Genomic DNA, 140,562 nt, shown 5'->3' with positions numbered 1-140,562 from the left:
CAGGCACTCTTGAATGAAACGGATTATCTAGATCCATTTCAATCGGGCTTCAGGCCTGGTTTTGGAACGGAAACTGCCTTGGTCGCCCTGTGGGATGACCTCTGCCGGGAGAGGGACAGGGGGAGTGCGACCCTGTTGATTCTCCTGGACCTCTCAGCGGCTTTCGATACCATCGACCATGGTATCCTTCTGGATAGGTTGTCTGGGTTGGGAGTTGGAGGCACTGCACTACAGTGGTTCCGCTCCTACTTGGATGGCCGATTCCAGAAGGTGGTGCTGGGGGATTATTGCTCTGTGCCATGGCAATTGTGCCATGGGGTTCCACAGGGCTCTATTCTATCCCCCATGCTGTTTAACATCTACATGAAACCGCTGGGGGAGGTTGTCCGGAGGTGTGGGCTGAGGTGCCATCAATATGCGGATGACACCCAGCTCTACCTCTCTTTCTCATCAAAACCAGGTGAGGCAGTGGCTGTTCTGAACCAGTGCCTGGGCATGGTAATGGACTGGATGAGTGCTAATAAACTGAAACTCAATCCAGACAAGACGGAGGTACTGTTAGTGGGTGGTTCGTCTGCCCGGCTAGGTGATATTCAACCTGTTCTGGAGGGGGTTGCACTCCCCCTAAAGGATCAGGTTCGTAGTTTGGGGGTGCTCTTGGATCCAGGACTGTCACTTGAGGCACAGGTGAACTCAGTGGCACGGAGCACTTTTTATCAGCTTAGGCTGGTATACCAACTACGCCCTTATCTGGACAGAGATAGCCTAGCTACAGTTATCCATGCTCTGATAACTTCTCGTCTGGATTACTGCAATGCCTTATACATGGGGCTGCCTTTGAAAACGGTCCAGAAACTTCAGCTGGTCCAAAATAGGGCAGCAAGATTGTTAACAGGGACTGGCCTGCGAGCTCCTATTACGCCAGTACTTTTCCAGCTGCACTGGCTGCCAGTCCATTTCCGGGCCCGATTCAAAGTGCTGGTGTTAACATTCAAAGCCCTTAACGGCTTGGGGCCTGGTTACCTGAAGGATCGCCTCCTCCCATATGTGCCTGCCCGGACCTTAAGATCATCCTCAGCGGCCCTTCTCCGTGAGCCCCTGCCAAAGGAAGTGAGGCGGGTGGCTACTAGGAGGAGGGCTTTTTCTGTTGTGGCACCCCGGCTCTGGAATGAGCTCCCTAGTGAGGTTCGCCTGGCGCCTACATTGTACTCCTTTCGGCGCCAGGTGAAGACCTTTTTATTTTCCCAGGCATTTTAGCTTTCTAAATTTTTATCTTTGCTGTTTTAAATCTGTATTTTAAATTCCTGTACTGCTGCTAGGTTTTATTGTGGTTGTATTGTTATATTGTGGTTTTAATGTTCTATATATTTTAAATTGTTTTATTGTGTGTTGTTTGGTTTTAGTTTTTGTGAACCGCCCAGAGAGCTTCGGCTATTGGGCGGTATAGAAATGAAATAAATAAATAAATAATAAATAAAAGCAGGCAAAGCGCATTTAAAAATGAGAATTTATTTCCATTTTAAAGTATGGTCTCCCTATCCCAACTTTTGCTAAATGTCCTCCGTCCCCCCGTTTGTGAATCTCAGCTTAGTGATGCTTGCCCTCGCAAACTACCTGAACTATATTTTCTGGGGATCAATGGCTGAAGCAATATGACTCTAGCCCTACAAGCAAACAACTACAGAAGTTACATCTTTGGTGGAGGATGTTGTAAAACAAATATTTAAAACAATGGTATTTCCCTTGACCTTTTGGTCTTTGGCTGGGACACAGCCAAAGATTGTTGCATGTGGGATGCTGCGCTTCCAGCAGATTTGGGTTTCAGGGGACAGATGGCAGGTTTGGGAAGTCCTGAGCTAATCAAAAAGAAAGAAACTATAATAAAGAGGTGGTGCACAGAGGCAGCTTGCTATCCTGATCAAAATTAGATTTAGGAGCTGCTGTCCTGAATTAGCTACAAAGAAGTAGCAAAGCATAGTGTTGCTACATTGCACATAATTTTAAATGGGGACATACTTTGCCCAGAAGATTGGAGGCTGCTTCCTGTAGAGATTTTGCAAAAAGCTCCCTCCAAACGTATGGCCCACAACCAAGAACCCCCTACCCCACTGTCCCCCCAACCGGCCACAAATAAATTGCGGCTGGTATAGATAAAATGCCCTATGTTGTTGTTCAGTCGTTCAGTCGTGTCCGACTCTTCGTGACCCCATGGACCATAGCACGCCAGGCCTTCCTGTTCTGCGCTCTCTCCCAGAGTGTGCTCAAGTCCATATTCATTGCATCGGTGATGCTATCTAGCCATCTCATCCTGTGCCATCCCCTTCTCCTTTTGCCTTCAGTCTTTCCCAGCATCAGGGTCTTTTCCAGAGAGTTTTCTCTTCGCATTAGGTGGCCAAAATATTTGAGCTTCAGCTTCAGTATCTGTCCTTCCAATGAGCAGTCAGGGGTGATTTCCTTTAGGATGGACTGATTTGACCTCCTTGCAGTCCAAGGGACTCGTAAGAGTCTTCTCTAGCACCACAGTTCGAAAGCATCAATTCTTCAGCGCTCAGCCTTCCTTATAGTCCAGCTCTCAAAGCCATACATTACTACTGGGAAAACCATAGCTCTGATTATGCAAACCTTTGTTGGCACAGTGATGTCTCTGCTTCTTACTATGCTGTCGAGGTTTGCCATAGCTTTCCTTCCAAGGAGCAAGCGTCTTTTAATTTCATGGCTACAGTCACCGTCTGCGGTGATCTTGGAGCCCAAGAAAGTAAAATCTGTCACTGCTTCCATTTCTTCCCCTTCTATATGCCAGGAAGTGATGGGGCCAGATGCCATGATCTTCGTTTTTTTAATGTTGAGTTTCAAACCAGCTTTTACACTCTCCTCTTTCACCCTCAACAAGAGGCTCTTTAGATCCTCTTCGCTTTCTGCCATTAGTGTGGTATCGTCTGCATATCGGAGATTGTTGATAATTCTCCCAGCAATCTTAATTCCGACCTCTGATTCATCCAACCCGGCATTTCTCATGATGTACTCTGCATATAAGTTAAATAAGCAGGGTGACAATGTGCAGCCTTGTCGTACTCCTTTCCCAATTTTGAACCACTCCGTTGTTCCATGTCCGGTTCTTACTGTTGCTTCTTGACCCTCGTACAGGTTTCTCAGGAGACAGGTAAGGTGGTCTGGTACTCCCATCTCTTTCAGAATTTGCCACAGTTTGTTGTGATCCACACAATCAAAGGCTTTAGCGTAGTCAATGAAACAGAAATAGACGTTTTTCTGGAATTCTCTTGCTTTCTCCATGATGCAGCGAATGTTGGCGATTTGATCTCTAGTTCCTCTGCCTCTTCGGAACCCAGCTTGTACTTCTGGTAGTTCTCGGTTCGCATACTGCTGAAGCCTAGCTTGTAGGATTTTGAGCATCACCTTGCTGGCATGTGAAATGAGCGCAATTGTGCGGTAGTTTGAACACTTTTTGGCGTTGTCCTTCTTTGAAACTGGAATGTAAACTGACCTTTTCCTGTCTTGCGGCCATTGTTGAGTGTTCCAAATTTGTTGGCATATTGAATGCAGCACTTTAACAGCATCATCTTTCAGGATTTTAAATAGCTCAGCTGGAATATTGTCATCTCCACTAGCTTTGTTGTTAGTAATGCTTCCTAAGGCCCACTTGACTTCACTCTCGAGGATGTCCGGCTCAAGTTCAGTGACCGCACTGTCATGGCTATCAGGGACATTCAGATCTTTCCTGTATAGTTCTTCTGTGTATTCTTTCCACCTCTTCTTAATCTCATCTGCATCTGTTAGGTCCCTGCCTTCTTTGTCCTTTATCATGCCCGTCTTTGCACAAAACGTTCCCTTGAGATCTCCGATTTTCTTGAAGAGATCTCTAGTCTTTCCCATTCTGTTGTTTTCCTCGATTGCTTTGCATTGTTCATTTAAGAAGGCCTTCTTTTCTCTCCTTGCTATTCTCTGGAACTCTGCATTCAGTTGGATATATCTTCCCCTTTCTCCCTTGCTTTTTGCTTCCCTTCTTTCCTCAGCTACTTGTAAAGCCTCCTCAGACAGCCACTTGGCTTTCTTGCATTTCTTTTTCTTTGGGAAGGATTGAGTTGCTGCCTCCTGAACAATGTTACGGACTTCCATCCATAGTTCCTCAGGCACTCTGTCTATCAGGTCTAATCCCTGAAATCTATTCCTCACCTCCACTGTATATTCAGAAGGGATATGATTTAGGTCATACCTGAATGTTTTAGTGGTTTTCCCTACGTTCTTCAACTTAAGCCGAAATTTTGCAACAAGAAGCTCATGATCTGAGCCACAGTCAGCTCCAGGTCTTGTTTTGACTGACTGTATAGAGCTTCTCCATCTTTGGCTGCAAAGGACATAATCAATCTGATTTCGATATTGACCATCTGGTGATGTCCATGTGTAGAGTCGTCTCTTGTGCTGTTGGAAAAGAGTGTTTGCTATGATCAGCGTGTTCTCTTGGCAAAAGTCTATTAGCTTTTGTCCTGCTTCATTTTGTACACCAAGGCCGTGCCTGCCTGTTATCCCAGTGATTTCTTGACTTCCTACTTTAGCATTCCAATCCCCTATGATGAAGGGGACATCTTTTTTTGGTGTTAGTTCTAGAAGGTGTTGTAGGTCTTCATAGAACCGATCAACCTCAGCTTCTTCGGCATCAGTGGTTGGGGCATAGACTTGAATTACTGTGATGTTGAATGGTTTGCCTTGGATTCATACTGAGATCATTCTATCGTTTTTAAGATTGTACAGTAAGACAGTACTGCTTTTCCCACCCTTTTGTTGACTATGAGTGCTACTCCATTTCTTCTAAGGGATTCTTGCCCACAATAGTAGATGTGATGGTCACCTGAATTAAATTCACCCATACCTGTCCATTTTAGTTCACTGATTCCCAAGATGTCAATGTTCAATCTTGCCATCTCATGTTTGACCACCTCCAGCTTACCTTGATTCATTGATCTGACATTCCAGGTTCCTAAACAATATTGTTCTTTACAGCATCGGATTTTCTTTTCACCACCAGACACATCCACAGCTGAGTGTCCTTTCGGCTTTGGCCCAGCCGCTTCACTCTTTCCGGCGCTAATTGGAAATACCCTCTGCTCTTCCCCAGTAGCATATTGGATACCTTCCAACCTGAGGGGCTCATCTTCCGGCGTCATATCTTTTAGCCTTGTGATACATTCCATGGGGTTTTCTTGGCAAGAATACTGGAGTGGGTTGCCATTTCCTTCTCCAGTGGACCACATTTTGTCAGAACTCTCTGCTATGACCTGTCCGTCTTGGGTGGCCCTGCACGGCATAGCTTATGGCTTCACTGAGTTACGCAAGCCCCTTCGCCACAACAAGGCAGTGATCCATGAAGGGGAAAAATGCCCTATGGATTATAATAAAGTCTTTTAGAGTAATTGATTGCAGGCAACTCCAGTATAACTATAATGTGTTGACAGAGGGGGTTAATTGACAAAGCACATGACTCGTTTAAAATCAGGAGGGCTACATGTGTAAAAGCAGGTTACACTATTAAAAACCTATTCCACAGATAATCGGGGCTCAGTGTTAAAGCTTAAAGATTTCACAGCATCTTTGTAAAAAGAAAAGTTAAATTCCTCTCTCGGATGAGGGGTCAAAAGTAAAAGAATACATTTGAGAAAATAAATACACTGTAAGACCGAAAGCAGTTAGATGCTAACTTCTTAGCCACAACCCTGCACAAAGACTTAAAAGCCTCATTTCCGGAGAATGATTATAAATCACACCTTTTAAAACAGAACCCTGTGGAAGTACATATGCCTGGCCAAAGGGGCCTATGCTGTTTTATACTGCAAGGCTGGTGTTGAATTGATGGCCTGTAGATTAAAAATTACTCACGCCAAAGATCTTGCGAGTTTCTGTCTTGTGCTACACAGCAAGAGCGGTATCAGAGTCCGCAGATTATTAAAAAAGAAAGAAAAGAAGAAGTTACCCATATCTCTCAATAGTTGAAAATTCTGAGATGGGGGGAAGGATTTAAAATCTATAGCCCTATCAAAACGCTGCGTGATTGGAGGTTGAATCAAGGCAAAACAAACGTAATAAAGCTTCTGCAAATACTTAGGTTTCTACAAAGGCCCAACCACCACCCCCTCCTCAAATCCTCCAGCTAAAAACCCTTAAGACTAAGATTTTTTCTCACCCTTTTAGCAAAATATGATATCTCCTCAAAAGAGAAAAAAGCTACTTGCCTTCTGGCAGAACTGCAAGAATGTCAGGAACACCTTTTGGGGAAAATTTTATGTGGAAAAGACAACAGCTTATTTAAAAAACAATATATTAGAGGTTTGAAACTATGCAATATACCCCCGCTCACACACACATAGAATGCTATTTGGTCTGTTGGGTTGATGTTAAAAGCATGGTCATGCCCAGGTCTTTCTTTAAGATGATGATGATTTTATTTGTAAAAGGAGAGAAAGAGGAGTATACTTAACTTTTAGGTGAAAATGTGACTGCCTGGGAAAAAAGGAAGTACCTGGCTTTGCACTTTTCTTTTATACCTCCAAATCCTGTTGCATGAATGCTGGGGCCGCGACTGGATACAGCCAGGGATTCTCCACCTCAGAGGATGTTTTGTGTTATTCACTCGCAGGGGAAATTATGCAAGAGCTTAATTATTACCACACCTTTCTCTTCCTGGGCCATTTCCAAGCACATGGTTTTCAGGGGCCCAAAACTAGCTTTATGCATACTCTCCGTGTTCTTTGTGTTTTACAAGATAAATGAAGTGTATGTCTATCTTACAGGTTTGCTGTAAAGGATGTCTTTTGCTTCAGACCTGCAACATTGCTAACCCTTGCAATCTTTGTTCTATACTTTTTTTTACAATATGCTTACTTTTCCCCACGGAAAATAAAATCCGCTACACTTTCAAAAATATAACTTTGATGGTCTATGGGGTGGCTTCTACAGTTAAAAACTGTTAAGAACCCTGTTTTAAGTACCACGGGAAACTACAAGTGTACTTTTACAAAATTCTTGTTAAGGGCTGCAACAATATATTTCCCTTATGTGTAAATGTAGCGGGGGCTGCAAGTACTTTCTACATATATCTTTAATGGTTACTTTGGTACATAGCAACTTAAAGGTTGTCACTGAGAGATTTTCTGTCTCTCAGGAGTTAGGGAATCCCACACTCCCCAATAATAGGAGTTTGGATCAATACTTTTACCAATCTGCTAACAAGCTGACTTACAAAGAAAAACAGACAAAGGATTTTGACAAAATCTTGGTGGTGTTTAACAACATGTCTCCCTTGAGGGGCTGGTGTAACCCCCGCAACATTTATTTTCTGGTTTGTACAAAATGTATAATTTTGTCTTCCTTACAGAGTTTTTGTAAAAGGTTCCTTTCGATTCAGAACTGAAACATTGTAACCTTGGTTTTTTTGCTTTTTACAAAATGCTTACTTCTTTTCTCAGTGGGGAAAAATAAAAGGCTGCTACACTTTGAATAATATAACCCTGGTGACCTGTGGGTTACTTCTAGAGTTAAAAATAGAAGGTGCCCCTCTTTAAGTACCAATGGAGACTGCAGTCCTACTTTACAAGGCTGCTGTTAACAGGTACAACTAGCAGTACAATTTCCCCCTACATATAAATAGATGGGCTGCAAACAGTCTAATTATTTTAATTAAAATTTCACTTTTGTTTCCTATGTACATAACAGCTTAAAAGGCTGCTATTGAAAAATCTTCTGTCTCTCAAGAATTAGAGAACCCCACGTTCTCCAAGATCAGATGCTTAGATTAACACATTTTACCAAGCTGATAAAATTTTTATCAGCAAAAGTGAGAATTTACTTCCATTTAGAAGTCTAGACCATCAATCCCTACTCTTTTCTAAAGGGCAGCCCCTGTTTTTTTGGCTCCCCATGTAGGATTTTTTACAAAATTTAAGTGGCGCTTAAAGAAGTATTTACTTTTTAAAGACCCTTGAAGGTTTTACTTGCAACCCCTGTGATTTCTATGTTTAATTATTCTTTCAAAATGATCCTTACAGAGCTTACTTTTCCCCCTTCAACTCTACCACCCTTTTGTATCTAGTTCCTTTCTGGGAATTAGTGATAAAAGTTTATTCTTTCAAAATGACAAAAAGAAAGAAAAAATAGTTTTTCCCTGCAACTCTACCTGTATATACCCCCCAACACACATTTTGGAATAGACAGGGGGTGATGATTGGACTACAGCACAGGATGTTTATCATAGGCTTTACTTGGCAACCTTTCATTTTGTCTACATTACAGAGTTGTTGCAACCCTTGTGATTCTTACAAAAATGCTTACTATCCCCACTTCATCTTTACCCCCATATCCACCTCCCAGGCAACATGAATACAGTTGATAGGTTTAAGGCATAGCTACTGGATATACCTTTGTTTACTGAATGTAGCAGGATCTTCTCTATTTTACGTATATATAAAAGCCTGCAAACCCCAACCAACCATGACTTGCTAATTGGAGTCTCTAGGCACCAGTGGCATTGTTCTACATGGTACAATTTCCCCTACATAGAAATAGATGGGCTGCACGCCGTCTATTTTTTTTTAATTAAAATGTCACTTTTGTTTCCTATGTACATAACAGCTACCGCAAAATCTTCTGTCTCTCAGGAATTAGGGAACTCCACAATTTCCTGGATTGGATGCTTGGATTACTAAATTTTGTTGTTGTTCAGTCGTTCAGTCGTGTCCGACGCTTCGTGACCCCATGGACCATAGCACGCCAGGCCTTCCTGTCCTGCGGTCCCTCCCGGAGCGTGCTCAAGTTCATATTCATTGCATCGGTGATGCTATCTAGCCATCTCATCCTCTGTCGTCCCCTTCTCCTTTTGCCTTCAATCTTTCCCAGTATCAGGGTCTTTTCCAGTGACTTTTCTCTTCGCATTAGGTGGCCAAAATATTTGAGCTTCAGTTTCAGTATCTGTCCTTCCAGTGAGCAGTCAGGGTTGATTTCCTATAGGATTGAGTTTACCAATACTGAGTTTGTATTACTAAGTTTACCATACTGCTAACAGCTAGTTTACAAGCAAAACAGGCAAAGCACATTTAGAATGAGAATTTATTTCCATTTTAGTCTTCCTACTCCAACTCTTGCTAAACAGCACCTCTTGATCCCCCCCCCCCGATTTTTTATTTATTTTACAAAATCTTAGCAGTATTTAAAGCATGTCTACCTTGAGAGGCTGTTGCAACCCCTGTGACTTTTATTTTTATGGATTTTACAAAATGCTTAATTTTGTCTTCCTTACAGAGTTGTTGTAAAAGACCCTTTTGATTCAGAACTGAAACATTGCAACCTTTTGTTTTTCTGCTTTTCACAAAATGCTTACTTTTTCCCAACAGAAAATAAAAGGCTGCTACACTTTGAATAATATAATCTGTGGGGTGGCTTATACGTTTCAATGTGGGGATTAATGATACCAAGTCACTTTATGAGGGGGGGAACATATGTCCAGGGTGATGGGCAGATTGCATGTAAGCTTGCAGTAAGTTTTAAACATAAAAACAAGTGTTCGAAAGAAAGAAAGAAAGAAAGAAAGAAAGAAAGAAAGAAAGGCAGGGTGGGGTGCTGCTAGACAGCTTAATATAAAATGCTTTTTTGACTGGGGAAACCTCTTTTTCTGTCTCTGGAAGGCTTGCCCCTAGCAGCTCTGTGAAAAGTGCAATTATAACTTTTGTGGCAGTACATCTATATAGATGTAAAGGTCCTTTCTTCCTTAAAGTTTTATTGAACTACTTACTGCGGATGGTCTACATTGTTTTAACAGGCTGCTTACAGCCTCCTCAAATTTTCCAGGAACTCTGTAAAAATGTCTACAGGTATGTTTTCTGCCACAGCGGCATCTTTTCTTCTTACATTCGCAGGAGCTATAGCCGACTCTCCCTTTCTAGTTCTTTTTAACAGTATGTAGGCATGACTCGGCTTACAGCCTTTCTGGGGTTCAATATTCAAGGGTGCCTGGCGTCTCCATGTTCTCTACGCAAGAAACATGTCTGGACAAGCTAAATGGCTACATTGATCGAATCTGGCCGCACCTCTTCTGACTGGCTGATGGGGTAGGATGTCTCTGGGCCTAAAATTGTTCCTGTTGGCCTGCTTTGGGTGGGGATGTGACCGTATACGGTTCCAGGGTCCCTGCACATGTCAAGGGGGCTAAAACATCTTCCTATTGGTTCGTTGTGTTTGTAGAGGGGTCACATGACCCCTCTGGGACCACATGACCCCTGTCAGGTGACCTGACAGTCATATGTCCTGACCAGCTGATCGTTCCTTCTGGGGCAGGACTTCCAGAGATGGGACTTCTGGCTAGGGCGGGACAGTCGGTCTCCTAAGGGGGCAGGGCAGCTGTCACTTTTGAAAAAGGGACGTGGTTTAGAGTTTGATGCGGGGTACCGACTTTCACTACTCAAGGGCACCTATGGCTCACCTGGCCAGGAGAGAACTTGCAGCTTTATGGATGGTCCCCACTCAGTTACAGATATATAAATCTCAGCGCAGTGTTCTGGGCTTCAAGAATTACAACAATTTATGGGTGGCAGTCCCTGGGGCACCTCACAAGCCAGACAACACAAAATTGGTACCAAAGAATATATATTTATTGCTGTCTTGCCCCAGCTCCAAGAACACATTTTGTGCTTAGGATTAGCACACACAGAGCACAATGAATCAAACACCTCTATAAAATACAATAAACTATTGCCAGCATTATCTGATACATGCACGCTTTGTCCCAGTTCGATCCAGCAGGGCTCTTCTTGTGTTCCTTCCTGCAAAGCCCAGAATCCCCAGCAGGAGCTCCTATGTTTGCTTACTAGGAAGTAAGTCCCATTGAACTGAATGAGACATGGATGCTTAGGATCTAGTTTGCGGGGACGGGTGCTGTAGGATCGCTAGTATCATTCATTTCAATGGGCATTACTTCCTGGAGAAGTGTCTTGGGCTGGAGCCTTCTGTCGGCCTCACAATATGGCTGGGTGTGTGTTTCGTTGTAAGTGGCTCCTGTTTCTCCCTGTTTACAGCCCCCTAATTAATTGTTTCCTGAACTTGGCCCTTTCCCAGATGACTTGTGCTCCGCCGTAGGAGTCCCCTCATGTGCATGCTCATTTTATTCAGCAGCGCAGTTGCACTGTGCACAATCCCCGGCTCTTGCCTGCCGGCATTCCTTTGCGCGTGCGAGCCCTGGCTGTCCTAGGGGGAGGCGGAGAGCCAAAGAGGGGGGAGGGGGGAGGGGAGCTCGTGGCGGCCTCATGGTGGACAGCTGTGGCTGTGACTGCCTTGCTGCCGGCAAGGGGGGAGGCAGAGAGGATGAGCCCCCTCCTCCTATCCACCCCCTTCCCCCCTAACCTTTTCATTGTTGTTGTGCTGCATGAAGAGTTGGGGGGGTCTTCATGTCAGGAGAGTGCAGGCATGCAGCAGCACCTCGGATGCCCCCCTGGACGCGGGGGAGGGGCGTGGTGCTCAGAGGGCTCCTGCCCTGCCCGCCACAAGAGGGGCCGTGAGTGCTCGCCACAGCTGCCTCCTCCTGGTCCGCCTGCCCCTGCTGCGCTCCAGCCTCCCCTCTTTGGGTTGCTCAGTGGCATCCAGTGGCCCAGCCTTGCAGGGCCGGTGTCAAAGCACAGGCGGGCACCTGCTGGGGGCCCACACCCAGCAGGGGCCCACTGGTGAGACCCCGCGGACCCACTGCCCCTCCTCCCCGCTGCAGCCTGCTTGTTCCCCTGCCTGCCTCTCGCTCTGCCCAGTGGAGCCGGCGCTGCACAGGGACAGTCTGCAGAAGAGGACAGATTCAGCACAGAAGTGGGAGCTCAGGTATCCAGAATAAGGCCCGGTAACTGCGCTGGGGGGAGAGTCACCCCCGCCCGCACCCCAAAGCTTGGGGAGCTGCGCTACGGGACTTCCTCCAAGGAGGATCTCAGCCGCAGCTTCCCTTTGCCAGCCAGGAGGACTCACCTCCCATCCCGCTGGGCCAGGCAGCGGCGGCACCCAGGTCCTTCCCTGACGGGTGTCTCTGCACGAGCCATTTCTTGCATGCTTGTGATTGGTCACTCGTGGAATTTTCACTGCCTGTGCTCTACAGCTGGTGGAAGCAGCTAGTGCAGCACGCAAACCAAAATGTTACAAGTAATAACAAAAATTCACAGATACCTGTGGGTGAAATAAATGAACACACACACCCCGATGGTGGTAAATACCTTGTGGTAAATATCTGGAGACCTTTAGTTTGTGACAGGCTAAAAAAAAACCAATAAATGTTCATTTGTGCTTGTGTTAATGAGGTGCCCTCCAGATGTTTAGGACTACCACTCCCACCATTCCTGACCATTGGCCATGCTGGCTGGGGAATGCTGGGAGTTGTCGTCCAACACATCTGGAGGGCCCAGCTTGGCAAAGGTGCCCAAGGGAGAATGGAGGGGGAGTCAGCAGAAAAGCATATCCTCAGTGGTGCCATCGGGCAGGAGCTCGGGGCAGAGGTCATGCTCAGCAGCATGTGCAGAGGGCCCCACGTGCAGAAGGGTTGGCTTACCACATGTTGAAGCGAGTGAAGGAATACATATTACCAGCTAAAGCAGGGAGGGCAACTTGTGGCCGTCTAGATGTCTGGCCTACAGTTCCCACCATCCCTCACCATTGGCTCTGCTGGCTGAGGCTGACGGGTGTTGTAGGCCACAACATCTGGAGGGCCACATGCCTACCCCGATCTAAAGAGTAGGTTCCCTGTAAGGCCATCAAGTCCAGAGTCCAAAATGACCTGCCTGCTTCACCGCTGGCCGGGAAATTAGGCAGAATGAGCAACAGATGTTAGGGGCAGGGAGTGGCAGGGTGGTGTGGAAGCTGCGTGGCCTGCCCTGGCCCCCTAAGCTGCCCTCCTGCCCTCCAGTGTGGTGGAGGACACGGTCCCAGCGCCAGTGACGAGGTGAGATTCAGCTGCCAGTCTGGTGGGGGTTTGTGGACACGGGACGGGGAGGGCGCCGTCTTGTCTTTTGCCTCAGGCAGCAAAGTGCCCTGGGCCAGCCCTGGCAAGGGGGGGGGGCAGGGCAGAGCATTTGTGAGCCCTCTTCTGCCATCTTCCCCGGAGCCGTCAGCCTCAACTCTTGCAGAGGGAGCCAAAGCCATGGCGGCACCTTGAGCCTCCCCCCAGGGCAGGGCAGGGCAGGGCAGGGCAGCCTGGTGCACTGCTGTCTGAGGCGAAGGCCAAGTGGCGCTGCCTCCCCAGTCAACGCACAGAAGCCGACTACGCCGGCAGGTGGATCTTAATTCTGCCCTGGCCCGGCCAGTACCTTTGCTTGGCTGCCTGGAGGGAAGGAGAAGACGGCAGAAGAGCCAGAGAGTTCTTGAGGTGCAGCCAGGAAGCTGCCACCACCTCTCCCCGCCCCTGCCTGTGCTGCCTGAGGCGGCCTCTGCACCTGGCTGTGGGTGGAGCTAGCCTTTCCGCGGGGAAAAAGGCTCTGAAGGCGCTCACTGCAAGCCTGGGGGGAAACCCCTCCTCCATCAGCCATCTAGGAAGTGCATCTCTGGGGCCCCGCAACAAAATGTTGCTGCGCATCCCCACCCTTTCTGAGGAGTGCTCCTGTTCAGGGGGGTCCAGCCAGCCTGGAACTGGAGCTCTGGGATCCTGCTCAGGTGTGGGGTGAGGTGTAGAGAGAGAGGAAGGGGACTTTTTCCTTTCCGGCCCCTGAGGTCTTTTTTACTGGGTGTGCTCATATGCACCTATATGCACGAGTGCATTTGTGCACCACCTGATGCATGCTTGTCAGTGGAGGTGGGTGGCTCCAATGTCAGTGGGGAGGTGAATCCGCTCCGAGTTTCAGTCAGGACCAGTCAGAACTCTGAAGGAGCTCTCCAAGGTGCGAAGCCCCACTGACAGCAGAGCCACCCGTCTCCATTGATGCTTGGGTCTTTTAGGCCGGACTCTGGCCCCAAACATTACAGTGCATAGCAGCAGAAATCAGGGTGCCGAGGTGGGGAAAAATCAATACGCATGAAACTTGGCTCCCTAGTTCTAGATTTTGATGGCTGTTTTATCGATTCCTGCGCAGTTTGTTTTGCGTTATATTGCACTTTATTCTTTTAAATATTTTGTTGTATTTTATATTTTAACTGTTCTATGGTATTTAAATGTTTAACTATTTCTAATCTGCCTAGAGAACCTTAGTTACTGGGCAGATTAGAAATGTAATAAAATATAAATAAGAGAATTCCCTCTTTTCTGACCCAGTTTTCTTCTCTTTGTCCCCTCCACTAATTCTAAACGCTCCAAACACCTTGGAGGCTCCTTGTCAAGACGGTTTAGTTTTTTTGATATGAAAACAACCACATCCCTTTTCTTTTAATTTAATAACAACATCACTTGCAATCACACAGTGCTGAACCAGCAACCCTTCCCCATCCCTCTGATGGAAGTAGCACCTCAAGGTTCATGGCTGTGGGAAAACCAGTTAGGTTCGTTCGTTCGTTCGTTCTTATTTATTTATTTACTATTTCTTGGCCGCCTTTCAGGGCAGAAGCCCTCCCAAGGCAGCTTACAACAATAAAATACATAAAAACAGTTGAAATATGGGGCTATCATCAGGAGGTTTGGGGTGCAGTGTCATCAATATGCGGATGACACGCAGCTCTACCTCTCATTCAAATCTTCACCAAGGTTGGCCGTAGAATCCTTGTCCAAATGTCTGGAGATGGTGAGTGGCTGGATGGGGAGGAATAGGCTGAAGCTGAACCCTGACAAGACCGAGGTACTTTTGGTGGGAGACAAGAGGAGGCTGGGGGATGTTGACCTGGTGTTGAATGGGGTGCGGCTACCCTTGAAAGACCAGGTCCGCAGCCTGGGGGTCCCATCGGTAGTACATGCCCTGGTCTCCTCTCGTTTAGACTACTGTAATGAGCTCTACGTGGGGTTACCCTTGAAGACGGTTCGGAAACTGCAGCTGGTACAGAACGCGGCGGCTCACCTGATTAAAGGCAGCCGCCGGCGAGATCACATCACTCCAGTGCTGAAGGAGTTGCACTGGTTACCAGTTGTTTTCCAGGCCAAATTCAAGGTGTTGGTTTTGACCTTTAAAACCCTATATGGTTCCGGCCCAGCCTATCTTAAGGAGCGCCTCCAGCAACACCAGACAGGCCGCTTAACAAGATCAGCCTCGGATGGCCTTCTCTCTGTCCCATCAGCCAGGACAGCTAGACTGGTGGAGATGAGGGAGAGGGCCTTCTCTGTGGTGGCCCCCACTCTGTGGAACTCCCTCCCTAGGGAACTCCATCATTCCCCCTCTTTAATGAGCTTCCGTCGTGCATTAAAAACGTGGTTGTTCAGGCAGGCATTTGGGGTGGGTTAGGGTATTTTTTTTAAAAAAAATTTATGGTAAAATTTTATTGTTTTAAATTGTTTATGGTGAGTTGTACATCGCCCAGAGTGGCTGGGTGACCAGTCAGATGGGCGATTAATAAATTTAATAAATAAATAAATAAATAAATAAATAAAATATTAAAAATGATAAACATAAAAACAATAAAAGCCAACAATTAAAACAACAATTAAAACCAACAATAAAACCAACAATGATGTTAACAGCAGGAACAGCACCAGTAGCAGTCATATCAATAGAAGGCCAAGGTAAAATGTTTTCAAGGCCTTCTTAAAAGTCTGCCATGATGGAGCATGGCGGACCTCCGATGGCAGCTTGTTCCAAAGGTGTGGGGCCACTACAGAGAAGCCCTCTCACATGTGTTCACTCACCTGACTGCTGTCACAGGTGGGCAAATGAGAAGGGCCTCTCCTTCTGATCTTAAAGTGCAGGCAGGCTGATATGGGTGTAGGTGGTCTTTCAAGTAACTTGGTCCCAAACCATTTAAGGCTTTAAGGGTCAAAATCAGCACTTTGAATGGGGCTCAGGAATGCACCGGTAACCAGTGCAGCTGGTGCAGTATAGGTGTTATGTGATCAAATTGCCTTGCCCCCACCAATACTTGGGCAGCTGCATTCTGCACAAGCTGGAGTTTCTGAACCGTCTTTGAAGGCAGCCCTATGTATAGCGCATTACAGTAGTCCAGCCTGGATGTGACTAGTGCGTGGATAACTGCGGCAAGGTCTGTCCTCTCCAGATAGGGCCGCAGTTGGCAGACCAGCCTAGGCGGTGAAAAGCACTCCTGGACACCGCAGCCCCCTGGGCGTCCCCAGCTAGCCCAGAGTCCAGGAGGGCTCCCAGACTGCGCGCTTGGCCTTCCAGGGGGAGTGCAGCCCCATCTAAGGCCAGTTGTAAACCTCCATCCGAAGCGGTTGGTTTCCCAGCCCACAGTACCTCCGTCTTGCCTGGATTAAGTTTCAGCTTGTTCACCCTCATCCATCCCAAAACAGCCTCCAGACGCCGGTTCAAGAGTTCCACAGCCTCCCTGGGATGTGAGGATGGAAATGAGAGGTGGAGCCGAGTATCGTCCGCATCCTGATGACATTTCAGCCCAACCCTCCTGATGACTTCCCCCAGCGAGGTTAACAAGCATGGGGGACAAGACAGAACCTTGCAGCACCCCACAGGCTGATGGCCATGGGGTGCAACTGAAGTCCTCCAGCACCACCTTCTGAGACCGCTCCTCCAGAAAGGACCAGAACCACTTTAAAACTGTGCCTCCCAAGCCCAATCCAGATAAATGGTCCAGAAGGATACCATGGTCGATGGTATGGAAAGCTGCTGAGAGGTCCAGAGGAACCAACAGGGTAGCACTCCCCCCGTTCATTCCCCGGCATAAGTTTCTCCCACAGCCATCACAAAATATGGAAGAACCATGTGGGGTATCTTGCCCCTGCTACGAAATGTGGAGAAACACTGCCACCTACACCACCAGAGGCAATAAGGCCGTGGAAAGGGCGTCAGTGAGCATGTCGTGAGGTGGCTTCGGCTAAGTACAAACCATCTGAGGAGGGACTGAGCAGGAAGAAAGCAATTATTTGCATGGCCAGAAGCAGGAAGAAACTGGAGTCACTTCACTGGGATGGGGGAAAGCCCCAACCGGGGAGAGCTTTGCTGACTGATAGTGGCAACAATCATGAACGCTCATTCTAGGGAATGAGTCCCATTGAACTGAAAGAGATATCCTTGAGAGTACACCAAGTTTGTATCTTCCTCACGGGGAATTTTAAAGTGCTACCATATTAAGAGCCGTGTGAGACCACCACCATCTGTTTTAATTCCACTTCCAGCAGATTGTGGAATTGTAATGCCTCAGCTTCTCTGAAGGGCCCGTGTCTTTTCTCCTTCCTGTAAATGGTCACTAAACTGTTACAGCTGATCCAAGAGCCCCAAACTTTAGCTTTTCTCACCAGACCCTCCTTTGTGTGGTAAGCAAACTGCCCCTTTGTTGCTTTTCTGTAAATGGGGCACCCTTCACTTGGTTTCAACTTTCCATCCTGTACCCCAGAAGGAACTCTTTTTTTTACGATTTAGATCAGAGCTGAGCTAGTCCATAGGGTGGCCACATATGGATCACCAAAAAAGAGGGCAAGAGGGCACAGATTTGCACAACATTGGCCTTCAACCTTTTCCAACCTGGGACCCACATTTACCCCAAATGGGCATTATTATTTTTTACTCTGTAATATATTTGCTAAGTATTTGGTATGGTGGCAGTTTGATGGTGGCTCAGACAATAGGGCAGTGGAGTTATTATCTCAATGCTGGGGCAGGGAGAGCCTTATTTTGCCTGTGATAGATTAGCAGGGAATGCAGGTCTTGGTCTTGCTTAGCCAGCAGCTACTTTGCTTCCTGGCACAAGTCCCCCTGTCCCCCAGTCCCCCATATAGGAGAGTCAAAAGAGCCTGCTGAAAGGATGTTTATTAGAGAGCTGTCATCGACTCAGCCACCCTCCACCCACGGAAGATGGATGTCTGCTGATCAGGGGCACTGCTCCGCCAATATGATGCTGGACTATAAGGAAGGCTGAGCACAAGAATTGATGCTTTTGAACTGTGGTTGTGGAGAAGACTCTTACGAGTCCCCTGGACTGCAAGGAGGTCAAATCAGTCCATCCTAAAGGAAATCAACCCTGACTGCTCATTGGAAGGACAGATACTGAAGCTGAAGCTCAAATATTTTGGCCACCTAATGCAAAGAGAAAACTCTCTGGAAAAGACCCTGATGCTGGGAAAGACTGAAGGCAAAAGGAGAAGGGGATGGCAGAGGTTGAGATGGCTAGATAGCATCACTGATGCAATGAATATGGACTTGAGCACGCTCCGGGAGAGAGCGCAGGACAGGAAGGCCTGGCGTGCTGTGGTCCAGGGGGTCATGAAGAGTTGGACACGACTGAACGACTGAACAACAAAAAAATGTTGCTAAGAGGGTACTTCCAGGCAGAGGGCTCCTAGCACCAACGATCAAAAGGCACTGTGCAGCTATTCCATCTTTTCTTTCTTAATGGATTTTCCATGGCAAGACAAAAGATGGGAAGGCAGTGGGAAAATACAGGTGGGTTACCAGCAGAAGATGTTGTCATCTGGCCCCCCTGTAAACTTCCACGAATGAGGCAGGCTGATTGCATGTTAAAAGCCTCAGCGGGAAGCGCCCCCAGTCCATAGGGTGGCCACATATGGATCACCAAAAAAGAGGGCAAGAGGGCACAGATTTGCACAACATTGGCATATGCTAATTCATATGTTCAGATGCAAATTTAGAAATAATTATTAGAACTGAAATAGAACAAAGAAGGCAGGGACCTAACAGAAGCAGATGAGATTAAGAAGAGGTGGAAAGAATACACAGAAGAACTATACAGGAAAGATCTGAATGTCCCTGATAGCCATGATAGTGCAGTCACTGAACTTGAGCTGGACATCCTAGAGAGTGAAGTCAAGTGGGCCTTAGGAAGCATTAGTAACAACAAAGCTAGCGGAGATGACAGTATTCCAGCCGAGCTATTTAAAATCCTAAAAGATGATGCTGTTAAAGTGCTACATTCAATATGCCAACAAATCTGGAACACTCAACAGTGGCCACAAGACTGGAAAAGGTCAGTTTACATTCCAATTCCAAAGAAGGGCAGCGCCAAAGAGTGTTCAAACTACCACACAATTGCGCTCATTTCACATGCCAGCAAGGTGATGCTCAAAATCCGACAAGCTAGGCTTCAGCAGTATGCGAACCGAGAACTACCGGAAGTACAAGCTGGGTTTCGAAGAGGCAGAGGAACTAGAGATCAAATCGCCAACATTCGCTGCATCATGGAGAAAGCAAGAGAATTCCAGAAAAACGTCTATTTCTGCTTCATTGACTACGCTAAAGCCTTTGATTGTGTGGATCACAACAAACTGTGGCAAATTCTTAAAGTGATGGGAGTACCAGACCACCTTACCTGTCTCCTGAGAAACCTGTACGAGGGTCAAGAAGCAACAGTAAGAACCAGACATGGAACAACCGATTGGTTCAAAATTGGGAAAGGAGTACGACAAGGCTGCATATTGTCACCCTGCTTATTTAACTTATATGCAGAGTACATCATGAGAAATGCCGGGTTGGATGAATCAGAGGTCGGAATTAAGATTGCTGGGAGAATTATCAACAACCTCCGATACGCAGACGATACCACCCTAATGGCAGAAAGCGAAGAGGATCTCAAGAGCCTCTTGTTGAGGGTGAAAGAGGAGAGTGCAAAAGCTGGTTTGAAACTCAACATTAAAAAAACGAAGATCATGGCATCTGGCCCCATCACTGCCTGGCATATAGAAGGGGAAGAAATGGAAGCAGTGACAGATTTTACTTTCTTGGGCTCCAAGATCACCGCAGATGGTGACTGTAGCCATGAAATTAAAAGACGCTTGCTCCTTGGGAGAAAAGCTATGGCCAACCTCGACAGCAGAGTAAGAAGCAGAGACATCACCTTGCCGACAAAGGTCCGTCTAATCAAAGCTATGGTTTTCCCAGTAGTAATGTATGGCTGTGAGAGCTGGACTATAAGGAAGACTGAGCGCCGAAGAATTGATGCTTTTGAACTGTGGTGCTGGAGAAGACTCTTACGAGTCCCCTGGACTGCAAGGAGGTCAAATCAGTCCATCCTAAAGGAAATCAACCCTGAGTGCTCATTGGAAGGGCAGATCCTGAAGCTGACGCTCCAATATTTTGGCCACCTAATGCGAAGAGAAAACTCCCTGGAAAAGACCCTGATGCTGGGAAAGACTGAAGGCCAAAGGAGAAGGGGACGGCAGAGGATGAGATGGCTAGATAGCATCACGGATGCAATGAATATGAACTTGAGCACGCTCCGGGAGAGAGCGCAGGACAGGAAGGCCTGGCGTGCTATGGTCCATGGGGTCACGAAGAGTCGGACACGACTGAACGACTGAACAACAACAACAACAAGAAATACAGTACATCTCACCATAGTGAGAAGACTGTGACCAGGTGAGCTGTGTGCCTGCCTGTTCAGGCTGCTGCCCAGGTGTTCACTGGTGATGGGCAACAGTTCTTATGGTTCTTTATCTTTGAACTGGTATCGCATGGGACAGCCCTTCAAACAGGGGATGCCTTCAGGTAGAGGACTCTCCTCTGTACAAGAGGACATTTGGCTACCCTACCCATCTAGATTGCTTCTTCTGGAATAATGACCACCCACTGGTTCCATCTCTGTTTCTGGCCACTGATGTGGGTCAGAGTCACTTTTCTACACACTTTCTTGAAATAAAGGACAAAATCCTCCTTTTTGCTCCCCCCGCCCCGCATTATAAATATGGAAAGGGGGCTGGGGGGCATGCAGTCCGTACACATCAAGTGATCACGCACGTGGATCCTGGGATATTTTTGATTCAGGGTGCGAGGGCAGAGTGGGAGAAGTGGAACTTACAGGGGGTTGGATTTGCCGTGGTCAGCCACAGAGTCTCCCACATGGATCTCAGCTCCACGGATTCTCTCACCACAGCAGTCCCCATGGTTTTTCACTACCACGGCTGAGATGTCATACTGATCACCCAAGCCCACGTACCACCAGTGATCCGTGTCCGGTTGAGTGTGGATGCAGGAGCCATCTTTATACCAGTTCCCAGAACAATTCCCATCCACAGCTTTTCCTGCCACTGCAATGATCTCGTGTGGGTAGAGGGAGGCCTGGCAGGCCAGCCGGCCTTTGGCTGGCCAGGTTGTGAGCTGGAGATGCAGCAGGGTGGAAAGAATGTGGGGTGGGGGGAGACGGCTCTCTTTAGAGGGTTTTTATGGAGGGAAGTTTCTTGGCAGAAGGATAAAAGGGCAACAATAAATATACAGTCTGTCCCTATTTCCTCCCTGTGCCATCTGAAACTGGCGCTGAAGTCTATCTTTCAACTGGCCTGGTGATGTCTCTTTGTCTTTTCCCTCCCCCCCCCCCGCTCCCTTTGGGAACAGGCTTTGATATTTTGCTAGAAACCACTGATGTTTTTGAATTGGGAAATATTGCAGCTCAGGTGAGTTATAGGATGGCGCAAATAAAAATGCACCAGAGAATGAAAATGCGCTGTCCAGCATATAGGGACATGTCCACGTTGGTCTTAGTGTTATGCGAGGCTTGGCAATGCCAGTCAGCAGATCCAGAAAAGTATCGTCCTCCGGCTACGGCTATTTTGTGCCTCTTCTTCACTGGCAACACCCAAAGGTGAGTTTTTCTTTGCCAAATGTTGGAGGCTGTGGAGGACGCATCAAGGCCTGGGGCTTCCATCTTCAGCTTCGAGGGTTGTATGGGCTTTGTCTCTGATTGCTTCGGGGCAAAGAAGCCAAAACGGAAGGGGTCCCTTTAAAGACCATGGGCACTCTGCTACTAGAAACAGTACATGCCCAGTGTTTAATTTTTCCATGAACACCCCAGAGAAGGAAGATTTCTCTGGGGTGAATCTCCGGACCAGCGGCGGAGTCCCGAGGAGGCGCCACCCGCGGCGGGGCGGAGAGGTCGGCGGGCCGGAGCCTGGCCCCGCGGGCAGGGACCGGCACCGCCTCCCTCGGGGGAGGCACGGCGGGGGCGCCCGAGCGGAGGGCGGCGCTCGCCCCGGAGCCGGCGCGCCGCTCCCGCGCTCGGAACGCGGCGCCGCAAGCCCCGGCCGGCCGCTCGGGGGCAGCGGGCGGAGGGAGGTCTTCGGTCAAGCGGGAGCTGAACGCCGGCCGGCGGAGGCCGGTCCCGTGGCGCGGGAGTGGCCGGGCGGAGAAGGGCGGGCTGATGCGCAGAGGCGGGCGGGAGGCGCCGGGCGGAGCGCCCCGGCGTGGCTGCGCCGCGCCCCGAAGCCAGCCTCGGAGCCCCTCGACCGCCGCTCTCGAAGCAGCTGAAGGTTCCGACCAGCCTTGCCGACCCCGCTTCCGGGGCGCTTTGAACAGCGCCTGGGCAGCTCGACTGCTTCGGAGCGCCCGATGGAACGGGCCCCGCAGACGCGCCCCTCAGCGTTCAGGCCTCCCGTGTCCTGTGGCCTGTGGCGGACGTGCTGGGCGTCAGGGCCAGGGCCGGAGGCGAGCGGCCCCACTCTCCTTGAATCCCCTCCTGGGGCCAGGCACGAGTGCTGCTCGCCCAGCTTGGCAGTTTGGCAATGAGAGCTCCTTTTCTGCACGCTGGCCTGGAGACCGCAGTGATTTCCCCCGGACCTCCTTTGAGCAGTCCAGGCTTTATCTGCTCTCCAGTGGGTGACTATTGCCCGGCTCAGAGAAACCAGGCCAATTGGAAAGACGTTGAGCCCAGACGGAGGCCAGATGTGGGTTCTTTCTTGCTCCTGGGCCAGTTGGCACTTGTGGATTCTGTTGCACAACCCACATGCCATTGAGAAATGCCTGCTCAACTCTCCCTGACCCCACATGCCCACGGGTCGCTGACTGGCACCTGGGGAAACAAGGTTCCTCCCTGGCAAGTGCAAGTGATCTACTCTGAGCTCATCTCCACTGTCATTTCACTTCTATGCCTCCCAATAGCCAAAGCTCTCTGGGCAGTTCACAGCATGAAGAAACATAATATAGAACATTTAACATTCCAAAATTTTAGAACAGATTAAAAACAAGTAAAAACAATTGATAATAAAACTTTGTTGTTGTTCAGCCATTAAGTCGTGTCCCGACTCTTCGTGACCCCATGGACCATAGCACGCCAGGCCTTCCTGTCCTCCGCTCTCTCCCGGAGCGTGCTCAAGTCCATATTCACTGCATCGGTGATGCTATCCAGCAATCTCCTCCTCTGCCGTCCCCTTCTCCTTTTGCCTTCAATCTTGCCCAGCATTAGGGTCTTTTCCAGTGACATTTCTCTTTGCATTAGGTGGCCAAAATATTGGAGCGTCAGCTTCAGTATCTGTCCTTCCAATGAGCAGTCAGGGTTGATTTCCTTTAGGATGGACTGATTTGACCTCCTTGCAGTCCAGGGCACTCGTAAGAGTCTTCTCCAGCACCACAGTTCGAAAGCATCAATTCTTCGGTGCTCAGTCTTCCTTATAGTCCAGCTCTCACAGCCATACATTACTACTGGGAAAACCATAGCTTTGATTAGACGGACCTTTGTCGGCAAGGTGATGTCTCTGCTTCTTACTATGCTGTCTAGGTTTGCCATAGCTTTCCTCCCAAGGAGCAAGCGTCTTTTAATTTCATGGCTGCAGTCACCGTCTGCGGTGATCTTGGAACCCAAGAAAATAAAAGCTGTCACTGCTTCCATTTCTTCCCCTTCCATATGCCAGGAAGTGATGGGGCCAGATGCCATGATCTTCGTTTTTTTAATGTTGAGTTTCAAACCAGCTTTTGCACTCTCCTCTTTCACCCTCAACAAGAGGCTCTTTAGATCCTCTTCATTTTCTGTCATTAGGGTGATATCGTCTGTGTATCTGAGGTTGTTGATAATTCTCCCAGCAATCTTAATTCTGACCTGTGATTCATCCAACCCGGTGTTTCTCATGATGTACTCTGCATATAAATTAAATAAGCAGGGCGACAATATACAGCCTTGACGTACTCCTTTCCCAATTTTGAACCAATCGGTTGTTCCATGTCCGGTTCTTACTGTTCTTGTCCCTTCTACAGGTTTCTCAGGAGACAGGTAAGGTGGTCTGGTACTCCCATCACTTTAAGAATTTGCCACAGTTTGTTGTGATCCACACAATCAAAGGCTTTAGCGTAGTCAATGAAGCAGAAATAGACGTTTTTCTGGAATTCTCTTGCTTTCTCCATGATCCAGCAAAAGTTGGCGTTCTGATCTCTAGTTCCTCTGCCTCTTTGAAACCCAGCTTGTACTTCCAGTAGTTCTCGGTTCACATACTGCTGAAGCCTAGCTTGTAGGATTTTGAGCATCACCTTGCTGGCATGCGAAATGAGCGCAATTGTACGGTAGTTTGAACACTCTTTGGCGTTGCCCTTCTTTGGAATTGGAATGTAAACTGACCTTTTCCAGTCTGGTGGCCACTGTTGAGTGTTCCAAATTTGTTGGCATATTGAGTGCAGCACTTTAACAGCATCATCTTTTAGGATTTTAAATAGCTCAGTTGGAATATTGTCATCTCCACTAGCTTTGTTGTTACTAATGCTTCCTAAGGCCCACTTGACTTCACTCTCAAGGATGTCGAGCTCAAGTTCATTGACTGCACTATCATGGCTATCAGGGACATTAAGATCTTTCCTGTATAGTTCTTCTGTGTATTCTTTCCACCTCTTCTTAATCTCATCTGCATCTGTTAGGTCCCTGCCTTTTTTGTCCTTTATCATGCCCGTCTTCACACAAAAGGTTCCCTTGAGATCTCCGATTTTCTTGAAGAGATCTCTAGTCTTTCCCATTCTGTTGTTTTCCTCGATTTCTTTGCATTGTTCATTTAAGAAGGCCTTTTTGTCTCTCCTTGCCATTCTCTGGAACTCTGCATTCAGTTGGATATATCTTCCCCTTTCTCCCTTGCTTTTTGCTTCCCTTCTTTCCTCAGCTACTTGTAAAGCCTCATCAGACAGCCACTTGGCTTTCTTGCATTTCTTTTTCTTTGGGAAGGATTGAGTTGCTGCCTCCTAATCAATGTTATGGACCTCCATCCATAGTTCCTCAGGCACTCTGTCTATCAGGTCTAATCCCTGAAATCTATTCCTCACCTCCACTGTATATTCATAAGGGATATGATTTAGGTCATACCTGAACGGTTTAGTGGTTTTCCCTACGTTCTTCAATTTAAGCCAAAATTTTGCAACAAGAAGCTCATGATCTGAGCCACAGTCAGCTCCAGGTCTTGTTTTGACTGACTGTATAGAGCTTCTCCATCTTTGGCTGCAAAGGACATAATCAATCTGATTTCGATATTGACCATCTGGTGATGTCCATGTGTAGAGTTGCCTCTTGTGCTGTTGGAAAAGAGTGTTTGCTATGATCAGCGTGTTCTCTTGGCAAAACTCTATTAGCCTTTGTCCTGCTTCATTTTGTACACCAAGGCCATGCTTGCCTGTTATCCTGGTGATTGATCGATCAACCTCAGCTTCTTCAGCCTCCGTGGTTGGGGCATAGACTTGAATTACTGTGATGTTGAATGGTTTGCCTTGGATTTGTACTGAGATAATTCTGTCGTTTTTGAGATTGTACCCCAGTACTGCTTTTCCCACCCTTTTGTTGACTATGAGTGCTACTCCATTTCTTCTAAGGGATTCTTGCCCACAGTAGTAGATATGATGGTCACCTGAATTAAATTCGCCCATGCTTGTCCATTTTAGTTCGCTGATTCCCAAGATGTCGATGTTCAGTCTTGCCATCTCATGTTTGACCACCTCCAGCTTACCTTGATTCATTGATCTGACATTCCAGGTTCCTAAACAATATTGTTCTTTACAGCATCGGATTTTCTTTTCACCACCAGACACATCCACAGCTGAGTGTCCTTTCGGCTTTGGCCCAGCCGCTTCACTCTTTCTGGTGCTACTTGGAAATTCCCTCTGCTCCTCCCCAGTAGTATATTGGACACCTTCTGACCTGAGGGGCTCATCTTCCGGCGTCATCTCTTTTCACCTTGTGATACGTTCCATGGGGTTTTCTCGGCAGGAATACTGGAGTGGGTTGCCATTTCCTTCTACCAGGACCTGATTAGAAATAAATTAAAAGCCCCATCGTATGCCCCTCAAATGGGAGAAGTCTTAACCTGGTGCTGAATGGATGGCAATGTTGGCACCAGACAGACCTCACTGTGGAGAGCATTCCAGAGCTCGGGGGCCACCTCCACAAAGGCCCTCTCCCTTGTTGCTGTCCTCCAAGCCTTCCTCGGAGGGGACGCTTGTGGGAGGGCCTCAAATGTTGATTATAATGTATGGGCCGGTTCGTACCAGGAGAGGCTCTCCATCCTTCCCGTCTAAGTCATATTGTAAGCGAATAAATAGAAATGCTTATTGATGAGTATTGCTTTTGGCCAGGTGCCAACCACAGCCACCCTGCTCTAAAGTCAATCCTCTTTGGATGCAGGGGGGTGCTGTTTTGGGTGTTCAGGTGTTAGAGACAGGGGGCTTACAAAGGAGCCATGGAATGAAATACAAGAAAACTTTGGTTCACAAGGAGGCCTGTCTTTCCTTGTATGCTGGATCTGCCATGGACACCCATAAAAAATAGATGTCTAGAGACTTTGTCTCTAAACTCAAGTTTGCATGAATTTCAGTCCTTGTGTAGGAACACATTTATAGACTCATAGAGTAGTAGGGTTCGAAGGGGCCTATAAGACCATCTAGGCCAACCCCCTGCTCAATGCAGGAATCCAAGTCAGAGCATTCCTGACAGATGGCTGTCCAGCTTCATCTTGAATGCCTCCAGTGTGGGAGAGCCCACCACCTCCCCAGGGAATGGGTTCCATTGTCATATTGCTCTAACAGTCAGGAAGTTTTTCCTGATGTTTAGCTGGAATCTGGCTTCCTGTCACTTGAACCCATGATTCTGTGTCCTGCACTCTGGGATGATCGAGAAGACATCCTGGCTTTCCTCTCTGGGACAACCTTTCAAGTACTTGAAGAGGGCTATCATATCTCCCCTCAGCCTTCCCTTCTCAAGGCTAAACATGCCCGGTTCTTGTAGTCTGTCTTCATAGGGCTTTGTTTCCAGTCCTCTGATCATCTTTGTTGCCCTCCTCTGAACCCTCTCCAGTTTGTCTGCATCCTTCTTAAAGTGTGGTGCCCAGAACTGGACACAGTACTCCAGATGAGGCCTAACCAGTGCTGAATAGAGGGGAACTAGTACTTCCTGGGATTTGGAAGCTGTACTTCTGTTAATGCAGCCCAAAAGAGCATTTGCCTTTTTTGCAGCCACATCACATGGTTGGCTCATATTTAGCTTGTGACCTACAACAATTCCAAGATCCTTCTCGCTTGTAGTGTTGTTGAGCCACGTCTCCCCCACCTTGTAACTGTGTATTTGGTTTCTTTTTCCTAGGTGCAGAACTTGGCATTTCTCCCTATTAAATTTCATTCTGTTACTTTCAGCCCAGTGCTCCAGCCTATCAAGATCACTTTGAATTGTTTCTGTCTTCCAGGGTATGAGTTATTTTGCGTCATCTGCAAATCTGATCAGCATTCCCTGCACCTCCTCCTCCAAGTCATTAATACAAATGTTGAAGAGCACTGGGCCCAGGACTGAGCCCTGCAGTACCCTGCCCATTACCTCTCCCCAGTTTGAGAAGATCCCATTGATAAGCACTCTTTGAGTCCAATTCTGTAGACAGCTGTGGATCCACCTGATAGTTCTTTCTACCAGCGCTTTAACAGCATCACCTTTTAGGATTTTAAATAGTTCAGCTGGAATACTGTCATCTCCGCTCCTTTGTTGTTACTAATGCTTCCTAAGGCCCACTTGACTTCACTCTCTAGGATGTCCGGCTCAAGTTCAGTGACCGCACTATCATGGCTATCAGGGACATTAAGATCTTTCCTGTATAGTTCTTACTGTCTCTTTAAGGGCAGTATCCCATCAGCCAAGGCGGAGTCGTCCCACGGGCAGCCTCACACTGAGTCCCAGACTTAGAGATTTTAAACATCTCTTACCTTGGTGCGCGCTTCTGGGATGTTCAGTGAATGGCGGTCCAAAGTGGTTCAATTCTCTTCAGCATTTGGGATCCAAGTCATGGCACCAAATTGTTAAGGAAATACCTTAATTATTCATATCCTTATTCATATTCATATCAATTAATAAATATCCTTATTATTCAGCAAAGCTTTCGACAAAGTGCCCCATGATATCCTGATGAGCAAACTAGCTCAAAGTGGGCTAGATGAAACAACGATCCAGTGGATCCACAGTTGGCTACAGAATCGGGTTCAAAGAGTGGGACCTTCTCAAACTGGGGAGAGGTAACGAGTGGGGTACCACAGGGCTCAGTCCTGGGCCCAGTGCTCTTCAACATTTTTATTATGACTTGGAGGAGGAGGTGCAGGGAATGCTGATCACATTTGCAGATGACACCAAATTGGGCGGGATAGCTAATACTTTGGAAGACAGAAACAAAATTCAAAGTGATCTGGATAGACTGGAGCACTGGGCAGAAAACAACAGAATGACATTTAATAGGGATAAATGCCAAGTTCTGCACCTAGGAAAAAGACACCAAATGCACAGTTACAAGATGGGGGATACGTGGCTCAACCACACTACAAGCGAGAACGATCTTGGAATTGTTGTCGATCACAAGCTGAATATGAGCCAACAATGTGATGTGGCTGCAAAAAAGGCAAATGCTATTTTGGGCTGCATTAAGAGAAGCATCGCTTCCAAATCCCGGGAAGGACTAGTTCCCCTCTACTCAGCACTGGTTAGGCCTCATCTGGAGTACTGTGTCCAGTTCTGGGCACCACACTTGAAGAAGGATGCAGACAAACTGGAGAGGGTTCAGAGGAGGGCAACAAAGATGATCAGGGGACTGGAAACAAAACCCTATGAAGAGAGACTGAAAGAACTGGGCATGTTTAGCCTTGAGAAGAGAAGACTGAGGGGAGATATGATAGCCCTCTTCAAGTACTTGAAAGGTTGTCACAGACAGGAAGGCCAGAATCTCTTCTCGATCATCCCAGAGTGCAGGACACGGAATAATGGGCTCAAGTGACAGGAAGCCAGATTCCGGCTGAACATCAGGAAAAACTTCCTGACTGTAAGAGCAATACGACAATGGAACCAATTCCCTAGGGAGGCGGTGGGCTCTCCCACACTGGAGGCATTCAAGACGAGGCTGGACAGCCATTTGTGAGGGATGCTCTGACTTGGATTCCTGCATTGAGCAGGGGGTTGGACTCGATGGCCTTGTAGGCCCCTTCCAACCCTACTATTCTATAATTCTATCCAAGGCAGGTTCAGTTGAACAGTCAGAAATTTACTAAAGCACATCAAGACCTTGAGAGAGACAGACAGACAAAACTGTCTCCCCCCAAATAAAAGAAACACGATGCATTTATTCAGACTGAAAGTTGGAGAACAAAGAAAACACACTATGCATGCTCAGAAACCAATTAGTATTCAGCAACAGCCTTATCAGCACAGTGGCCTTCTTATCTTTAGGGATGAGTTACTTTTGGTGAACAGGAATTTCTTGCTTATGAGTAAGTTACAATTACTTTCTCATGGTCAGACACTTACACACTCTCAATCTCATCAGGCATCTTGCCTGTTCCACGGCCCTTAAAGACCTGGTTTATCATCGCTGTAGCCTGGGGCTCTGTGCTGTTTCCACTGAGCTCTAATCGAATTATTTTCTTGATGGCTGGATGGAGTCTGGGTTGGGTCTGATTACCTCATCTGTGTTCTCGCCTCCTCGGCCGTGTTTCCGGGACAACAGAAGGAGAAGCTAATGGAGGAGTACTGGATTTTTAAAAAGGAATCAGCTTTGCTGTGAGGAGAGGTTTCCCCCTTCTCCTTTCCCCTGAAAGTCCAGATGCACCAGCATTTCAGGAGCAAGCCTCATTTAGCACAATGGGAGTTACTTCTGAGTAGACACACATATGCTTGTGATGGGACAGTGTGTGTGGGGGGGACAGACAACACAAAGAGGGAAACCATCCCCCATTTTAACTCAGAGGACCTCATTGACCACAATGGGAGTTACTTCTGATGAGACAGTAATGGGTTTGTTGGGGGAAAGAGAGCAGTAAACACAGAGACAGAAACCAGCCCCCATTGTAACCCGCAGGATCTCTATAATGAAGCTGTGCAGTACTTTCTTCCTAAGGCAATTCATCAGAGCCTCTAGTTCCCACTTGGTGGCTTAATCGCACTTAAGGAATTGGGCTTAAAAGTGTGCCATTTCAATTGAGGGGGAATCTCTGTATGTTCTGATGTGGGCATTCAAAGGCAAGCCTCATCGACCGCAATGGGAGTTACTTCTGAGGAGACACTAATGGGTTTGTTGTGGGAAAGAGACCGAAACCAGCCCCCATTTTAATGCACAGGATCTCTATAAGGAAGATGTGAAGGAGTTATGTCCTAAGGCAATGGACCAGAGCCTTGAGATGCACTTAATCGCATTTAAGGAATTGGGCTTTGATATGTGCCGTGTCAGTTGAAGGGGTTCTCTGTTATTTCTGTGGTCACCAAGAGAGCAAGCCTCATTCAGCACAATGGGAGAAAATGCCCCTTGACTGGGGTCATGGGCTGTGTTCTGGTGCTTATTTTCAATGATGTTTTAAAAGTTGGTCCTTCGGCATCGTGCTCCAAAATGGTGATGAAACTTCTGGAAAACAGGGAGGGAAAGGATTGGGTCACTGAGGTCAGAGCGACACATCCACAAAGGCCCAGCTACATGCCCCATGGGCAGGACTATGATACTGAACCCAGTGAGGTTGTGGAAACAGGTCAGTAATGGAGCCGAAGTAAGCTGGAAAAGGCGGACTATGACCAGTCTCAGCAGAAGCGTTTTTTCCGTGTTAAAATGCAGGGCTGGTGCTGAATGGCCACAATGTCATGGAAACACAGAGACCTCACCGCGCAGCCAGGTTGGAGTAAATTGCTCGTGGAAACACAGCCTTTGATTCCTGCATTGAGCAGGGGGTTGGACTTGATGGTCTTACAGGCCCCTTCCAACCCTACTATTCTATGATTCCCCACCACCTCTATCCTCACTTTCTGAGTAAGCATGCATACGTGTGTATGTGTGTGTGACGGAGTACATAAGTAAACTGAGTCTCTAATCTTCCACTGATTTGGTCGGAGCCTCAGCTTTTGAGTGCCTCTTTCTCTGGTTTTGTTAGTGGAAAGAGTTGCAGCTGACACCTTTCTGTGGCTTTCCTTTTGTTTACTCATGATTTTGGGATCCCATGGCTACCCCACTCTTCTAGAGGAGTGGCCAACTATGAGGTTCTACAGTGAAGGGAACCTGAAGATGGGACTGGAGATCGGAGAAGGTGCTTCTAAATGGGAGGGTGTGGGTGTTAGAGGCTCTGGATAGACCCCAACCCAGAGCCTTGTAACCTACAGAGAGTGAATGCTGGGTGTAGCCAGATCACAACTCTCTCCCTATTGGCTTAGATTTCAGTGGCGGTTGGTGGCTCCAATGTTGGTGCTGTAAATCCAATCTGGATTTCACTCAGAACCAGGAAGAACTCTGAAGGACCTACCCAAGCTGTGAAACCCCATCCCCCAAACAGGTCCAGCACCTTGGATAGCACCTTTAGAGATCTGGCTGGTTCTGACTGAAACCCAGAATGGAACCACAGCCCCACTGAAATCAGAGCCACCAGTCTCCACTCTTAGACTTCCCTCCAACCTACTCCTCTCCCAGCACTCAGCCTGCAGTCATCTCCCAATTCTTTCCCTACATCCGTGAGTTGTAGGGATTCCTGTATACACAATCCGCTTCTACTTCTGCTATTATCCCAGTACAGCTCCCCCCCCCCGCCCCGAATGGACGGTTCGCACATGTCCGCAGCCTTATTTGGGGTTTCAGGAACAGGCCTCGCTGAGAAGATAGCTAATTTTCCCATTAAGGGTACAGTTCCCAAGGAAGACTTGCAGGTTCTTCACTGCTGTCATGTTCGTGTTTTACCAGGTTAATTTTCCCCAAATCAGCTCGTGTTTGTAATCAATAAATGTGCCAAGTGGCATTACCCTTGAACCCTTGTGTGAGTGTGGATCCTTGGGTGGGAGGTCTGCTCTTAGCCATAAAGGTCCCTTTGTGAGTTTAACGAATGCATGTCCATGGGAACAGGAACAAGGTTATCCACGTGCCCGCACAAGAGGGAGCATGTTCGGTAACACTAACCTTTTGATGTTCTTTGAGAGTGTCAATAGACATGAGTGATCTGGTAGGCACTGTTTACCTGGATTTCCAAAAGGCTTTGGACAAAGTCCCTCACCAAAGACTCCTGAGCAAACTTAGCCATCATGGAATAAGAGGAGAGGTCCTCTTATGGAACAGTAACTGGTTAAAGAAGAGAACACAGAAAGTAGGAATAAATGGTAAATTTTCCCAATGGAGGGATGTAAATAGCGGGGTCCCACAGAGATCTGTATTGGCACCAATGCTTTTCAACCTGTTCCTAAATGATCTGGAATTAGGAGAGATCACTAAGGTGACCAAGTTTGCCAAATGATTTAGGGTGATTAAAACAAAAAGGGACTGCAAAGAGCTCTAATGAGATCACCCCAAACTGGAAGAATGGGCATCAAAATGGAAAATGCATTTCAGCACAAGAAACTGTAAAGTGATGCACATTGTGGCAAAAAAATCTGAACTTCACATACATGTTGATGTGATCTGAGCTAGTGGTGACTGACCAAGAGAGGAATTTTGGGTTTGTGGTGGACAGCTCGATGAAAATGTTGATCCAAGGAGCAGCTGCTGTGAAAAAGGCAAATTCCGTGTTAGGCATGATTAGGAAAGGAATTGAGAATAAAACTGCCAATATCATACTGCCCTTATACAATCCTGTGGGATGACCACACTTGGAATAGCGTACAGTTCTGGTCATCGCACACAAAAAAGAACAGAGTTGGAAACGTGCAGAAAAGGGCAACTAAGATGATCAAGGGGCTGGAGCAACTCCCCTATGAGGAAAGGTTACAACATCTGGGATTGATTAGCTTAGAGAAAAGGCAAGTAAGGGGAGACATGATAGAGGTGTTCAAAATCATGAATGGCATGAAGGAAGTGGATAGGGAGAGATTGTGCTCCTTCTCTCATAATACTACAACCCAGTGGGTTCATCCCATGAAGATGATTGGTGAGATATTCGGGGTAGATAAAAGGAAGTACTTCTTCATATAGTTAATCTATAGAATTTGCTACCACAAGATGTAGTGATGGCCCCCAATTTGAATGATTTTAAAAAGGGATTAGGTAAATTCATGGCAGAGAAGGCTACCAATGGCTACTAGTCCTGGTGGCTCTATGTTACCTCCAGTCTCAGAGGCTGTATACTTATGTACAGCAGTTACTGTGGAACATGGGTGGGAGGGTGCTGTTGCACTCATGTCCAACTTGTGGGCTCCCATAGGCTGCTGGTCGGCCACTGTGTGAACAGAATGCTGGACTGCATGTAGCCTTGGTCTGATCCGGCATGGGTCTTCTAATGAGGAACAAAATCAAAGAGCTGAAACTGTTACATCCTTGGAGCAACAGTGCTATCTGGTGGCTCAAAAGCAGAACCACAAGTCACAAGCGGAAGTGGAAGAAGTGAGGAACAGAGGAGGGAAAGCATCCGGGTATGCACAAATCAAAGATAGCAGTGGTACTTGCAGAAGCAATGAGGAATTAAAATGGGGATGGCATTTTATTACGATGTGCATGAAAGAAGAGTGAGGAACACGCACAAGGATGAGGAAGAGGCACACAAAGGGTAGAAGAATGCCAGACAGGGGGTGGGGTAGGGGAGGAACATCAAGCAGGAACAGCAGTAGAGTGTACCTGGACTTAACTCTGTTTCATCAAAGGAGGTGGGAGACATGAATCAGATCGGAAAAGGAATATGGAGTATCTTAAGGGATGCAAGGAAGATATGACTAAATGCAATGGCTGTGAAACCTTCGATACATTAGAAAGCACAATACACCTAGAACTAGTCACCGCTGTAGAGCCTGTGGAGCAGCAACCTCAGCTCCTCCAGCTGAGGACAGACAGACAGACAGGAAGGAGGAGGCCTGTTTTGGGATCTAGGCTGCATGCGCAGGGGCGAGGAATGGGGTGGTGGTGGCTCTTGTACTGTTGGCATTTCCCACCCTTGCCCAGCTTTGCTCAGGCAGTGTTTCCTAAAGTGACCATAACCGTGGTTGCCAAATGCTGCAGCAGTGTGCAGTGCCTGCCCCTATCACCAAGCAGCCTAGCAGCTCCCCCTGCTGGTGGCACAAGCATGAAACCTGCGTCACTAACACATCACATCCTGCCCCCAAGTGGACTCTGCACTAGGCACCTGAGCGAGCACACCATACCTAGCAAAACCACAATTTGGAATTATCCCAGTGGGGTGCATACTCCATTTATCTGCATAGAACAGCTCAGAAGTGACCTCCAGTGAGGTCACTAGCAGAGGATGGTTCCGTAACTACCCCCCCCCCCGCCCCCGAATGTGAATACTTACAGGATGGCACCCTTGAGTCTTCTGGAGGTCCCCTGGAGGTCCCCCACGAGAATGAAAAACATGAATAGCTGAAAACACCTATACCTAAAGTTGCAAGGGTGTGTATGGTGTTTGCACAAGAGAGGAGTTAGTCTTTTTACAGAGCCCAACCTACAACTGCAAACTGCAAACACTTGTTTCAATGAAAGCAAATCATGGGAAACATCCTAGCACCATCAACAGAGCCTGGACTTGGGCAGCCTGAGCCGAGTGAAAGAGGGCAGGACCTTGCAAGATTTATCTATTGCTCATGGATGGCCCCAAAACCAGTTCTAGGGACTCCTTTCACATAGTAAGATGACTCATCCATGAACCAAATTGCAAAATGGTGCCTCTTTGGTTCTTGGAGAGACTTCCCCCATTTCACTAGCCAATAATTGTTTCAGGTTGGGGAGGGGGTAGAGGTGCTCCGCCCCTTCTGCAATCAATCCATAAGGTGTTGGAGATTCTTTAGCTTCCTTCTTAAAAATTCCACCATTCTGTTCCCCAAAAGAAGAGTCCACTGAACTATTCTACAATTGCTTACTTGTGTGGCAGATCTTCCATATTTGCACCACCTTGTCCAAGCTACCCCATTAGGCAACTCAATTCCTCCAAGAGAATTTTGGATTAAATATGAAATTCTAAAGCCCAATGCAACTCAACTCCATCTCTTGTTACAAGAGTAATTAAACTTGTCTTATCTTTGAGGCTTCCCAGAAGGGAAACATAAGTGCCAAACCATTATTAATTGGTGATTGGCTCATTAGTATACTTCACACACACAAAAAAAGTCCAGAAAAGATGTGTCAGATTTTGCACTTGGGGCACCATGGGGTCAGTGCCCATGTTAGATTTACAGTAATCTAAGTCATAAAAAGAGCACAAAAATAGGAATGTGATCAGATTAGGTAAGGATAATCTCCTCCCATATATACCTGCCTGCATCCCAAGATTGTCCTCAGCGGTCCTTCTCCAGGAGGCCCCGCCAAAGGGAGTGAGGTGGTGGCTACTAAGAAGAAGGTCTTTTCTGTTGTGGCACCCCAGTTGTGGAATGGGCTTCCCAGAGAGGCTTGCCTGACACCTACGTTGTGCTCTTTCTGGCAACAAGTGAAAGCCTTATTTTCCCAGGTATTTTGGTCTTTCAGTTCCTGTTGTTTTAAATCTGTTTGATCAAGTAACCTCCCTTGAAGACCGTGGGAATGCTGTAGACATCATATACCTCGACTTCAGCAAAGCTTTCAACAAAGTGCCCCATGATATCCTGATGAGCAAACTAGCTCAAGTGGGCTAGATGAAACAACGATCCGGTGGAGCCACAGTTGGCTACAGAATCGGACTCAAAGAGTGCTTATCAATGGGACCTTCTCAAACTGGGAGAGGTAACGAGTGGGGTACCGCAGGGCTCAGTCCTGGGCCCAGTGCTCTTCAACATTTGTATTAATGACTTGGAGGAGGAGGTGCAGGGAATGCTGATCACATTTGCAGATGACACCAAATTGGGCGGGATAGCTAATACTTTGGAAGACAGAGACAAAATTCAAAGTGATCAGGATAGACTGGAGTGCTGGACAGAAAACAACAGAATGACATTTAATAGGGATAAATGCCAAGTTCTGCACCTAGGAAAAAGACACCAAATGCACAGTTACAAGGTGGGGGAGATGCGGCTCAACAACACGACATGCGAGAAGGAACTTGGAATTGTTGTCGATCACAAGCTGAATATGAGCCAACAAAGTGATGTGGCTGCAAAAAAGGCAAATGCTCTTTTGGGCTGCATTAAGAGAAGCATCGCTTCCAAATCCCGGGAAGGACTAGTTCCCCTCTACTCAGCACTGGTTAGGCCTCATCTGGAGTACTGTGTCCAGTTCTGGGCACCACACTTGAAGAAGGATGCAGACAAACTGGAGAGGGTTCAGAGGAGGGCAACAAAGATGATCAGGGGACTGGAAACAAAGCCCTATGAAGAGAGACTGAAAGAACTGGGCATGTTTAGCCTTGAGAAGATTAGACTGAGGGGAGATAGGATAGCCCTCTTCAAGTACTTGAAAGGTTGTCACAGAGAAGAAGGCCAGGATCTCTTCTTGATCATCCCAGAGTGCAGGACACGGAATCATGGGCTCAAGTGACAGGAAGCCAGATTCCGGCTGAACATCAGGAAAAACTTCCTGACTGTAAGAGCAGTACGACAATGGAACCAATTACCTGGGGAGGCGGTGGGCTCTCCCACACTGGTGGCCTTCAAGACGAGGCTGGACAGCCATCTGTCAGGGATGCTCTGACTTGGATTCCTGCATTGGGCAGGGGGTTGGACTCGATGGCCTTGTAGGCCCCTTCCAGCCCTACTATTCTATGATTCTATGAGTATTTAAAATCTTTGCATTGCTGCTAGGTTTTATTTTGATTTTTATTTTATACAATAGTTCTAAACTTTTAAACTTCCATATTGCATTTTATAATGTTGTATTTTATGGTTTAAATGTTGTGAACTGCCCAGAAAGCTTCAACTATGAAGTGGAATAGGAATGAATGATCTTCTCAAATTGTAAATACAAGACATGTTTTGAGAACATGTACTCACAAGACAGGATGGAGTAGTGTGTTTGTGACACAAGAATGATTTCTCTTTCTTGTGTCACAAACACATGTTTAACGTTATGGAATTCTAAAATGTTTTTATATATATATATGTTGCTATCATCATTTATGTCAATAAGAGGTGGAATTAAATAAAATTGATTTAGTATTCTTCCAGCTCGTCATGGCTTCCAGTCTGCTTTCTGTATGTGCTCAGGAACTGTTCGAGCAATCCCCACTGTTTCCATTTAGGGGAATATATGACAGGTCCAATGCCTTTCAACAAGTCCATAAATGAACTGGAATTAGGAGTGAGCACTGAGGTGGCCGAGTTTGCTGATGATATCAAAACAGAAAGGTTAAAACAACAAGGGATTTTGAAGAGCTCCAAAAACATCTCATGGAAAACCCCATGGAACGTATCACAAGGCTAAAAGATATGACGCCGGAAGATGGGCCCCTCAGGTCGGAAGGTGTCCAATATACTACTGGGGAAGAGCAGAGGGTACTTCCAAGTAGCGCCAGAAAGAGTGAAGCGGCTGGGCCAAAGCCGAAAGGACACTCAGCTGTGGATGTGTCTGGTGGTGAAAAGAAAATCCGATGCTGTAAAGAACAATATTGTTTAGGAACCTGGAATGTAAGATCAACGAATCAAGGTAAGCTGGAGGTGGTCAAACATGAGATGGCAAGATTGAACATCGACATCTTGGGAATCAGTGAACTAAAATGGACAGGCATGGGCGAATTTAATTCAGGTGACCATCATATTTACTACTGTGGGCAAGAATCCCTTAGAAGAAATGGAGTAGCACTCATAGTCAACAAAAGGGTGGGAAAAGCAGTACTGGGGTACAATCTTAAAAACGATAGAATGATCTCAGTAAGAATCCAAGGCAAACCATTCAACATCACAGTAATTCAAGTCTATGCCCCAACCACTGATGCCGAAGAAGCTGAGGTTGATCAGTTCTATGAAGACCTACAACACCTTCTAGAACTAACACCAAAAAAAGATGTCCTCTTCATCATAGGGGATTGGAATGCTGAAGTAGGAAGTCAAGAAATCACTGGGATAACAGGCAGGCATGGCCTTGGTGTACAAAATGAAGCAGGACAAAAGCTAATAGACTTTTGCCAAGAGAACACGCTGATCATAGCAAACACTCTTTTCCAACAGCACAAGAGACGACTCTACACATGGACATCACCAGATGGTCAATATCGAAATCAGATTGATTATGTCCTTTGCAGCCAAAGATGGAGAAGCTCTATACAGTCAGTCAAAACAAGACCTGGAGCTGACTGTGGCTCAGATCATGAGCTTCTTGTTGCAAAATTTCAGCTTAAATTGAAGAACGTAGAGAAAACCACTAAACCATTCAGGTATGACCTAAATCATATCCCTTCTGAATATACAGTGGAGGTGAGGAATAGATTTCAGGGATTAGACCTGATAGACAGAGTGCCTGAGGAACTATGGACGGAGGTCCGTAACATTGTTCAGGAGGCAGCAACTCAATCCATCCCAAAGAAAAAGAAATGCAAGAAAGCCAAGTGGCTGTCTGATGAGGCTTTACAAGTAGCTGAGGAAAGAAGGGAAGCGAAAAGCAAGGGAGAAAGGGGAAGATATATCCAACTGAATGCAGAGTTCCAGAGAATAGCAAGGAGAGACAAGAAGGCCTTCTTAAATGAACAATGCAAAGCAATCGAGGAAAACAACAGAATGGGAAAGACTAGAGATCTCTTCAAGAAAATCGGAGATCTCAAGGGAACGTTTTGTGCGAAGACGGGCATGATAAAGGACAAAGAAGGCAGGGACCTAACAGATGCAAATGAGATTAAGAAGAGGTGGAAAGAATACACAGAAGAACTATACAGGAAAGATCTTAATGTCCCTGATAGCCATTATAGTGCAGTCACTGAACTTGAGCTGGACATCCTAGAGAGTGAAGTCAAGTGGGCCTTAGGAAGCATTACTAACAACAATGCTAGTGGAGATGACAATATTCCAGCTGAGCTATTTAAAATCCTAAAAGAAGATGCTGTTAAAGTGCTGCATTCAATATGCCAACAAATTTGGAACACTCAACAATGGCCGCAAGACTGGAAAAGGTCAGTTTACATTCCAATTCCAAAGAAGGGCAACGCCAAAAAGTGTTCAAACTACCGCACAATTTCGCTCATTTCACATGCCAGCAAGGTGATGCTCAAAATCCAACAAGCTAGGCTTCAGCAGTATGCGAACCAAGAACTACCGGAAGTACAAGCTGCATTTCAAAGAGGCAGAGGAACTAGAGATCAAATCGCCAACATTCGCTGCATCATGGAGAAAGCAAGAGAATTCCAGAAAAACATGTATTTCTGCTTCATTGACTACGCTAAAGCCTTTGATTGTGTGGATCACAACAAACTGTGGCAAATTCTTAAAGTGATGGGAGTACCAGACCACCTTACCTGTCTCCTGAGAAACCTGTACGAGGATCAAGAAGCAACAGTAAGAACCAGACATGGAACAACCGAGTGGTTCAAAATTGGGAAAGGAGTACGACAAGGCTGCATATTGTCACCCTGTTTATTTAACTTATATGCAGAGTACATCATGAGAAATGCCGGGTTGGATGAATCAGAGGTCGGAATTAAGATTGCTGGGAGAATTATCAACAACCTCCGATATGAAGACGATACCACCCTAATGGCAGAAAGCGAAGAGGATCTAAAGAGCCTCTTGTTGAGGGTGAAAGAGGAGAGTGCAAAAGCTGGTTTGAAACTCAACATTAAGGAAACGAAGATCATGGCATCTGGCCCTATCACTTCCTGGCATATAGAAGGGGAAGAAATGGAAGCAGTGACAGATTTTACTTTCTTGGGTTCCAAGATCACCGCAGACGGTGACTGTAGCCATGAAATTAAAAGACGCTTGCTCCTTGGGAGGAAAGCTATGGCAAACCTAGACAGCATAGTAAGAAGCAGAGACATCACCTTGCCGACAAAGGTCCGTCTAATCAAAGCTATGGTTTTCCCAGTAGTAATGTATGGCTGTGAGAGCTGGACTATAAGGAAGACTGAGCACCGAAGAATTGATGCTTTCGAACTGTGGTGCTGGAGAAGACTCTTACGAGTCCCCTGGACTGCAAGGAGGTCAAATCAGTCCATCCTAAAGGAAATCAGCCCTGACTGCTCATTGGAAGGGCAGATACTGAAACTGAAGCTCCAATATTTTGGCCACCTAATGCGAAGAGAAAACTCTCTGGAAAAGACCCTGATGCTGGGAAAGAGTGAAGGCAAAAGGAGAAGGGGATGGCAGAGGATGAGATGGCTAGATAGCATCACCGATGCAATGAATATGAACTTGAGCACACTCCGGGAGAGAGCGCAGGACAGGAAGGCCTGGCGTGCTATGGTCCATGGGGTCACGAAGAGTCGGACATGACTGAACAACAACAAAAAACATTTCTCCAAGCTTGCAGAATGGGCATCAAAATGGCAAATGCAGTTCAGTGTAAGCAAGTGTAAAGTGATGCACACTGGGGCAAACAATCCCATCTTCAAGTATAGCCGGATGGGATCTGAGCTAGCAGTGTCTAAGACAGAGACCTTGGGGTTGTTGTGGACAGCTCAATGAAAATGTCAACCCAGTCTGCAGCAGCTGTAAAAAAGGCAAACTCCATGTCAGAGATATAATTAGGAAAGGAATTGAGAATAAAAGTGCCAATATCATACTGCCCTTATACAAATCTATGGTGTGACCACACTTAGAATATTGTGTACAGTTTTAGTCACCATACATGTATGTATGTATGTATGTTGGTTTGTTGGTTGAAGGGCAGAGAAGGGCAACTAAAATGATCAAGGAGCTAGAGCATCTCCCCTATGAGGGAAGGTTGTAACAGCTGGGACTGGAAAAAAGGAGGGTGATGAGAGACACGATGGAGCTGTACAAAATTATGGTGTGGAGAATGTGGATAAGGAGACATTTTTCTCCCTCTCTCTTAATATTAGATCCAAATGGGGTCATCCCATGAAGCTGATTGGTGGGAAATTCAGGACAGATAAAAGTATTCCTTCATAGAGTGCATAGCGGAACTACGGAATTCACTTTCGCAAGATGTAGATGGCCATCAATTTCAATGGCTTTAAAAGGGGTTAGACAAATTCCTGGAGGAGAAGGCTATCAATGGCTACTAGTCCTGATGGTTATGTGCTACCTTGAGTATCAGAGGCAGTATGCTACGTGCACCAGTTGCTGGGGAACATGATGGGAGTGTGTTAATGCATTCATGTTCTGCTTGTGGGTTTCCCACAGGCAGCTGGTTGGCCACTGTGTAACAGAATGCTGGACAAGATAGGGCTTAGTGCTGGTCCATCATGCTTCTTTTTATGTTCTTCCTTGTTCCTGACATGTTGCAGATGGGAGCCAGGTTTCAATAAGATGCATGCAATGCCACATGACTACATAGCCTAGCTACAGTTATCCATGCTCTGATAACTTCTCGTCTGGATTACTGCAATGCGTTATACGTGGGGCTGCCTTTGAAAACGGTCCGGAAACTTCAGCTGGTCCAAAATAGGGCAGCAAGATTGTTAACAGGGACTGGCCTGCGAGCTCATATTACGCCAGTACTTTTCCAGCTGCACTGGCTGCCAGTCCACTTCCGGGCCCGATTCAAAGTGCTGGTGTTAACATTCAAAGCCCTTAACGGCTTGGGGCCAGGTTACCTGAAGGATCGCCTCCTCCCATATGTGCCTGCCCGGACCTTAAGATCATCCTCAGCGGCCCTTCTCCGTGAGCCCCTGCCAAAGGAAGTGAGGCGGGTGGCTACTAGGAGGAGGGCTTTTTCTGCTGTGGCACCCCGGCTCTGGAATGAGCTCCCTAGTGAGGTTCGCCTGGCGCCTACATTGTATTCCTTTCGGCGCCAGGTGAAGACCTTTTTATTTTCCCAGGCATTTTAGCATTTTAGCTTTCTAAATGTTTATCTTTGCTGTTTTAAATCTGTATTTTAAACTCTTGCACTGCTGCTAGGTTTTATTGTGGTTGTATTGTTTATATTGTGGTTTTAATGTTCTATATATTTTAAATTGTTTTATTGTGTATTGTTTGGTTTTAATTTTTGTGAACCGCCCAGAGAGCTTCGGCTATTGGGCGGTATAGAAATGAAATGAATGAATGAATGAATGAATGAATAAATACATTTGTTTCCATTGGGCCTGGCTGTAGTGAAATCTGAAGGCAAAGATGTCGGCAGCTGGTTGGCCACTATGTGAACGGAATGATGGATGAGATGGACCCTTGGTTTGATCCCACAGGGCCCTTATGTTCTTAAAAGAGGATTCATTAAACAAATTAATGGAGGTGAGGTTTATCAGCTGCTAAATGCTACACTGGCAAAATGAAATTATGTATAGACACTTATGTCAATGAAGAGTATTATCATACTCATAATCCAGCCCCCACCACAGGATGCCCTGGAGCGCCTTCTGCTGGTCTCTTGCAGGCAGGCATGGGCAGCTCAAGCAAGCCAGCGAACTCCACCAGAGTAGGTGTCTGGGAGGCTGCCTGTCTCTGCCCGAGGGGCCTGCGCCTTCCCGTGGTGCCCAGTTGCCTCCCACTTCTTTCCAGGAAAAGCGGTGGCACCAAACTCTGCCCGTCTCTCGTCTTTAACTGCGAGAATTCCCTGGATGACTGAAGCCCGTCTCCTTGGGCCAGTTCTCAGTGCCCTGGCCCTCCCACCCCAATTGCCCAGCAGCTGTACATTGGGGCAAATGCCTGTGCCCCACAGCCATGGCAACTTTTGGGTACACTCAGGACTTTCCCAATCAAAAGCGGGAAGGGGGGACAAACTTGGAACGTTTCACCAGCGAATGTGAATTCTGTTTGATGGTCACACAAAGACCTCAGTATCGCAGTGGTAGGTTCCCTCTTCAAGCATTTATCGTTCTCGGAGGACACAGATGGGGTCATGCTTGCGCAAACTTGCCTTGCTGTGCCATCCTGGGGACTCCAAGGGCCAGACTCTGCTCCCCTCAGACAGCCTGCCCTGCAAACCCTGCCCAGCAGCCCCTTTGCCAGGGGCTTCCCACCCTTGAGGAGAGTTTGGAACATGCTAAATCTGCATGGGGTTCGGTAGGAGCCCTACAGGACATACTGCAGAGCACTGAAGGGCCTGAGAAGACCCACCATCCTTGGGTTTGACAGCTTTGTCAGAAATGAGGGGAGGGGGCCACTGAGCAGTGGCAGAGCCCCTGTGTTGCCTGTAAAAGGTCCCGGGCTCATCCCCTTGAATCTCCCCTTAAAAGATCTCATGCAACAGGGCTGAGACTGACCTGATGGCCAGGCAGAGCAGATGGACCAGTGTCTTGACTCGGTTCCAGACAGCTTCACGCGTTCCGTTAGTCCACATCCCATATTCCTGGCTTCCCGAAGGAGCATTCCTGTCCTCAAAGCGATCCCCTCCCAACTGAGCACACAAACCCCTCGCCCCCTGCCAGGAACGAACTGGGCCACGCAGCCGTTAGGGACATAGAAAATAAATTTTATTCTCCGTTTAGGTGTCTACACTGTAGTTGCATCACTAACCACGACCCTCATGGGAAGAATGCAGCTCACGTTACTCGACACAGACCACAGAGAAGCCTCTGTCCGCAGCCAGAGTCCGCGCTCGTCGCCGCAGAGGGGAGGAGGAGGGGCAGCGACAGCAGCCCAGGCTTGGCTCTTTGACATACTCAACAGAAACAAAAAATATCAAATTCCAGAGACAGATCCCCCCCAGCCCCCCTCCTGCCTGCTGTGGGTGGGCGGCAGAGCCCTGCAGAGGCAGGCAGGCAGGCAGGCGGCAGGCAGGGGCGAGGCTGCAGCCTTGGCGGTGCTCAAAGCCCGCAGTGGCGATGCCAGGGTCAAGGCTGTGCTCCTGCGGCAGCAGGGACTGGCGAACCCAGAGCGTTTGGAGAGGAGATGACGGGCGAGGCAGCCAGGCTGCCGATGGGCTGTGAGGCAGACATGGAGGTGATCCCTGTGCAGGCAAGAGGGGAGGCGAAGAGAAGAGAGTCAGCCTGAGCCAGGACAAGGGGACCGGGAGGGGAAGGCCGCATCTGCCCCACCAGCCTCTCCACAGAAGACCAAGGCTGGGGAAAGCCAGGCTGAGCGGCAACATCTAATCCTCCAGGACACCCTTGCCAAGGCCACTCCCAGCAGCGGCCTCCCCGACCGACCCAGCCCTGCGCTCGGGCATGGAGGCCTACCTGCCAACATGCTGGAGGAGCTGACAGGTGTGTTGGCCGACGAGAGCCCCGTGGAGGAGCCCATCCTTGCCGGATCTTTCACTATTGGGTCTGGCAGAAGAGAGGGGCTGGTGACTCCAGGGAGAGTGGAGGACCACCCACTCTGCCCAGACACCCCTCCCCCCCGAGTACCCAGAGGACAGCCCATTCACCGGAGGAGCGGCACAGAGGGCTCTGCCCAGGGTGGAGGGGACAATCCCCCCTTTGGACCTTTGGGGGCAAGAGGTGCGGGCCAAAGGGGGCTGGAGAATTCCATCCAGAGCTGAGAGGCGGACCTGAGGCCGGGCGAGGGCCCGGAGGGGGCCGCAGCAGCTTGAGCGGCTGCACCATGTGGCAGAGCTCCCGTCACAAAGAAGGACCCCCGAGACTGGCGCCCCTCTGCACAGAGCCTCTCCTTGCTGGAAGTGCAGTGCCAGAGCCCCTGCACCACAGAGCCTCAGGGAGACTGCAGAAAAGTCCACCAAGAGGGGAACCGCCGGGGCACGGGGGGTAGGCCCAGCTCTGGCCGCGTGGGCAACGGGGAGGGTGCCTTGGAGCCAACGCCTGCACCAGAGAGGGGGCAGCAGGACTGACGGGGAGGCGGCACGGAACGTACAGAAGTAGGGGTGCTCCATGGCCTCGCGGGCCGTGAGCCGCGTCTGGTGGTCGTAGCGCAGCAGCTTGTCCAAGAAGTCCAGGGCCTCGGTGCTCACCAGGTGCTGGTTCTCGCTGTGTACGAAGCGCTCCCATCGCTTGCGAGAGTGTCTGTGCAGGAGAGAGGGAGGGAGGGACGGACCCGGAGGCCTTGCGCTGCTGGAGATCCAGGAGCCGCAGGCGGGAAGAGGCCACTGGCCACAGCGGCCGGTGACCCACCCTCAGAGGCAGGGGGACGGGCTCCTCGGGGCCAGCGCCCTTCTCAAAGTGCCCCGACTTCCCCCGCCCGCCAGCCTCGTCAGAACCACTCTGGCAACATGGACCCTGGCCAGCCCTGGCCCTCACCTGCCGAGGATGTCGTTGAAGCGGGGGTCCAGTTCAATGTTGTATTTGTCGATGTAGTCATAGAGGTCCTCTGTGCCAAGCACCTTTGCGATCCGCACCAACTGGGAGCAATGGAGATGGTGAAAGAGCGAGACCGGGGGGGGGGGGGGGGCACACGACACACATTATTCTGCAAGCCCTGCAATGCAGGAAGCCAAGGGTGGGGGTGTGCCCTGGACGCAGGGAGCCTGATGAAGTGAGCAACCTTGCGTGAATTGGTGCAAGCCGAAGCGGAGGGGGGTGTACGGCCCGCCTGCAGCAGGCCCCCACCGCAATTCTGCTTGCAGCCATCCAGACCTCTTCCACCTGTTGCCCCCTCCCCCCAAACGGACAAAAACACTTGCCCTGGGGAAGGGGGAGATCGTGGCAGGTGCTGGAGGGCTCCTGCAACCAATGGCTGGAGCCGCGTCATCGCTGGAGCCCTCCTCTGCCGACTGCCGTGTCCGAAGGCGAGTCCTTCGTGCCCGTCAGGGGAGGAGGGCCAGCAACACTTCTGACCATGAAGCCATCACGGGTTCCAAGCGTTTGACTTTAATGCTCAAAGGCTGCAATGTGAGGGGTGGCGGGGAAGCCACAATCTTGCGGGGGAGCCTCTTCCAGAAAGGAAAGATCAGAAGATGACCGGGGGGCGGGGGGCAGAGGTGAGGGTCTATCAGAGTTGCTGGATTCAGATCCCCCTCCACAAGCAGCTGAAGCCGGCTCAGCTGCCCCCACACCAAGGGAGGAAGGGGCAGGCCGGCCATGTGCACCCAGATGGCCTCACCTGGTCGTAGTTGTCGTGGCCGTGGAAGAAGGGCTCCTTGCGGAAGATCATACTGGCCAACATGCAGCCCAGGCTCCACATGTCCAGGCTGTAGTCATACATCTGGGAAAGGAGGGGGCGGGGGAGAGAGCGGTGAGGCGGGAGAGGGGGAGAAGGGCAACATGAGCAGTGGGCAGAAACCACTCCCTCTGCCAGGCAGGAGGCATCCCCCTGGGGCAGGAGCCGCCTGGAGGGAAGGCTGCTTGAGTCGGCCTTCCTTGGCTAGAGGGCCTCTCTAGAGGGTGCCCCTTCACCCCCCCAGCCTCAGTCCCCCCAACTCCACTGTCTGTGCTGGGCTCCGCCATCTCCAACAGAATAAGCTCCAGTGGGCAGCCATCCCAGGGACCTCAAGCTCCCCGACCCCTCCTCTGGCTGTGACACCCCCCCCCCCCCCCGCACACTCATCATTTCCCTTCCGGATCACAAGGCGTTTGCTTCCCACTGCCTGCCTGCTGGCCTAGCCCACGCTGGTCTCCTGGGACCGGCAGGGACTTTCCAGGGCCTGCAGCAAAAGTCGTCCCCAGCCCAAACTCTTGAACTGGAGACAGCTGGGAAGGGGCCGCAGAGGACCTGCTGTGCATGAGGCAGGTCCCGTGTTCCATCTCCACCATCTCCAGGGAAAAGGGCCAGGTAGCAGCAGATGGGGGGGGAGATCTCCCAATGTCGGAGACCCTGGACAGCCCCTCGGAAGAGACAAGACTAGGCCCTGCGGATGAACAGCCTAGCCTGGCCTGGCCTGGCTGAAGCCCGCGTCTTATGGCCCTGTGACTGCGCTCCAGGTCCTCCCCCACAGCCAGGGCTCGGTCCCAATGTACCTGGTAGTCCACCAGCAGCTCCGGCCCCTTGAAGTACCGGGAGGCCACCCGCACATTGTACTCTTGTCCCGGGTGGTAGAACTCCGCCAGACCCCAGTCGATCAGACGCAGCTGCAGCCAGAGGGGGAGGGAGAGAGCAGCCCTGAGCACCCAAACCCAGCTCTCTGGGGAGGAAGCAGGAAGGGCAGCCCTTGCTCCACTCCTCCGCAGGGAAGTCCCAAGGCTCGGCGGAGGCCTGGACTGGCAGCCCGCGGCAGCAGCAGCCTGCCCAGGGAGATGGAAGGACTGGTCCAGGCCTGGACGCATCCTGACAATCAGGGGCGCTTCCTGCAGAAAATCGGGAGATGGACCACAGCCCAGCCTACAAGTAGCCACTGAAGAGTTTGCGGGCGTGGCTGGCCAACCCCTTCCCAAATTCAGCAGGAAGCAAGCAAACGGAAGAGGCTCAGAAAGCAAAAGGCATCTGCTGACCTGCTGTTTGTGGTAGCCAATGTCTGCCTGGGTCAGTGGCACAGCTGGTGCCAAGTCCTTCCCTGGGGTGGGACGTGCCAGGGAGGAGTGCAAGACCAGCACCGCCGTGGGTGTGGGCCACATGAGACTCCCCCACCCCTTTCTGCCATCTCTCTGAGACTACCCCCTGCCATATAACCCACCCCTGCATGAATCCACCGAGACCCCACCTCCATGAATCCCAGCAGCAAAACTCCTTTGATACAGACCCTCCCATTATCTGCTGCTTGGTCCACATGCAGAACTTTGGAACAAAACAGATCCTCCAAGGGGCAACACTTCCTGCCTGGAGAAATATGTCTCGAAGGCCAGCCCAAAGGCTAGAGACACCCGCCAAACAAGCGGGTCTATTGCCCGTATGCCCTGCTCGTGAGTGCCGCAGGGACCTCTGTCGACCTGCCCGCTGCTGGACCAGATGGGCCTTCAGCCTGATCCAGCAGGGCTGCTCTGATTAACTCCTTGTTAGCAATGTTACTCTTTCCCACCTAGGGCAATGTTTCCCCCCTTCCCTCCATGTCCCCATTCCTCTCATGCCATGGGTCTTAAAAAACAGAGCCTGTGGGCAGGGACATGGCTTCCGTGCAGTGCGTTTGGGGTACTTTAAAAAAAGATAAATAAAATCAGAGATACAAAATGGTGATTAGATCCTAGTGAACGACGCTTGCATTCTACCCGAGGAGGTGCCCCCTACCCCAAATCCCAGCCTGACGAGGCAACTGAATCCCCACAGCCCAATGGTTCAGCCCACATACAATTGTTTTGCTGTTCTCTGCTAGGGGGTAACTTCAATTCCAGGTTTGGGCACTTGGGGGTAAAAATGTCCCACCTCCCACATTTTCTAGCAATCAGCGTGTCTTGGACTCTGCGTGCATCACAGTGGCCAAGATACCTGTAATCATCTGGAGCTACTTCTCTTGCCTCCCATTTCTATGGGAAGACTCACAAATCTCTCCCAGTCTGCCTCGGTGACATGTGTGCCACATTTCAGCTGTCTAGGTGGTTTGGGAATACGAGCTGTTGGGGTGCTTTGGACCCTAATATTGTACTGTAAAATGTATTGAATTTCAGGGTTTTGGATGATCAGGAACAAATTTAACCATCTTGACAACCCCCCACAGCCAGTCAGGGCAGGGGAGAACCAAATCCCTCTCAAACACACTCACTCTTTTTAACTTGCCTTTTAAACCTGGTTATTTTTAGAGTTTTTATTTGACTGTTTTTATCTTCTGAATTTTGTGTAAATCGCCTTAGTTAGCTTCAGAAACACAGTATAGAAATACCATAAATAAATAAATGAGAAACTTTGCAAAGAATACATCAGTATTCAAAGTCACAATGCTTTAGGATCATAATATTATCAATTAAATGCAGCCTGGTATTTTCAAATAGACATTATTGGAATATAATCCAAAATATGTTAAAAACATCCTTCAAGTATTATTTTGGTCTATCTCCCAACAGCTTGTGTTTGATCCCAGCAAGGTACTGCATCTCTGGAAACAGATTTATTATTTTATGAACTGGTTATATTGATACGGAATTGTATGTTTTACATTGTATGCCACATTGTGAGGACTGCAGTGATGAAAGGCAGCTAACACATGCATAAAACTGACCTGCTTTTAATGAATAAGCACTGTGACCTCGGGGCATTGCAGCTTCGAGTACTGGCGTGTTCCCTGCAATGTCTCACACTCAAGAATGCCTTTCCCCTCCCCCACCAGCCACTTGTAAAAAAGGCCAGAAGGTTTAGGAAGTCCTGGTTCAAAGCAAGAGCAGGTCAGAGACCCCAGACCAACACCCATTGCCCAAAGCTTCAAAGAGGAGGGTCCAGTGTAGGACTATCTTTGCCAGTTGGACTAACATAGAAACAAAAATCAGTATTACCCAATGAACGAGGCACAGGGCTTGATGCGTCTCCAACCTCTTGCAGACACTCCACAACTGGACCCGTTCTGCCTCCACTCAAGAACCACCCACGGCCGCCCCCAAGCACCAGGCCTGAGCGAGCTGGTGGAGCAGGAGAGGCCTCCCTGGCTCACGGCACTGTATTCCAGCGAGGCCCAAATGCGACACACATGCCCACAAGCGGCCTTACCTTCCGGTGCTCATGGTCTATCATCACATTGTGTGGCTTGACATCCCGATGCATGACCCCCATGCTGTGGCAATAATCCAGGGCCTGTGGGAGCAGCAGGAGACCAACTGACAAAGGCCACATCAGAACAGCCTTGCTCCAAAAGCAAACGCATGCCAGGAGAACGCCAAAATCCATATAGCATAATACCTTTATTACACAATATGGATTTGGGCATTTTTTACTTATGGCTGAACAATGCAGGCGGCCCTGTCTGGGTAGTGGTGGGCCAGCAGGATTGTGCCACCTGAGCTGACAGGGTCAGGGCAAGCTGCCCCCGGCTGGGGCCAGGCCAGTGGGCGGCAAGAGTAACTGGGGCGCGCCATGACCGAGGCTCTTCTCAGCAGCCAGCAGCCTTTTGCTGCCCCCTGCTGGACCTGCACAAGGCCAGCCGCACTTCAGCTGGAGCGCTGCCCTGGAACCAGGGAGACCCATGTCCAAGTCCCCCTCAGCCGTGATGAAGCTTCCTGAGTGACTTTCGGCCAGGCCCTCACGCTCACCCACGCACAGGGCTGTAGGGGGGGATCCAAGGGTGCTGGGTGAAAGAGGACCATGCATGCCACCCTGCGGTCCTTGGAGGAAGGGCAGGAGAACAATGTGAAGAGGCTGCTGAGCCTGGCGTCACAGAGGCTCCAGCAGCCAGGGGGCTCTCTGCAACAGACCCCCAAATACTGCAAAGGTACGAAGGCGCCTCCTGCAGCGGACTCCTACTGCCCCCTCAGGCTGCAGTGGCCCTGCAAGGCCTCTAGGGTGGAAGGTCTCTCCCAGCCGCATTACTCCTGAGCTGGGGTTGTCAAGGGCCAAATCTGGGGCCGTCAGCATGCAAATGGTGTGCTCTTCCATGGAGCTATGGCTCTGCATTTAGCTGCAGGCAAAGCTGGTGCAGGACGGGGCACAACAAACAGGCACACACATCCCTCCTGGCCGCTCCCTGAGCCAATCTGGGCCTCCTGGGACACAGGCCACGGAGGACTGCTCAGCTGGAAGAGCCTGCTCTGCTTTGCCCCAGTTCCCCTGTCCTGCCACCCGAGAAGGAGCCACTGTGTGGGGCTAGCCAACAAAGCAGCCCATTGCCTTCTTCCCCTGGGCTCGATCCCTTACCTTCAGGATTTCATACATGTAGAATCGGATGTCGAAGTCTGATAGCGTCTGATACAATTGCTGGGAGAGGAGAGAAAGAGGAATGCAGAAAGGTGGTTAGTGAGACAACTCCATGGCTCAGCCCATCTGTTTTTAACAGCAAGGCTCTCCCTTGGAATAACAGAGTGCCTCTGAACATGTGCAGAGCACCTGCCTTTGCTAGTGAGTCTTCACAACCACCCATGCAGGTCTGGGACCATGTGAGGAGCTCAAGGCTGCAGGGTTTAAGACTGAGCAAAGGCAGTGTCCCCACAATGCTCGCGTTAAAGCTTCCTGCCCTGCCTGGCCTTTGCCCTCTGCGAAGTGCTAGGAGGAGGTGGCCTTCTGCCTGCTCCGGCTACTTGGGCACAACCTGCCACCTGGAATTCAGGATTTGGGCCCTCCTGCTCCCTTCTCCTGCGCTGCTCTCGTGCCCCAGAACCATTTCCGCAACTGCCACCCCACCTCAGCCCAACACAGGGATCAATCTGCTTCTCTGCCCTGACAGGAAGGGAGAAGGAAAACATCTTAGGGCTGACAAGAGGGAAGACAAACTAGGGCAAAATGCCTGCTTGTCTGTTTCAAGAGGTCCTTCCTGCAAGGCTTACGGCAGCCTAGGAAAAGGAACATCACACATGGCCAAACCACGGAGGGGCCACTGGTGCAGCCTCTGAACCTTAATGTGGAAATTACATTAAAGGGAGGGAGGGAGGGAGGCAGGCAGGCAGGCAGGCAGTTTAGCTAGAGGCTGGGCCTGCATTTGCTTTCCAAGGGCCTCTCCCCACAGCGCTGACAACTGCTTGGTCATGAGCAAGTGCTAGAAGCAAGACACAACCCAGAGGCTGGGGAAAAGGAACTAGCTAAATTTGATACCCCTCAATCTTTCTCCCACCCCCAATTCAGCTCACAGCAGAGTGGCATTTAAGCCTTGCTTTATTTCTTAACTTTGTAAGCCGCTCTGGGAGCCTTTTTGGCTGAAGGGCAGGATAAAAATGCTTTGAATAAACAAATTATTACTCTCTTCACCACACTGATTCCTGGACAGGGACAGGCTTTCCAGCCATCCTGGAATATACAGGTTAAAGCTAGTAGCTTCTGCTACGCTCTAGGCCCATTTTAAGCCCCCGCCCCACCCCCACTGCAGTGGAGGGATCCAGAAGGACTGCAGGCACGCAGCTGGCAGCATCCACTCACCTTAAAATCTGTGTTGTTGACATGCTCAAAGACCAGGGCAGGGGTCCGGGACTGCAGGGCAGCAAAAGCAGCAGCAGCCCCACCACGCATTCCAGGGCAGGAGAGAGAAAACAAAAAATGGCAAAGATGTAGTCTCACTCGTGATGTCGAGCACCACCCCTGGGGCAAAGCCAAGACAGGTAGCACCCTCCTTCTCTCCCCCTCTTCAGCTTTGCAAGCCACACCTCATCTATGGGGTGCGGAAGTGCAGGCAGGGACAGGCAGAAGGCAGAGAGTGGTCCCCTGGCAGACCCCTAGCCAACTTCCAGGAGAGCCCGTACAGCACCAGATGGAAAAGAACGCTGGGCTGGGTGGGCACTGGTCAGATCCATGAAGAGTGTAGACTCAGGATCACAGAAAAAGCTCACTTTATCTGTTCTAAGTGATCCTGAGCCTGCACTTTTCCTCTGCAGATGCAACCCACATTGGCAGGCATAGGGATTCCAATAAAGAGAAGAGGCCCTGCTCCACAGTGTAGCACTGCACGATCCTGGGAGTCAAAGGAAGTGGCCACAGAACTCCCATGGGGAATCTGCCCTGCCGTACTCTGCCCAAGGCTCACCTCTGCATGCCAAGACCATTGAGCTCCACAAACGGTCCCATGTACAGCAAGCAATCGGCTTTGGGGAAAGGAACCTCTCCTCAGCCGCCCAGTCCACCAGCTTGTCAGACAGGAGGGAGGACACACCCTTCCTAGCCACAACTCCATGTACGCCTGGGGTGCTCTTGGCTCCTCCTGGGAGAACCCTGGGCCTAGAACCTGCACCGCTACATTGCCTAAGGCAGGCAGTCTCTGCTCTTCGGAAGGTACCCAGGGTTCCTCTGCCCCAGAGCGTTTCTCTGCCCCAATTCCAGGGGACCTCCCCCTGCTTTTCAGAATCAGATTTAAACGGGGCCAGTCCTCACGCCACAGGCATGGATGCTGCTCTCAAGGCACCCCAAAAGAGTTGGCTCCAGGCAGCAAAATTGTGTCCTGGGACGTCACCACTGCTCCCAGTGGAAAGTCACCCTAATTTCTGTAATAAGGCCAGGACATATAATTTTGCTGAATGGTAAGAAAGAGAGCTCCACCCAATTTTATGAGGAGGGTCAATCAATAAAAATGGAGACTTTAAAAGAAAAGTTGGGCAACGTAACGTTGCCCTGGCTTTTGAGCTGCCAACTCCGGTCCTTTTTGAGTTGCCCTACGGTGAAAAATGAGGCCACTAGAAGCCTAACTATGTTTGAAAAACTAATGGTAGAGAACTCGGGAGAGATCCGGGGGATTTATTTCTGTAATATACAGTATAAACAGTTCCTGTACTCCACATTTGATTTAACCACTCCACAAAAAACTTGGTGGGAAACAAAATGAAACTTTAAAGTAGATGACTATGACTGACAACAATTATGGGACAAGCCTCCCTATAAATCAATATCGACTCGAACTAGAGAGATGTCACTGAAAATAGTCCATGGGTGGTATCTGACTCCAAGGCATTCTCATTTATGACACACTCAGCTTCTCCTCAGTGCTGGAGGGGGAGTCAGGAATGTACCGGCATATGTGGTGGGACTATGCAGAAGTCCAACCATTTGGGCGGCCAGTGGCAGCAGAGACTGGCCATATCACAAACCAAAATATCCCACATATGCCAGGTCTAGCAATATTACAGTTGAATACAGGGGAGGTCAGTGATTTAAACAGTAAGGAGCTGATTATTCATTTATTTGCAGCTGCCAGATCCACAATAGCTAGGTTTGGGAAGGGATTCACCTTCCAGGTATTAGATTATTGGTGTGCCATGGTCTGGCAATTGCCATAATGGAAAAAATATCGCATAAGTTGGGGTCAAAGTAAACACGATTTGACCCCTTTGGCCAGGGGTCAAAGTAAACACGATTCATTTTATGCGATATGGTTTGACTTTATCGCATATATGAATAGAACAGAACATCAACATTTGATTCCCTCACACTGTAAAACCCTATGGCTCTTATAAGGAAGAAAATAGATGAAGAATAATTCTGAGTCCGTCTGATAAAATATCTAGTAGCACCGACAAGAATTACCTGTGACCTTTGTTTACCCATCAAAATATTAGTGCATGGTAAGAAGATGTAATCCTGATGGAATTAGTTTTATTTTAGTTTTGATTTGGTTTGGTTGTGTTTTATTTTGTATTATTAACATTACTGAAATTCAACAAAAAAATTGTAAAAAAAAAAGAAAAAAGAGTTGGATCCACGTTCCTTACCACGGGGTCCTTGACTATGTCTAGGAGGCTGATAATATTGGGGCCGCCTCGAAGATTTTCCAGAATCTTAATCTCACGCTTGATTTTCTTCTTTTTTACTGGCTGAGAAAAGGAGAGAATCACACCGTCACCACTGACCATCCGGAGACCCGTTTGTCCGAATCTGCCCCCTGCCCCCGCCAGCCCAGGCTGTGAAGGAGCAACCATGAACGGCAGCAGAAGCATCGCCGAGGGCACAGCTTTGTATTGACCAGGGGCCCTCGACTCAAGTCAGACGTCACGCCTGGAGGGAAACATGGCAGGGAGCTGCTCGCCTGCTTCTCTTTTGCATCCCCTCAGCACAGAGCGTCCCACCTGTTGCTTCCCCTAAGAGCACATCTCAATCTCAAACTGTGTCTGCTGCTGACACGGGCCTTATCCGTAAGAAGTGACAGTTACAGCATCAACCCAACCTGTCCCCCAAGATCAAAAGGGGCTCTACCAAGCTACAGCTAAGAAACTAAAGTGGGAAGCCACACAGCAGCACTCAGACAGCTTCTGAGTCAAGTCTCAGTGCATGAGAATATTCAGCTTTATTTTAACATATTTAGAACCCACTTTTCTAAAAGTTGCCCAAGGAGGCTAACAAAATCCATTCCAAACATATAACCCTGCCCCCCCGCCAGAATTTAAAATTTGACCAATTAAGAAATATAAAGCAGCAAATAGCTTCCTAAGGCCATTTATTCCCCCTACTCACCTTCTTTCAAAGGCATGGTTAAACAAAATGGGTTTCACTTGCTGTCTCAAAGGAAGGAGAAAAGGGGCCAGGTGGACTTTGCTGGGAAGGGAATTCCTGAGTCTACAGAAAAGGCTGCATCTCTGGAACAGGTGAACTAGTCTGCAGATCTACCCATGTACATGTTTAGCAGCCACCTAGACTGCTGCTGGGACCCCATCACTCCTTTGCCAGGAAAACAGCCGCACTGAATGCAAGAAAGTTCTTTATTTTGGTGCACTTGGTGCTATGGCCAAAAAGCAATGTGCAGCTGGGCAACATATACCATCCCATATTTTCAAAGGCACTTCTAACAGTTATTTAGGACTCAGTCCTACATGGATTGCCAGCAGCCTCCAAATTCAGAGGCTGCCGAGTATCCAATGCAGGGCAGGAGGACAGTGGAGGCAATCTTCACCTCTGAGCTCCAGCCACCCTGCATTACTGCTAGATGGGCGATTTCTACTGTCCAGCGGTGGCACCTCAGAGGGGAAGGAGGCTGGGGTGGCCATAGAATACGTCAGATTGCAGCTGCCCCGGTCTCCTCCCCTCTCCCAGGAACACCCGCTTTCCTCATCTCCACGCTCCATTTTCCGAGTGTGGAGAGGTAGTCAGTGCTTTTTTCTTTGCACCAGCTACAAGCGGAAGGGGGAGCGCAGTTTCCTGTCTTCTACCTTGGAGACAGGAAACAGAACTATCCTATGTCCTGCCCAGATGCTGTGGGGGGACGACGACATAGGATTGTTCCCACCTTTAATTGATTTATAGGATTTATATCCCACCTCTCTGTACAAAATACATTCAAGGCAGCTTTCAATTAGCAAAACATGAAAAGGCCGGCAAACAGTACATAAGAACAAAAGTGTAAGGAGGAGGGGAGAAAATTCACAGAGGTAACCACTTTATGCAAGTCTAAAAGCTTGCTAGAAAACCCCTGCTTTTATTGCCCTTTGGAAAGTGGGCAGTGATGGGAGTCAGGCATACCCCTCTGGTGAGTTGACTCCATGTCTGGGCACCACAGCCCAAAAGGCCTTCCTGGAAAGGCCTCTCACTGTGAAATCCTGTGGTCCTGGCTTTCCACCTCAAGAGCTACCAAACCATGGATTCCAGAATATTGCTCTTTCCCACCAGCTCACTCCCATGAGATTGAAGGTGCTTCAAGATGCCGCCCTTGGGTCCACTCCTCCAGGAAAAACCACACAGTGCCTTGCTTTCCCTATTGGGAAGCTGCCTAAACCACAGCCAACCCACCACTTTTCAAGGAGCTGAAATTACCTTGGCCCAGCAAGGACAAAGGGAGGGAGGGGTGTTACCCTGGCGAGATCCCAGTGCAAAGCAGGCCTTAACATAGTTCAAACCCAGCCCCAGCCAAGGACCCATGTTGGCAAGATATTCTGCATCACACGGCAATGCTACAAGCCCACAGGACGAGGCTGCTGTGAGGGTGGAGGTGATCAAAACTACAAAATACTTGCACACCTTTTGAGTGAGCAAAGTGTTCTGCACCACTGAGGCTTGTTAAGAAGAAGCTGGCTAGCTCTGCCAGATGCTGGCGATGCAATGAGGACAATGCCTCGCTGAGGCAGGTCCTGTAGTGGCTTCTTTTTGGTTGGAAGCCCTTGCTCGTATACATTTTGTTCTTGAAAAATCTGTGATCATAACTTTGGAATTACATCCCTGTGATGTGGGGAGTAACAGATGGACGGCAAAGGTGGGCACTGACAGCCCTTACAGTCGCAAGGAGACTTATACTCCAAGCTTGGAAGGAAGAAGACCCGCCACCTCTCTCCCAATGGACTGAAAATCTCACTGCTCTTGCTACATTTGAGCGTATCTCCTACAGTCATCCACTTCATATGGATGCTTATTTAGATATATGGACTGCTTATATTAATGTATATATTTGAAATAGAAGCCTCAAATCCTTTCCCCCTCTTTCCCCCCTTTCTCTTATGAATGCTGTTGTAAATTATTATTGTGCATGGATATGTTTTATCTCATGTTATCCCTTTTTTCTTTGTTTTGTGGCTTCCCCCACCTTTTTTTTGTTTTCATTATATTTGCTAATAAAAAAATGATGATGTTGCAATTTTTGCTTTACAATTGTTTGTATACAGATCCCAGCTATACAAGGAGTCAAAAGGAGAAGCCTGAAGCCTTTTGACTCCATCAGCTCATCTTTGGTATAAAAGAACCCCAAGGTCATGAGCTCAGCTGGACACAGGAGCACCACTGTTTTCTGAGCTTTCAACAGACACGGCCATTTGCCATAATTCCAACCCTGACTGTTGCAACTGCGATGGATAAACTTGACAAAGCCAAGATCCCCAAGAGTACAGATTCATGCCGTGCCCAGATAAACGAGCCACACACAGCGACCGATACAGGTTTCCTTTGCCACGGACAACAGTGATCAGTTGTAACTGTTGAAATAACGTATTTCAAGTGATAAAAGCACTTCACGTACTTTATCTTAGCAACCTTTACAATGGATTGCGGGGGAGGGTCTCTGAAGTTCAGAGAATGGCGGCTTGCCCACAGCCAGACAGTGACCTTACGGCAAGGAGGGGGTTGGCACCAGAGACCTCCCAGTCCCCACTCTGGCTGAAGAGATGACCAACACAAGAAGGATCAAGGACCAGGAATTCAAGAGCTCAGTTTCCACACACACCTTGAGGATTTTCACCACGACTTTCTCATTATTGGTGATATTGATGGCTTCGAAGACCTCACTATATTTGCCACGGCCGAGTTTCCGCACAAGCTGGTAGTCATCTTGGTTGCTGTTGGAGAACAGGAAAGAATAAATCAGGCTGCTAGAGGCTCCTGCTTTGAAGGCCAGCCCCTCTCTCTCACTCACGTTTCCAGGGAGGTGAGAAGTCTTAAGGTCTTGCCCCCCTCCCCAGCAACTACAGCCCATCAGGGACGAACAAGCCCCATCCTTCCTTCTCCTCCATTATTCTTCTGCTCTTTCACCAAAAAGCCAATATATGCAGCAAAAAAATCCAATGAAGATCAGTTCAGTTCTGAGACATGGGATGAGGATACAGGCCAGATGTGGGACTTTGCTGATCAGACATATCCCTCACAGTAGTTGCCATCTTCTTGCCAGGGGGGGAGAGGAGAGATCCAGCTCCCCCTCCCCCCACAGCCTACAGTGCTCACCCCCTACAAGACCTTTTTTTTGCAGAGCCTTCCCACAGCCTGCAGGTGCAAAGGCACAGAATTAAGTAGCTGCCACAGCCAGTTCAAGTCCTGGTCCACTGCCCTTTTAGCTCTCCCAGTTTGCACTCTGGGAGCAACCATCTCTCCTTGTGCTCCCCTCCAGACACCACTATGCACAACACACTGCTTCTGGTTGCATTTGCAGCAGGGGGCAGGGGGCAGTGGCACACCAACCTCTGGCCAAGTAAAAAAAAAAACAGAGAGAGAACTCAGGAAGAGATGTGCTCCCACAATGGAAGTTTAAGCGGTGGGGAGAGGGGGCTCTTAGATGACATATCCCGCAACTAAAGAACCCACAGTCATCCTACCCCCATTCCACGACATGCGACTCGTAGTCCCAATATTCGCGGGGTCTCTGCGTGTTCACGTCTGCGTAGACCCTCGCTCGACTTGGCACCGGGCCCGACATGCCGTCCCAGCGTGATGGTCAGCACCTCAACTGCTCTAAAGAAAACCACACACAAAGGACTGGAGCAGGAACAGAACTTGTCAGGCACAAAAATACAGAGAACAGTGGGGGGCGAAAAGAGAGCCAACCTCAAACCTGAACCAAGGAAATCTGCCCCAAGGAAGAAGACGCTTAAGTGGGTACACATAGGGTTCTTCGTCTCTGTCATCATCTTCTCCTTCTACTCTTCATGCTTATCAGTGCTCGCAAGGACAGAGTGGATGGTTACAGTAAGCCCAGAAGGAGAGGAAATTGTGACAGAAGCACCAGCAACTCTAAGGGCTGGATCACATGATAACCACAGCCCACCGTGGCTTATTTAAGCCATGGTGGGCTGTGGTGATCATGCAAACCAGGTAATGTCATAAGCAACGAGAAGGCACACCTGTGCACCCCCCTGTCCCTTCCTTGCCCCTTAGCTTTCTGAGCCTTTGAGCAAATGCCCCCAAACTCACACCTAGCGGAGTGGCCTGCACTGAGGACAGAGACAGCAGCAGCAACAGCGTGGCATCCTGAGGTTTCCAAGAAGTCATAATGTTCACCAGATTTGGTGCCTGCTTGGATCTGGGGATTTTACAGACTTGGGAGCAGGGCTCCAATCCAACTGCTGGGCCAATTTGGGGGAACTGGGGGTGGGCGGCAGAAGGCACTGCCTTCTATAAAGTCAAACCGCTGGCCCATCCAGCCCTGCCTGATCTACACTGGCTGGCAGCAGTGGTTCTCCAGGATTTTAGACAGTTTCTTCCAGCCCTACCTGGAGATGCCGCTGGGGACTGAACCTGGGACCTTCTGCATGCCAAGCAGGGCCTCTGCCACTGAGCCACAGCCCTTGCTATGAGGGAGAGGGCCGCAGCCCGCCATTTCAGAGTGGGGCTGTTAAGAGTTCCTGGCGCCTGAACCCCTCCTGGGGTTTCACCTGAGGCAAGGCTCACCAGGCACAACCAGGCTCAGCCCTGGAACATGGAAAACAAGGGAGAGCTGTCCGCTTCCCTTACTGAATCAGGCCAGGCAGGCTGGCGGGCTGGGGCCCTTGCACGTCTCTTGTTGGAACACAGCCCCTGCTCAAGAGCTCCACTGTCTGCTAGGCTCTCGCCCTCAGACACATCTGGTTTGGGCCAGTCAGCAGCTCCCCATCAGGGCTGGGACAAAGCAGCCAGTGCTGGTGCTGCTGCCGCTGACTTGCTTCCAAGGAGGCCCAGCGATGCCTACAGAGCGCGCTGGAGCTTGCTGATCCAAAAGCTGCCTTGGCTCCCAGCAGCACAAAGACTCCCTCCTCCTCGCACCAAACCCACAGACTATCCGCCCCGGAGGCCAATTAAGCCAACAACAGAAACCAGCTCTCTGGTTTCCAAAGCTCCAGAGCAATTAAGAGCAAGCCCTGAAGTGCCCTTCCTGAACCAGTCAGCTGCAGGCCCAGCCAAATGCCTGCTGGAGGAAAAGATGGCCATCCCGGCCTCACGCAGCCAGGGTCAGAAGAGGGACTACAGAGAACGAGAGAACACCATCAGTCTTCTGGGTGCCTGCTCATTGCCTCTGGGCAACGTTTTCTAGCCCAACCATGTCATTCCAGAGGACACTTTTTTCCTATACTGCTGGGGACAGGCAGGGAGAGAAGCACACGTGGGACAAGGGTGCTTAGGCCCAGTAAGGCAGGATGCAAGCCTGATCTTAATGCTGACGCTGCAGGCCAGTAGGGCAAGTTAGGACACCTGGCCTACCTGCCTGCCCACTTTCTGGCTGCGATGTACATCAGCCCCACACACTAACAATCCTGCTACAGGCTTGGCAGCCTTCCCAACCCTGTCCTGGTCTCCAGGTTCAACAGGAAACTGGTGGGAATTCTGCAGCCCAACCCAGGCAATGTTTTATGGAGTCATGTCACCTGGTTCCACCAGGGGAAAAGGTACTTCAAGGCCCATCCAGAAATAAAAGAGGGAACAAGGGGAGGGGAGTAGAAGCAACATGGCACAACCAAGGACTGCCGGAACCAAGAACTTCGCTGTAATGTATAGCACCTCTCAATGTCAGCGCCCTGCAGGAGCTCCAGCCAACCTCCAGCGGGCAACTCTGGGGAAATGGGAGCAGCAACGTGCCAGGAAGGACTGAACTAGCACAGGCAGCCCCTCAGCTCCTACCATTTCCCACAATCACCAACAGCCAGTTGGATAAAACTCCACATGGCTTAACTGGAGTGAGAATGAAGAGAAAGACAACAGTTGGTAAACAAACAAACAAACAAAAACACCACCACCCTGCAATAAAGTATCCAACTGATATGTATAATGATTTCAAATGACTGTTTTATTATACAATAAGATAAAATTCATTTGTACATGGTCCAACAGAATACACAAAGACAAAAAATGGGAGGATACAATTAAACCTGGACTAAGCTTCCAATGGAGGAAGCATTCCGTTTACTACCAGATAACATCTGATGAAAATTCATGGAACAGGTACACTCCAGGATGCCTGTCCCCATGTATTCTTAGAACGTATCTCCTTCTGTGCATTTTGTAAGCTCAGTTCAGGTTTAAAAGCATCCTCCCCATTTCTGTTTATGGACTTATTGTGTTGCACCAAACACAACTGAAATTTATCTTATTGTATAACGAAATGCTCATTTGAAATTATTACACATAACAGCTGGGCACTTTATAGCATTTCTGAGGCGTTAACTAGTCAGGTCAGGGTTCATACTCAGAAAACAAACAGTGGGATGCTGACGCAGCGACAAAGCCATCTCCCCTCCGCTACTAGCACCTGCGCCAGACTCTGCTAATCTAAGTCTACTGGAGAGTTTGGAAACATACCCATTCTGCAGATCATCCGCATCGCCAGCCAGGAAAAGGAGGAGCATAAGAAGAGCTGTGCTGGATCAGAGCAAAGGGCCACCTAGCCCAGCACCCTGTTTCCACAGGAGCCAGCCAGATGCCTGCAGAAAGGCCACAAGAGCACCCGCCGCTACCACCTGTGTTCCCCAGCAATTGCATCCGATACTGCGGATAATATATAGCCATCATGACTAGGAGCCAACAATAGCCTTATCCGCCATGAAATTGTCCAATATAAACCATCCAAGTTGGTGGCCATCACTACATCTCATGGTAGAAAATTCCAGTTTAACCATGCACTGTGTGAAGTAGTATTTATTTTTATCTGTCCTGAATCTCCCACCATTCAGCTTCATGGGATGACCCTGGGTTCTAGTATCATGAGAAGGGGATAAAAAACCTCTCCCTATCCACTTTCTCCACACCATGCATAATTTTGTACACTTCTATCACATCTCCCCTTACTCATCTTTTTTCTAAGCTAAAAAGCAAGAGCTGTTGTAATCTTTCCTCATAAAAGAGTTGTTTCAGCCCTTTGATCATATGGGTTGCCCTTTTATGCACCTTTTCTAGCTCTACAATATCCTTTTGAGGTGCAGTGAGCTGAAGGGAGGGGCTGTGACTCAGTTGTAGAGCCCCTGCTTTGCATGCAGACGGTCCCAGATTTGATCCCTGGCATCTCCGGGTAGGGCTGGAAAACATCCTGAAACCCTGGAGAGCTGATGCCAGTCAGTGTCAGCATTACTGGGCTAGATGGATCAAGAGTCTGACTCAATCCCCAACACCCCCAGCCCCAGTTAAAGGGCTCTCAATTAGTAGGGTTAGGAAATGCCTCTTGCCTGAGGCCGGAGAGAGCCACAGCCTGGCAGTGGAAGACAGTGCTGGACCAAGGGTCTGCTGCTCTAGATGGCAGCTTCATCTGCATTTAGCCAGCCTGGGTAGGTGAGAAGTTAGATAGAGATCTGATGGCACAGCAGTATTGTATCATGCACTTATTTATTTATTAAATTTATATCCCACCTCCCCACTAAAATTAGTGCTCAAGGCGGCAAATGAGTAGATCACATTTCAAGTACACATCTCTATGTTTCCATTTGGCTCATGCACAACACTTTCTACAGTAGCAACCAGTCCCAGTGGTTCCCAAGGTCTTAAAAAACAGAGGACAGACAGCCGATCAGTTTACAAACATGAAGAAAGCAAGCAGATTCATGCCTTCAGCCCACACAGTACAGTTCAGCTGGCTTGGTTTGTAAAAATGTTGGGTGAGGTCATGCTGGGCACACTGACCTGAGCGCTGGGCCACAACAAATGAGAGGAAGCGTGACACTGACAGCAAGAGAAACTTCAGGAGGAGGATTACTACCAAGGGCATCAGAATTCAGAAAAACAACCCTAAGAAATTGGGTAGCAAGTGGAATCAAGCCCCATTTTCCCACCTGGGAGGTATTCCAGGTGGATCAGGAACAGCAGAAGCTGCCTTATACCGAGTCAGACCATTGGCTCATCTAGCTCAGTATTGTTGACACTGATTGGCAGCCGTGGCACTCTGGGGTTTCAGGCAGGAGTTTTTCCAGCCCTACGAGTGAGGCCAAAGATCAGACCTAAGACCTTTTTTGTGCAAAGCTGGTGCTCTACCAATGAGCTCAGGCCCTCCTCAGGATCCTCCTTCTCCAGGTAGGACAGGGAAAGAATCCCTGCCTGAAACCCTGGGGAGCTTCTGCAAGTCAGCTCAGCATCGATCGGGGGGTGAGTGATTTGTGGCCCTCCAAATGTTTTGGCCTAAAACTCCCATGAGCTCTAGCCACATAGCCAATGGTGAGGTATGATGGAAGATGTAGGCCAAAACATCTGGAGGGCTATAAGTTGCCCACCCCAGGCATCGATAACAGTGAGCAAGATGGACCAACTTGCTCAGTATAAGGCAGCCAACTTCCTATGCTCCATCCTCTATAAAATTGTCCTTGTTAGAAAAGCACAAAAAAGCTCACTACAACCAGAGCAGCAGCCACTGCCCACGATGCTCAGAAGGGAGAACAGGCACCCATGTCAACGATGGTGATCCGAGTGAGGCCAGGCCCAGAGGCACATTCGCCAGCCAGGACCATCCAAGTGGGACATGGTCTTGGGGTCAGCCCTGCTCCCAGAGCCTTGCACTACATAAAGCTTGCCAGGAACACCCCAAAGATAACGGTACACTCAATGGCCAAGCAGTGCTTCCTCCAAACTTCAGGACGCAGCCGGGAAAGTCCACCCTGGTTTTGCCTCCATTTCCACACGCCCCTGCTTGCCTTCTCATCCAGCTCCACAACAAGCCCTCCGGTGCGGCTCCTTTCATCCAGTTCAGCCATGAGGTTGCCCATAGGCAACCAGGGATGAGCCTCTTGAATGAAGCCTGGAGTCTCAAGAGCTGGAGAGCCAAATTTGTATCACACTGGATAAAGCCAGCAAGGGGGTAGCTACAGCTCTCAGTGCTGCCTGGGTGGAAGCAGCATCCTCCCTAAAGGAGGCTTCAACATGCAGCTTCACAGCTCGGCCCAGGAGAAAAGGAAGTGGAGGGCTCTTTGGCTCAAAGGAAGCCAGCTAAGAGGCGCCTCTGAAGAGCATTTCCTCTGCCTCTGCAGCAGCAGCGCGCGCACACACACAAAGCTGGGAATAGTCTCCTCCCAGCTCCTCATTAGGCTGAGGACGGAGCAGGAGGGGAAGGATTTCTCAAGCGGCGGAGCAGTAGCAGGCCTCCTCTCAGCCAGTGCCAGCAGTCAGAGCACTCCTGATGAAAGGGCTAGGCAGGAGCCTCACAGAGGTGGCCCACCTGTGAGTCTGAGCTGTACCACTTCAGGGAGGCGGGGGCCTGACTGCTTGAAGCCTCTCCATACAGTAGCAGCAGCAGCCCTGCATGCAGAAAACTAACACAGCAGGGAGAAGCACTCTAATCCAGTCATCTCCTACTTTTCTGTGTAAAGGAATTCATTTATTTATTGGTATGAGAAGTCATGCAGCCCTTACCTGCAGCAGTCTGAAGAGGTCAAACCTACACACAGATGTATGCCCTCAGGGCTAAACCACACATGGGGGAGGGGGGAGAATCCATGCTCTACCAATGATTCCCCACCCCCACCTCCATTTCCCCAAATTTAAAGCTCAGGTGAAGGCTCAGGTTTTGATCAGAGTGGTGGTGCTGGGGGAAGGGATCATAATTCTGCCCCCCACCCCATGCCATGCAATTGACTGCATCTGAACTGCCCCCACCCAAACTGCAATTACTGGAAGAAAACCATGTCCCTGTACCATCATGCCAGTATTTCTCCCACCCACCAGGCTAATAGCAGACAGGGAAAGGAGGCCATTTAGGTTGGGAAAACAATTCAGATCATGGCCAGAACTCCCTGCAGCTGGTTCAAACAATCACCAAGATGCCCCTGTTTCACACATGGCTTGGCTTACAGTGCAGACTAAGCCAAGGCCATCACGATCCACACCCACTCCTGAGTGCTATGAAGCCTTGAGACGCACCAGGACAAAGCAAACTGTACTACATTACCCATAAAGGGAGCAAACTAAGGGGCTGGGAACACATCTCAAAGTGCGAAGTCCTAAGATTTCAAGGAGCCACTATGACATTTTAGGCACCACCCCTCCTCCCTGACAGAGAGATGGGGCTGGAAGAAAATCTCTAAATCATCAAGTGCCAGGATCAGATCTTTAAATCTCAGAGGGACCAGGAGCCTGAGATCCAGCTAGCCAGCCCTGGAGCAGTGTTACATATGAAGCAAGAGTTTCCCAGAGAGAAGCCAAGCACAGCCTTTGAAGCACAAGATGGCCCCCTGCTGCTTATTTATTTTGTACCCTGCGTTCCTACCAAAAAATGGCACTCAAGATGGCTTATAGAACCAATTAAAATTAAAACAATACATTAAAATGCAATAAAAACATAGCAATTACAGAAAAATATTATAAACAGCACGCAACCCACCAGACCAACTTATAGGTTAAAAGGCTTCTTAAATAAAGCTGTCTTTGCCTGCCGGCAAGACATTTTATTTATTATTATTTAATTTAATTTAAAACATTTCTATCCCACCCTATATCATTAAGTTCTCAGGGCGGCGTACAGACAAAATCAATTTAAACAGTATAAAACAATAAATAATTTAAACACCTAAAAACATATCAAATAAGCTAATACCAGTTAAAATCTAAAACAATTAAACCAATCCAATTGGTTAAAAACAATTTAACCAATTAAAACAGTTAAACCAATGTGCTAGGGAATGCATTTAGCCCTCAAAGGCTTTCATAAAAAGCCATGTTTTTACTTGGTGCTGAAACGAGACCAATGTCCGCGTCAATCGGGCCTCCAAGGGGAGGGCATTCCGCAAACGGGATGCCACAGCAGAGAAGGCCCTCTCTCATGTCCCACCATAGTGTATGTCTCGTACTGGTGGGACGCAGAGGAGGGCCCCTCCAACAGATCTCAGTTCTTGGGCAGACATATATAGGGAGAGGCACTCCCTCAAATATCAAGGTCCCTGGCTGCTTAGGGCTTAAATGTCATCACCAAAACCTTGAATTCCAACCGGAAGCATACTGGCAGCCAGTGCAATTCCTTTAAAATGGGTGTTATATGATTTTTATGACGTGTTCCGGTCAGCAGTCTAGCTGGTGCATTTTGCACTAGCTGCAACTTCGGCGTCATCTTCAAGGACAGCCCCATGTAAAGTACATTGCAATAGTCTTAACAGACATCAAAAAGGGAGCCAACCTAGCCTCCCTTGGGAGGGAATTCCATAGCCTGGGAGCAGCCACTGAAAAGACCCTTTCTCAGGCAGCTACCAAATGTGCCTCTGAAGGCAGCAGTCTCAAAAGAAGGGTCCCACTCCTGGTTTGATGAAGATGTAAAGCACCACAAGTGAGCATCTACAGAGATCCTTCCTTACATGTCAATAACTCAGCTAATTCTGGATCCCAGACCAGAGGGAGGGTGTGGGTGGTCCCTTGCCTATACACTGGGTTCTTGTTAGACTTATGGAGATCTCAGCCTTCATTTAAAGGGGGGAAACTTTAAGGGTACCCTGTTTCAGGTTACAGTGGTTGGGAAAGAAGGCCCTAAATAAGAAAGTTCGCCTTTCCCAGTTGCCTGGTTTCCAAGATGTGTGAGTTCATGTGTCTCTAGATTTTGAATACCGAAGGCCAAGAGATCCATCCAAACATCCAGGAAGAAGAGAGCAAGCCAGGCAGGTCACCAGAAAGGACAACCCTTGTAAATGGCTCAAGTGAGACAGCCAGGCTCCACACAAGACAGAAAGGTAAAAAAACGGTCCAGGGTCACCTCCCAAACTGAGCTGAGGGGACGATTTCTCCCCAGCAATGTCAATCAACTAGATCCTGATCATTGCAATAATGCCTATTCCCCAATATTCCCCACACAGGAACAGTTCACAAAGCCAGGGGTCCACACATTTTAGCTGGCCTCAATCACAATCAAAACTTTGTAGTTACCGGGATCCTGCCCCCCCCCCCCCCCAGAGCAGGTCCCATTGCCACAGACCTCCAAAAACAAGGTCAAGGACTATCTACTGCTCCGCTCCTCAGCTCCAAACGCGGGAGGCATCTTGAGCTCATCACTAACATGCCACACTTCTGAGGCACTAAGAGCACCTCAAAAGGAAAGCACAGCACAATGGTAGGGATGGGGAGTGTAGCTTTCATGCCCTTGTGACTGGCATCCCAGAGGCAGCTGAATGGCCTCCACAGGAATCAGGAAGCTGGGGAACAGATGGATCCAGCTTGGGTTGATCGAGCTCTTCCGATGCCCTTAAAGGCTATCGGTGGCCTCAGCTAAGATCGATATCCTTCCTTCCATTTCTCAGCAACATTCTACCTTTTCAGAATCACTTCCTAAAAACAACGAAGCAATCCATTTATTTCTAAGCCAAAGGCTATGCTGGCACTTCACTGATGGATTACGACAGGAAAAGAGTTCTGCTGTTACAGACCAATGTAGCTACCTAAGGATCTGGATATTTATGTACTAAGAAGAACAAGGCTCTCTGCAGCCTCCATCCCTTGGGACATCAACCCATTCCGGACAAAAAAATGGAACCCTGAAAGCACGGCAAGGAAACTGAGCCAGGCCACTCATATCTCTGACTGCCCTCTGCTGACTGGCAAATGAGCGCAACACTGATCAAGCAGAGATTGTCAGCGCCAAGGTTTCCTTTCACTTGGAAGCTGCAGCCCTGGGTAACTCACAGGTCAAAGATATCCTCTCAAGCCTCAGATCTTCCTCCACCTGCAGCAGCCACAGACAGCCCTGCTTGGAGTCCTAATATGAGCAGCTTAAATATTTTACCCATGAAAATCACATACACCACTCCCCACAACTATGTGTCAAATTCTTATTGCCATAGTCCCACAGGACACAGCAAGGTACACAGAGCTGGATGCAAATCAACACCCAAAGCTTGCAAACAGATCTAAAATCGTGTAGGCAAAAGCCTACATTTGTAGGTATTTCACTTATGGCCACACTGAATTTTAGAGCTGTAAAGGATCACCATCTCTCATCTACTTATTTTGTGGCCATCGAGCAGAGCTAGAGATATCCAAGCCAGCTGTCAGGGGTGGTTTAACTCCTAGGGAAAGCTTTCAGCATAGCCTTCAGCTTTGCAAGTGACAAGCACCCACTACCAGTAAAATATTCTGTTCTGTGCTCAGGTGACATAGAGAATCAAAATCTGCCCTCTCTGCAGGGCCACAGCATCGCCCTCCACACCCTTTCTGGGGCACAACAATTAAAATCCCATTTACTTGGTCCCACTCCCCCCACCCCCACTGTTCCCTACAGAGCAAGTTCTTACATGTTTGGTTTCTCTTGAAGATCCAAGAAAGCCCAAAGCCTACACTGGTGTGCTTGCAAGCCCAGCCTACACAGCTCCTGCTGCCCCATCAAGAATTAGGAGAAAGGAAAAGAAATGGCCAGTCTTTGAAGGGGAAGCAGTTCAATTCTCTCTAGGCTAGGATGCCACTGAAGTATTGCACCCAGTTATGAAGGAAAGCTGGTTCATATTCCCTCCCCATTTTTCCTGCTAACTCCATACAAGATAAATATGCTGTGGAAACAAAAGAGCTGTTCACATGTTCACGGAATGTGGGCAGGGAGACCACACTTGCTTGCATGTTCAACCAGAGGTTGGAGGCATGGCCACTAGACATTTCAGCACTGGCAGCAGCATCTGCAAGCATTGTCTTGCTTCCCCCTCCAAGCATCAGTGTATGTATTGGAGTGGGGGGGCCAGACACAGGGGTTGACTTATGAAGCAAATGATCTGTTGCAACATCTACATAGATCTTGCCCCTATGAAACTGTACTGGCTTCTAATTGTTTTTTAATCTCTGTATATTATAATTTTAATGTTTTTAATCTTTGTAAACTGCCCAGAGAGCTCCGGCTATTGAGCTGTATTGAAATGTAATAAATCATCATCATCATCACCATCATCAGACACAGGTACATAAAGGAAGAAGCAAGTATATCCAGGATTGACAAAGGTCAGGTGAAGCACTGGTTAGATTGGTATCCCACACAATCAAGCACGTGGGTACTCATCAACTGTCACTGCAGGAGCTGAATATACTCGGCACAGCTCAGGCTCTGGAGCAGAATTTGGGGTGCTGAAAATCTCAGCTTTAATTTAAAAATCAAATTTCCAGTCCTCATTGTTGCAAGAGAAAGCACAAACACGCACATTCAGACAGCACCTACTGCAATCCTGAGCGAATGGGAGGTTTGAGTAAAGCTTCCAGTGGCCACGATGAGAAGGAAAGACTTTCAGTTCCTCTCCCTTCTCCACTGGCAGAAATAATCCAAGGCCAAAATATTTAAAGTCAGCATTCAGGCAGAACATAACCAGGAAAGGTTATGCAAACATAGCATCCATATTTGCATACTGTGGATGTCTGAATTTGTTGACAACCTGCACTTCTGATCATGTCTACAGCAGAATGCTTTTTAATATGTTATCTGAGTTCTGTATAGACAGGGTTCTGTGTGTTTAAGAATACAAGAGGACGTCGAGGCAAGCCCTACACCAGGCTCATGTATGGTTAAGTCAACTCACTACACATCACTTATTTCTAAATTCTTGAGCCATACATCTGTACACATGTGGTACACAACTGCATTTCATGTGGCTGGACACCTCTACTTCTCGGTGTACACGCACCAAGTGGTGGGCAATCACAGTGGCTGGCGACAGTAGCAAGATGCATGTAGGCCCTTCAAACAGGACAGTATGCAGCATGTCCCTTCTGAATGCATGACCTGGGGAGCAGCTGTCATGAGAACATAGGAAGCTGCCTAATACTGAGTCAGACCATAAGACCGTCTAGCCCAGTACTGTTGACACTGATGGGCAGCAACGGCTCTCCGGGGTTTCAGGCAGGAGTTTTTTCCCAGCCCTGCCTGGGGATGCCAGGGATCGAACCTGGGACCTTCTGCATGAAAGCAGGGGCTCTGCCACTGAGCCATCACCCCTCCTCTTTAGCATTCCATCTTTGACAGAGGCCAGCCAGATGCCACAGGAAAGTTCAAACCCATGGCATGCAGGAGGGATTGTAATACACAGGATGCAAACACAAGGTAAGCTGCCTGTTCACATCGGCACCCAAGCTTAGTTGACACAGGTCTCAGGTGTGCGCACTCTCGCTCTCTCTCACTCTGAGAAGAGGGCTGACAACTCAGGTCATTGACATAGAGTTCATGTTACTCAGCATCAAAGATTACTACCTTGAGCCTTGGTTAATTTGTAGCCCCACAGCTACTGGGAGCCGTCCCGCGAGAGGCAGAGCAAGGCACGTACAGCATTCCAGGCAGGGAGAGGGTGGGGTGGGGGAAACACTGGCCAGGGAGCACCCAGGAGGTCCGTTAAGGTGCTCCCACGCTGTCAGCAGGTGTCCATTCAGCACAATGGGAGAAAACGCAAAGGGGCTTCCCAATAGCTCGGCATTCGTTCACAGCATTGCCTTGTCCCTGAAAGAACAGCAAATATTTCTGTAGTTCATCTTTATCTCCCCCTTCTCCAATATTTATTTTTATACTTGTACCCTGCATGCTTAGCACACGTGTCTCGCAGCTGCTTGCGACCTTATACAACAATAAAAGCGATAATGAAAAAGTTGAATGCATCATTAATGACTGGCTAGCAGTCAGTCATGAACCAAAATAGTACGAACAAAATCTCAGCAGCTAACCCAGAAGTACAAAAGCTTTCCTGAAATACATTTCCCTTGTAGGCTAAGGCAGCCTTCCCCAACCTGGTTTCCCCATGCATGTTAAAACTATGGCTGGCTGGGGATGATCAGAGTTAATAATCCAACACCTCTTCAGGGCGCCAGGTTGGGGAATACTGCAACGTACATACATAAGGAGAGTCATGCTTAGATTTAGATTCCTGCACTGAGCAGGGGGTTGGACTCGATGGTCTTATTGGCCCCTTCCAACCCTACCATTCTATGATTCTATGCTGACCAGACCACAGGCCTCTCTAGACCAACATTCTGGTCCCACAGTGGCCAACCAGCTGCCTGAGGGAAATGCACAAGCAGGACATGAGATGCCTCTAGGAAGTCCACAGGCAGGACAAAAGTGCAACAGCACCCTCTTTCTCATCTTCCCCAGTAACAGGTATTAAGAGGCATACTGCCTCTGATACCGGACCTTTTCCAAATCTCCTGGCCAGAACCTACATAAGAACATCCATGCTGGATCAGACCAAGGGTCTATGTAGTCCAGTGTTCTGTTCACACAGTGGCCAACCAGCTGGCGACCAGGAAACCACAAGCAGGACATGAGCGCAACAGCACCCTCCTGCCCATGTTCCCCAGCAATTGCTGTATGAAGCATACTGCCTCTGATGCTGGAGGTAGCATAGAGCCATTAGAACTAGTAGCCATTGATAGCCTCCTCCTTCAGGAATTTGTCTAACCCCCTTTTAAAGCCATCCAAGTTGGTGGCTAACACCACATCTTATAGAAGTTAATTCCACAATTTTAACTATGTGTTGTGAGAAGAAATACAGTAAACATCAGTGTCAGATTTAAAATCAAATAATCAAACCCACTTAGAAAACGATATCTTCTACTGAGCAGCACTAACCAGGTGGGAAGAATTTAGATAGAATCTACTGGATGACCACTGGCTGAATTGGAGGAGGGGGGAGCAGAACTGCTGGTTGCTGGGGTTGATTTTGGCAAAGAATGCTGGATCCTGGTCTGACCCAGGAAGCCATCTTTACAATATTAAGCAAGAGTGCATATTCAGGATCACTTACTACAGATTAGTTATGCCTGAATAGTTCAGACACCCTCAGCGGACTCTCATAAATCTAAAACACATCAGTGGATCATGCAGATTCTATTTTGAAAGAGAGAGGTAGACCACCAAGCAAGACTCAAGTCAGCTTAACCTTCTTCCATACCTTAGTGCCCTGGTGGATCTCTAGTGGCCCATGGGAGGGAGATCTCCAATATCTTGACAGCCCAAAGTGCTACAGATAACATGAAACAGTCCATATTTTTGCTTTTCAGTCCTTCAGTTTTGTTTTTAAATGTGTTACTGTGTTTTGAAATCTTTACATTGCTGCTGGCTTTTACATTGGTTTTTACATTGGTTTTTCCTGTTTTAAAGTTTTAAAGATTTTATATTATGTTTTATCATTATTTTTGTGTTTTAATTTTTGTGAACTGCCCAGAACACTTTGGCTATTGGATGGTATCGAGATGCAATAAATAAAACTAAAAAAATAAAAGACAATAAAACTCTCCCTACCTACACTACTGGCAAGTCTTGCTTATCTATCTTCCCATGCATGAAATCAAAATGGAAGACTTTGCAAAGAGCAGGGTGTAAACCAGCCTTCCCCAATATGGTGCCTTCCAAATGTTTTGGACTACAACTCCCAGCATTCCAAACCACTGGCCATGCTGGCCAGGCCTGATGGGAGTTGAAGTCCAAAACAGCTGGAAGGTGGACTGGACCATCAAGGAAAGGCCACAGTTCAGTGGTGGAGCACCGACTTTGCATGCAGAAAGTCCTGGGTTCAATCCCTGGCATCTTTGCTAAGAGGATCTCCAGTGGCAAGGTTGGGAAAGGCCAATGCCCAAGAAGCTCCAGACTCTGCTGCCAGTTGGCTAGATGGAACAATGGTCCAATTCAGTATAAATCAGCTTCATCTGTTCAGGTGAATCCCACAGAAGAGGTGCACAGATAGAACATCAATGGATACAAGTTCTTCGTCTATTTTCTTGCCAGCTACAGAAGTTATAGCCTAGCAAAAATATTTTTCTAAAACTTATGAGTCACTTCTCTATTAATGAAATACTCACCAAATAATAAAAAGCTAAAGCTTTTACAAGTACGTATAGCCTACAGCAGGCCAGCATAACTTGTTGCAGCCTCTTAGGTGCTTGTCTGTCGTCCCCTGTTTTTGCAGCAAAAACAGGAGGATTACGAAGTCCCTGATGGGCCACCGTACATAGCTGGGGACCTGGGCTTGAGTTTAGTGGGCCAAGTTGTACAACCCAAGTTTAAATGAATATTCTAAGTCTGCTATGCACACCTTCACAAGAAAATTTGGGAGTCACATTGTTCCTCCCATTATCTTAAACAGATGATTTAAAGAAAGTGCCTGTGACTTTAGACTATACACAAATGAAACAGTTTTATGTCAATAGGCATTATTTATTCCAGTTGCAGAATGTGCATGTTTGGTCTCAAAATCTGTTAATTGTTTTAATGCAGGATTACAGAAGGCCTTTTGGATGTTCAAACCACTTGCTAGGGATGGATCATTTTAGTCACAACCAGCAGAGATGGCGGGGGCGGGGGGAGGCAGAGGAGCTGTGAACGCCAGTGGAGTGGCATGTCCCAAAGATGCCCTGTGAAAATACAGCAATGCCCACAGCGTGCCCATCAACCTGCGGGCTACAACAACGCAGGAGTGAACGTAATGCACAGCCTGGTAGGGCCTGTAACACCATTTCAGTGGCAGGAACCCAATCCTACTTGCCGTGGGGGAGAATAATTGATTTCTAATGGCAGGGAGAGGGAGACAGAAATGACAGGCAAGGCAAGGCAAGGCAGGGCCGCTCCCCATCACGCATACAGCTCCATAGATTCCCAGGGAACAGGGACCCCAAGACCTGGGCCCCATCCCCAAAGGCACACAGGAGGATCGGTCTCTCCCCGCCTCCAGCCTCCCCCTTTCCTCCAAAGACCCCCCATAGAGCACAAAACTCCGCTTTCTCACTCACCCACACCCCGCTGAAAGAGCCCCCACCTCTTCCCACAGGTTCTTCACAGCCCCGCAGAAAACGGGAGCCCCCCCAGCATAGCCCCCCCTCCATTAACCCGCTGAACAGACCCTCCCGGAATTCACTCTGGCCCTCCTAGGGCCCTCCCCCCACCGCAGCCCACAGAGGGGGGCTCCTCCCGCCCCCTTTACAGCGGCCTGGCGTCGGGAGGGGGGCGCAGGCCCAATATTCCTCCCCTCTCCCCACCCCGCGCCGCATCGGCCTTTACCTCGCCAGGCCGCTGAGGCGGCGGCGGCGGCAGGGACGAGCTGCTGTCTCTCGGGTCCGCTCCTTGTGGGAGGGGCGGGGGCTGGGTGGCCTCTCCCCGGTCCGCTGGGGGTGACAATATGGCGGCGGCGGCGGCGGCGGCGGCGAGGGAAAGAGGGGAGCAGCAGGGGCTGCCGACGCCTCCCCCGGCGGGCCACCAGGGGGCGCTCGACAGCCAGCGCCCTGCCAGGCCCCCGACTTCCGCCTCCCGATCATAGAGAGCGACGGACGCTGCTGCTCTTGTGCCGGCCAGAGGGAGCGCTGGGAAAGGCAGGGCGGGGCCGCTCTGGCACGGCTTTACGATAGAGGCGGCCTATCTGGCCGCTGCCTTGTTGCGGAACGCGCCGTTCGCAGCCGTGCAGCAGGCCGGAGTTCAACGGGGGAAGCTCCAGGAGAAAATGTGTTTATGCACCACAGCGCCCCCCTGATGTGTTGGATTACAAGTCACACCGTCCCCCGCACCGATGGGGATGATGGGACTTGTAGTCCAACACATCGGGGGAGGTTGTGTTAAAGGAATGGCATTGTGGGGAAGGCTCCAAACCACCCCCTTGGCCCATATATTGAGGCCCCAGGGAGGGGCGGGGGAGACAGGCCTCAGCAGAAGACTCCCGGCGAGTGCATCTCCCGTGCAAGTGAATGGCTGCGCTCGTCTGCTATGGTGAAAATGAAAAGTGCTGCCCTTTGAGAGCTCTGCGGGGAGGCCCGAGGCCAAAACCTGCCTTCCCTATTGACCCCACACATCGCCTGCCCCACCCGAGACCACCGCTGGACTGCTGCATCGGGCCATTTAGAGAAGCATTGCTCTAGAAGTAACAGAATACCATGACAGCGCGTGCTGTGTGCTAGAGAGACCCACCCCAATTATTATTAATGGGGTATGTTAGCTATCCCACCCAATCTGCCCCTCCCTGGTGCAAATCAATACCGTTTGTGAGTGGCACCAATTGCCCTCAAGTGGGTTACAGCAGTTGCTCATGTTAGAACCAGAACCAGAGAGAGGCTGTTCTGAACACCCTGGCACCCCAAAGCACGTGTCCAGCCCACTGGAACCAAAAAAGAGATGCATCGCTAAAAAGAACTGACACAAATTTGCATATACAAATTCATATGATACAAATTCAGAAATTATAATTTAAACAATACAGTACATCTCACCATAGTACAGAAGACGGTGCCCAGGTGACCTGTGTGCGTGCCTGTTCAGGCTGCTGTCCAAGTGGATGGGCTGCTGCCTGTTCTTACAGTTCTTCAGCTCTAAACTGCAGTTGAGCAGGACAGCTTTCCAAAGAGAGAACGGTCCTCTGTAAAAGAGGAGGCATGGCCACCCTAACTGGAACATGGTGCCTAGGACTGTAGCCCAAAGGCTGTCCTTTGCTGCACACACATCTAGTTTAAAGCTGAGTTTGCCAGGGGAGGGATAAAGGGAGCCCCTGTGAGAGCAGCTTCCAGACTCTTAGAGCAGTTCTTAGCGAGTCAGGCTAGATGCCTTTGAACTGATCTTGAGACCATTACAGGGCATGTACTCAGCTATGTGGGTCTCAGCTCTGTCTTTGCGTTGTTTCTATGTGAAGATGGGGACATTCTGCTGTACATCATCAGAAGAGTCCTGCTGGATCTGAGGAAGGAGTCACCTAGACCAGCATTCCCAGTTCCAAGATGTGCCAACCAATTGCTTCCAGGGAAGCTCCAAGCAGACAGCCTTCCCAACCTGGCACCCTCCAGATGTGCTGAATGGCAACTCCTGTAACCCCCAGCCAGCATAATTCCAGTTGTAGTCCAACACATCTGGAGGGCACCAACTTGGGGAAGGCTATGCTAAAATGAAAAGAGTTCATTGTGCAAATGAGGATGTGATCTAGGCTGCCACCTACCGAAAATTACTGGGGACCGTCAGCCTCTTAACGGCCAGATCCTCATTCAAGCTCCCTATGCACCTATGAAGCAAACGAGAAGGAACTAGGAACCCAGCACAGACTTTGGCCCAATCATTTCACTTGGTTTACTGTTGGATTATGCTTTACCTCGTTTTATTATTTTGCAACACCCTTTATTTTTCACCTTGCGTTGTTATAGTGTAAACCTGCCTTGAGGTTATAAAATGATGGAAAGCCAAGTTATGAATGTAAATGTGAGCACATCTACTATCATATGCTTACTCACAACCCTGTTGGTAATAGCGGAGAAGGCTTGAGGGCTGTTGTGGGAGTGTATTTTCATAACATAGAATGGTGAGGGGCTTGAGAATCCCCCCCCCCATAAGGCTCACCTGAAGACTCTACCATGGAAGAGTCACCCCTGTCCAGGGCAGCTCCTAAGAAGAGCCTCCCAATGCTGTGCACACTTGTCTGCCACAAGGGCAGGGCAGTCACATGCACAGCTGGGGACACTCCCGCAGTTCCTTATCTATGTTTGGCTGCCCCGAGGTAGTGGTGCTGTGGAGACAGGGCTCAGAGACACATTGCTGGCACTTTTTGATTAGCAGGGATGCTATCACTTATTTATTCCTACATTTATATCACATCCTTTTGGGTGCAAGGAACCCAAGGCAGCTTTCAAGGTTCTCCTCACCATTTTAACCTCACAACAACCTTGTGAGGTTTGAGTACCGTTTTTTTGGTAGAAGGGCAAGATACAAATCAAATAAATAGGTTAGGCTGAGAGTCAGTGACTGGCCCAAAGTCACCCAGGGAGCTTCATGGCCAAGCAGGGACCACGAATGGATCTCCAGAGTCCCAGTCCAGCACTTTCACGACACACTGGCTCTCTGCCACCACCCCGCCGCCGAATTCCCCATTTCCTCTGAGCTTAACTGCAGTCCTTACAATGGGGGGGGGGGGAGAGAATTAATTCTCAGAACAACCTATACTGCTGCAATACAAAATATTTTGTGGTGGTTTTGTCTTGAATGGGTAATTAAGACCTAATAGCTTTACAAAAGACCTGCTCCTGGTAGAGATGAAAACTGCTAGAAGTGGTTTGATCAATGCAGCTGCCTGAATCTTTGGACTCTCCTTGGTGGTGTAGCTATGCGCACTGTCACGATGAGCGCCTCCACTTCAACATTGACCACTGAGCTTGAGGCACTGTGTCAGAAGGTGCATAAGAAAGGCCACGGCAGATATGTACAGAGCAGCAGCCAAGAGCTGAACGCTATCCGGATGCTGCCTGCATGTTTCCCGCAAAAAACATCATGCTGCATTTGTGTCCACTACAAGCCTCCACACTGAAGTCCCGACTTCTCCAGCAGGACCAGCCCTATCACTAGGCAGGGTGAGGTGGTTGCCTCAGGCAGCAGATGCCGGGAAGTGGCAGCATGGTGCTGCAAGAGAAAGCTGTGTGTCACACAGCCTGGCCTGTGTCCCCGTTAGCCTCCTGCCTTCAGGTGTGATAGAGGATGCTGTCCCATTGCTGGTGTTGAAGATTCAACTGCCAGTCCAGTTAGCTTTTGTACATGGAATGGGAGCAGGTGCCATCTTGTCCTTCACCCCAGGCATCATCTACCCCTGCCCACCTACCCCCCCCCCCCACACACACACAAAGCGGGATGGGTGGTTCTGTGCTCAGCTCAAATCTTAAATCACTACCTTCTCCCACTTGACCGTGTGAAGTTCCTTGGAGGCCCTTCTCTGGCCTGGTCTCGCTGCCTTTGGAACCCTCTGCAGGGAGGTGTGCCTCACACGGGGATGCTCTTTCTGGCACCAGCTGGAACCTTTCATTTGCTCAGGCCCTGGAGATCTCAACTTCAGTGCTCTCTCACCATTGATTCAGTGATACTGGTTTTATGCCAATACTTACTGGTTTTATGCAAGCCAAGCACCTTTGTCAGCTGAAGGATAAGGTAAAAATATCCAACACAAACCCATATGGCATGTTTCACCCTTTGCCGTAAAGCCAACGCAACTGACTCTCCTGCAGGTAGGCCTCAAAGAGGGGCAATGGACAGCTGTCAGCCTACCAGGATTGTCCAGTTAGTCAAAGCATTACTCCAGCGTCAGTCAGGTACCCCGTCCCCACCAGCCCACAAAAAGAGCCATTCTTTTGGAAAATATGCTTTAATCACTTCGTATTGGGCAGATACAGTCTACAAACTCTAAAAAGTTGCTGGGTTGACAAAACATGGCAGTACCACACAGCACCAAGGCCTATCCTGGCGAGAGAGTCAGGCAGCAGCCGTCATAAGGAACAGGGGCCTGGCAGGGGGCCCGTGAGCTGCAGCTAAGCTCTGGAGCTCCAAGGACGGACTGTGGAAAGCAGACAGCACAGAGAACCAAGGCAGCTTTAGCGGAACTACGACAAATTCAAACAAGGCCTGCTGCTGGGATGAAGCCGTGATCGCCAACACAGGCAGTACCCGGACTGGCCAGGAGAGTCTCCAGGGCCAGGGTTACCCTACTCTCATAAGGCCAACGGAAGGGAAGCCAGGCCTTTCACTGACGAAGAACTGCCCGTAACCACAAACTAGAGCAGGACTGAAAGCCCTGGGGCTGGACTGCAGAGAGGCAGGTGAGCAAGAGTCCTTTAAAGTGCCTTGGAGGCAGCTCCAAGTGGAGGGAGCTACCATTGCCTGTATGCCCCACGGCCACCCAGTCCTTGGAGAAAGCCCACGCTCCCCCTCTCCCAGGGAAGGGAAAACAAGCTCCCTCTTGCCCCACGAGGCACAGCAGCATCCAAACCGTTATTTCTCTTGGGCGGGTTCAAGGAGGCCCCAAAGCCACACAGGGGTAACCTAGAAGGTACCAGCCCCAAGCATCAATCCTGCCCGAGGCACAACTGGAAACCCTGGGCAGCCAGAAGGTTATTGCATTGATCCAATGTTCAGACGCAAGAGTACCTGACAAGCAGCTGTCACACACACACAAGTTCGCACGCACACACACAGCAACTTCCCAGAGCAAAGATGGTGGCAGCATCTCTGCCCCTGTGCTGGTGCTGTGGCGGTTTGTGGGGCTCCCAGAGAACAGCAGGAAGACTGGGCCGCTCAGCCCTCGCCAGCCACCCCGCTGGTTGCCAGGAGGGCGCAGGACGGAACAGGTGAGCCTCAGCTGCCACGAGGCCGGGTCACTGGCTCCCTTCATAGTTCAGCACGTAGTAGTCGTGGACATACATGAGGACAGCAATGGGCTGCCCGATAATCAAGGAGATCCACACAGCAGCATTGCCGTAGTTGCCCTGGAGAAAGCGCCCCACAAACCAGGCCAGAGGAATCTGAGGGGGGAAGAGAGCAAGCAGACAGTTGGCCTAGTCTGGAGAGGCGAGCGCAGCAGCAGCAGAGCGTTAGCCAAGGGCTTCCAGGCTGGTTGGAAAAGGCGAGGATGCTCCCCCAGACCATGTGGCTGCCGTGAGGAACAGGAGAGCGGCGGCAGCCAACTGGGCTCCACTTGGAGCTCACCAAAGGACAGGCAACCAGCTGGCCTGGCCAGGCTCCAACCCAGCCTCTTTGGTTGGCTCCTAAAGGCCTCTGCCCATCCGAACACAGGAGGCGGAGCTCACGCCCCGCAGGTGGCTCCCGAACCTTACCTGAGCCATCATCCCCATGAATGCCCAGAGCCGGAACATCTTCAAGGGCACGCTCACCAGGTACTGGGGGGCAGAAGGAGAACAAACATGACGGCATCAGGCGGGGGGTGGGGGGGCACAGCGCAAGGTCCTGGCTTGGCAGGCAACACTGCGGCAGCCCCAGGGGCTTGCTCCCTTGGCTTGGGCAGGGAAGGCGTGCCCCTGGCTTCCAGTCCAGAGGGAGGGGCACCAAGGGTCACCTCCTGCCCCTGAGGACGCAGGAGCGAGCCCAGGATACCGCTGCACCTGGGCCACAGAAGCAACCCAGGGCCAAAGCTGTGCCTACCACGGGTGCAACTGAACAGGCACACACAGCCCCGCCCCACAGGCTTACAGGAGATGGAGCGGCTTGTCCCGACTCAAGCCCTGTGCTGGGGAGGGGAGGGTGACACACAGCTTTCCCTGCCCACAGCAAACATCTGAGGCAGCCCTTCTAGCACCCCCCACCGAAAGACACGCCTGCTCCATCATTCTCCAGAGAAGGACCCAGTGTCTCCTGGCAACACCCGCCTGCCCAAATCCACGCTCGCATTCCTTTTCCCATGCTGACAAACTGTGAAACTTGCATTTTCAGTCGGACCCTTCGGAACCCCAGTTGGGTTCATTCTCCAACCCAACGGCGAGTCTCTGGAGAACTGCCACAGCCCTGGCCCCCCTCGCCTGGCGCAGGTTGCTGAAACCCTGGACTGCTGTGCATGCCGCGGCGTGCTGGCGCACCCGGCCAAGCGGCTCCCCGCTGCAAGGGGAAGTGGCTCAACAGCCCAGAGAGACGGCAGCCTGGCTGGGTGACCACGGCACAAGCACCAGAAGTGTGGGGGCAGGCACTCACCTCATGGAAGAAGGCAGAAGCCAAGAACACGGCCGCCTGAGCCGTACACTTCCCAGCACCCCTCCTGATCATGGGCTTGTAGAAATGCCTACGTCCGGCGGAAGAGGGGGGGAGGGGGGAGGGAGAGAGAGAGAGACTGGCTGGATTGCTGCTTTGTCTTCAGGGCACGCAAGGATGCAGCAGCATTGTGGGCCAAGGCCTCCCGTTCAGGCTGCGGCGCTAAACCTCTTCCAGCCCAAGGGCCAAACTCCATTCCAGGAAAGCTCTCAGGGGCCACATTCCAGTGGTAGGTGGGGCTGGAGGTGAGGGCGGCTGGGCCAAAACACATGCGTATTCTGCTCTGGAGCTCTCCTTGCCGGTCACTCAGCCTCTGGAGAAGTGTTTCAACTTCTCAGAATGGGGGGGGGGGACACAGCACAAAAGCCGGGAAGCCCCCAAATGATTGGTGGTTGGGGGAAGCGGCGGGACCTTCCGGGGACTCCCAGGGGGCTGGAATTGGCCCCCAGGCCTGTGGCTCTGCCCTGCTGCCTGAAGGCTTGCAAGCCCAAGGTTTCCAGGCCAGTTTTTACTCACAAAGGGTTTGTTTAACTGGGAGCCCAAAGCTGGCCCAAGGACAGCACTGACCCGGCCACCTCCTAGTCAGCCCTGCAGAGGAGGATGGGTGCCCGTCCAGTCTCAGGAAGGTGCGGGGAACAGAGGAGCCACAGGGATTGCATGGAGCGAGCGGAGGCATCCAGGGCTGCCCATAAGGGCCACTGCGACGGCAAGGTGAGAGGATGGGTGGACAGACGGACACTCACGGTGCAAGCTGGGAACTGAACTCGGTTTTTGGAGGCTGCACAAAAGCCGGAGATCAGCAGGGAATCGCCCCTCTTGACCTCCCCGTGGGCTTCCCTAGGGGCATCAAGAGAAGCACCAGCAGAGCGCAGGTCTGGACAAATCCTTCTGCACAACGTTCTCAGGGGAAAGTGGGTGGAGGAAGCGAGATGGGGGAGGCTTTAACCATGTGATGCTGGGGTGGGGGGTGGGGGCTGGCAAGCAGCACTGTATCCTCACACCAGCCCACAAGGATCTATACACAGAGCGCTGGTGGTGGGATCACTCAGGTTTGAGACGGAATCCCTCCCTACTACCCTGTGAGCTTTGGACAGAACTGTCCAAGCCAGTCCTCGCCAACAGCCAATGGCACTTCACCACCTGCGAGACCCTCACAGCTTGGCTTGGTCATACCTCAGGCACCATTTGTGGACCGGGATGTTCCAGTTCTGCCAGAAGTAGGTCACCGTCTCAGAGTTCCTGGGAAAAAAGGAGCACATCAAGAGATAGCATCACGGTGAGACACTGCTACAGGTGTTTTCCCTTGCCGCTGTATGCTGAGCCCCTCTGACCCCCATCAGACACCTATGGGACAAAAATAAAGTAGGCTCCCCGCCCCCTTTTAGACTGGGGACTGCTCCTCAAATGGGAGCAGTCTGGCTGACCTGCAGGCATCTCAGCCATACAAAGTCTTCCTGTGGGAGGGTGGCAGGGAGCACAAGGGCCGTCGCCATTGACTGCTTAGAGTGCCCCCATCACCACCCCAAATGCCATACGGATATGAAGACAGAGCCCCACCTACAACATAAAGGAAAGTGAAGAAGGGGAGACGGAGACGGCTGCATCATTCATCATCCTTCATACTGGCAACAAACCCCATAAAGGGGGGACCTCGCCCAGCTGCTCAGGCTGGGGAAAACCCCTTCCCACCCTTGCCAAAGGCACCGAGGCCTACGAAACCCGGCTCTGGCCATTTTGCGCAGCTTCTTCTGAATGCCGAAAAGGGTGGTGGCTCTTTGGGGTGCAGATTCTGTTGCCAGAGGGGCCAACTCACCACCAGTCCCTGTAGAACTCCCGGTCTCCAAACTGCATGACTTCCGCGATAACGTTCAGGGTGGAGTGGAAGAACCAGTAGAAGAAGATGAGCCAGATCAGGTGGTTGGGGACCTGTCGGGAGCCACATGGCGGAGGCCCACTTAATGCGCTCAGCTCCCCACTGGCAGGGAAGGATCCAGCGAGGTGCTCCCCCTCCCGCAACTCCCTCTGCGCTAGCAGGAGCCAAAAGCTGCACAATGCAACCTGCGCAAGCAGTGGTTTAAGCTAGTACGATGTTGACAGCGCCAGCAGGAGCACATCGATGGGCCCTATCCACAGCCAGGAACAGACTCTCCACCTCCTGAAGCAGCGCTGCCCCCAGGACCAGGTGCTGGGCGGAAACGGGGGGCAGCCGCCCCCACCCTGCCTTGGGTGAGAGCTTCTTCAGGACATCTTGCTGGCCACCACACTGAATGGGCCTTGTGCCTCAATGCAGGATCAGACCATGCTCGAGCCTTTTCCAAAGGAGGCATCTCTCTCTCTGCTACCCTGCAGACCCAAGCCCAGGCACCAGAAGCACCATGCTTGGGGGCAGAGCTCCAGCTTCTGACTTGCCTGGCTGGATCGGATCTGCTTAGGCTCCCCTTCCCAGCCCAGCCCTTTGCCCAGGAGGCCTGGAAAGGAAGCTCAGCAAGCAGAACTCACAGCCAACTTCAGGAGACGCTCTATGATCCTGGAGTAGTCCATGTCCTGCAGACAGAAGCCACCCTCAGCACTCTCACCCAGGACAGAGGAGAGGTGTCCTCCACCTACCCACCCCAGTCACTTCCTGCTCCCTCTGCCCTCCCAGACTGGCTTATAATGGGCATAACCAAGTGCTTGGCCACTCGCCCCCGGCTCCTAGTGGAAGGGAGAAGCCGGCAAGGCCTGATCGCTCTGGGCACGGCTAATGCCAGCTCCATCTTGGGCGGGGAGGGCAGGACAGGCCCTTCCCACCTCCTCTCCCACAAAGTGGTCTTAGCCCACCTCCAGTTCAGCCTCCCCCTCCCCCGAGGTGCTGCCCAACCCCGCGCCAACTGGCCCCCTCCAGCTGCAGGGCAGGGATGCAAGGCCACCCAAACTGGCTACGCCGTGGGCAGGGAAGCTGAAGCAGCTGATGGGGACTCCAGGGGAGCTCCCCCCGCCAAAAACACACCAGGTCCCTTGAGATTCCCCTCCCATGACACTTCCATTTAGAGCTGTTGGGATACACTGCGGTCAGGCCGGAAGCCTACCAGGAGCACAACCTACCCGGAAAGGCTTCATGGAGTTCTGGATCGTGGGAACCATCCACTGGAACAAGAACATATGGGATCAGATTAACAGGGTTGCAAGGGATCCCTACGCCATCTAGCACAGCCTCCTTCAACCTGGCACCCTACAGATTTATTATTTATTTATTGCATTTTTATCCCGCTCTTCAGCCAAAAAAGGCTCCCAGAGTGGCTTGCAATTCATGAGCAAAAAGACAGCCCCTGCCCACAGGCCTGCAATCTAAAAAAGACATGGCACACAAGGAAAAGGCAATGGGGAGGGAAGAGGGAGAAAAAAGAATTAGGGGGACTGTCAGCAGGGCTGGTAGGATGGCCCTGCTCCCCCCGCTCATCTCCCAGAGGAGGGCAGTCCAGCTGGAGCAGGCCCGGATGCTCCCGTTGCCTGCGCCCTCGCTCCTTCTCCTTCCCCACAGGGCCATGGGTGGACGCAGGGGAGCTGTAGTCCAACACCTCTGCAGGGCGCCAGGTTGGATTCGCCTTTGCTCAAAGGAATGCTCTCTTGCTCTGGACAGAAGGAAGAGGACCCACCTCCGTCCCACATGGAAGGTGGCTCGCACCCAACAGGGATCCCAGCGGATTGGGTCCGAGGACAAGACTCCACCCCCACCAACTGCTGAGTGCTGCTGGCCACAGGCCTGGCGCACCACCCAGCCAACAAGGAAGCATTCCCAAGAGCATCTCCTGCTCATCGGCACAGTGGGGCGAGCCAGCACCTCACGCTCTGGCCCCGTTTTGGCTCTTGTCTCTGCTCAACAAAGCCATTCCAGGGCCTCCGGAAAGACCCTCCCTTCCAGCCCCGCCACAGCCACAGGACCAGGCGAGGGCCAGGCTGTGGGGTGGAGCCCCTGCTGGGCATGCAGGAAGGCCCAACTTCAATCCCGGGCAGCCTCTCCGGGGAGGGCTGAGGGCAGGCGGCAGCCCACTCGGGACACCCTCCCTCGGCTCTTGCAGCTGCCGCCTTCGCTGCCTAGGCTCATCAGCACCCCCCACACGTCCTGCCCCAGGCAGCTGCCCTAGCTGCTTTCAGACGGCTGGCCCCCACGAAGGGCAGCAGGAGCCACGAGTGCCCGCCCTGCTGAGGCCTCCCTCTCTCTGCCCAGGAGGGGCCGGCACCCTCGCCCGCAAGGAGGCAGCGACAGACGCAGAGCCAGCCCACCCTGGGCCACGTACCTGCTGAATCAGCCCCACCAGCAGCTGGATGAAGAAGAGCTGAAAGGAAAGGAGGACAGTGCACAGCTGGGCCCAGAGCCTACAGGGCGGGCCGGCCGGCCTGCCCCCGCCCCAGCACGTTGCCGCATCCCAGGCCATGAGCCCCGACAGGCTCTCTGAAACCTGGGGCTTTGCTTGCTGCTGTGCTTCGGCAGCAGGTTTCTGCGACACCCCCCCCCCCCCCCAGCAGGGAAGGCAAGCGCAGAAGCGCCCAGGGAAGCTGCTGCTCCTGCTCTCTAGTGTGTTCGCTGCAGCAATCTGGCAGGGCGCCCCAGCTGATGAGCCAACGGCCCCAGCGCAGTGGCTGGGCACAGGCAAAATTTCCCAGGCTCAACCCCTGGCACTGCCAGGAGGTGCTAGGAAAGGCTGCTCGCTCTGAAACCCCGGAGAGCAGCTGCTGACCCGTGCGGACAATGCAATGATGGGCTGATTTGGCATAAGGAAGCTTTGCGTGCTTCTAGTCCTCATGGCCAGGGCAAGAGCCTTAAGAAGTGCATTATTTGTGCTATAGGTTCAACCACCTTCACCACTGGGACCCACATGACGCTTCCAGGGTCCCAAATTCTCCTCTCCCATGTTCTCTATATAATGAGACTAATGATGGCCGGGGGCGGGGGTGTGGCGGCGGATTTTCATCGGAAGCTTCATGAACGAGAGGGGAGGTGCCTTGCCTAGGGGGATGGCCCCTGCTTGCCGCGGATACATCCTCTGTCCTTCGCAAGAGCAGCAGAAGCTTGAGGGGCCCCTGCGTTAAGAAGCAGGGCAAAGGGGATGGGGATGGGGACACGTCCTCACCATCTCAAAGAGCCTGCGCAGCAGGAAACGCTTGCGGATGCGAGGAGAACGGGGGAAGTTCAGCTCGTAGCACAAGGTTGGTGCAAACAGGAAGTAGTATATGTCTGCGATGGGAGGAGGGAGGCATGAAAACGGGGCGGACAGGAAGGGCTGGCCTCCCCGCGCAGGACAGGGCAGGGCTGGAGAAGCCCTGGGGACCGCTCCCTTTGAGCCAAGGTGTTCAGGGGAAGGTGGGCACCATGGGCCACGTCCTGGTCTCCCGCCAGCCTCAGCTCTGGGGGAGCCAGCCGGACACTCGCCAGCTCACAGCTGCCAGAGCGTCCCGCCACTCGCAGGACAGGGAACCTCCCGCCGCCGCCATGTCTGGTCACTTACCCTTGTAGGTCAGGTTTGCTGGGTAAGACACACCACTCGGGGCCACATCCCCATTGGCCTTCGGTGGCGCAGAAGCTGGAATGCAGAAGAAGGACAGTCAGTCCTCATGGCCCACGTGCTTCGCTTCCTCATGAAAGGGACACCCTCCATCGTGGTTGCTGCACTTGCCGCTAGGAGCGCTCGGTGACAGGATGTGGAGTCGACACGCAGGAGGCGGCACATGCCAGGGATCAGGGTCCCCTTTTTGTGCACAGCTGGGATAGCGGGAAGCGCAGATGCCCCCAAACAGAACAGGCTCAGTGGCTGAGCCTGCAAAAGTCATGGCACAGCTTAGGCCAGTCGGCCTTCCCCAACCTGGCTCTGTCCAGAGGTTATGGACTACAACTCTCATCGCCCCCAGCCAGCATGGGCACTAGAGTCTATCACATCTGGAGGGGCCAGGTTGGGGAAGGCTGGAATTATAGTTCTGAGGATTCCAGAAACAAGCACCTCCTGGCTCTCTCTGGTTGGCAAGCATCAAAGGGCCACCTCCTGCAGCCCAGACTGTGCCAGCGGGGGGATATGCAGCAGACGCTCCCCAGTCCTCAAGGCCTGAAACCTCCCTGCTAGAGGGGCTGTCCTTAAGCCCCAATTCAGGAGGAAGAAGACCAACTGGGCCCCCAACAGGGCCCTCAGGACCAGCCCAGAAGGAGATCCTTCCTGTTTCCCTAAAGCCCAGGCCCTCTTCGATTCAGGAGAGGGGGGGAGCCGTTCTCAGCTGCAAGGAAACATTTGCTTTGTTCACACTTTGGCTCAAGGGGCAACAAGGTGCTGCCCACCCACCTCCTCTGGTTTCTGCCTCTTCTACCCACAGCAGGGGCAGAAGAGTGCCCTCCTCCACCGGCTGCTGCATGCCAGTTCTCAGCCACATCCCCTCCCCCCTGCCCCCGGTCAGTGGGTCCCATCTGGCCCAGGGCAGGCCCCGTTCCCCTTGAGCCCATGGGGCAACAGTCACGCACTCACCAGAGCGTGTGTGGACGGCCTTTTCTTGCCTCTTCTCACGGGACCACCTGTTGACGTCCTTGAAGGAGAAGAGCTTGAGGAAGAGGATGGTATGGATGGAGAGAGAAAACACAGCCCCAACTGTGGAGGCAGACAGGAAAGGGTGGGTGAGATACCTGGCATAGAGATCCCTTCTGAGGTGGGGCAGCCCCACAGAATTTGCATTACTCTTTTATGATCTTGGAATGAAGCGCTCACATGTGTGCGTGTGTGTCTGCGTGAGCAAGAGAGAGAAGCAGCCAGCCTGCAGGTGGGAGAGATCACTTGTCAGAAGCCCTTTGTTCTGCAGTGCACCTGTTGCCTGGGGGGCCCAAAGCCCAGGATCAGAACACCCACTTTGAACGCAGGAGGCCCATGTTCAATCCCAGGGACCTCCAGTCTGAAAACAGAAGGTGCCGGGAGAGACACTGGAGAGCCACGGACAGCACTGGGCCGGATGGACCAAGGCTCCGGCTCTGGATTAGTCCACTCTGTAGGTGTATTGATTGCTTCTCTTCCTGCCAGTTCTTATGACCCATTAGCAATCCTTACAGGAGATGACAAGTGGCATCATCACATCAACCTCTGGGCAGGTGCAGAGAGCTGGGGGGGGGGAGGGTATTGAAGTGGCCCATGGTTTCCCTGCAAATTCTTCCCTCTCTATCAATCAAGGAAAGTTCCAAGGGCCTGGATCTCGACTGAGACACCAGCCATCCTTCAGATCTGGGAAGGGAGGAATAGCTCAAGAGGTCCCTGGGACAACTCCCTTGCTCGCAGCCTTTCCAGGTACAGGGCGCAAAGTGAGACACGCTAGGTGACATCGAAAGGCGTACAAGCAGACTGGCGCTCCTGCTCTCTTGGCCCCAAACCAGCTCCAGAGGGTCCCCCAGTCCTCCAGAGTAGATTAGGGGGCACACAGGCAGAGGGGAAGTCCGTTCCACCAGCGTTGTCCATTCTGCTGGCAGACGGACACAGTCAGAGACAACCCCGGGCAGGGACGCCCCCTCCTTGGGCAGCTGCGGCCAAGAGGAGACCGGGGCCACATGCAGACTGTGCTGAATAGCAGGGGCGCTCATCTCCTATCAGGGGAGAGAGAGGAAGTGGCACGGCTGGCCTTTAGCAGGGCCAGGCAGGCAGGAGGGCAGCTGTCCCCCAAGCAAGCCCCGGCACAGCCAAAGCTGCCAGGGTGGCTGATGGCAGCGCCAGCAGGGGCTGAGGCAGGAGCGACTGGCTGGTGCCCAGTTCCCCTAACAGGATTCTGCTGCGGGGGGAGGCAGGGCAGTCCAAGCCAGCCTCCAGGATCTCCTCAGGTGGTGGAGCTCAGAAATGCCTTGGCTCTCCGCCCGCTTCTACCTTCCCAGGGCCCCTCCGGCAGGAGCCTGGCCGAGGCTAGTCGACAGGTCTCTGCTCTGGCACAAAGGGCAAGGACAAAGCTCATGGGCTCCGCAGGAGAGAAGAGCCCCCCAGCCACACCCCCGCCAGGGGGCTGAGCGCTCACCGGGCGTAATGGAGGCCACCGCCAGCACCACGAGTGCAGGGAAGCACAGGATTGTCAGGAGGTTGAGGGTGTGGAGGACGGTCCCGCTGCGCTCCGACAAGGAGCCCTGCGGAAGCAAGGGAAACATGGGCACACGGCCCCTGGGCTGCCTTGGCCCTCCCCCTGGCCCAGCAGCCCCCGTCCCCGGGGGGCCCTGCTCCTCCGCAGCTCCAGCCCTTAGTCCTTTGGCTGGGAAGAGGCCAATAGTGACCGCTAGAACAGCGCCACTTTGCTTGTCGGGGCGGCCAGGGGGAAGGGCGCTGGTGGAGCACACCCCAAACCGCCCCCACTTCGCCTTTTGCAGCCCCCCCACCCCCACAGATGGCCGGTGCGCCACAAGCCCCACCACGCTCACCGCTGCCAGCCTCTTCTCGATGTGCAGGGCCACCAGCGCAAACACGTTGGCCACTGTGGGAAAAGGGCAGGCCGAGCAGCCGCATCAGACCTCTGCTGGGCTCCAGCGGACGCTGCCCAGGCCCCGCTGCACGGCTCACACTGGCCTTTGCTGAGGCCGCCCGCCCGCTGGGAGACTCGCCCGCCCGCTGGCTGAGGCAGCCCTCAGATTCCCCCCCCCCCCCCCCAGCGGGCACTGCAGCCGCCACCTGCTCCCAGGCAGAGCAGGAGCAGACCCTCGAAGCCACCCAAGCGTCACGCCCCTGGTTCTGGCCAGTGGGTCCGGAAGACGCAGGACCTGCCAAGCATCAGGGCCACATCGGAATGGAGGCCATGAAGACTCCTCCTGGCAAGAGCAGCTGCAAGAGGCCCGTGGGGCAGGAATCGAGGGGCAGCTTGAAGAAGCACCTCTGCAAAAGCCCAATGGGGGCTGGAAAGGGGCCCCAAGCACCCAACTCACCGATAACAAGGCACAGGGATGGCCAGCTATAGGGGTCCTTCAAGAACAAGGAGATGACCTGGATGGGATCCACCAAGATGCCATACCTGAGACGGGAAGAAGCACATTACCAGTGAGGCTGCTGGGCGCCGCGATGCTCTCTCCTCCCACCCCCAAAGGACTGCCCAGAACAGGACGGGACCCACTGTTGACGAGTGCCCAGAAGGGAGCAGCGGCTCCCTCCCCCTCTCCACCCCATGCAGGCTGCTTGCGCAGGCTCCACCCCCCTCCCCACACACTGCGAGGTGTCTGCTCCTTGGCGGACGTGAGTAAGTCCAGCAGCTCTGCCAGCTGCAGGAGGGCGGCATGGGGCCTGCCTCTGCCCACACAGCTCTCCTACTTGCTTGCTGCCTGTCCTTCAGGAGGAACTGCGGATAAGGGGGCACTTGGCCTGGCAGGGGCAGGGGAGAAGGTGCACTGGGAGGTTTAGCTGTCCTTTGGGCAGAGAGGCATTCCTTGCACTTCATCTTTCAGTGCCTGCCTGGTTCCTCTCCCCGCCAGGTCCCTTGCCAAAAATGAGGGTTTCCTCCAGCCCCTGCCCAGGCTTCTGACCGAGTGGGCTGGAAGAGGGGAGCAGGAGGCCGAAGGGGTGGAGACGTGAGCAGAGATGCAGAGGCATGAGATAGGGGGGCTGGGGCAGAGGAAGCATGGAGGGGGAATGGCACCTTTGGGAGGAGCAGATCGGTGGGCCGCCAGCCTGGTCTGAGCCCTCAAAGCTTCGCTGTCCCAGGCAGGGGGTGGCCCAGGGCTGGGCAGCCTCCCTGACTCAAGAAGGCTCCCACAAGCAGCGCTTTATTGCAGGGCCCTACGGGCACAGCAAGCTTAGCAGCGAGCCAGGGCGCTTCCGTTGTTCTAGCAACCAGCTGGGGGCACTCTTCCAGAAAGACGACAAAAGGTCAGCACATTAGGCTGGCCTTTCCCCAGGGGTTCTAAGTCGCAGGTTTAAACTGACGCGATGTAAGAGAGCCCCCTGCCCCCAGTCTCTCCCTGAGGGGTTTTATGGAACCATGCTGTGGGCTGCCTTGGGGGAATCCAGGCGCAGGAAGAGATCCCGGATTAATGGGACGCGATGCACCCTGGAGCCACATGGTGGCAGCACCGCTGCCTGGCCCTCCAGGAGCTGCAAAGGAGGCTGGAGCCCCAAACCAGCCTTGGGGAGCCCGGGGGCAAAGCCATCCACAGCCCAGCCACCCCGCCCCAGGCAGGGGGCTTTGTGTGCGTTCCAAGGGTCCCTGCCTTTGGACCATGGCCTGCAGCCAGATCGGACACGGCACCTTTTCCACACCTGCCGCGAGACCCTGGGCTGCCTCACGGGGTGGCATGGCGGGACCCCTTTGGGAGCCAGCAGCCCAACAGCACTGGCAGGCGGGCAGGAGCCTCAAACTGGGCCTGCAAGGCCACCTTGCTGACCGGGTGTCACTACAGGCCTCGCGCCTGTGGGGCCGTGTCGGCCAGGCTCCAGGAATCGCCCCTGCCTGGATAACAGGCGAACAGGTGCAGGCCAGCAGCCAAAGCCACCTTCTCCGAGCTGCAACAGTGGAATCGAAGTGCCCGAGGAGAAGCCCCCCGCCCCTGGTCAGCCTGAGAAGACGGCAGCACTTACTTGATGAGGTTCTCCAGGAAGAGGCGAGCATTGCTCAGGACCTGGGGAGAAGAGGGGCAGAGTCAGGAGAGGAAGAAGGAAGGCCAGCCGGGAGCCCCCAGGGCTCTTTCTGGCCAACACCCCCTCCCCTCCCCTGCCCACACACAGTTACCCTAGCAGGGGCTGATAAGTGGCAGAGGGTGCAGTAGTGGAGGGAGGGAGAGAGGGAAGAGCTGGTTGTGCCCCCCCCCCAACCCCCGAAGAGACTTCAGCAGGACAGATCCAGCAGGGGCCGCTGGAGTGACATTTCACTGCGCTGGCAGTCAGGCAGCTTCAGGGAGCCATGGTGGAGAAAGCCTGGGCCATCTTTGCTAGCAAGAGTGTCCTAATAAAGGGAGTGTGCATGCGCGTCTGCATGGTGGGGGGATGCATGGTGGGGGGAATGAGGCTGTGCCCAGGGAGGGCAAAGTCCAACCGGCTCTTCAGCCCCAACTCTAATGAATGCTTTCTGCATTGATTTCTGCGAGTGAGCGAGTGGAAGCAGTGTTTCACAAGAGTGCGTTCATGTGCCGTCCGGATGCAGCCTGGAAGTGTTCTGAGTAAGGCGCACTAGAGGCTGCTGCTCCTGGCACACACGGCGCTTGTTTTGTCCTGTGTCCTGGGCAGAAAGCAGCCCCCGTGTCTGTCAGGCATCAGAGAGCTGTGCCTCCTGCTCACTCCCAGCTGAGCAGCACCCAAGATGGCAGAGCCCCAGTCTCCAATTCACCGCGAAAGGGCAGAACGGTGCTTGGTTGCATGTTGAGCCCGCCTAAGGAAGGGCGGGTGGCCCACGGCTCTGCAGTAGGTCAGGCTGAGACTGGCTCAGCATCACCAGCAACTTCATGGCTCCGCAGCTTTGAGGGGCTGTAATTCAGTGCCAGGTCTGCACCCTCAGCCTCCGAGGGGGAAGACGGGCTGCTCATCTCTAGCTTCCTCATAGATCATAGAACAGTAGGGTTGGAAGGGGCCTACAAGGCCATCGAGTCCAACCCCCTGCTCAATGCAGGAATCCAAGTCAGAGCATCCCTGACAGATGGCTGTCCAGCCTCGTCTTGAACGCCTCCAGTGTGGGAGAGCCCACCACCTCCCCAGGTGATTGGTTCCATTGTCGTATTGCTCTGACAGTCAGGACCTTTTTCCTAATGTTCAGCTGGAATCTGGCTCCCTGTCACTTGAGCCCATTATTCCGTGTCCTGCACTCTGGGATGATTGAGAAGAGATCCTGGCCTTCCTCTCTGGGACAACCTTTCAAGCACTTGAAAAGCGCTATCCTATCTCCCCTTGGTCTTCTCTTCTCAAGGCTAAACATGCCCAGTTCTTTCAGTCTCTCCTCATAGGGCTTTGTTCCCAGTCCCTTGCTCATCTTTGTTGCCCTCCTCTGAACCCTCTCCAGTTTGTCTGCATCCTTCTTAAAGTGTGGTGCCCAGAACTGGACACAGTACTCCAGATGAGGCCTCACCAGTGCTGAGTAGAGGGGAACTAGCACTTCCCGGGATTTGGAACCGATGCTTCTATGAATGCAGCCCAAAAGAGCATTTGCTTTTTTTGCAGCTACATCCCATTGTGCTCAGCCATGCACTCTCCCTGCTCAGCTTGCAGCAGCCCAAGAGAAACGCAAGGAAGTGTTCTGAGTAAGGCGCACTGTATTATTTAGCAGAGTGCCAGAGCCCGAGATCCGAGGCTGGCCACCCTGGCGCCACGGTGGTGCTCCAGACAGGCACCCTGCCTCTCACCGCATGGCCTGGCCCGGCCAGAGGAAGCTCCCACTGACTGACGCCTAGTGGTGGGGCGGAGGAGGAGGACTGCAGGAGCAAGAGGCGCGTTGCTCAGGCAAGAGAGCTGCCCTCCTGTCTCTGCTTGCACAACTGTGGGCTTGCAGATAAATCGGAGCAAAGGTTATGGGAGCAAAGGGGAAGGCACCACGAAGCGGACACATGCAGCTGCCACCACACTTTGCCCCCTTGCCGCCCCTGCTGGGCTCCACGCCTGCTCTTGCTACGACCCCGGCACAGAGGCAGTCAGCACCAAGCCGGGAGAGCCACTGCTGGGCCTTAACAGGAGCCCGCGGGCGCCTGGTGCTCTGCCCCGCCTCGCCTGCCGAACAGCCGACTCGGGGTTCGCTCTTCCTGCTCACCCCCTACCGATCCAGAAGCCAGCATGGACTGAGCTTGCCGCTCTTCTGCAAGACCAGCCCAAGAGGAGTCTGGCAGAAACGGCGCTTGTTTTGAGCACTCTTTGGAGAGGGGAGCCTGCTGGGAAGAGGGGGGGAGCCGGGTTTGCTGGAACTCCGCTATGCCCAGGTTGGAGTGCAAGGAGCCACGGCGTTAGAGATGGGCACCAGCCACCACGGTTCCCAACCAGGGCTCAACCGGAAGCAGAAATCTGGGGGGTAAAAGTAGAAGCCCCCCCCCCGCATAAGAGTGGGGGGAAGAAACCAAGCACCAAAAGCTAATTTGTCATAATGGCCCTGGGCAGAAGGTGATCTGGGCTCCTAAGAAGATCCTAGAGCTTTCCGGCCCTGTAGGAGCAGAAGGGGCCCAAGGAGGGGAAGCCCAGCAACATGGCCAGGTGCGGGCCCAGGAGGCCCACTCCTCCCCCCTGCACCATGGGAGCCACGTCGAGGGGCTTGCCATGCAAAGCTCTCACTGGCACTGCCACAACGAGGCCTCGCTCAGCCCGCTCAGGGGGAAGACCCACCATGCCAGCGCTCTCAGCTCTCAAGGAGGCATTAATCACCTCCGAGGCCTACTCCCCAGCCCTGGCTGATTTCATAGGACAGGGTGGGCGAGGGTGCAGAGAGCAAGCAGGGGGCTTCAGTCCTCCAGTTCAGCCATGTCCTCAGGCTATATAAGCTGGAAGACATCCTGCCTAATATGACGTGACTGCACTCCAGTCACACCCAGCTCTGATTCTGTTAAAACAATGGTGTCTAAGTCAACATAGCTATGAGCAACTTTATCTGTGAAATATCCAGCAAATTGGTTACAGTGGGTTTCTGAAAGCTCACATTCTTGCTTTCCAGGGCCTACACCAAGAAGGCCCTGCAACACCCGAAAAAGCTCCATCGTATGACACTTTGTGAACTGCCCAGACTGCTTCAGCTATGGGGTATAGAAATATAATAAATGAAATGAAAAATGAAAAGAGCAGATGCAACAGTGGCAGAGAAGTAGGATTTCTTTGCTACCATCACTGCCACAGAATAAGATAGAAGATGGATTTGTGACACAGCCACACTTATTACGAGTCTCTTGCCACTTATGTTCAAGTTGCTGACCAACCGTTGTTCCATTGACATCGGCTTCCCAAAATACTGAAGAGCTGATGCAGTCCTACGACTGGGTCAAGATTTGGAAGAAACTGTATCAAGGCCTGGGTCATCCCCACATTCCAAGTGAAGACCAGGGCTCCAGCTAAGCTCCAGCTAAGCAAAATCCCCAAGGGTCTTCAGAAAACCATCCAGATTCATCAGCCTCCTGGGGAACCACTAATTCAGCCCACCACCCTTGCTTTCTAAGGTATCTGCCACTCCACTGCCTCCTTTGGGCCCCGACTGGCCAAAGATTTACTGCCTGGAGGAGCAGATTTCAGGAGGCCCATAATTTATTCAAGGGCAGAATCTAGAGTTTTGCACGGGATGTTAGGTTCTAGCCCCTCACAACGGCACGCAGCATCGCCCCAGGAAATATGGCACTCAGCTGGCACATGCTGATCATAGCCCAAGAGGCCAGGCTACCAAAACCACAGTCGCCCCTCTGTGCCATCCAACTGGCCACAGCCTCGTTCCCCTGGAGCACGCCTGGCTGGCTCCAGGCCAATCCCTCCACAACCAGAGAGCTCATGCTTCTGCTGCACAGGACTTGGCAGCTGCCACCAGGAGGCTCGTTAAGTGGGAGGAACGGTAACAGACTGGAACTAGGAGCAAGGCGGGAGGCCAGGGATGCTCTTGCTACTCACCAGCATGACAACGCACCAGTTCAAGATGCCACGGTAGTTGCTGTAGCCACTGGTGGAGCTCAGCAGGGAATCCTGAAGACTGTGGCACCTGGGAAGGAGGGAGAATCAAGAGGTTAGGAAAAGCAAGGCAAGAAGCTGCACATGGGGCGGGGGGAGAGAGAGAGAGAAAGGGTCCCGCAAAGCATGCACGAACTCAGTCAGAAGAAAAGGTGGATGCCCGTCCACAATTACATCCTAAATACCCAATCTAACCCTTAAGCATTCGTCAGAATCCTAGGGATATTTGAAAGGGCCAGTTCCTAGACCTCTTGGGAAAGTGAAAGCCATGGCTCTGAGGGCCTCGAGGTGGTGGGGGCGGGGCGACACAGCCTTGACAGGGCTGCCTGGTGGAGGAATGCATTTCCTTGTGGGTCCCTCTGCCTCCTCCAGATGTTGGTTTGATCAGCTTCCCTCGCTGCCTCAACCATCCTGGCCTGAACTTCAGGTTTCAAATCAAAAGTCGCCTGGGGTCCAGGTTCCCCAGACCCGAGCGGCGCAGCTCTCCCCAGCATCTCTATGGCAAGAGGATGTGGCATGGTGCCTCCCGTCCACAGCATGCTTTCTGGATGCAGCTTCCAAAGCGCAGGACTGGCAGCTTTATCACGCAGCCAGCCAAGGCCCCTGGAGACTGCCGCCTCCTACCAGCACATCGACAAGGTCCCTCCGGTGGCAGCGAGGAGCACGCCAATAAGCAGGGGCGAGGTTGGGCACCCCAGAAGCTGCCACCGAAGCCCCCACACACCCCGAAGGCCACCTAATGCGTATATGGGACAATCTGGCCACAACACACTCTGGGTCGGCCCTGTACGAGGGCAGGACCAGCTGCAAGTCCGGCGCCCACCTGCCCCACGACTAGCAGCACAGCCCACTTGGAGCAAGCCAAGGATGCCCTGTGAAGGCAACCTGCTGCATATTCAGAGCACGCTGTACAACCCTCAGCAACACAGGAGCAAGAGGGCAAGAATCCCTTCCCATGAGTGACAAGACGACATCCTGGAAATGGGCAAACTGGGGCCCAGTGGTACCCCGCTCATTACCTTCCCCCAGTTTGAGAAGATCCCATTGATAAGCACTCTTTGAGTCAGATTCTGTAGCCAACTGTGGGTCCACCTGATCGTTGTTTCATCTAGCCCACTTTGAGCTAGTTTGCTCATCAAGGTATCATGGGGCACTTTGTCGAAAGCTTTGCTGAAGTCGAGGTATATTATGTCCACAGCATTCCCACGGTCCACAAGGGAGGTGACCTGATCCAAAAGTGAGATCAGATTCATCTGGCAGGACTTGTTCTTGACAAATCCATGTTGGCTTTGAGCAAACAAAGGGCTGGATGTGCCCGATCTCGTCTGATCTCAGAAGCTAAGCAGGGTCAGCCCTGGTTAGTACTTAGATGGGAGACTGCCTGGGAATCAGGCTTCCTGCATTGAGCAGGGGGTTGGACTCAATGGTCTTGTAGGCCCCCTCCAATCGTATGATTCTATTCTATGATCTAATCACTGCATTGTTGTCAAGGTGCTTACAGATCGATCGCTTTACAATCTGGGCTAGAATTTTTCCAGGGATTGATGTCAGACTGACTGGTCTGTAGTTCCCAGGTTCCTCCTTTTTGCCCTTTTTGAAGATAGGGACAACATTAGCCCTCCTCCAGTCCTTTGGCACTTCACCCGTCCATGATTTCTCAAAGAGAATAGACAGTTGTTCTGAGAGTTCGTCTGCCAGTTCCTTTATTACTTTAGGATGCAGTTCATCTGGCCCTGGAGATTTGAACTCATTCAAAGTAATTAGGTGTTCCTTGACCATATGCCTATCGATCTCAAGCTGCAGTCCTGCCCCTTCAGCCTGTACTTCGCCTTTGCCTGGGGGGGGGGGGGGTCATAGACCCTCTTTTGAGAGAAGACTGAACTAAAGTAGGAATCGAGCACTTCTGCCTTTTCCTTATCATCTGTTATCATTTTGCCATCCTTATTTAGTAGCTGAACCACACTACACTTGCCTTTTGCTTCCTTTAGAACCAAGAACTCAAGTATAACATGGTCACTTTCCCCCAGAGTTCCTTAACTGCTACTTTATCCACTAAGTCATCTCTGTTGGTTAGGATCAAGTCAAGGATAGCCGATCCTCTAGTTCCTTCCTCCACTTTCTGTAGGAAGAGGTTCTCAGCAACACAAGACAAGAATTTCTTGGAGGGGCCATGTTTTGCAGAATTTGTCTCCCAACAAGTATCAGGGAAATTGAAGTTCCCCATTACTGCTACATCATGCTTCCTTGAAACATTGGCTATTGGCTTTTCAAGTTTCATCCTCGTCTTCCCCTTCATTGGGTGGCCGGTAATAGACTCCGACCACCATGTTCCTTTTATTCCTTGATCCATTTATTTTAACCCAGATGCTCTCGATGGGGCTACCAAGCTCATCCTCCTGTATTTCTGTGCAGAGAGATGTATTTTTCACATACAGTGCAACCCCACCTCCCTTTCTGTTCTTTTTTAAAAAGTTATATCCTTCAACGGCTGTATTCCAGACATGGGAGTCATCCCACCAAGTCTCAGTTACACCTAGCAAGTCATGATTTCCCTCCTGTATTAGGAGTTTAAGTTCATTATGTTTGTTCCCCATACTCTTGGCATTAGCTTATAGACAGCGAAGACCATGTGCTTCATAGTCTGGCTGTCTTCCTACATGTTTTGGAAGACTATGATTGGGCGCTATTAGAGCTGTTCTCCCTGTTGTGGTGCATGAGCCTTCGTCCATTATTACCCTCAACTTTACATCCCCTCCCCTGTACGATTCAGTTTGAAGCCCTCCTGATGAAGTTCTTCATGCTGTGGCCAGACACATTCTTCCCAGCCCTTGTGAGGTGCAACCCATCCCTTGCTGACAGTCCATCTTCCAGGAAGTATAGCCCGTGGTCCCAGAATCCAAATCTCTCGTGTCGGCACCACCTTCATAGCCAGTCACTCACTCAGCTACGGTGAATATATCCCACTTCTAACTAATGGAAAAATGGATGAGAAAACTATCTGGGCCCCAAAGTCCTTGAGTTTCATTTCCAAAGCTTCAAAGTCTGATGCGATTTCTTTGTAGCTCCACTTGGCAGTATCATTTGTTCCCTCATGGATGAGAAGGGATACCGTCAGTGGGCTTTACGAGTGTAGACAACCTTTCAGTCATGTCTCTAATCCGTTCTCCTGGGAGACAGCATGCCTGGCAAGTCCATGGGTCTTCGCAACATACTTGGGTTTCAATCCCAGGCAGCAAGGAGTCCCCCCCACAGCTAGTCCTCTTCTCCTCTTCTTGCTGTAGGCCTTGGTTTCATTGCCTCTGCTTGACTGACCTTCAGCCTTTTGCTTGCTCTCCTGCCAAGTCCCCTGTAATTCTTCCTCTGCAGGCTGTCCTCCAGTCTCATCCTCAAGTACCTGGAATCGGTTCCATAGTTCCACTGCTTCCACTGGTGCAGAGTGGCATGTGGTTCTTCTCCTAACTGCCACCCATTTCCAAGGAGTATCCTCTATTTCATTTTTCCTCACCTCAGCATTTCCCACTTCTGCCTCAGCTTGCTGTTGCTCTTCAAGCTTCTGGTCTTCCCTTTGCTGCTGTAGTTCCCTCATTCTGTCCAAGAACTCCTCGTGTTCTCTTATTCCCCGGAGGGTCGACACTCGCCACTCCAGTCCTCTTACTTTTTCTTCCAACTGTATGATCAACTTGCACTTGTTGCAGGTGTAGGCCATGCTGATCTCAGGCAAGAAGACAAACATGGCACAAACATTGCAGGTCACCACCACTGGAGAGTCTTGTCCTTCCACAGTCTCTATTCCCTTTATGTTTCTAGCTTTCTCATTGTACTAGGACAGCCTGTGGTTTGTCCTCTATTCACTGGAGGTTAACAACAAGAGTCCCACTGGTATGGAAGTATGTTACAAGAAAAGCAATTGGAAACAAAAATTATTAGGGGCCTACCCCTTGACCTCCGCTGCTGAACTCCCCTGGCCAACTCCTGTTTGCTCCCTATTTGCTCGCTCTGATCGCGCGCTCTCTTGAAGCTTGCTTGCTTGTATAGCCCCTGGACCAGCTGGAGCAGTTTTCTCTGCTCTGCTCAGCTAGGAGGCGGGAAACAGGAATTCCTCAGAGATTTTAATAGCCCTTTTACAGGGTGATGCCCAGCCCTGTTACATCCCTCCAGAGGTGGGGCATATTTCAAGTACTTCAATGGCAGAAGTACCACAGCCTGATCAAAGAGATGCCTAATTTGGTTCAGATGCCCTTTAGATCAGATCCACTGGGTGCAGCCCTCCTCCCCCACTGCAACAGCACATGGAGGGGTTTTCCTCCATTCCCCTTCCAACAACTTGCACTCCATATACAGCTCTGGGAATCTTCTGTCCGCTCAAGATATCAGAGTGATTTCCACCACCCCCACTGTAGGATGTTCTTCAGTCCCAGGAATTAAGCTGTAAGTGAGTGAGTGCTGCTGTAGCATTAATCACAGCCCCTTAAATCTGTTTGGTTAATCCTCTTATCTTGGCCTCTTGGCTGACCTGGGAGCCACTCCACTCCACAGTGACACGTGCCCTGGGCCAATAGGAGGAGGAGGGCCAACATCCCTCCCCCTCCTCCTCCACAGCCAAGGGTGCTGGGCCAGGCCCAACCCTAATACAGACAAGCCTTCCCATGCCAGGAATGGATCTGCAATGGCACCGAGATTCTCCACACTGAAGGAATCTAGCTACATACACCCCACCCTGGCCACCAAAACATTTTGCATATAGAATAGAAGTCATGAGATGGCAGTATCTGCCTAGGCATCACCATCCATCTTTCTTCTCTGCCCATCACTGTTCTGGCAGGCCTCCCCCTGTTCTCACCCTTTTACATGCATAAGAATCGTAGAATCATAGAATAGTAGGGTTGGAAGGGGCCTACAAGACCACCGAGACCAACCCACTGCTCAGTGTAGGAATCCAAGTCAAAGCATCCCTGACAGATGGCTGTCCAGCCTCGTCTTGAATGCCTCCACTGTGGGAGAGCCCACCACCTCCCTAGGGAATTGGTTCCATTGTCGTACTGCTCTAACAGTCAGGAAGTTTTCCTTAAGTTCAGCCGGAATCTGGCTTCCTGTCACTTGAGCCCATGATTCCGTGTCCTGCACTCTGGGATGACTGAGAAGAGATCCTGGTCTTCCCCTCTGTGACAACCTTTCAAGTACTTGAGGAGCCCTTTCTCCCCTCAGTCTCCTCAAGGCTAAACATGCCCAGTTCTTTCAGTCTCTTCTCATAGGGCTTTGTTTCCAGTCCCCTGATGGTCTTTGTTGCCCTCCTCTGGACCCTCTCCAGTTTGTCTGCATCCTTCAAGTGTGGTGCCCAGAACTGGACACAGTGCTTCAGATGAGGCCTGACCAGTGTTGAGTAGAACTAGTACTTCCAGGAAGTAGATTTGGAATGTAGATTTGGAAGCTACATTTCTATTAATGCAGCCCAAAAGACCATTTGCCTTTTTTGCAGCCACATCCCATGGTTGGCTCATATTCAGCTTGTGATCGCCAGCAATTCCAAGCTCCTTCTCGCTTGTAGTGTTGTTGAGTCAAGTATCACCCATCTTGTAACTGTGCATTGGGTTTCTTTTTCCTAGGTGCAGAACTTGGCATTCATCCCTATTAAATTGCATTCTGGTGTTTTCTGCCCAGCACTCCAGTCTGTCAAGATCACTTTGGATTTTGTTTCTGTCTTCCAAGGTTGGACTCGATGGTCTTATAGGCCCCTTCCAACCCTACTACTCTATGATTCCAAGGTATTAGCTATCCTGCCCAATTTTGTGTCATCTGCAAATTTGATCAGCATTCCCTGCACCTCCTCATCAAGTCATTAATAAAAATGTTGATGAGCACTGGGCCCAGGACCAAGCCCTGCGGTACCCCGCTCATTACCTCTCCCCAGTGTGAGAAGATCCCATTGATAAGCAGTCTTTGATCCTGCACTCCGGAGCAGGATCTTGGAATTGTTGTCGATCACAAGCTGAATATGAGCCAACAATGTGATGTGGCTGTAAAAAAGGCAAATGCTATTTTGGGCTGCATTAACAGAAGCATAGCTTCCAAACCCCGGGAAGGACTAGTTCCCCTCTACTCAGCACTGGCTAGGCCTCATCTGGAGTACTGTGTCCAGTTCTGGGCACCACACTTTAAGAAGGATGCAGACAAACTGGAGAGGGTCCAGAGGAGGGCAACAAAGACCATCAGGGGACTGGAAACAAAGCCCTATGAGGAGAGACTGAGAGAACTGGGCATGTTTAGACATGAGAAGACTGAGGGGAGATAGGATAGTGCTCTTCAAGTACTTGAAAGGTGGTCACAGAGAGGAAGGCCAGGATCTATTGTCGATCCTCCCAGGGTGCAGGACCCAACGGGCTCAAGTGACAGGAAGCCAGATTCCGGCTGAACAACAGGAAAAACTTCCTGACTGCTAGAGCAATACAATGGAACAACAGAACAATACATTCCCTAGGGAAGTGGTGGGCTCTCCCACACTGGAGGCATTCAAGACGAGGCCGGACAGCCATCTGTCGGGGATGCTCTGACTTGGATTCCTGCATCGAGCAGGGGGTTGGACTTGATGGCCTTGTAGGCCCCTTCCAACCCTACTATTCTATGATTCTATGATTGGCAGGTTACTTACTGCCACTTTTTATCACACTGTAAAACTGCCCCCATTAATACCTTCCAGCTAAAATGTTGGGGAGCGGGCTTCAAGTTACTCTGGGCCACTGTTCCTTCATAAGACAAGCCACTCAACAGCAGCAGGCTCTGCAGCTCCACACATACGTTCAAGACCACAGAAGCCACCCCAGACGAAGGGCACCACCTCTCCACTCATACAAGCAAGCCACTGCTGCGGGTGGAGAGCAGCGCCCGTCTGCATCCCAATGCATGAGCACATGCATGCGTGCGCACACAGTGCTATGCAGAGGATGCTCTCTAAGGACAGGAGCACTGGAGCATCTTGTCATTCATCCGCGTGCTCCTTTTTCAAGTTTGTGCACCTGTTCTGCTGCCCCACAGACACATACAACAGAGTTCATTAGAAATACAGTTCATAGTAATTTTTTTTAGAAACCTCATTTATCAAGATCACCTCCCCTTTTAGCGGCTGTGCTACTGGACTCCTGAACAGCCCACCTGAGCCGAGCCCAAGAGCACCCCAAAGAGAGGGCAAGGGGCCCCCAGCCCCTGGAAGCAGAAGGCCTCTGGGCCTGCATCAGCAGGCAGCCCAGCTCAGCAGCAGCTCTGCCGGGCTCCTTGGGACAGAGTTACCCAGCCAGCTGCCCCGCCACTGCCTGATGGGAAGAACTTCCCGCCCTCCTGAAGTCATCTTGCAGGCCCTGCTCCACTCTCAGCAGCCAAACTGTTGGATCAGAAGGAGCAGCAACGCTCCTCTGATCAGATCACCACAGAGCCAAGCACCCCCCAGACAAGCCACAAGCTCATGGCGCCCTGGCGCAGTGGGGGCCCCCAAAGCCACCCCGGCCTGCCTTCAGAGGAAACAGGCAGCAGCACTGCACCTGCCCTGCGACTGCCTAAGGCACTGACTCTTCGGCATCCACAGAGATATCGCAGGATGCTCCACGTGAAACCCTCTTTGCCCAACCCCTGGGAAAGATGCACTAATCAGAGCAAACCAGACTTCCCCAACCTGGCGCCCTCCAGATGTGTTGGGCTGCACCTCCCACACTAGCTGGAGTTGCAGCCCAGCACAACTGGAGGGCACCAGCTTGGGGAAGGTGTAGAGTAAAACGACATGCCCAGACAGTTCCTGGTGGTGGCCATTCGCAAGAGCAGCCGTTTTGCACAGCTGTCTCAGAAGCCTCGTGCCGCTAGCCTCAGCTTATCTGCCAGACTCGGAGACACCGCACTGTTGCCATTTGCCTGCCTCTGCACAGACCTGCCAAATCTCCCTTCTTGCCGGCAGCTTTTGGCAAGTGGGAGGGCAAGGCGCCCAGGCACACCAGGAGGCTTGGCCATGCGGGACACGCCCTTATTTGGCATACAAGGCCTTGCAGCCCCGCATGCCTGCTCTGCCCCACACAGGGCCCCTGGCTGCTCCCCCACGAGGAAGCAAAAGTGCCCCCGTTTCAAGCAAGCAGTGCCAGCAAATGGGTCGGCCACCACAAAAGAGAGGAGCCACATCGGCTATTTGCACAGCAGGCAAGGTGCAGCCTGCTGGAATCTGTCGCTAGTGTAAACTGGTATTTGTCCAGACTCCCAGACCATGAAGCAACCACCTGGCTCCACCCAAAGAGAGAGACAGGAGCCAAAAGGGTGGAACTGGTCAGCTTAGCAAGGGGATCCACATCACCCTGGCACCACAATGCCAACAGGAGCCACCTCACTGGTGGCACGCCCCAAGTCCACGACAACCAGGAACACCACGCTGGGAGAAGACGGCTTCCTAGGGGGCAGAAAGGCCTCCCTCTTGGCACTGTCATGCTACAGCCCAGAAGCAGCTGCTTTTCAACAGACACTGCTGCCGGCCTCTTGACATGCAAGAGAGCTGGGCCATGCCCACCCTCACCAAAGTTGCCCCGCCCACCCCAGGCCACCTCCCATTATTCATTGCACTTTATATCCTACCTCCTTTCTATGATGGCACTCATCACAGTACAGAGAAGATTCCCTGGAAGACTTCCACCCCCTTACAGACAGGATCCAGACCTGCTTCACAGCAGTCTTGTTGAGTCACGCAAGCCCGGCGTTGGAAGGGGCCACTGGGGCCATCAAGTCCAACCCCCTGCTCAGGGCAGGAATCCGGCTTAAAGCATCCCAGAGAGATGCTTCATCAGGTGCCTTCAGGCCATGTCCTGGGACCCTCATACCTCTGGCCACAGAGCAAGCCCCAGACCAAGGCTGCACCCTCCAACCCAGGCTGGGTGCAGCCCCTCTGAAGCAGCGCTGCTTTGGGCACGAGAAGGCCGCCTGCCCTACCTATGTTCAGCAACATGCACAAAGGCCCCCAGCCGGACACGTGTTGCGGAAGCGCCCCACTGGAAGTTCAGGCATTAGCCTGTCCTCATCAACTCCATGGCTCCCTCCTGAGAGGACACCTGGCTCCCCTTCACCCTTCAGCCAGCCCTTGCCACAAAACTCCAGAAGGGTCTCCACACACCTTGACCTCATACGCAGGGTGGACGCCCAGGGGCCTTTCAGGCGGCCACCGTGTCGCCCTCACTGGCTCAAAAAGGAAGACCCACGTGATTCCCAACCAGGAACGCTTCTGACTTGTGGACCCAGTGGGGTGGGGCAGAATAGATAATCTCTGCAAAGGCACAGGAGTGTGACAAGGTACAATGAGAAAAGCAATCCTCTTCTGGGAAGAGCAGGTTTGCCTGTCCCTGGGCAAGGATCAAGCCGTTCGCTTTCAGAGATTCCCACAGGAAGCGGAACACATTCCCCTTCGCCTAATGCACAGGTGAGGGCAGAGAGCTACCTCCAACCCCCACCCACGAAGGCTCTTCTCTTAACTAGACTGACCCAGGCAGCAAGCGGGCATCTTGCAGCTTGTTTTTGCAGTCTTATCAGGGCCAGACACATTCTGCACAGATCAAGGAAACCCAAGTTCTGTAAACTGGATGATGTATGCCAAGTAAACAGGCGAAAGCATCCCTGTTCCCATGTCTGTTTTACTTCCAAGATCCATGTTTCTGAAAGTGTTTTTCACAATGACCTGCTAGAGCCCCCCTCCCCAGCCTGGTGCCCTCCAGATGTGTTGGGACTACAGCTCTCATAACACTCCAGCCAGCTGTCCTATGCTGGCTGGGGGATGATGGGAGCTGCAGTCCAACACATCTGGAGGACACTGTGCTAGAGGGAAGGACAAGGAGACAGGGCTCAAGGCACGCAGTAAGCAGCTGCTGGCCAGTGCAGAGGGCCACCGCAACAACGCTTGGCCCAGGACCAGAAGAAAGCCTACACGGCACTAGCCACCTTTTCTAGTAATTGCCTCCTAGACATATTTTCAAAGTTCATGATGTTAACTGGAACCAAAATGCTCTAGATGGCCAAATTGTGGAAAGCAAGCAGCTGTGCACAGTGCAACAGTTCAACATACCACCCCAAATATCACACCAAGGAATTGTGTTTGAGGCAGGAAGGAAGACCCTGAGCAGCCACCCCTCAGAACCTTCCCAGGAGGATTCTGGGGGAAGCAGGGCAGGCGGAAGAGAGCTCATTAGATGTGCCCAGCTACAAGCCACACCCGTCCCAAGCAGGTCAGGCTCTCACCAATCTCCACAGCTGACAGAGACAGTGGCACAGCCTGTAGCTCAGTGGCAGAGCAGTCGCATGCAAGATGGACCAAGTCTGACTTGGTGCATGGCAGCTTCCTGTGTTCCTCAGGCCCAGCTCTCCACACAACCCACCAAGCCCTGAATCCTCCCACACCACTCAGTATCTACCTAAAAAGGAAGTATCTTCCTCCTGCAACCCCAATTTAACATGAAAGCACCAGGCAGAGTGCAGGAAAAGCCTTGTGCAAATGCATCCTGCCCGGCCTGCTCAACTGAAGGCCAGGTATTACTTTGTGGAGGGCGGCAACAAGAGGTGAGCACTCCACACACTAATATAAGGCTGGTGCCTGGCTGGGTTTGGGAAGCCTTCTGCAGAGATGCTGTCTGGCTCTCTTCACGGGGCTGGCAGGGGCTATGGATGAGGAGAATGCAGCAGCCCCAGGCAATTTGCAGTATAGGAGGAAAACCTGACAGGCCTGCATTTCTGCTGGTTCTGAGACAGCCATTGCCACATGGAGCAAGGCTGTAAACAAAGCCATGATGTACGGCCACTTGCGAGAGGACGCAACAGCCCCATGGGGTGGGCCAGCACAGCTTCGCCAAATCAGGCAGTTTCTATGCCACATTCCTCACCAGTGCTTTCAGATTTCTTCAAAGCCATGACCCAGAAGTGCCCAAAAGAGGCAATTTGCACCCAAGTCCTCTATTAAGCCCGTGCGAGGCGGTTGCTGGAGCCAGCAGGAAGTAAACCCAAAAACGCTCAAAGAGAGGAGCAAGGAACAGGATGAGTCAGAGCACGGGCAATCCTGCAAGAGAGGCGGGGGCGGGGGGAAGGCAGCCAAGAACGGGGTCAGAAGTTGAACCCACACCGTGAAGATGGCAGCAGCCACACCCTGCTGGCCTTGCAAACAGGCCCTTTTATTACCCTGGCTTTTTTACCTGGCGGGGGGCGGGGGAGGCGTGCGCACAGCTCCCACACGAGGAACCTCGCATCCTCTCCGCGGGGCGGGGCGGGGGGCACCCTCCCTTTGCCTGGCGCTCCAGAGGGGTCTGAAGCTGGCAATGGCTCAGGGGACGCCACCCCACGAAGGCAGCAGATAACGGGCGGAAGGGGAGGCCCGGAGAGGGGAGGGGGGCAGGAGGCCAGACCCCGCAGCCAGGCTGCCAGCTCCATGGGTCCCGTCGGCCTACGGACTCCGCCTCCCCACCCCAGCAGAGAAGGAAGTGCGGGGGGCGCGAGGCGAAGGCCCGGGGCCCGCGCGGGCCACCAGAGGGTCCTTCGCCCCCGGGGAGCTGCCACCGCCCCGCTGCCAGGAGGGCTGGGGACCCGGGACGCCCCGGCCACACGCGGCGCGGGAGGCCCCCCGCGCCGCTCACCCTCCGCCAGGCGCTCGGCTGGGGCGGCGGCGACCCTCCCCCATGCCGCGCGCCTCTCCTGGGGGGGCTGCGGAACCACCCCACCAGCCCGGAGGGGCGCACCTGAAGTCGGCGGGGTCCGCGCCATCCCCGGCGCCCCTCCGGGCCGGGCGCAGGTCGGTCTCCGCCGGCGCGGGCTCGCCTTGCCCGCCCGCCGCGCCGCCGCGGGGCGGCCTCGGCCCCGTCCGCCGGCGCGGGGGCGGCGCCTGGTGCTGCGCGGCCCCGCCGGCGCCATCGCCGCGCTCGCCCATGGCTCCCGCGGCTGCGGGCTGCGACTGCCCCGCGCTCCGTCCCTCGGCCGCCGCGGCAGCAGCACCCGCCGCCGCCGCCGCCTGCCCGGTTGCTAGCGGCGCGCCGGGCCCCGCCCCCTCGGGAGCCGCCGCCGCCTCCATGGCGCACGGAAGCTCCGCCTCGCGGACACCGTAGCCCGCGCGGCAACACGGGGGATGTAGTCGCTGGGAAACCAAGGGGGAGCGCGCGAGGGCTGGACGGCGCCTTTTGTGCCCGATGGCTGTCTCGGTGCGTGCCGGGAAATGTAGTCACTTTTTGAACTCCCCGCCCTGCCCGCGCACGCTGGGCGGAGGGAAATCAAGAGCAGCCTGCCCTTGGGGTTAACCCTCTCGCCCCCGGGTGCAAGTGCCTCCGTCATTTGAGACGCGTGATTACGTTACAATTTAATCTAACGCGTGTTTTTAAATTGAATATAGAAAAGGGTTGTCTTTAAATACGGAAATAAAATCAGCCATCTCATAGTAAGGGTTCCACATCTGAAGGGTTCGGACTGTATCCGTCCGGTCATATACAGTGCCAGAGGCGCCCATCAGGCTGGACTTCGTGCAGGGCCCGCTCAGCAAAATGAGCGTGGGGTCGCCAAACGCAGGAGGGCTACGCACTGCCGGGTAAGAAGGGGAGACACCCCCCCCCCCCGCATAAGACCATTGAGTCCAGAGACTAAGATCACCTATCTGCGCCGCTGTGCAGGGCAATCCCTTACATACGTAGTCCAAAGTATGCCCCACTAAGTTCAGTGCAGCTTATTCCCAGAAAACTGGACGTGGAAGGTGGAAGTGGAGTCATACAGTGCAATTCCATGCTTGCCTACCTGGGAGTAAGCCCTACCTACTGAGTTCAGTGGGACTTACTCTGAAGCAGGTGTGTCCACGATTGCAGCCTTACAATGATTCCTCATCCCACCCGTCCACCCATGCAGAGGTTTCAGGATGGTTAGCAGCTTTGCAAAACCCTTTGCAAAACGATCTGAATCTGTATATTGTTATGGCTGCAGACCAGGCTGTACCTTTTGTCACACAAATTGCCTGGCTAATGGCCAAGGATGCAAGATTAACATAAGAACATAAGAAAAGCTCCGATGGATCAGACCACAGGCCCCTCAAGTGCAGCATTCCTTTCCCACAGTGTTCAGCCAGATGTCTATGGGAAGCCCACAAGCATGAAATGAGCACAAGAGGGGATTCAGCCTCTGGACCTCAAGCACACCAGGTGGGTTCCTGAGATGGCAGCCGCACAGCACCAATATCAGCTTGCTGTCTTAGACATATTCCTGAGGACAGCATGCCACAGCACAGGGGGTCCTGAGGCACACCCCATCATAATAAAGTTCTGTGGCATCTTACAATAAAAAAAATAATGACACATTACAGATATGTATGCAGAAAGACGACTCAAAATGCTATATACCCTAACTCTTTGAATTGCTTTTCTTAATACTGTTTTATATATTATTTCATTCATACTCTTTCATTCACTTAATCAAGCTTTCTTACTATCAATAAAGGTTGCTTCTTACTAATTCTTTCTAATCCATGGAATTGGTCTGTATCACTGTGACTCCGAAAGGATCTTGAATTGTAAATCCTCTTAGCCAAAACATTCAGTGTCAATGGAAACATTCTAGCCCAGGTCAGGAAACGGGTGTGTGTGTGTGTGTGAATGGAGAGTGGATGGTTTTATTGCAAGAAGGCCTAATGGGAGTGCTTTGGTATGTGCTGAAGATTGCCAAAGTATCAGTTACGAAAGATGGAGATGGGCTAAGACTTTACAACCTTGAGAGGTGTTGGGGAATCAGACGGATGTGCCAGACTGTCAGTTAACAACCATCAGTCTTGGAAGTTGGGATCAGCAAGGAACATATCGAACCCCTCTTTAATGCCATAGGCCCGAATGAAGGAAAAAGAGGATGAAATCCCTGAGCCTGCCAGTGTTCAGGAGGGGCGTGGTTCCATCCAGATCATTGTATGTGCACCAGGTGACTGGCCAGATGGGCGATTAAGAAATTTAATTAAAATAGAATCATAGAATCATAGAATAGTAGGGTTGGAAGGGGCCTACAAGGCCGAGTCCAACCCCCTGCTCAATGCAGGGATCCAAGTCAGAGCATCTCTGACAGATGGCTGTCCAGCCTCGTCTTGAACACCTCCAGTGTGGGAGAGCCCACCACCTCCCCAGGTAATTGGTTCCATTGTCCTATTGCTCTTACAGTCAGGAAGTTTTTCCTGATGTTCAGCCGGAATCTGGTTTCCTGTCACTTGAGCCCATGATTCCATGTCCTGCACTCTGGGATGATCAAGAAGAGATGCTGGCCTTCCTCTCTGTAACAGCCTTTCAAGTACTTGAAGAGCACTATCATATCTCCCCTCAGTCTTCTCTTCTCAAGGCTAAACATGCCCAGTTCTTTCAGTCTCTCCTGATAGGGCTTTGTTTCCAGTCCCCTGATCATCTTTGTTGCTCTCCTCTGGACCCTCTCCAGTTTGTCTGCATCCTTCTTCAAGTGTGGTGCCCAGAACTGGACACAGTACTCCAGATGAGGCCTAACCAGTGCTGAGTCGAGGGGAACTAGTACTTCCCGGGATTTGGAAGCGATGCTTCTATGAATGCAGCCCAAAATAGCATTGGCCTTTTTTGCAGCCACATCACATTGTTGGCTCATATTCAGCTTGTGATCGACAACAATTCCAAGATCCTTCTCGTTTGTAGTGTTGTTGAGCCACGTATCCTCCATCTTGTAACTGTGCAATAAATTAATAAATTGTATTTATTTATAAATAAATAAACAAATAAATACAATAGTACCCTTGATCCATGGGACACATGTCAAGTGCTCTGGCCCAGTGCTTGGCAGCGTGTGGTATGTGTTAGATAGAATTCAGTGAATAGAATTCTACTGTCCAGGGCATAGATAAGGTGCAATTATCTTTGTACTGTCATATTCACTGTTTGGAGGTTTACATACAAGATGACAGGTTCTAGCTTGAACCTGGCTGGCGCTGTATGCCTGTTACGCAGTGAGCCAGCTCTGGTGTGGACCAGACCAGGAGCTGTGTAGCAATTTATTTATTTATTTCATTTCTATACCACCCAATAGCCAAAGCAAACAGATACTACCTGTATATTTAGTCATTCAATGCACACATTTGGGCAACTAAGTTTGTAATCAAGGAGCACACAACTCCTTGAGATTTCTTTGGTAACTAAGTTTGTAACTAGGAGGCGTGCAACCTCTTAAGCCTCAGAGAGCGTGCAACTCTCTGAGGAGGCTCGACTTTTGCTTGTTTTTCTATTTCTCAATAAATCTTCCTTTTCTTTCACCTACATTGGTCGTGTGAGTGTCCTTTCTCCACCTCAAAAGATCCCAAACCTCTCAGCCTGATCAACTGAGGGGTCCTGGTTATAAAATGAAATTCAAACCTCACAATAAAAACAGTTTAAATATAAAACAATAAAATCAAAAGCAACCAAAAAAACTTAAACAAAACTCACAGTAACCCAAAATTAAAGACACCATTCGTAAAACTGAAAGGTTCAGACTACATAATTTATTTAAGGTCACCATCTTATGAATGTTTAGACAGAAATAAGTCCTACAACTCCCAGTATGTCCCAGCCAGGATTGTGCCCTAAATGGCCCAGATGAACAGAAAGGGCTGGAGTGGAGAAGAGAAGAGCACAGGGATGCGAGGGCACCAGACAAGCCTCTCTGGGGTGCCACTACCCAAAAGGCCCTCTCCCTGGTGGTTAGCTGCCTCAGCGTGGATCCAGACCTGTTCAGAGCAGATGCACAGGCAACCTACTGATCTATGTCCAAGCGCACATAGCAATGATAGCAGGGTTATTGTGGATGTGTGAAACCAGGACAGCTGAAGATATACTGAAAGGAGGATGAAAACTGATGAAAACAAAACACCTGACACTTATGGTTAATAAGAATAAATACTCCGTTTGGCTCTTTCCAGTCCTGCTAATTTGGAGGGGCCGTTCCTCAGTGGTAGGGCCCCTGCTTTGCATGCAGAAGATTGCAGGCCAAATTCATGGCATCTCCAGGTAAGGCTAGGAAAGGATGCAGCCTGAAACCTTGGACAGCCTTTGCTGCCAGCCAGTGCAGAGCAGACAGTACTGAGCTAGATGGACTGGGGTCTGACTCAGGATAAGGCAGCTTCTTAGGCTCCTGGTTTAATCCTGGTGGTCCACTCAGGGAGGGGCTGGTGTTCTCCTGTCCTGCAGTGTTCCCAAGTGGTGATCTGCTGGTAGGAATATAAAAGCCCTGCTGGATCTGACCCAGGTGGGCCCCTCCCTCATTTAGTCCTGCATCCCACTTCCAACTGTGGCCCATCAGATGCTGCCTGGAGGCTCATAGGTAGGGCTGGCCAATCCATAGCGTCCTCCTCGATTCTTGTCTAATTCCCCTTGAATGTCGTTTAAGCCAGTGACCACCTTGTGGCACCAAAGTCCATCAGTTCTTTATGAAGTAAGTCTTCTGAATCTACAGCCCACCAGTTTCACTGGGGGACCCCAAGAGAGGGAGAAAAAAAACTTTTCCTTATCCAATTTCTCAACAGAGTCCACAATAATTTCAGGTATATATACAGTGCATGGGGTGAGAGGTTGTGAACAGTGGGGTCAGAAGGAAATTAAATGCAGACAGTACTGGCAGTGACCATTTCTGTCTGACCTCACTGTTTACAATTCCACCACACCCCGTATGGACTGTATCTATCTGACACTCTCCTAACAGTTCATGCATTTGATTATGTAGACTCCAGGCCATGAATACTTCAGCCAGAATGAATTTGTCAGTCTTTCAAGTCCCACAAGACTCTTTGTTGTTAACGATGTAGGGTGGACTTCTCATTCAATACGATACTGGCAGAGGCAGGGTTTGTTCTCCACTCCTCCACCTACACATACACACACACGAAGAGCCGTGCTGGATCAGACCAAGGGACCATCTAGTCCAGCATTCTCATCACACTGGCCAACCAGCTGTCGACTGGGAACCCACAAGCAGGGCCTGAGCGCAACAGCACCCTCCCACCCATGTTCCCCAGCAACTGGTGCACATAGGCTCACTGCCTCTGGTACTGGAGGTAGAACACAGCCATCAAGACTAGTCACCGTTGATGGCCTTCTCCTCCAGGAATTTGTCCAACCCGCTTTTAAAGCCATCCAAACGGGTGGCCATCACCACATCCTGTGGTAGCAAATTCCATAGTCCAACTATGTGCTGTGTGAAGAAGGACTTCCTTTTATCTGTCCTGAATAACCCACCAATCAGCTTCATAGGATGACCCCGGGTTCACACACACAGCAGTGTGCACTATTTTGTTTTATTCTAGAGCACCCTTCCCCAAGATGGTGCCCTCCAGATGTGTTGGACTACAACTTCCACAATTATCTTATCATTATGGAACTTGTAGTCCAACACATCTGGAGGCCTTCAGGTTGGGGGAGGGTGCTCTAGAGATGAACAGGAGAAATGGAAATTGTATACTTAGGAACACTACTGGGGCAGGAGGATACATCTGTTTCCCCCCCCCCCCCGTCCCCTATTCCCTTGATCTGGGCAGCCTGGCTATTACTGGCAGGTACCCTTCAAGCGTACGTGTATGCAAAGTACACAGAGACACGCTGTGACCCACTCACTCCCCCACAAGTCTCTGCACTTTACAGGCCCTCCTGCCTTTTCCCCAAAATGGGATTTCTGTACCTGCTGGATTTCGTTTGTCTCAACACCTGATGCAACAAGACCCTAAGTCTATTTACTCAGCTGTCATTCAACTAAAGGCAGAGGAGCCTCTCCCACCTTGGATTTGACAGCCCTTCTTTTTTCCGCCATTGTGGAGCTGCAGAGCCATAAGCGGCTCCCACAAGCGGCTCCTGCCCAGGCATGACACCAGAGATGAAATGGGATGTGGTGCAAAAGGAAATGAAGGACGACGATGCATTATGCAGTTTTCTGCATGGGTGCAAATTCAGGAAATCCTTTATTGTCACAGTTACGCACAGAACAGTATGGTTGGAGGAGAGATCTGATGCCCTCCCTCCTACCATTTCAGGGAGAAAGTTTTGCAAGCAGAGAAAACAGATGAGCTCCCCAGAAAGCTGAGTACATCCGAGCTTTTGAGCAATGGTGATGATCATTACTCAAGAGGCTGCAGACTCAGTCCTCAGAGAGGATGGCCTTGACCAGACCATGGGTCTCCAGGGAATCCTGAATCCCGAGGTGTCCACATGTCTACGTCCTGCAGCTGAAAGCTGAAGAATATATAGAACAAAAGACTATTTTGCATGGCTCAGACAGGGACAATGTTGACCCTGTAAAGATGACAGTTTTTAAACACAGAGGCCAGGGAGGGTTAAAAGGGAATTATTTCCATTAGATTGGAGGACCAAGCACATCAGTTTCTTCCTTTCCTTTCACCAACTTATATTAAGGTCTTCTCTATACAAGGCTTTTATTGTGTGCTCATGATTGGTCACTCATGGTAGTTTACAGGTCCTTTACATGACGTTGTCAACCTCCAGAGCCTTTCCTGACAATTATTGTGTCTTTTTTCTTAATGGAGTAAATGCAGTATTTAATTTTAATGGCGCTTTAACGGCTCATGTATTTCCACAATTTTACTATACCACAGTGCCATCTAGTGGCTGTATAATGAAGCACACAGAACTTGCAGACAAAGGAAATCCCTGAAAAAACTACATGTAAAGGAGCCAATCTTAATCCCACAAAGAATCTGGAAGCAGAAACCCTGGTAAAGATGAGGGATAAAAACCTGGTATAGAGAAGCCTGCAGACACTCTGTATGCACACACATGATGGTGACAATCATGGGTTGGATCCAGACTTCATCATGCTTAGACTAGTAGACCCATTAAAATCAATAGGACAAGTAAGTCATGAGTAACGATGCGATCCTATGCATTTCTACTCAAAAGTAAGTCCCATTGTGTTCACTGGGACTTACTCCCAGGAAAGTGTGTGTAGGATTGCAGCCTTAAAAGTCTCATTGATTTCAGTGGGTCTACCCTAAGCATAGTAAATCTGGATCCTTCCAACCCTATGGTTTTATGATCAAAGAAGCCTGATCCTATGCATGTTTATTCAGAAGTTAAGTGCCACTAAGTTCATTTGGGCTTATATTCTTAAGTAGCATTGGATTTCAGGCCAAGAAAGCAAGCTAGGGAATGCTGAATTAATTTAGCCTAAATTAACAACAATAAATGGAAAGAACAGATTGAAAATATTTAAATGGATGTTAGAAAAAGAGGGAGAGGAATTGTTCAAACCAGCTGCAGAGAATAGGGCAAAAAGGCTTTAATTTGCAGGGAGGTGGGCATAGGTCTAACATTGGGAAGGCCTATCACATGCCAAGGGGGCAAAGGTGACAGACTGTTGGACTCAGGCTGAGGAGACCCGGGTTCAAATCGCCCATTCAGCCCCTTGGGCTGGTCACCCCCTCAGCCTAACCTGCTTCACAAGGTTGTTGGCAGTGCTGAAATTATTGGGAGGGAGCATAGGGGGGCCACAGTCTTGACTCCTCTGCAGTTTGGCAAACTGTGCCCTGCATAGCCTTCGAAATCAGAAGATTGGGGGCGGGGGGGCAGTGTCGGTGTCACTTCAGGCAGGTAAGGAGATCAGGGCGGCTGCTTTTAAGCAAGGCGCTCCGGAGACCTGCTTGCGTGGCTCCGGAGCCACCGAAGCACCGCGGCAAGCAGGGCAGGCGGGCGGCTTCCGGCCATCGCGAACTCCCTCGTCGAGCCAGCCCGGCTTCGCCGTGCGCCACGAGGCCGTCCCGTCCCGTCCCGTCGCGTCGCGCGGCGCGGCGCGGCCTGCCCTCCGCGAGCCCTTCCCTCGCGCGCTGCCCTCCGCGGGCCGCCTTCCTCCGCGCCGCGGCCGCTCCGCCGCGGCACGTCAAGCCTGGAGGCGCGCCGGCCAGCCAGCGCCACGAGTCCCGAGGAGCCGAGAGCGGCTGAGACGGAAGGGGCCGCGATCCAATGGAGCGCCCGGGCGGCCTCGGCTGCTCCAATAGGAACGGCGGCAGGGACGGAGGGCGGGGGCGAGGGTTTCTTCCCCCGCCCAGGCCAGGGGCCGCCGGGGCGATGAGCGTGAGCCGGAGACGCGGCCAGCAGCAGCGGAGCCCGGGCAGCGCTGGCGCCGCCCGCAGAGGAGGTGAGAGGCTGGTGCCGCGGGGGCCGAGCTGCCGCCGCCTCGCCCTGCGCCGGGGCCGGGGCCGGGGCCGGGGCCGGGGCGCTCAGCTCAGCTCAGCTCAGCTGTCCAGTCGGTGCCGCCGCTTGCAGCCGTCCAGGCTCGCCATCACCGACCAGCGGCGCTCATCGCCTCCGGGCGTAGAGGAGCGACCCAGCAAGAAGGACGGGCAGGGCTCCACCCGCCAGGCTCCGCTTCGCAGCGAGCGGGGGGGGGGGCGCACCTGGGCTTGCTGTTTCGGCCCCCGTTGCGGGGCTGGGGCTAGGCAACCCTGCGCGCGTCTCCCTCCGTGGGCCCGAGAGCGCGCCCTTCTCCGGGCGGAGGTGCCTGGCCAGGCTTGCGCTGCTGGGCGGTTGCGCACGCCGAGGAGGGGCGGGGCGGGGGCCTGGTGCCGGGGGCAGGCCACGTCAGGCCGGGGGCCAAATCCAGCCCCCCCCCCGAACACCGGTGGTTTGGTGGCTCTCCAGCTCTTGTGTAGCTTCCCCCTTTCTCAATAGTTGAACTGCCTCCCCGAAGGCGCGAGAGCGTCGGGATGCAGTTATGTGCATGTTTAGGCGGAAAAAAGGCCTGACAAGGCCAAGCATGCCCAGACAGCGTGGCTGCCCCATAAGCTACATAGGCGCAACTTTTTTTTTTGGTTTTGGCGCCGCCCCTTTCGCCGTTGGCCCCACCCACCAGTGGAACGACTCCGCCCCCACCCCCACTTCTCCAGAATTGAAGTTGGCCCTCAGGCTGAAGGAGGTTTCTCCATCCCATCCTTATCTCAAGGCAGAGCACAAGAACATCAGGAGAGCCCTGAGGCTGGATCAGGCCAAGGGTCCATCCTGTCCAGTGTTCTGCTCACACAGGGGCCAACCAGCTGTTGACCAGGAACCCACAAGCAGGGCACAAACGCAACAGCACCCTCCCGCCCACACTCCCCGGCAACCAGTGTACACAAGCTCACTGCCTCTGGTACTGGAGGTGGCCCATAGCCATCAGGACTAGCAGCCACTGATAGCTTTATTCTCTAGGAATTTGTCCAATCTGGTAGGATGTTGTTGTTATCCAAAAAACCCTAAACACGCACAGTGCCATGTGTTAATGAGGCATGGATGGATGGCATCTAGACAGCTGTACTGGCCCCTGAAGCCGAGATCCCTCTTTATCCCATTATTTTCCTTTGCACAGCTTAGGTCATGCTCTTCCTCCAGTGAGCACAGGGAGCATCCATGGTTCTGCCCCATCCATTGTATCTGCCGTCACAACAACCCTGTGAGGGAGGTTAGAGGCTGTGACTGGCTCAGGTTGATCCAGTGAGCTTCCTGGTTAAGCAGGGATTTGAACCTGGGTTTCCCCAACCTTTGCCTGACACTAACCACTACACATGCTGGCTGTTTCCCATTAGCTTCTGCATCCACCTGAATTCCAGTTTTGGATCTCCTTGTTACAGAGCCCTTGTTGCCAGGGTGAACTTGGAGGTTGGCTTGCATTGTGGTGCAGTGAGGCGCTGTGGAAGCCACACAAGGCCCCTTGTCCCTTTGAAGCCGGTGATGCAAGCGCTGTGACGCTGTTGGGCAGCTGTGTGGAGGCGCCCATGACACATGGTGGGGGTCGTGGTCTTGACATTCTGGCCTCGAGCTCGTGTTGGCAGGCAGAGATGGAGAAGGAGGCCTCCTCGAGAGAGGAACCGCCTGGGGGACGCCGCTAGATGCGTTGTGTGCCCTCAGCATCTTGCTGTCTTGTTTCGACAAATTCCTCCTGAGGCAGATGCCTGGGGATCGTCATGCCTCTAGCCCGGCCCTCCCTGGCTTGGTCTCCTCTGGATGTGCTGGACTACAACTCCCAGCATATACTGTAGGGCAGAGCGGGGAGAGGCGTGTGTGACAGCAACAGCAGAAGGACAGAGGAGCCAGGGCTCCAGGAGCAGTCTCGCGGTGGCTAAAGAGCTGCGGCTGGCTGGGGGTCAACCTCTGGGTGGTTCCTCTGCCTGCAACTTTTTAAAGGGGGGGAGATCCTTGCCACAGCCTTTGACATCAGACCCCACGTTCCCCACCCCCTCCTTTCTGCAGAGTTGCCTGTGTCACAGAAGAAGCAGAAGCGGCTGCTGATCCACCAAGCCCTCACGAGAGACCCTGTAGATGTGGAGAGCCTTCGGGGGGCAGCATTCAGCCAGGGGGGTCTTCTTACGGATGAGATCCGTAGGAAGGTGTGGCCTAAACTGCTGGGTGTGAATGTCTACAGCCTCCCCCCCAAGCCAGGTATGACTTCTTCCAGGCCAGGAACTCACTGCCCCCAAAGCACCTCCTTTTCCAGTCCTGTCCAAGATGGCAAACACATATCCGGTAGTTCCCAGCACACGGGCTTCATTCATCTGGATAGACCAGCCTTCCTAAACCCGATGGCTTCCAGGTGTGTTGGACTACAACCCCCATCAGCCCCAGCCAGCATGGCCAATAGCCAAGGATCCTGGGAGCTGTACTCTGAAAATCTGGAGGGCACCAGGTTGAGGAAGGCTGGTCTAGTCCCAGGGTGAGTGGCAGTCTGTCCAGCATAGTTAATTTTAGTGTTTGTATTAGCCTGAATCTAAATGTGAAACTTAGCCGTGGAAATCTAATGTGCTTCTTGACCTCTGCCAGGCAGTTGGGGTGGGAAGAGGACTAGGGTTCATGGGGTCTGTTGCTGCTGACATACTGTGGTATTTGAGAGAAACGTGTACATGTGGTGGGGGGGGGTCATTGAGAGGTTTTTGGCACCTTTATGGAGGACCACCCGGCACAATGCATGCTGGGAGAGTGGGTTTTTATTTTTTTTAGGCGGTGGCCCTTCTATCGCAAATCAAGGCACTGGTTATCTGATACAGCTGAAAACTGGGCATGAGAGAGGGGTCTGTGTGGAAAGAGCCAGTGTGGTGTAGGGGCTCAAGTGTTGGACTGGGAGTCGGGAGATCAGATTGGGGTTCTAGTCCCCACTCAGCCATGGAAACTCACTGGGTGACTTTGGGCCAGTCACAGACTCAGCCCAACTTACCTCACAGCAGGGTGGTTGTTGTGAGGCTAAAATGGAGAGGAGGAGGATTATGTATGCCGCCTTGGGTTCCTTAAGGAGGAAAAAAAGTGGGTATAAATGCAATAAAGAAAGAAAATAAAGGGATAGGCTAGCCATGTCCCCCCCCAGGATTGCCTCTATTTGAAAGTGTCCTCTGTTTCAGTGGTGGGCAGAAAGTAGATCTCCAGATGTTTGGGACTTCAGCTCCCAGCACTCTTCACCATTGGCCTTGCTGGCAGGGGCTTCTTGGGACTCCAAAACATCTGGAGATCTACCTTCTGCCCACCCTTGTTAGGGCTGACCAGCCCAAGTCTGTTTTAAAGATAAAGAACTGTTGCTCATCAACAGTTAGCAACTGGACACAGTCTTCCACGCTATGGAGAGATTTGCTTTATTTCTATCTAAATTGTAATAATAATTTCTAATTTTACATCTATTCATAAAAATTACCATATGCCACTTGTATGCACATTTGTATCCTCCTTTGTCCTCTTCCGTTGATGATGCACATCCTCTTTTTGGCCATTCATAATGGGCCCCCACAGCAAGGCGTCTTGCATGGACCTCTTGAGTTCATGCGCGGCAGCAGGGGCCTGTGTCCATTGCTGCGCATCTTCCCATCCCCCTTTTGTGAACCTCCCACTGCAGCCCATTTCCTTATTTCTCCCCCAGGCCAGGAAGTGCGTCAGAACCACAGGGATTACAATCAGGTCCTTCTGGATGTGTGTCGCTCCACTCGCCGCTTCCCCACAGGTGAGGAAAGGGGAAGGGAAGAAAGGAGAAGGGCAGCATAAAAGAGCCACAATGGAGTTTCCAGAGCAGCACTGGCAAAATTCCCCTTGAATTTGCCACAGGATGCAGGCACTGCTATGTTGTTCAGAGCAAACTGTGTGCCATGATTGGTGAAGGGATGTCCCTCCTGTGGTCTCCAGAAAAGGCCAAGGGGCAGAGCCCAGTGCCTGGATCAGGCACACATCTCAGTAGTAGTTGTGCCTAGAATGTGTTTTCCTTTGAGTTCCGCTTGGAGAACTCATGAGTGTCATCAGTGGGATGGCAGGGGAGGCCATGGAGAGCCCCCCACTCCTGACGTGCACCAAATATGTGAACAAAAACCTGAAGAGGTTCAGAAAGCACGTGTACAGCTCTGCGGTTGATGATCCTCATCAGAGCTGTGAGTTTCACTTAATCCACGCATTGTTTGTGATATAAGCTCCTAGCAGCGAATGGAATTATACCCTGTTTTAGTGTTAAGTTCTCTAGGATTTTCCTTTTTATTGCACTTTGAGAGATTAATTCCCCAAAGATCTAAATCTGATCACATGTTGTTAAATTCCATTTAAACCTTTTAGCGAAATCTCATGATTTTTTTCCCTTTATCCATTGAAAGAATTCCTGATTTTATCATTTGGGAGTGCTACTTCACCTCAAACCAGATTTATGTTTGGGGCAGGGGACAGTTGGCCTTTATCTTGTACATCTGATCATTTGTTCTGATTCTGCCTGCTAGATTTTTATTACCAAATGCTCTGTGAACACAGCAAATGACGATAGGAACAAAGGATATCCTCTTTTAAAACAAACAAATGTAAATCTCGTGTGTTAAGGATTGGACATAGAGGGGCTGAGCTGTGGAATCTTTCTGATGCCAGGGCTCAACCATGAAACACATGAACAATAATAATGTGCCTCTGAGTATGTGCAGAGTGTTTCCCCCATCACCACTGAGTAATTTCAGCCAGGTTCATCAATGCTAGGATTTGGGGGGAGGATTTCCAGATAGCCCTGATGCCCAGCACTGCTGCTGTTAGAATGCAAGCACTGGTTATATGGCCTGTATCCTTAAACATCTGCTACTACAACCCTAGGGTCACAAGCAGCTGACCCACAACTTCTCTGCACTGCTCCAGTTGTGGATCGAAATTCACAGTGTGTGATGGACCCCAAACTTGCTCCAAGCAACATGCAAACGAGTAGAGAGAGGGACTTACTCTGCTTGGTTTCCTGTGCCACATATGCCCTGCCCCCCTGCCTCAACTCATGGCCCCTTGCCTTGCCACAGCAGACTAGGCAGAGGGTGCCACATCTCAGTCCAAACCATCCTGCTTAGCCTTTTCTTTCTTCCTTTCTACTGTGTCCCTTTGCTCTGCCATTCCGTGTTTCTTCAGGGGAACCATCTGACACTGGAAGCTACCATTGCCCAGCCCCGGGTCTTGTCCTTTCCTGCCCTGTTGTGGCTTGCTTCAAGCCCTTCTCCCCATTGTGCCCCACCCCACCCCATTTCTGCCTCCAGAGGTACAAATCCCTTCCCCTCCTGTCCTTCGTGGTTGATCCTGGTGCCACTCGGGGAATCTGGCAGTGCAAGGCCCGTGCAACCCGTGACCCACCAAACCGAGGACAGTCTGTCTCCAGCCGTGGCTTGTCAAGGCCAGTCCTATGCAGACAGCAAAGCCCTGGATGCTTCTCGTGTTGCTGGTGGGCCATGTTTGGCTCGGTGGGCCGCACTTAGCAGTTGTTCACGCCTGAAGGAGTCGGAGCAGGCCTGGTGTGGTTGCTAAGCAACGCAAGCCAGCGACTGGAACCCAGCTATTTTTCTGCAGTGCAGTGAGGGGGGTGGGGCTTGTGGGAGTTTGCCCAAGTTGGGGAGTGGGGGTGAGGGGAGTCGAGCCTGGGGAAGGATCGGACTGTAAGAAGGATGGCTGCATGACCTTCGCGGGGCGGTCGTGAGGGCAGTCCTCTTTGGTCGTGAAGGGTTTTGACCAGTTAAGGCTCTCTTGTTACTGTATCTTAGTCCAGCAGGAGGGAGGCTCGTTCTACAATTGTTCTTGGCCTCCCTAGGTACCCCCCCCACTTCTCCATAGGAGGAGCTCCCATGGGGCCTCTCTGTCCTTGAAAAGATGCTTTCCTGTTATTTACATCGCCAGCCCTGAGGGGCTTTGTAGGGAGGCGGAAAGGTCCCAGCCAGGACAAAGAGCAAAGTGCGGGGGCCAAGTCCCCCTTTGTAGCAGCACAGCCTCCTCTCCTAGACCAGTCCTCAGAGCTAGTACCTAGCACTGCCACATCTCTGAGCATGTGCAGAGTGTGTAGCAATTCAACATGTAATGGAATTGTGCAGTCAGGATCGAGGCTTCCAGCTGAGAGCAGGTCTTCCAGGCCATGAGCTCCAGCACCCCTCTTTTTAGAAACCATAGCATTGCGGCCGGGTTCTGCTGAGCAGCCCTAGAGGCTGTTCAGTAGGGGTGGGCAGGGGGGCACCGCTCTAGCGGTGCAGTTTGTGCCTGTGACGGCCTCTCCTCCCCTCCCCCCCCCCCCGGCACAGGTATGCATGAAGAGCAGCGCCAGATCCTGCAGGAGCAGTTGATCGATGTCATCCTGCAGGTGCTGAGGGCACACCCTGAGCTGCACTACTACCAAGGTTACCACGACATTGCCGTGACGCTGCTGCTGGTCTCAGGCGAGCGCATGGCCATTGCTCTGCTGGAGAGGCTCTCTACCCTTCACCTCAGGTATGCCACTGGAACTGAGCTAGGACCTGGAACCTGCATTGTCATAGGGAAGGGTGATTGCGGGGGGGCGGGGGGGAGCGCAAGGCAGCGTACCCAAAGGGTCTCCCATCCAGGCACTGACCACATCTGCTTAGCTTCAGTGTGGTTGCTGCATCACATACCTTCAGATCGTTGTTCTGGCCCTTAGAAGCATAGCCCTTCTTCACTCAGTGGGGAATTCATCTATACCTCAAGGATATCAGGGCAGCCCTGTCAGTCTCCCTTTCTTGGGGGAGACCAAAGCCCATTTGGTCCAAAACTGCCACTCCAAGATGGTTTCCAATAATGCTAGCCAGATGCCCCTAGAAAGCTTGCAAGAAGGGTAGCTGCCTTATGTTGCCTCCAGACTTTGAAGGCTTAATTTCACACTCTTGGGCCCTAGCACTCGATAGAGCATCAAAGGATTGTCCAAAAGATAAGGTGTAATACATGGAGGATTGGTAGTTAACATTTGGATAGCTTGTAGCCCTGGTAGCCAGGAGCACACCTTCCTTGTCCAAAGAGAGACAACCTTCGACCAGTGGAAGAATGAATGGGAATGCCCTGCACATGACTCATGCCCTGTTATTGCGTTTCCCTGGGGCTTCTGGCAGATTGCCCTCAAAAGACTTCCCAGGTAGAGGGACCCTTGGGGTTGACTCAGAATGATGGTTTTATATTCTAGGTCAGGGCAGGCAGAAGGCAGAGCAGGAGCTATTGGTAGATCTCTGGGTGATTTGCGGAAATCAGCAAAAATGTCTGGCTCCTAATGGGTTAACAGGAGTGAAAACAAAAGGCCGTTTTCCCCTCCTCAGTTAGCCTGCAGGGGAAAAATAGGAGCTGATTTGTGTGTGAAAGGATTTGTGTGTGAGTTCCAGATCTGGTGTGGCAAAAACTAATTTCTGGGCCGAGCATATGTTCAGAGGGAACTTCTTTTGCAATTCTGCATCCACCTTCCTGAGCCACTGTTTGGCACCTGGTTCCACTTGGTGGAGCTTGGGGTACTAGTGAAAACCTCAAGTAGACCCTGCAAGTCTGAACTGATCCCCTTCTAGGTGGGTCAGATGCATTAGTTGGTACATGCTGACTTGGCACCAGTTGCCAGCCTGCACCAACCTGCATGTGATGAAGTTTTCTGTGGGGCGCGTCTTCTCTGCCGAGGACAATAGAGAGCACCCTCCCAGCTCCACTCCCTCTTCTAGGGACTTCATGGACCCCACCATGGACAGCACCAAGCACATCCTCAACTACCTCATGCCCATCCTGCAGCGGGAGAGCCCTCGGCTCCACGCCTTCATGCAAAGGTACCTGTTGTCCTGTGGGGGGGGGGGTCTAGGCGTGTGCTCGCAGTCAGGTGTAGGCTGGGAAGGCTGAAGGATGAAGATCGGTCAGGCTGCAGTAGTACCAAGGGAACTGATGCCTTTGAGGAGCGGCAGCAGCCGTCTTGGGTGAGGGCGGGTCCTGGCACAATGAGGTTCCGGGGCTTCTCATTAGTGGCTAAACCTTTGGTTGCAGAGCTGAAGTGGGGACAGTCTTCGCCCTGAGCTGGCTGATCACCTGGTATGGCCACGTCCTCGCCAACTTCCACCACATCTTGCGCCTCTATGACTTCTTCCTGGCCTCCCACCCGCTCATGGCTGTGTACTTCGCCGCTGCGGTACGTCGGCTGTAAGGCACTGGGCCTGTTACGCTATGGGGGCTGTAGGGGAGTTCCCTGCCCCTCGCCCCTGCTGCCATTCCGTGCTTGCTTAGGGCTCCTTGGTGCAGCTGTGTGTGGCTTCATGGCTGTGATCCCTGCGGAGGTTGGCCTCCCAATTCAGAATCCAGAGCATTTTGTCTTGTAAAGGACATCCCAGGGTCACCCTCTGGGCAGGGCTGGGAAGAAAGGCTCCTGTCTGGAACCCTGGGGAGCCACTGCTGCCAGTCAGTGTAGACTAGCCTCCTGCAACCTGGCGCCCTCCAGATGTGTTGGACTACAACTCCCACATGGTGGCTGGGGATGATGGGGTTGTAGTCCAACACATCTGGAGGGCGCCAGGTTGCGCGAGGCTGGTGCAGACAATCCTGTGCTAGGAAGTCCAGCGCTCTGATTCTTCATGCGTTCTGAAAAAAGGAGAGTCAGACATTGGACAAGAGAGCGAGTGCCTGCAGGGTCCTTGCTTGGCTGGGGCAGCAGCAGGCAGAGGGGAGAGCCGAGACCAGTGGAGAGGTGCCAGTCATCTGTGCCCTTTTTCTCGCCCCTCCCCTGCTGACCCAGATTGTCCTCTTCCGTGAAGAGGAGGTGCTGGCCTGTGACTGCGACATGCCCAGCATCCACCAGCTCCTGTCCCGGATTCCCCAAGACCTGCCTTACGAGACTCTCATAGTACGAGCCCAGCAGCTCTTCCAGCGTCTCCCGCACACGGAGCTAGCCGAGCAGGCAGCCTTTCAGCACCACAAGAGGCGAGTGGGGTCAGCACAGGGCTTTGCGAGGGGGGGAGGTGTGATCCCCACGTGTGCGCGTGTCCCCTGCTGGCCCGAGGTCCTGGCCTTCAGCCTCCCTCCCATTTACCTTGGCGTCCTCCCAGCGAAGGACTTCTCTGTTGCATTGGCTGCAACGCTGCATGCTGCCTTTCCTCTGTTCCATGCAGCCAGTAGAGTGGAGAAGGGCTTCATGCAGTGCTGGCAGAACAGGAAGGACCACAAGACGAGACTTTGCCAAAAATGGGGGTGGAAAAAGGCTTAAAGCAAGGACTAGACAGAGCTACAGTATTTTAATGTGAAGCCAGCCCCTTTGCCCAAATCTAAATGTGTGATTTCTGGAGGCACTGGGTCTTGGCAGATAGTGAGCAACCTGTAGTCAGAGCACAGAATTGCATGCTGGGAGATGTAGTCTGCGGAGGTGTGAAGTGGTCTAGCCCTGGACCTGGGTGAATGTATAGTGAGAGTCGCACCTGCCAGGCTCTGAGGTTTTTTGCTCATTCATCCTTTCTCTCTCCTCCTCCTCCAGCATCACCATTGGCTCTTTCTCAGAGTTCCAGCAGGCTGCTTCATGCCAGCGCCCGGATGCCGTCCTGCGCCAGCAGCAACTGCACTTAACCCCCAGCAACGCAGGGGGGCTCCTTCCCCCAGCAGAACACAGCCCCTTGGTGAAGGCAGCGGTCTGGGGGATTACAGCTACCCTGGGGGCCGCTGCGCTGGCTGTCACTCAAACTGCCTTGGAGTGGGCCCCCGAATTCCTCCTGCAGCTCTTCTAGCACCGTGGCACTGGAGGATCAGCTGGGGGTGCTCTCATTTTGGATTTCCTGTGTTGGGCAGCGGGACGGGGGGGAGTAATGGCCCCCAAGGCCCCTTCCAAATCTAGGATCCTCTGGTGTGATCTTAAGACTCCAGATCTCCTAGAATGCTCAGAAGGGCAAGAGGTAGCCAAAACACAGGCCAGTAGCCAGTTGCTGCTGTTGGGGGAGTGAAAAATGTCAGCCTGCTGCATATACATTGCAGAGCACCTGAGAGTTTCTGCCTGTGGAAGAAGCTTCTTGTGTGCCAAGGAGCTGCAGCTGCCCGCAGCTTCAGACCTCAGCTCCCACTGCCTTCCCTCTTCCCTGCATGTCTGACAATCTTCATGTGGACTGCAAGCAATGGACTGCTTCTCTGAATGCTGCCAGGAAGGGCCTGTGCTTTCCTGCCCAAAGCCTGTGTCCACTGGGCAGCTCCCTTGGGAACTCATCTTGGGCTAGCTTAGTGGGAGCAAATTGCACGTGGCCCAGGTAGGAAGCTCGGGTGGAGAAGCGTGGGGACCCTTGGCTCCTGCTGGAAAGGGAGCAAGCTGTCTGTGTAAGGCAGGTACTTAGGAGCGGGAAACCAGGAGCATGGAAAAGAGCCTGAGGAAGAGCTGTATCTCTGGTAGAGCACCTGTTTTTCACCCAGGAGGTCCTAGGTTCAAGCCCTGACAGCGTCTCCAGTCGGGCCGGGATTCCTGGGGAAGACCCGTGCCTGGAGCACCACTGCCAGTCTGTGTAGCCCATCTTGAGTTAGATGGTCTTTCATCTCAGGCAGCCTGTGCCTCATTCCACATCCTCTGAACTGCATAAAAGTGGTTGTCGCTTTCCCCTCTGCTTCTGCCTCCTCTTCCCTGGGATATTGACTCTGACCACCTTGGCAGTCTGTCTCTCCTTGGCCATTTCAAGCAGTGAGACTTTCAATATGTTGTAGCCCAGCCTGGCACCCACCAGAAGTGTTGGCTTACAACTCTGAGCATGCCCCAGACAGCCACTGGCTGGCTGGGGCATGCTGGGAGTTCTAGCGCAACACTTCTAGAGGGCACCAGCTCAGGGAAGGCTGCTGTAGCCATATAATGGTGTGCTACTCATGGTTGGGCAAGGCCTGGGAGAGCCAGGACAGAACCTCTGCTTGACAAAGAAAACCCAGGAGTTCTTTATCAGTGGTTTACTAGGGAAAAAATGACAACAGGCACACAGCCATATAACCAAAATAAACAGTAACAATATATTTGTTGTCTAAGCCAACTAGAATATGCTTTGAAAAACCAGCTTTGAATTCTTTGTTGCAACCAGAATTACAAGCCTGCATGTGTTCATGGTTATGTTCCTGAATTCTAAGAAGGTCTAATTGTGGCCCTTTGGCTCCTGTGAACTCTGCCACGGCTACCGTAGTTGTAACTGGGCTCCTGGCAGCTTGGTTGAATTTTCATGCACAGAAACCCTTGGCATGATTGCTCACTTGGGCCATAAATGTGGCTGGCCCTGATCAGCCAAACAGACTAACTGATGCCAGTGAAAAAGAAGTCCTCGTATTTATTTATTACACATTTATAACTCTTGTATCCTGCTTTTGCCCAAGGTGGGAGTGCCCCTCCTTGACTAGCTGCTGGGCTGGTTGCTTCCCCCATCCCATCCCATCCCATCCCATCCCCAATCTCTTCTTCTACCGTTGCAGACTGGAGTGGTGTATAGTAAGTCCTGGGGGATGGGAGTCCAGCCTCTCCCCTGCTAAAGATGGTTGTCCCTTCCACCCCACCTAGTCACATTTCTTGCCTTGGGGACAAGAGAACCCAAATTGGGTTCAAGGATATTTTGTTAAAAACAAAGGGAAGCTTTATTACAGAAAATAAATATTTTTGATCTATTCCTGGGCCTGTGTGTTTGATTAACATTACTATGCCCCTCTCTTCCTTGGAAGACTTTGATGAGCGCCCACCCAGTAAGTAATGGTGTCTGCACCAGTGGTGTAGTGGAGGGGGAACACAGGAAGGCAGCTCTGGGATTTTTTCAGAGCAGGAGTGATTATGATTATGTCATCTGCCGGAGGGCTTCAGTTATTCATGGACCCTTGTTGCTCTGATAAGTGAATGAGGCGATAAGGAGGCTTTCATGTTTTACTATTGTTTTCTGAGATATTAGCGTGGAGAAAGTCAGATAATCTAGGGAGGTTGGATACTTTGATGGGGTTCCTACTTCATGCTAGAAGTTTTAATGATACCACTTCATCGTAAGAAGGTTTGCATTTTTAATTAAAAGCTAAGCGGTTGCATTTCTCCTGGCTGAAGGTCTTTGGGTAAAGCTCAATGTGTTTTACAAGCTGAACCTCTGGTAAGAAGTAAGTGCCACTGAGTTCAGTGGGTCATACTCCCGTAGGAGTGCAGTCGTGCCTGTAAACTTAATTGTGAGGTTTATTTGTGATTGATTTGTTTAGGGTGTCTGTATTTTGTCATTGAGTTTTTAACTGGAGCATTAGCTCCATTAAGAATAAATAATATAAAATTAGGATATAAATGTATATATCCTAGGTGACTTTGGATCAGTCGCTGACTCTCAGCCTAGTCTACCTCACAGGGTTGTTGTGAGGATAAAAGGAGGATCATGTATGCCCCTTGGGCTCCTTGGAGGAAAGGTGGGATATAAATGTAACAAGCACAATAAATTTCGCTCTTCGCCATGCTGATAGAGGTCAGCATAGATCATGCTGACTGGGGGATGCTAGGAATTGTAGTCCAACACACCTGGAGGGCACCAGGTTGGGGAAGGCTGGTCTAGGTACTAGTTGGCCTGCAACCATACTCCACAAGCACTCAAGCGGCACTTTGTGTACTTGCTGGGTGCAGAAGAAGCATCTTCCCACTGGCACGTGGAGGCGGGGGGGAGTCAGGCACCCCCTATGACAACTGAGTAAGAAGTGTGCAAGACAGGCACAATCCTCTGGGATATTTTTCTGCCCAAGCCGCATGGAAGTGTGCTAGAACACCACATCCCGTTAAATCGTGCCCTTCTGCCATACAGAAAACGAGCTCGTGGCAGGCAAGCGGGCATCTGTTACTGGCTGCTTTCTCCAGGTGCCCAAGTTTTACTCTGCCTTGCAATATTCAACCAGTCATATGGTACAGTTGCAACAAAGCCATATAGTGAGTGCCAGAAGGAACATCTGGTAGAGCCAGAGCAGGGGAGGAAACTGCCTTTGCATACACTGGATGGAGGCAAAGGGAATGGGGTGGGTCAGAACGGCTGCTGTCTTAAAGAGGGATGTGTGCTGTGCCTTGCCTCGCCCAGTCCATCTGCAGGAGGAAGGGAAGGATGGGGCAGTGCTGTTAGTCTCCCTAGTCGAGGGGCCGGAAGGTGAGCAAAGGGGCCTTCTCTGGCAAGAGGATGAAGCCATAGACTGTCTTGATGTCTGCCTGGGAGACGGTGTCAACCTTGAAGTTGCGTAGGACCTGAAAGAATACACAGCAGATGTCAGACTGATAGCTGCAACCTCAGCCTCGTTGGCTGGGTCCCTCACATGGATGCTGGTAGGGGCCCCTCCCTCTCAACAGCCTTGCCTTTGAAAACTCATATTTCAGTAAGGGGCGCATGACCTAGATTTGGGCAAGGACAGTAGGGCCTTGGCACTTTTGTTTCCGATGCCTTTCCCGATGGTCCCCACCGAGGAACATGCCTTTCCCACAGCAGCCACCCGCTGGGCCGATGTTCCCATCAAGCTGCCCACGCTGCACACAGCTAGGCGGGCTGCTTTGCTCGCAACACCTCATTTGACTGCAGGATGTGGCACACACCGAGCGCACTGGAATGGCCTGCCGGGCACTGGGATCTCGCCCTTGCCTGCACACCCGCTGGCGCTTCCCAGCCTGCGCCCCGACTCACGTGCACGAGGAAGAGATGCATCACCATCTCAGCCAGGCGCCGCCCAATGCACTGCCGTGCCCCGAAGCCAAAGGCCAGCGCCTTGAAGCTGTTGTCCTGTTTGCCAAGCCAGCGTGTCGGGTCGTAGCGCTCTGGATCACTGAACACCTCCGGGCTCCGGCCCATGGCGTAGAGGGACAGCTCGCACAAGGTCTGTGAGGGAAGACGCACGGTCCCAAGGGGGGTCATCGGAGACAGCGGCCATGGTGGCAGGCCAGGGGCTGACCGGCCAGGCTGTAAGCCATGGCTGTTGCAAAGGTGGCAGCGCACCTGTTTTCTCTCCATTGGCTTTCCATTGCCTCTAACAGTGTCCCTCGGTGCAAAGCCCCCAGTTGCCCCCAGCTATTCAGCATTCACCGCAAGCATGCACCCCCCCCCCGTGTTGATCTGACTTGCTTGGCATCTTACCACCTGCACAGTCATCTCACAGAGGGAACATTAGGGCCTGCTCCAGCTGGACCGCTTCTCCCCCCGTCCCTGGAGAAAAGAGGAGAAGCAGGGCTGTTCCATCTGCCCTGCTGAAAATCCCATTCTTTCCTTCTCCCTCCCCATCCATTTTTCCTTGTGTGTCATGTCTTTTCAGATTGTCAGCCTGTGGGCAGGGGCTGTCTTCCTTTACTGTTGGATTGTTAGCTGCCCTGGGAGTCTGCGGGGCAGGTGAGGGATGGCATGCAAATACTTTACATACAGACATAAACAAAATGGGGGCAGCTCCTTCCATGAGATACCTGTGCAGGTGGTGAACTGCCAAGCAAGTCAGACCAGTGGGGAGCATTCTGGATCATGGTGGAGGTGAAGGGACTATCAAGCAGCCAGGGCCAGCTGGGTGCTTTGTTTTCTTTGAGGGCCTAAGCCAATCCCACCAGGCAATCCTTCCCAAGCCAGAGGCACCTAAGAAACTCCCCAAGCCTGGCCAGGCCTCCTGCAACTGGCCATGGCTCGCCTCAGCCTCGTGCAGAGCTCTTCCCCACTGCCTGGCCCCTGATCCTGTTTCTACCTGGCGAGGCCGGGGATTGAGCCTGGGGCATGCAAGCCATGTGCTCCAACACTGAGCTACAGCCCCTCTGCAAGGGCCAGGACTGTATGGGCCAAGGCACAGCAGACACCATCACAGCCCCCTGGGACTCTTGGCGGTGGGGAGATGAGCAGAGGTGGGAACACTCACCCCAGCTGGCACGCAGTAATTCTGGAGCACCGTGTCTTGCGCTGGGTAGCGCTGCACACTGATCCCCACAGGGTACAGCCTGCAAGAGAAAAATGCCAGGGGCAGATGAAGGCCTGCTTCTCACGCTCCTGCTGGCTGAAGGAAGTGGAAGAGGGGCACCCGCGGCTCGCTCTTCTGGAGCAAAGAGCAATGCGCCTGTAGTGCCGTAGGAGACTACGGATGGCTCTCAGTTCAGAAAACCTGTTAACCCCAACACAGACCATTTCTCCATCTGTTTGAAATGTGGCTCTGGGATTCAGATGCGCCCACACAGCCCCCAACATGCAGCCTGGAGTGGGCCTCGCCTCCGGTGCCAGGAGTGGAGAGAAGTTGCTACAGTGGGCAGTGAGGGTACTGAGGGCCAATTCAGGGACAAAACTGGAGCACAACATAAATTCAGGGCTGGTTCTAGGGAATTGTGAAAGGCAGCTGCAGGAAGGAAGATGCTCTCAGGAGCAAAAGGCTGCAAAAGGCGGATCAGTTCTGAAGCACTTTTTATCCCGTGTCTTTTATCAGCACATGTTTCAATCATTTCAGGGTAAATATCTGGGTTCAGTAAGCCTCCGGACCAAACAGGCAGGAGATCCAGTTTAGAGTGGTGACAGATTCTGCAAGCAAAGGGTGGCAAGGTGACAAGCTCCATTTGGGCAAAGATGGAAGCGGAGTCAGCATCCCAAAGCCAGCTCTGGGTTTTAGGGCCAAGCAGGAGGAGCGGCTGATGTGGAATCCGCAAAGGCCTTTCCACGGCAATGCAAGGGCGTGCCTCTCCTGTCCAGTCCAGGATTCCCCCACAGCCTGACTGGTTGGCAGGAAGGTGCACTCTGGGTTGCAGTCTGGTTTTGCAGAGCAAAGACTATGAAAAGGGGTGGGGTGGTGGTCTGAGTTTGCTGGGGGTGGCAGCCTGGGTATGATGGGCCACCTTAGGAAAGGGGAGGGCCTATAGTGTCTGAGTCCAGCTTCCCCCAGCCCCACCTGAAGTGTCACCTCTCCTCCTCCATGTTGTGCTGTGCAAAGGCTATTGACCGCTGCATGGACATCTGGGCACACATTTGGGCTCCCCATCCTTTCAAGCCAAGAAGGAGCTGGCGGCATCCACAGAGCTTGGCTTCCAGGTTTGTGGTGCTCCCTGCTGCCTGGGGTTCCCTGTGACCTAGCCCCGCCCAGCCCCACCTCGCCCCGCCTCGCCTCGCCTCTCCCTTACCTCAACGTCTCCTTGATCGCTCCCTTGAGTAGCGGCATGCCATTCAGCACCTTGGAGAGCTCCCTGGCCCCTTGGGCCTCCGCACCCTTGATCTCTGCCCGAATGGCTGCCTGGACCTGTGGGTTGCGGGCCAGCTCAAAGAGGGTGAACATCAGCGGCGTGGCGGTCTGGGGGCACAGAGTGCGAGAGATCCAATCGAGTACCACCAGCAACAGCGCGGCAGCTGCTCAGAGCTCACACTCTTTCGTGGGAGGCCCACTAAATAGTGGGGTGTTACTCAGGTAGGAAGTCTATATGTCACATTTAGGCCAGTTTGATTGTCATGGTTTCTCTGCAGAACCAGTTTTAATGCTCAGATTTCTCTGTTGGGTCCACAATTCCCAGGATGCCTTGGGGAAACCTGCTGCTATGAGAATGTTCGCAAACAGCAGTTTCCCTGGTGCAAGAAGTCTTTCAAACCAGAGTGTGTGCCCATCAGGCTGGACGGTGCTTATCCCTCATTTTCCAAATACAGACCCTGGCTTTCCTGAACTTGTGAAAGTAGCTCTTGGAAGCAAGGGTGGCAACCAAGTGGCAGAAGCAAGCTTCTGTCCTAGGTTTGGTAGCTCATGGAATTCTGGACAATGTTCATTAAAAAAAAAAACACTTAAAAGACAGGGGTTGTTGTTGTCAGGGAGGTGGAGGGCTCTCTGTCCCTTGAGGTATCCAAGCAGAGACTGGGCAGCCATCTGTCAGGGGCACTTTCGGCTGGATTCCTGCACTGAGCAGGGGCAGGGGCTCCATGGCCTCCGTGGCCCCTTTCATCGAACCCTAGAGCTGCTGCTATGAGCGCCAGCTAGCACAGCCTTCCCAACCTGGCACCCCCCAGATGTGTTGAACTACAACTCCAAGCATCCCCAAGACAGCATGGCTGGCTGGGGGATGCTAGAAGTTGTAGTCCAACATATCTGGGGGGCGCCAGGTTGGGAAGGCTGCACAAGGCCCACAAATTGTGGAGGAACTGGCTGTGTGTGTACTAGATGTTCTCTCCACGTATGCTATTCGTTCATTTGATGTAAATGGCTTTTAGAACTTTGTGTACTGTATTTTAATGTTTTTAATCTTTGTCAACTGCCTGGAGAGCCTCAGCTATGAGGTGGTATAGAAATGTAAATAATAATAATGACGAAGATGATGATGATGGATAAGCCTGGCTGCCTGGCTGGTAGCCATCTGACAGCAGGATGCTCTGCCTGTTTGCTCAGGAGTGTGTTCCTTGGGCTGTCTCTCTAGCGCGTGTGTTTAGGGCTGCAGCCTGAGGCCCTCCCATGCACTTAAGAGTCCTTGTCAAGGGCAGCGCTGTGTTCTGGGCAGGCAACCCCCAGCGCCTGCTCTCTGGGCACCCATTTCACCCACCAGGCAAGCAGAACCGCGGCACACTCACCGTCTCTACCCCACCAGCCATCAACTCTACCATATTGGCCTTGATGGACTCCAAGGGCATCTCCTCCTGCAGAAGCAGCTCGGCCATGATCCCGGAATACTTGGGGGGCTGGGCCACACAGAACTCCTGGTGTATGTGCTGGATGCACTTGTCAGCTGAAGAAGCAAGCACACAGGAGTGAGAAACACCCACCCCGGCTGCAGCACAATGGGGGCCCCTCACCCTGAGAGCCAGGCCCACCTCCTGCCGCTGCAGGGCACCCAAGAGCATGGCCTGCCCAGACCCCCGAATGCCAAGGCTGTGGCTGCTACTGAAGGGGGGAAGGCGAAGTGGCCCAGAGAGCGGCAGCTGAGCAGCTGGGAGAGCTTGGGGAGGGCGCAAAACAGAGGCACATCCCCACTTCCCCATGCAGTGGCTGGCAACCTCAAGCAGAGTCCCATGTGCCTCCCCCTGCAGGGAGAAGAGTGTGCCCAGGACGGGCCTAGGCAGCGCACACATGTCCCGGGGGAGGGAGGGCCGTGCGTGGCCAGCCCCAGGCGCTCTGAAGCAGCCTCCCGCCACCCGGTGCCCTCCTGCTGTGTTGCGCCACCAGTCCCAGCATCCCCAGCCAACCATGGCTCATGTGCACCTGCTCACCTCCTTCTGCGTTCTGGGATTCTGGCAAAGTCTTAGTGCAGACAAAGGCAGTGGGATCTCCCGAGGGGCCCTGCCCTCCGGCGGAACCTGCGGGGCCTCATTCACCAGCCAGCCACCTCTGGCCACGCCCCACTGTCACCCCCTCCCCAGCACATGCAGCAGGAGCCAGGACATTTCGCTCTTGGGTGTAACCTCACACGAGCTAGATGCCCAGCGCTCCACAGTGTGGCCTCTTGGGGCGCGTTTGTTTACTCTCCAGAGCATGTGGCAGCCCAGGAGTCCTGCTGTGTCCTGGCGGGAGCGGGGATGCGCCGCCCATGGCCCCCCTGCCCACTTCTCCCAGGGAGGGATGGCTGCAGGGCTGACCCTGCTTAAAGATGATGTCCCAGGAGTCCATGTGCTCTTGCCACAGCTTCTTGTTCACGTAGCGCATGAGACCTGGCGAGATGAAGATCATGGGGAGGGTTGTCTTCAGCATCCTCTCGATCGCACGGATGAACTCCTGCGACTCCGGCTTGGGGCTCTCCTCCAGCAGGCCCAGCCGCTGCCCGTACAAGGCGTAGCTGCTGGCTGTGGGTCAAGGAGGGCAGCAGGCGTCAGTGAGGGGGGATTCCAAGCAGGGGGGAGGGGCGCACAGAGCAGCCTCCCCCGACCTGCTGCTCTCCAGATGTGTTGGACTGCAACTCCCACAGTCCTCAGCCTAGCACAATGCAGCCCAACATATCTGGAGGCACCGGGCTGGGGGAGGCTGATTTACACCTCTGAGGCACCCCTGCCCATTAAATGCAATGCCACACGTTGTGTCACATCTAGTGTGTTCGGGTTTGTGACTGGGCAGGTGACAGAAGCCGCATGGCTCTGGGGCCTTCCCCTGCACCTGGCTCCAGGTTCCTTCCTGATGGAGGGCACTAGCAGCAGGACAGGGCCACTGAACAGGCCCTTCTCTCCCTCTCCCAAGCCCCATGGCACGCGTGGGAAAGACGCCAGAGCTGCAGGGAGAAGCAGCTTCCACTTGCTGGACTGAGAGATTTTAGATGTGGGGGGGGGGCGGTCGTGAAGAGCTGGGCAAAATGATGCTGGGGGGGAGCCCATCTCAGGACTGCCTCGTACCTTCCATTGAGTAGCAGAAGAGGTCATGATAGATGTCAACGGTGAGCGAGCGCCGCGTGTTTTTCCTCATCTGCCGGTGCATGAAGTCAACGAAATCCTCCGCGATGGTGTTCAGGAAGGGCAGGAACTTCCGGGTACCCACAGGACTAATCACCTCCCTGTTGAGGACTATCCGGTCCGAACGCCACTCCTCCCCATTCCTGCAGGGCAAGACCCTCTGGTGAGGGAGATGCTGGGTGGGCCAGAAGGTGTAACCCACAGCTCTTCGCTTCAATTCTGATGAGGTCACCTCACCCACCATTGGCCACTGAAACATCCTTGGTTGTCCCTGCTCCCCTTCTTAGCACCCCCGCTCAATCCAGCCCCTTCCCCAGAGCCACTTCGGCTTCAAACCTCAGTCTCCCCTTCCTTTCTTCCTGCTCCCTACTAATGTTAATCAATGAAACCTTTAGTGGCTTGATCAGTGAAGACCATTTCGAAGCAGAGGGACTGAGATTCAAGGACAATCTTGTCCAATTTTTGGAACAATTTGGAGTTCTGCTATGTTACTGCAGGATGGAATGAAAAAGAACATATTAAAAGTGACCTCTCCTCCTATCAAGGGGTGAGAGGAGCATCTATTTAGGAAATGCGAAGTCGATCCCATGGCATCCAGTGCCCTCAGAGAAGCCCTTCTGTTGAGGTTCTGGTAATAGGCAATTCTAAAAAAGCAAAAGCCACACCCACCCCAAACAATTGCTTAAAACAGACCAGCCTGCCCCAAGCTGCCCCCCCCCAAGTTTGTTCGACTGCAGTTTCCACCACCCCAGCCAGCATGTCCTGACTACAACTCCCAGCATGTCCTGGGAGTTGTAGTCCAACACATTTGGAGAGCCCCCCCTCCCGGTGAGGAAGGCTGAGGTCAAGCGTTACTCAACACATGTTTAATTGATGGGCAGTTCCTACAGAGAGATGGCTACGAGGAAGGGTCTTGCGCTGAGTCGGATTGTGGGGCCATCTCTGCTTCCCGTAAGGCTTCATGACGGCTGTGTGGATGGATGGACTGACGGACGGACAGACACGTGTGTTGTGGGGGGGGCTTTGGCCGCAGCCACCACTGGAAGGTGGTCCCTGGAAGGTGACCCACAAGGGGATGTGGCCCTCAGGCCGAAAAATGTCCCTTGCCCCTGTTCTAAGCAGAGACTGAGCTGTGACCTTCTGCACGCAAAGCACATCATCTCTCATGGAGATATCAGCACCCCTTCCCTCCCCTCCTGCAAATAATACATAGGAATGCCATGTCTGCCCCTTGGTCAACCAGACATGCCCTGATCACAGCTCTCCAGGGAGCTCCCCAGCAGAGAGGACCCTCTAACTGGAGCTATCTGGGATCAGGACCTCCTAGGTCCAAAGCACGTTATACCATCTAGCAGTGGCCCCTCCCCTTAAACTGGAGTGAACTGAGGATGTGGCCATGATTGGCAGCCCCCCCTGCCCTATTCATCCCCACTTACGATAGGAAGATGCCACATTTGTGGTTCCGTAGTGTGCGGTGGGCGAGCCATGCGTCAAGGCCCATTCGGCGCGGGAAGCTCCCTTCTGTCTGGAAGAGCTGGGCAGCGTCATGCGGCAGGAACACATTGATGGTGTCGTAGGTGCCCACTGTCTCCCTGCCAAAGCGGACAGAGCCAGACCCTTGATATGCACACCCCATAGGCCACTGCTCCCTGCCCCACATGGCCTCGGCCTGATGCCGCGATTCAGCGGTAGGAACAAGTTGGAACAAGTTGGACTGCTGAGCCTCTGCCTTGAAAACAGTGCAATCATGCTAAATGGAAAATTCCTCTCCCTCTCTCTCTCCCTCAATCTCTCCCTCTCCCTCTCCCTCTCCCTCTCCCTCCCTCTCTCTCTCTCTCTCACACACACACACACACACACACTTGAGAAATTCTCTACCTCACACAGAGGCCTCCTCAGGCACAATGACCCCCCCCCCCATATACATATGTTTGCATGATTGCAGCGGGGGAAATAAGCCACTGTAGCTTATTTCCCCCACCATGTGATAGTTGCATGCTAGGGGGATTAGCATAATTACCCTCAGCAGCATGGCTTGTCGTGTCTTGCGAACCCAGCCAGGGTGGCTTGTTGCCCCTGGGCTGTTCTAGGGTTATTAACCGTGGCTTATTAACCACCCCATGATTGTGCAAGCCACATCAATGGGTTTTGGAACCTACTGTAGAACGTATAAGCTGCTTCAATGGCCATGGGTTAAGTTATCTGAAATAATGAAGGAGCCTCCCCAGGGATGCTCACCTGGCCCCATCATAGTCTCCTGGTGCTGCCTTGTTAAATGTCACCTTTATAGGGAAGCCTTGGTGGGAGCTGATGACTGCTGGATTTTTCTTTTTGGAAGCTTTTGTTTGTGGCCAATTCCTTTTTTCAGCTGATCTTTGTTTTTACTGATGCTTTTCTTTTCTCCTGACTGATGTACTGTCAATTTATTGCTGCTGGTGGTGTTATTGTTATTGTGCTCATTATCAATGGCATTTTATTTCTTTTTCTATTGTTTTTATTATTTGAGTTTTTTCAGAGCACAATCAGGGCAACATTTTCTCAGATAAACAACCCTTTATTTATTTCAAATGAATGGAATCCAGAGGAATTTTGCTGAGCTGGATTTTAGCAAAGCATTTCATTAGTGACCTGAAGATGAAGGAGAAGAAGGGTAATTTTGGTTCCATCCAGGCTGCCAAACCTGATTAGAGATTAGTTCTTCTGACATGCTGCTCTGTCATCTTTGCCTACATAGCTGGTGGTACTGATCTCTGACATGGTGGAGCAGCCTGGAGCAGGATAAAGCAAAGAATGTTCTACTGGAGCATGGTGGGAGAAACGTGCCGTTGAGGACTAACGAACTGTCCTTTATGAGAAAGAGGGAAGCACCTGAAGAGCCAAGAAGAGCCCGGAAGCTGGACCAGGCCAAAGGCCTGTCTAGTACAGCATTCTGTCCCACTGCAGCCAGCCAGATGCCCCAAGGGCAGGGAACCCACAAGCAGGACAGGGGCGCAACAGCCCCTCCTGCCCACGTTCCCCAGCAAATCTTGTGGCACCACAAGGATTTGTATTGGCTTTGCTACATCTACCACGACTCCCCTTCTGGGAGGAAGTTCTTTAGAAGAGACACCAGTGCAAATCGGTCAGCTTTCCACTTCATATTTTCTGAGGTGGAGACCTAAAACCAAAAGCAGACTTGGGAGCCAAGTTGTGATGAACCCCTTGACTCAAATCACACACTTGGGCTGGGGTGCAGTGGCTATTCTTCAAGTCTAGTCCATATCTAACTATGTAAATGGATATATATTTTTAACTGCTCACTACTAAAATCTGTCTAGATTTTTAAAATGTGCATCAATTTATATGTTTGTATGAGCAATATTGCACATGACCAACCCCTGTTATGCGAACAGAGACTGGCATGGACTGACTGGCACATGGGGAGTATCAAAATTGTTGGGATGTTTCCTGGTGAGCAAACCCTTGAAATGCAGCACATGCATAACCCAAGACACCCCAACTACTAGAAAAATATGAAAACAGGACCTCGATACACCTCTCCCTCAAAACAGGGGACTCACGGTGTGCTCCCAAGTGTTTATATGGCTTCTTAGCCTCCCAGGCAGCTGAATTTGGCCCATGTGGCCCAATTTACTGTGCTTACTAGAGACATCCAGAGATTGTCTACTGACTTCCTCCAGGCATTCCCACTCTGGTTTCTTTTACCCAGTCCAAAGTGTCCTCCCTCCTCCACGCCTTTTCCTTCCACAAGACTGACATTCCAGTCTACACACACACACACACACACACACACACACACATTTGGGTGTTTGCACAGGAAAATTTAATTTTCTGTCAGCTTGTGCTCCAAGGGCGCTTTCAGATGGTGAGGCCATAGTGGGGCCCTAGTGCTAACAATCAAAGGGCAATCTGATTTTAAGGGTTTCAATGTATTATTATTATTATTATTATTATTATTATTATTATTTTCCTTTTGCTGTTCAACGCTCAAATATTTTATTGGGCATAGAATGGTATGTAAATTGTGTAAATACATAAATAAATTGTGCAGCTATTCTGTCTTTCCTTCAATAATGACTTTCCATGGCAAGAAAAAGGATGGAAGAAGCAGTGGGAAACCACGGGACAGTTGCAAGATGAAGAGGAGCCCGTCTGGACCCCCATGAAATTCCGCGAATGAGGCAGGGGGCCTGCTCAGCAAGAGCCTTGTCTGGAAACACCCCGCGCTCATGCTTTGGGGGCGCCATCTGGGTTTCCCATCTCAGACAACACAATGTCTTGGGGCAGCCCTGTTGCTATGGGACCAAGGTCTTCCACTGCCTCACACTGAGTACAAATGGCACAGAGGGCACTTGCGGTGTGCCCTTGCCCCACAGCGCAGGCCCATGACCTCCAGAGCCATCCATCTCTCAGATTAAATCCTAGGGAACACTAGGCCATCCAGGCCAACCCTCTGTCCTAGAGATGGGACGCACGCACGCACGCACACAGAGCTCCACACAGATCGACCCATGCAGCTCAGGTCATGCTGTGCCATAAGGAGAGAGCACGTGCACAGCACAGCTGTGTCAAGTGAGCATACCAAGCCACGCGGCATAACTCTTTGGGAGCTCTGGCCAAGCCAAACCAGAGTCTGGATGGGAGCAAAATGAACTGCTGGGTAATCCCTGAAGCCAGCCAGGGGCACTGCAAGGCAAGAGATAAGGAGGCGGTGGGGAGCCGGTGGCGGGGGGCAGGGAGAGAAACTCACCTGTAGATGGGTCCCAGGTTTTGAAAGTTCCTTTGCACGATGTGGTGGAGGTTCTGGAAGCTGTTGCTCCTCCAGAACCGGTAGAGGTTGACCCAGGCATTGCGGCTGCTGCGCGGAATGGCCTCAAATGGCAGCACCTTGGAGGAGTCCAGCCTAGTAGCCACAGCTGGGGCTACCGAGTGGCAGGGCTGCCCTGACCAGAAGGAGCGGGAAATGCTGCAGTGAGCAGACCTGGGGCTCAGCCTGCTGCAGGCTGCCATCTCCCCTCCTCTGCTGCTGCCAGAGTGTCCCCACAGGCACCTGGCTCTGCTGGTCCCTCTCCAAGGCCTCTCTTCAGAAGGAGAGTGATGGCTCTTATATCCCCATGGGAACTCCCCCAGCCAAGGACATGCACCCAAGCACATCTCCTCTGAGCAGCAGGGGGAATAAAGGGCAATTCTTGCAATGGGAGGATGTAAACAGTGGGCTCCTCCAAGATCTCTGATGGGACTGGAGCTTTTCACCTTGTTCATAGATGGTCCAGAGTCAAGCTGAGCAGTGAGGTGGCCAAGTTTGCAGAGGACTGATAAGAATCATTTTTATTTTGCTAAAAGATCATTTTCAGCTTGTCTGCTGTAACTAAGAGCAAGGGTCAGATGCACCCCAGCAACAGGCCTTAAGAAAAGGGGAACCTAAGAAAAGAAACTTGGGATGCTTCTGTAATGTGCCAGACGTTTCCTGGAACATATTTGCTCACTTTGCCAACTGTTGCTTTGCTAACTTTGCTAATTGAGTCTGTAAAAGCTTTGCAATAAAGCAGTCCTAATTTAGAATAATCATGATTAAGAAACTGCTGTGAATAACGGATATTAGATGCCATATATAGTGATATACTGTGATTGGTCCTCGGGCCGGTTTTTCCTCAAGTATATGAATGTGTTGTTCTGGAAGGAGGTTGTTGTTTCCCCTTTGTTGGCAGCCAACCTTCATGCATGAATAAAGGATTTGTGTTAACTCAGCCTTGACCTCCACTCTCATTCCTTATTGAGCAGAGAACCTGACAGGACACCAAATTATTTAGGGTGCTTAAAACAAAAAGGGATTGCAAAGGGCTCCAAAAGGATCTCTCCAAGCTGGGGAAAATGGGCATTGAGTCAATGTGAGCAAGTGT

General features: G+C 51.5%; 4 protein-coding genes across 13 annotated transcripts; 1 reads left to right on the top strand and 3 right to left on the bottom strand.

Moving 5' to 3' along the window:
• Positions 1-42,086: 42,086 nt before the first annotated feature.
• On the bottom strand, positions 42,087-74,278 carry LOC146346460 (casein kinase II subunit alpha-like). Of its 6 annotated transcripts, none has more exons than XM_084848489.1 (15): positions 74,090-74,278; positions 71,988-72,056; positions 70,298-70,540; positions 58,536-58,671; positions 57,674-57,785; positions 54,246-54,347; positions 51,970-52,020; positions 50,758-50,817; positions 49,618-49,701; positions 47,010-47,120; positions 46,156-46,257; positions 45,354-45,454; positions 44,971-45,119; positions 44,337-44,426; positions 42,087-44,107 (listed from the first exon to the last, which is right to left on the bottom strand). In XM_084848489.1, the coding sequence occupies exons 4-15, from the start codon at positions 58,634-58,636 to the stop codon at positions 43,992-43,994; spliced, it is 1,179 nt and encodes a 392-aa protein (XP_084704615.1). In that variant the 5' UTR covers positions 58,637-58,671; positions 70,298-70,540; positions 71,988-72,056; positions 74,090-74,278; the 3' UTR covers positions 42,087-43,991. The 6 variants fall into 6 exon arrangements, with proteins under 6 accessions (XP_084704615.1, XP_084704618.1, XP_084704614.1 ...); XM_084848492.1 differs by having other exon boundaries at positions 58,536-58,666; XM_084848488.1 differs by lacking the exon at positions 71,988-72,056.
• A 3,891-nt stretch (positions 74,279-78,169) lies between these two features.
• DGAT1 (diacylglycerol O-acyltransferase 1) lies at positions 78,170-107,273 on the bottom strand. 5 transcript variants are annotated; one of them, XR_014789947.1, is made up of 18 exons: positions 106,872-107,273; positions 95,086-95,173; positions 91,111-91,151; positions 89,469-89,554; positions 88,971-89,023; positions 88,577-88,682; positions 87,061-87,180; positions 86,059-86,133; positions 85,684-85,787; positions 84,850-84,888; positions 83,657-83,698; positions 83,072-83,116; positions 82,386-82,498; positions 81,746-81,811; positions 81,316-81,472; positions 80,516-80,603; positions 79,648-79,710; positions 78,170-79,335 (listed from the first exon to the last, which is right to left on the bottom strand). XR_014789947.1 is itself a non-coding variant. In XM_084848486.1 (17 exons), the coding sequence occupies exons 1-17, from the start codon at positions 107,198-107,200 to the stop codon at positions 79,189-79,191; spliced, it is 1,605 nt and encodes a 534-aa protein (XP_084704612.1). In that variant the 5' UTR covers positions 107,201-107,273; the 3' UTR covers positions 78,170-79,188. The 5 variants fall into 5 exon arrangements, 3 of the variants coding, with proteins under 3 accessions (XP_084704612.1, XP_084704611.1, XP_084704613.1); XR_014789948.1 differs by having other exon boundaries at positions 81,316-81,350; XM_084848486.1 differs by lacking the exon at positions 81,316-81,472.
• A 7,884-nt stretch (positions 107,274-115,157) lies between these two features.
• Positions 115,158-126,984, top strand: LOC146346458 (TBC1 domain family member 20-like). The gene is made up of 8 exons (XM_084847931.1): positions 115,158-115,275; positions 117,363-117,551; positions 119,011-119,091; positions 121,655-121,841; positions 123,062-123,163; positions 123,375-123,516; positions 124,117-124,301; positions 124,849-126,984. The coding sequence occupies exons 1-8, from the start codon at positions 115,206-115,208 to the stop codon at positions 125,093-125,095; spliced, it is 1,203 nt and encodes a 400-aa protein (XP_084704057.1). The 5' UTR covers positions 115,158-115,205; the 3' UTR covers positions 125,096-126,984.
• A 1,464-nt stretch (positions 126,985-128,448) lies between these two features.
• Positions 128,449-139,672, bottom strand: LOC146346457 (cytochrome P450 11B, mitochondrial-like). Its single transcript, XM_084847930.1, has 9 exons — positions 139,413-139,672; positions 136,099-136,254; positions 134,606-134,805; positions 133,862-134,065; positions 132,860-133,014; positions 131,437-131,603; positions 130,197-130,275; positions 128,993-129,184; positions 128,449-128,562 (listed from the first exon to the last, which is right to left on the bottom strand). Exons 1-9 carry the CDS (start codon positions 139,670-139,672, stop codon positions 128,449-128,451), a joined length of 1,527 nt encoding a protein of 508 aa, XP_084704056.1.
• Between the last annotated feature and the right edge of the window lie 890 nt (positions 139,673-140,562).

Source organism: Heloderma suspectum, chromosome 4, assembly GCF_057233095.1.
Source record: "Heloderma suspectum isolate Gila_16-S chromosome 4, 16-S_ref, whole genome shotgun sequence".
NCBI classification, from domain to species: Eukaryota; Metazoa; Chordata; class Lepidosauria; order Squamata; family Helodermatidae; genus Heloderma; species Heloderma suspectum.
This window is presented reverse-complemented; position numbering and strand designations above follow the sequence as displayed.

What these genes read in the sequence shown, in the direction of transcription:
- LOC146346460 (XM_084848489.1), bottom strand. Translation starts at nt 58,636, where the DNA reads ATGTCGGGCCCGGTGCCAAGTCGAGCGAGGGTCTACGCAGACGTGAAC. An exon ending in ACATAGTCAAGGACCCCGTG is followed by an intron (nt 52,021 to 54,245) that starts GTAAGGAACGTG and finishes GCTGCCCTGCAG; the next exon opens with TCCCGGACCCCTGCCCTGGT. An exon ending in GCCACGACAACTACGACCAG is followed by an intron (nt 45,455 to 46,155) that starts GTGAGGCCATCT and finishes CATTGCTCCCAG; the next exon opens with TTGGTGCGGATCGCAAAGGT.
- DGAT1 (XM_084848485.1), bottom strand. Translation starts at nt 107,200, where the DNA reads ATGGAGGCGGCGGCGGCTCCCGAGGGGGCGGGGCCCGGCGCGCCGCTA. An exon ending in GCGGACCCCGCCGACTTCAG is followed by an intron (nt 95,174 to 106,871) that starts GTGCGCCCCTCC and finishes CCTCCTTCCCAG; the next exon opens with GTGCCACAGTCTTCAGGATT. An exon ending in ACTCCATGAAGCCTTTCCGG is followed by an intron (nt 83,117 to 83,656) that starts GTAGGTTGTGCT and finishes TTCTGTCTGCAG; the next exon opens with GACATGGACTACTCCAGGAT.
- LOC146346457 (XM_084847930.1), bottom strand. Translation starts at nt 139,672, where the DNA reads ATGGCAGCCTGCAGCAGGCTGAGCCCCAGGTCTGCTCACTGCAGCATT. An exon ending in AACCTGGGACCCATCTACAG is followed by an intron (nt 136,255 to 139,412) that starts GTGAGTTTCTCT and finishes CCGCTTTGGCAG; the next exon opens with GGAGACAGTGGGCACCTACG. An exon ending in TGGCTGGTGGGGTAGAGACG is followed by an intron (nt 131,604 to 132,859) that starts GTGAGTGTGCCG and finishes CTGTGCCCCCAG; the next exon opens with ACCGCCACGCCGCTGATGTT.
- LOC146346458 (XM_084847931.1), top strand. Translation starts at nt 115,206, where the DNA reads ATGAGCGTGAGCCGGAGACGCGGCCAGCAGCAGCGGAGCCCGGGCAGC. An exon ending in CTCCACGCCTTCATGCAAAG is followed by an intron (nt 123,164 to 123,374) that starts GTACCTGTTGTC and finishes CTTTGGTTGCAG; the next exon opens with AGCTGAAGTGGGGACAGTCT. An exon ending in GCCTTTCAGCACCACAAGAG is followed by an intron (nt 124,302 to 124,848) that starts GCGAGTGGGGTC and finishes CTCCTCCTCCAG; the next exon opens with CATCACCATTGGCTCTTTCT.